The sequence below is a fragment of the Nicotiana tomentosiformis genome, chromosome 7 (assembly GCF_000390325.3).
Source record: "Nicotiana tomentosiformis chromosome 7, ASM39032v3, whole genome shotgun sequence".
Taxonomy (NCBI): Eukaryota; Viridiplantae; Streptophyta; class Magnoliopsida; order Solanales; family Solanaceae; genus Nicotiana; species Nicotiana tomentosiformis.
The window spans coordinates 14,107,991-14,252,169 of record NC_090818.1 but is presented as its reverse complement, the minus strand read 5'-3'; the positions used below and the strand labels follow the sequence as shown (position 1 = coordinate 14,252,169).

At 37.4% G+C, this 144,179-nt stretch overlaps 7 protein-coding genes and 1 non-coding gene across 9 annotated transcripts; 4 read left to right on the top strand and 4 right to left on the bottom strand.

The window, feature by feature from the left end:
- Nucleotides 1–33,596: 33,596 nt before the first annotated feature.
- Nucleotides 33,597–37,490, top strand: LOC104111684 (uncharacterized). The gene is made up of 3 exons (XM_009621432.4): nt 33,597–33,997; nt 34,836–34,859; nt 36,806–37,490. Exons 1-3 carry the CDS (start codon nt 33,793–33,795, stop codon nt 37,150–37,152), a joined length of 576 nt encoding a protein of 191 aa, XP_009619727.1. The 5' UTR covers nt 33,597–33,792; the 3' UTR covers nt 37,153–37,490.
- Nucleotides 37,491–50,309: 12,819 nt separating this feature from the next.
- LOC104111683 (DNA topoisomerase 1 alpha-like) lies at nt 50,310–60,121 on the top strand. Its single transcript, XM_009621431.4, has 16 exons — nt 50,310–50,474; nt 51,886–53,040; nt 53,125–53,319; nt 54,217–54,297; nt 55,029–55,088; nt 55,208–55,302; nt 55,413–55,569; nt 55,701–55,826; nt 56,244–56,324; nt 56,441–56,531; nt 56,618–56,751; nt 58,900–58,968; nt 59,057–59,146; nt 59,341–59,444; nt 59,516–59,684; nt 59,804–60,121. Exons 2-16 carry the CDS (start codon nt 51,928–51,930, stop codon nt 59,870–59,872), a joined length of 2,634 nt encoding a protein of 877 aa, XP_009619726.2. The 5' UTR covers nt 50,310–50,474; nt 51,886–51,927; the 3' UTR covers nt 59,873–60,121.
- Nucleotides 60,122–61,232: 1,111 nt separating this feature from the next.
- On the top strand, nt 61,233–64,779 carry LOC104111682 (V-type proton ATPase subunit e1). 2 transcript variants are annotated; one of them, XM_009621429.4, is made up of 4 exons: nt 61,233–61,383; nt 61,643–61,788; nt 61,873–61,920; nt 64,421–64,779. In XM_009621429.4, the coding sequence occupies exons 2-4, from the start codon at nt 61,691–61,693 to the stop codon at nt 64,485–64,487; spliced, it is 213 nt and encodes a 70-aa protein (XP_009619724.1). In that variant the 5' UTR covers nt 61,233–61,383; nt 61,643–61,690; the 3' UTR covers nt 64,488–64,779. The 2 variants fall into 2 exon arrangements, with proteins under 2 accessions (XP_009619724.1, XP_009619725.1); XM_009621430.4 differs by having other exon boundaries at nt 61,245–61,383; nt 61,638–61,788.
- An 826-nt stretch (nt 64,780–65,605) lies between these two features.
- On the bottom strand, nt 65,606–78,195 carry LOC104111680 (fatty acid hydroperoxide lyase, chloroplastic). Its single transcript, XM_009621428.3, has 2 exons — nt 77,652–78,195; nt 65,606–66,808 (listed from the first exon to the last, which is right to left on the bottom strand). The coding sequence occupies exons 1-2, from the start codon at nt 78,102–78,104 to the stop codon at nt 65,768–65,770; spliced, it is 1,494 nt and encodes a 497-aa protein (XP_009619723.1). The 5' UTR covers nt 78,105–78,195; the 3' UTR covers nt 65,606–65,767.
- A 4,053-nt stretch (nt 78,196–82,248) lies between these two features.
- On the top strand, nt 82,249–84,492 carry LOC104111685 (uncharacterized). Its single transcript, XM_070179941.1, has 2 exons — nt 82,249–82,365; nt 82,738–84,492. The coding sequence occupies exons 1-2, from the start codon at nt 82,249–82,251 to the stop codon at nt 84,490–84,492; spliced, it is 1,872 nt and encodes a 623-aa protein (XP_070036042.1).
- On the bottom strand, nt 82,630–82,736 carry LOC117280419 (small nucleolar RNA R71). The gene has a single exon (XR_004510953.1). It is a non-coding gene; the product is annotated as a small nucleolar RNA R71 (small nucleolar RNA).
- Nucleotides 84,493–102,368: 17,876 nt separating the features above from the next.
- Nucleotides 102,369–116,107, bottom strand: LOC104111679 (condensin complex subunit 2). The gene is made up of 13 exons (XM_009621427.4): nt 115,529–116,107; nt 115,347–115,448; nt 114,910–115,027; nt 114,405–114,478; nt 114,261–114,321; nt 113,970–114,170; nt 113,571–113,854; nt 113,320–113,464; nt 112,956–113,206; nt 112,843–112,873; nt 105,340–105,491; nt 104,190–104,291; nt 102,369–102,951 (listed from the first exon to the last, which is right to left on the bottom strand). Exons 1-13 carry the CDS (start codon nt 115,754–115,756, stop codon nt 102,736–102,738), a joined length of 1,965 nt encoding a protein of 654 aa, XP_009619722.1. The 5' UTR covers nt 115,757–116,107; the 3' UTR covers nt 102,369–102,735.
- A 13,657-nt stretch (nt 116,108–129,764) lies between these two features.
- On the bottom strand, nt 129,765–130,199 carry LOC138895268 (uncharacterized). The gene has a single exon (XM_070179940.1). The coding sequence runs from the start codon at nt 130,197–130,199 to the stop codon at nt 129,765–129,767; it is 435 nt and encodes a 144-aa protein (XP_070036041.1).
- Between the last annotated feature and the right edge of the window lie 13,980 nt (nt 130,200–144,179).

Genomic DNA, 144,179 nt, shown 5'->3' with positions numbered 1-144,179 from the left:
AAAAGAGAAGTTGAGGAATAAGTCTCAGTTTTGTAGATGGCGTTGACTGATTTGAAGCCAAAATACTCTAATTGATATCAACCCCAGCATGGATGTCACTGAGATCATCGAATTCAAGCCATGAACTAATATCAAATTCAATAACAAAGAAATGGCTGGAGAAATTTTCCATATTACTAGAATTCAGAAAAGTAATATACTGCAGGGAAGAGCGTCCTTGAGCTCCTTGTTTCGTGAGATCGTGAAGGCAAAAACCATGCCGCCCAATTTGAGATATTCTGGAACAATTGCAGCGGAAAAGTGACAAGCTTTTGGTGAGCAGGTGGCAGCGACGGCTAGAAGAAGAAGAAGAAAAAGAAGTTGAGAAAATGAAGATGGCCGGAGAGGATGAAGAAATTAGGCTGATAAAAACGATCGCCGGAGTCCGGCAACCCTTATAAACGTCGGGGAAAATGAGATCCATACGATCTTACCCATCAGCAAAAGGTTTTTAATAAACACATTTATCAAATCGGGTTCTTGGATAGTGGGTTAGGAACGGGTCTTTTTAATTTGGGTTGGACATTTGCTTAGTTGGCAGTTAAAAGATAAGGGTCTCGGTGGGGACGTATTTGGACACATAGTAGAATTAGGTATAAACGTTGATAATTTGTTAAAGTAGAGAGACAATGTAACGACCCGACTTGTCGTTTTAAAAATTAGCACCCCGTTCAGTGGCTTAAGGTCTCGAACAACTTCGTAATATGTATTATGACCCGCAGGTGTGGTCAAGTTTGATTTACTGAAGATACAGAATTTAATTAAAAGAACAATTCTTATTTAGAAGTTTAATGGAAAGAGTTGATCGGAGAGTTGACTTTTGAATAAACGACTCCGGAATGGAATTTTGATGATGTCAATAGCTTCGTATGGTGATTTCGGACTTCGGCGTATGTCCGGATTCGGATTTGGAAGTCCGTAGGACAATTCGACACATTTTGACGAAAGTTGAAAAAATAGAAGATTTTGGAAAATCCTACCGAAGGATGAATTTTTGATAACGGGATTTCGATTCTGAAAATGGGAATAGCTCCATTACGTCAATTATGACTTTTCTACAAAATTTGAAGTCATTTCGTATTGATTTGACACGTTTATGCGCAAAATATAGAAGTTGAAAGATTTAAAAACTTATAATTCGATTCAACGCGCGATTCATAATTTTGATGTTGTGTGATGTAATTTGAAACCCCGAGTAAATCCGTATTGTGTTACGAGACTTATTGGTAAATTCGGACGAGGTCCCGAGTAGCTCGGATGAGTTTCGGACGAGGTTCGGATCGAATTTGGACTTGTTGAAAATGCTGGGATTTCTGCTGTTTCTGGGCAGACCTGTTGGGATCGCACCTGCGGAAATTTGGGCACAGGTGCGACCTCGCAGAAGCGAGCTGGGCAGAGCTGGAGGAAGGTCGCAGATGCGGACAACCTTCCGCACCTGCGCGATCGCAGGTGCGATGTTTGCTACGCAGAAGCGACGAAGCAGCGCAGAAGCGTAAATGTTGCGCTTCTGCGATCATAGCAGAAGCGGAATTGGCTCCACAAATGCGAGCTTTGTGGCTGGGCAGTGACCTCGCAAAAGCGTGCATTCGCTCGCAAAAGCGAGCACGCAGATGTGAAAAATCAGTCCGCAGGTGCGAAACTGGGCAGAATCATAAGGACCAAAAATGGTCATTTTTGGCATTTTGTTTTGGAGTTTTTGGCATTTCGTTTTGGAGTTTTTGGAGCTCGAATTTCGGTGATTCTAGAGTGATTCTTCACAAGCTTGGTTGGGGTAAGTTTTCTATATCCTAAAGTGATTATATTTCATGAATCTATGATTATATTCATCGTTTAATTCGGATTTAAATGGAGGAAATCAAGATTTTTGTAAAATCTTCCAAAAACCAAAATTTAAGATTTGGAGGTCGAGTTGTTATTGGAATTCGATAAAATTGGTATGGTTGAACTCGTATCGGAATGGGTATTCGTATTTCATGAAAATTATGTCGGGTTCCGAGGGGCGGGCCCCGCATTGACTTTTGTTGACTTTTTGAAATAAATTTTTAAGTCGACGTATTATTATCCGGAATTATTTTTGATGAATTTTAATGAAGTTATACAATTAATTTGGATAGATTTGAGTTGTCCGGATGTCAATTCAAGCAAGAAGGCTATTTTGGAATATCGGCCTAACTTCAAAAAAGTAAGTGTCTTGCTTAACCTCAAGTGGGGGAATTACCCCTTAGGCATCGAGTCTTATGTGCCATTTTTGAAATGTGAAAAGTTGAGTACGCGAGGTGACGAGTACGTACTTGGGTTTATATGTGCAAATTTATTGAGTTAAAGTCTTGAGAATATTATGTAGTAAATTAGATAATTGTTGGCATACATTTAGTTATCTATTTGCCATGCCTCAAATCACATTTATTGAATTTATTTTTATATGACAATTTGATGTAATTATTACTTGTATATTTATGTGAATTCCGTGAGTTTGATGGTTGATATTCTTGGAATTTAATTTTCATTATGAATTTTCTCTATGCAAATAATTAATTAAGCAAGTTTAAGAAGATGTGCTAATATAATTACCTAAATTTAAATTAATGAAGGCTTTGCTTTCTGCTGAATAATTTCTATCTCTGTTGATTATTTTTCTGGTGTTATACACATTGTTTGGAGTCTTCGGCTATTTGTTGTGAAATTAATTGACTTGGTTATATCTTTGGAATTTTCGTTGTGGCCATTGGGCAAATTGTGATATGAATTGATTTTGTTATGTTGTCGTGATAATTTTTCGTGTAAATTATTGTATTGTATGAGTTATTATTTTGAAGAGATAAGGGTGGCATTTCACCGTTGATATTATGTGAGTATAAGAGTGGTATTTCACTGTTGTTGTGTTTGTTGGAATATTGTCTGGGCGAAACGATAAGGGCAGATATAGGAGCGATAAGGGTGGCAATAGGAGCGATAAGGGCAGCTATTGGTATTGTCGGGGCGGAGGGATAAGGGTAGCTATATGAGAGATAAGGGTGGATATTGTCAGGGATGGTATGGTTGCATTGGTGATTTTTATGTGATGTTGTGATTTTTCTTGTGTTTATTTTTATACCTTGCGTAATTTGTCTTGTTGTTGGTAAATTGATAATAATCCGATTTATGTTAAAATTTGGAGCTTGTGGCTATTGCCAGGCGGATTATAAAATGAAATGTGGGCACGAAGTGCTGTGAGTAAATAATAAGGATATCGGCACGTGAATTGTCCGTGCAATTGTGATATGAAATGTGAGCACAAGGTGTTGTGGTTAATTGATAATGATATTTGGCACGTGAATTGTCCATGCAGTGGTGATATGAAACGAGGGCACGAGGTGCCGGAAAAATAATATAATTTAATGATGGGCACAAAATGCCGTAAAAATATAAAAAATGGGCTGAGACCCGTATTTACGAAAAATATGAAATTGGGCTGAGACCCGTATATTTTATGATTATGAAATGAGGTATCACGTGGTGACTTTTTAATTTGAAAGAATTATAAAAGAGAGTTATCTGGAAGAATTATATGTGAAAGATATTTATTTGAAAAACTTAAATTAATCGGGCATACATGTATTTATTAATTGTTGAGCGATATTAATGGTATTTTTGTTGTCTGTTGTGCATATTACTGGTTGTTTTATGTTACCCTTATTGTTATCTGCTTCCTATTATTTTGTATATTATATTGCACAGACTATTAGACTAGTGAGTGTCTTGACTGTACCTCGTCTCTACTCCACTGAGGTTAGTCTTGATACTTACTGGGTACCGACCGTGGTGTACTCATACTATACTTCTGCATATTTTTGTGCAGAGCCAGGTATTGGAGATATCGGACTTGAGCACAGTTAAAGCGGGATCGTAAGGATTCAAGGTAGAGTTGTTTGGTCGTCGCAGTCCCTTGGAGTCTTTTCATTTCATTGTACTGTTATTTTGAAATCAAACAGTATTGTATATTCGGTCCTCATGATCATTCCATGTATTCAGTTAGAGTTCGTGACTCAGTACTACCAGTCTTGGGAGGTGATATATTCATATTTGTTCCGATGTTAGTTTTGATTACTTATTTAATTCAAAAAAAAATAGCTTCAAAATGTAATTGAAATCGGCTTACCTAGTCTTAGAGACTAGGTGCCATCACGACACTTGTGGTGAGATTTTGGGTCATGACAAGTTGGTATCAGAGCTCTAGGTTCATAGGTTCTACGAGTCACGAACGAGTCTAGTAGAGTCTTGCGGATCGGTACGGAGACGTCTTTACTTATCTTCGAGAGGCTACAGAATTGTTAGGAAATTTTCATTTCTTTCATTCCTGTCGTGCGGATTTGTTGATTGTGGAATTTGGGCCTTTGTATCTCTATTCTCTCACAGATGGTGAGGACACGTGCTACCGAGTTATCTGAGCAGACATCTGCACCTACTACTAGGGCTGCAAGAGGTCGGGGCCGAGGTAGAGGCCGAGGTAGAGGTCGAGCAAGGACACGTGCCGCGACTAGAGCACCTATAAGAACAACAGTTGAGGAGCCATCAGTAGCTCCAGTTGAGGGACAGGTACCAGAAGCAGCTGCTGTTACCCCGAACTTCAGGAGACTTTAGCACAGTTCCCGAGTATGTTTGGTACATTAACTCAGGCGGGATTGATCTCTATTGCACCAAATATTTCGCAGATTGGGGGAGTAGCTCAAACTCCTACCACAACTCTAGAGCAGCAAGTTCACGTTGGTCAGATTTCGGGTGTAGTACCGATACAACCTGTTATTCTGGTTCGTCCTGAGGTCAGGCCCGAAGCATTAGAAGAAGAACAAAAGAGACTTGAAAGGTTTAAGAGGTATAGTCCACCTACTTTCAGTGGCACAGCTACATAGGATGCCCAAGGATTTCTAGAAAATTGTCAATGTATTCTCCACACCATGGGTATTGTGGAGGTGAGCGAAGTTTCCTTTACTACATTTCAACTGTCAGGCACAGCGTATCGGTGGTGGCACGTCTACGAAGAATGTAGACCAGTCGATGCCACACCACCAACTTGGGCTCAATTTTTGGAAATGTTCTTGGAAGAGTTTGTTCCCCAGACTCTCAGAGATGCGTGGCGCACAGAGCTTGAACGGTTTCATCAGGGCACTATGGCAGTGTCAGAATATGCTATCAGGTTCAGTGAATTAGCCCGTCATGCACCTATCTTAGTTCCTACAATCATAGAACGGGTCCGCAGATTCATTGAGGGGATCGATTATGATATTAAAATATGCATGGCTCGAGAGTTGTAAACTGATACTCCAGTTCAACAAGTAGTGAAGATTGCAAGGAAGATTAAGGGTCTTTTAGGCGAGGAAAGGGAGTTTAAGGAGGACAAAAGGTCTCAAAAATCTGGAGGGTTCAGTGGATTTTACTCTTCAGCTAGGACCCATTATAGCGGAGGCTCGAGCAATCGGCCAGCTCAGTCCGCACATAAGATTACTCGGGGTGCTCCAGTTTATAATGCACCATCGATACGAGATTCTTACAGTGATTATTTCAATTATCCGGCACTTACTCAATACGAGCAGTCGCGACCTCAGAGGGGTTGTTATGAGTGTGGTGATACTAGGCACATCATGAGAGATTGTCCCAGACTTGGGAGGGGTGGATTTCATTAGAACACTCCAACTACAAGCTTTATTCCAGTTGATACTCCACGTGCACAATCAGCTAGAGGTGGAGGACAGGCAGGTAGTGTATGCCTAAGAGGTAGAGACCCGACCCGTTAATATAATCGCTATGATTTGGCTGAGGCCAATACACCAGATGGTGCCGTTACAGGTACGATCCTAGTTTTGTTATAAAAAGATATTTTCCCTTAATTTGATTCGGTTCTGAATATTGAGGTGAGTCCTCTTATTATGCTCAGCTTATGGATGGGCTTCATAATTTTTGTGACCTACTTATATGTTATCCCTGTTGGGAGAATTGTGGATGTGAGCCCGTGTGTGTCATTTTTATTTTTGTGCACCTTTGAGGGCTATAAGTCCAAAAGTAATTTTATTATTCATCACAATGGGTTTAATGTGTTTCGGAATAATTGATTCCAATTTTTATGAATTATATGCCCTACTGGTATGAGGGTTCATTATGTGTTATGAAAACTGTTTATGAAATATATTGAAAAGAAGAAAGAAAGGAAGTTGAAATTTCAGTTGGCACAATGTGCAAAATACTTGTGATTCGGAGTTGAGGACGAGATCCTCGCATTTTTTTTATATAAGATAAAATATTTAAACCAGGCTACAAGCCGCGGTGAAAGTAATATAAGGACGAGGTCCTTGTGGTGAAATATTTATAAGTTTAAAATTCTCCCTTTGTGAAATTTAATTTGTACAATAATATTAATAGGGAGTCATATCTGTTAGGCTTATTTGATAATTCTGGTATATTTTCTGTTCATATTTAGCTATTTTCGTGCTGCAAACATTGAGTTTTAGCCTATGATGTGAGTGCCCAGGTGGCGTTAAATGTGACTCGTTAATCCGAGTAAGTAATCATGAGGTTTTCATTCCTCACATTCTCTTGTTAGTGTTGTGAAAATTCGAAACGAGGTGGTAGTTAATATGAAATTAATTGATGATGTTGGAATTAATTATGAACAGCTTTTAGAACCATAGATGTGGTGATGAGCATACATATAATGTGCTTCATGTCCTGATATCATTATGATAAAGCAATACTTGTAATTTTGTATCACGACCCAAAAATTCCACCACAGGCGTCGTGATGGCACCTAGTCTCTAAGACTAGGTAAGCCGATTTCAATTATATTTTTTGAGCCTTTTTAAAAAAAAATTAAATAAGTAACCAAAACTAACAACGGAACAAATATGAATGTACAACCTCTCAAGACTGGTAGTACTGAGTCACGAACTCTAACTGAATACATGGAATGATCATGAGGACCGAATATATAATACTGTTTGATAAAAAAATAGTACAATGAAATGAAAAGACTCCAAGGGACTGTGACGACCAAGCAACTCTACCTTGAATCCTTACGATCCCGCATTAATTCTTCTCAAGTCCAATAACTCCAATAACTGGCTCTGCACAACAATGTACAGAAGTGTAGTATGAGTACACCACGGTCGGTACCCAGTAAGTATTAAGACTAACCTCAGTGAAGTAGAGACGAGGTACAGTCAAGACACTCACTAGTCTAATAGTCTGTGCAATATAATATACAAAATAATAGGAAGCAGATAACAATAAGGGCAACATAAAACAACCAGTAATATGCACAGCAGACAACAAAAATACCATTAATATCGCTCAACAATTAATAAATACAATTACACATAATAAATCAAATCCTTCAAATAAGTGTCTCCTATTGCCACCCTTATCACTCCTATAGCCACCCTTATCGCTCCGCTCAGACAATGTCAATATCCACATTTATCGCTCTTATTGCCACCCTTATCACTCCTATAGCCACCATTATCGCTCTGCCCAGACAATGTCAATAGCCACCCTTATCGCTCCGCCCAAACAATGTCAATAGCCACCCTTATCGCTCCTATTGCCATCCTTATTGCTCAGCCCAGACAATATTCCAACAAACACAACCACAGTGAAATGCCACCCTTATACCCACATAATATAAACGTTGAAATGCAACCGTTATATCTTCAAAATAATAATTAACACAACACAATAATTTATACGAAAAATTATCACGACAACATAACAAAATCAATTCATATCACAATTTGCCCAATGGCTACAACCAAAATTCTAAAGATACATCCAAGTCAATTAATTTTACATCAAATAGCCGAAGACTCCACACAATGTGTACAACACCCAAAACAATCAACAGAGATAGAAATTACTCAACACAAAGCAAAGTTTCCATTATCTCCAAATTTTCAATAATTATATAAACACTTATTCTTAAGCTCATTTAATTAATTATTTGCAGAGGGGAAAATTCAAAATGAAATTAAATTCCAATAATTATCAAAGCAGCAAATTCACGAAATTTCATAAATAATCAAATAACAATCACATCAAATTGTCATATAACAACAGAGTCAACAACAAGGATTTAGGCACGACAAATAGATGATTAAATATATACCAACAATTATCCAATTTACTACACAATATGCTCAAGACTTTAACTCAATAAAATTTGCACATATAAACCAAGTACGTACTCGTCACCTCGCGTACATGATTTTCAATTACACAAATTACACATAAGACTCAATGCCTAAGGAAAAATTCCCTCACTCGAGGTTAAGCAAGACACTTATCTTTTTGAAGTTAGGCCGATATTCCAAAATAGCTTTCTCATGTGAATTGACCTCCAGACGGCTCCAATCTTTCTTGAGCCTTCCTTACATTACGACGAGGTTCCGAAAATCCTAGCAACTTCAATCTACTTAGAAACATAACAAAAGTGACCCATAATTAGGAAGATTTTCATGGTTTCAACTCATTTGAGCATTTTATCAATCACTAGGTGTGCAAATTTGGCTACAAGGTTCTTCTACAAGATTTCCTTCACTCCTCAACCCAATCTTTACTTATTTTAGCCCAACAATCTTCCCAAAAATCTTATTGGTACATACATGTATAAATAATACTCTCATACCCCAAGAATCATACTCCTAATCAACCATCTTCTACCCAAATTTAAAATTGAAAACTAGGGTATGGAACCTTACCTCTTAGATGAATAACTTGTGAGATTTCCTTGTTGGATTTCAAAGTTTGGACAAGATCTTGATGAATAAAATACTCCATCTACTTCCTCTCTCTAGATCACTCTCATTTCTCTCTAAAAACCTCAGATAATTGCCCCAAAATAAACCCCAAAGTCTATTTATCAAAATGGGGTCGGGTTATGAAAATAGGAAAATTAACCCTCCGAACTCAGTTATGCGGTGGCATAATGGACCGCACAATTGGTGTGCGGGTCACAAAATGATCGCACAAATCGGTGCCCAGAACTGGGCTGTTCTGGACTATTTTGCGACCAGTTTGCGGTCGCACCATTTTGCGATCACATAATGATCGCATAGCGGGCGCATAATTGGTCGCAGAATCGCATTCTGTCAACCTTTGTTAATTTGGTCATAACTTTTTGTAGAAATGTCCAAATAACAAACGGTTTGAAGCATTGAAAACTAGACACATATACCTTTCTTTTGATAGGTAACACACTATATATCTCTTCATATCAAGAGATGTATACTCGTTTGAAGTTAGGTCTTGTGCGAACTTACTTGAAACTTTAGTCTATTATGAAATTGTCAACTTCAACATTCGATGTCGAAACCTATCGAATCAAGTCCGATTGACCTCAAAATTTTTACACAAGTCATAAGTGACATAACATACCTATTTCAAATTTCCAGAATCAGATTCCGACCTCGTTATCAAAAATTCAACCTTCGATCGAACTTTCCGAAAATCGTCTATTTTCCAACTTTTGCCAAAATGCATCGAATTGTCCTACGGACTTCCAAATCCAAATCCGAACACGTGCCTAAGTTCGAAATCACCATACAAAACTATTGACATCATCAAAATTATATTCCGAGGTCGTTTGCTCAAAATTTAACTCTTTGGTCAACTCTTTCCATTTAAGCTTCAAAAAATGAAAAATTCTCTTTCAATTAAATTCTAAATCTTCCGAAAATCAAACTCGACCATACCCGCGGGTCATAATACATATTATGAAGTTGCCCGGAACCTTAAGTCATTGAACGGGGCGTTAATTCTTAAAATGATAAGTCAGGTCGTTACATTCTCCACCTCTTAAACATACGTTCGTCCTCGAACGTGCCAAGAATCTTTCTGAGGATTTTAAATTACAGAGTGTATTCTTACACACATACTTGTGGGTGATTCTACATTTCTGCAATTTAACACGGGTCCGACGACACTATCTCAATTGAGATTATTTTTTTCTCCATTCTTATAAGCTTTAAAGCAAATTCCCTAACTCTCCAATCATTTCCAAAAGGCCTGATTTTCACTTCGACACATGGTAGTCTCAACTGGCTATAGTAACTCGTGCCTACGCACACATCAACTTTCTTGATAGTGTTGAAGTACTTCAAAATTTTTCCGGGTTGCTACATTCTTCCCCGCTTAGGATCATTCGCCCTCAAACACATAACATATTTATCTCTTCCTTTACAGATCTCAATCCTCCATGTTTTACTAACTCCCAAATGTTTCAGAAATTTCGGCAGAGTCCCCCCTGTAATTGGGCATATCCACCTGCCAGAGTAACACCAAAATAACTCCTAATAACACATCCACAACCCAACAAAATACCACAAGGTATATATCAATAACACCAATCTCAGCATTACAAGCACTGCATTATCATAATGATATCAGGACATGAAGCACATCATATGTATGCTCATCACCACATCTCTGGTCTTAAAAGTTGTTCATAATTAATTCCAGTATCATCAATTAATCTCATATTAACCACCACCTCATTTCGAATTTTCACAATACTGACAACAGAATTGGAGGCATGAAAACCTCATGATTGCTTACTCTAATTAATGAGTCACATTTAACGCCACTTGGGCACTCATCTCATAGGTTAAAATTCAATGTTTACAGCATGAAAATGGCTGAATATGCACAGAAAAATATACAAGAATTATCAAATAAGCATAACAGGCATGACTCACTATTAATATTATTGTACAATTAAATTTCACAAAAGGAAAAGTTTAAACTCATAAATATTTCACCACAAGGACCTTGTCCTTACATAACTTCCATCACGGCTTGCACCCCGGTTTAAATATTTCACACCATGTAAAAATGCGAGGATCTCCTCCTCAACTCCGAATCATAAGTATGTTGCACATTGTGCCAATTGAAAATTTTAATTTCCTTTCTTTCTTATTTTCAATATATTTCATAAATAATTTTTCACAATATATAATGAACCCTACTACCGGTAGGGCATATAATTTATAAAAATTGGAATCAATTATTCTGAAACACATTAAACTCACTGTAATGAATAATAAAAATTACTTTTGGGCTTATAGCCCTCAATGGTGTACCAAAAATAAAATGACAGACACAGGTTCACATCTTTAAATCTCCCAACAGGGATAAACATATAAGTGAGTCACAAATTTACGAAGCTCACCCATAAGTGGAGCATAATAGGAGGACTCACCTCAATATTAAGAACCGAATCAACTTAAGAAAAATATCCTTTTATAATAAAATCAGGATCGTACCTGTAACAACACCATCTGGTGTATTGGCCTCAGCCAAATCATAGTGATTAAATCAACGGGTCGGGCCTCCACCTCTTAAGCTCCCACTACCCGCATGTCCTCCACCTCTAGCTGACTGTGCACGTGGAGTATCAACTGGAATAAAGTTTGTGGCTGGAGTGTTCATATGAAATCCACCCATCCCAAGTCTGGAATAATCTCTCATGATATGCCTAGTATCACCACACTCATAACAACCCATCTGAGGTCGCGACTGCTCGTACTGAGTCTATGCTAAATAACTGGAATAATCACTGTAAGAATTTTGTGTCGGTGGTGCACTGTAAACTGGAGCACTCCGAGTAATCTGATGTGCGGACTGAGCTGACCGACTGCTCGAGCCTCCGATATAATGGGTCCTAGCTGAAGAGTAAAATCCACTGAACCCTCCAGATTTTCGAGACCTTTTGTCCTCCATAAACTCCCTTTCCTCGCCTAAAAGACCCTCAATCTTCCTTGCAATCTTCACTACTTATTGAACTGGAGTATCAGTTTGCAACTCTCGAGCCATGCATATTTTAATATCATAATCGAGCCCCTCAATGAATCTGCGGACCCATTCTCTGATTATAGGAACTAAGATAAGTGCATGACGGGCTATTTCACTGAACCTGATAGCATATTCTGACACTGTCATAGTGCCCTAACGAAACCGTTCAAACTCTGTGCGCCACGCATCTTTGAGAGTTTGGGGAACAAACTCTTCCAAGAACATTTCCAAAATTGAGCCCAAGTTGGTGGTGTGGCATCGACTGGTCTACATTCTTCGTAGATGTGCCACCACCAATACGCTGCGCCTGACAGTTGAAATGTAGTAAAGAAAACTCCGCTCACTTCCACAATACCCATGGTGCGGAGAATACGATGATAATTTTCCAGAAATCCTTGGGCATCCTCTGTAGTTGTGCCACTGAAAGTTGGTGGATCATATTTCTTAAACCTTTCAAGTCTCTTTTGTTCTTATTCTGATGCCTCGGGCCTCACCTCAGGCCAAACCGGAATAACAGGTTGTACCGGTACTACACCCGAAACTTGTCCAACGTGAACCTGCTGCTCTAGTGTTGTGGTAGGAGTCTGAGCTACTCCCCCAATCTGCAGAATGTTTGGTGCAACAGAGATCAATTCCGCCTGAGTTAATGTACCAAACATACTCAGGAAATGTGATAAAGTCTCCTGAAGTCCTGGGGTAACAACAGGTGCTTCTGATACCTGTCCCCCAACTGGAGCTTCTAGTGGCTCCTCAACTGTTGTTCTGACAGGTGCTCTAGTCGCAGCACGTGCCCTTCCTTGACCTCTATCTCTGCCTCTACCTCAGCCCCGGCCTCTTGCAGCCCTAGCAGTATGTGCGGATGCCTGCTCAAATAACCCAGTAGCACGTGTCCTCACCATCTGTGAAAGAATGGAGATACAAAGGTTCAAATTCCAAATTCAACAAATTTCGCACGACAAGAATGAAAGAAATGGAAATTTCCTAAGAGTTCTGTAGCCTCTCGAAGATAAGTACAAACGTCTCCGTACCGATCCGCAAGACTCTACTAGACTCGTTCGTGACTCATAAAACCTATGAACCTAGAGCTCAGATACCAACTTGTCACGACCCAAAAATCTCACCACAGGCATCGTGATGGCACCTAGTCTCTAAGACTAGGTAAGCCGATTTCAATTACATTTTTGGAGCCTTTTTTAAAATTAAATAAGTAACAAAACTAATAGCGGAACAAATATGAATGTACAACCTCCCAAGACTGGCAGTACTGAGTCACGAACTCTAACGGAATACATGGAATGATCACGAGGACCGAATATACAATATTGTTTGATTAAAATAAACAGTACAATGAAATGAAAAGACTCCAAGGGACTGCGACGACCAAGCAGCGCTACCTTGAATCCTTACGATCCCGCTTTAACTTTTCTCAAGTCCAATAACTCCAATACCTGGCTCTGCACAAAAATGTGCAGAAGTGTAGTATGAGTACACCACGGTCAGTAACCAGTAAGTATCAAGACTAACCACAGTGGAGTAGAGACGAGGTACAGTCAATACACTCACTAGTCTAATAGCCTGTGCAATATAATATACAAAATAATAGGAAGCAGATAACAATAAGAGCAATATAAAACAATCAGTAATATGCACAACAGACAACAAGAATACGATTAATATCGCTCAACAATTAATAAATACAATTACACACAATAAATCAAATCCTTCAAATAAATGTCTTTCACACATCATTCTTTCAAATAACTCTCTTTCAAATATAATTTTCTCAAATAATTACCTTTCAAATATAATTCTTTCATATGATACCTTCTACATAAAATTCCTTTCAAATAAATATTTTGTATATAATTCTTTCAATTAAAAAGTCACCATGTGACACCTCGTTTCATAATCATAAAAATACGGGTCTTAGCCCATTTTCATATTTTTACGTAAACACGGGTCTCAACCTATTTTTCATATTTTCACGGCACCTCGTGCCCATAATTAAATCATCATATTTTCCCGGCACCTCGTACCCTCATTTCATATCACAACTGCACGGACAATTCACGTGTCAAATATCATTATCATTTAATCACAGCACCTCGTGCCTACAATTCATATCACAACTGCACGGACAATTCACGTGCCAATATCCTCATTATTTATTCACGGCACCTCGTGCCCATGTTTTATTTTATAATTCGTCTGGCAATAGTCACAGGCTCTCAATTTCAACATAAATCAGATTGTCATCAATTTACCAACAACAAGTAAAATTGCACAAGGTATAAAAATAAACACAAGAATATCGCAACATCACATGAAAATCATCAACCCCACAACCCCACATTATCACATATCGTCCCTGATAATAGCCACCCTTATCGCTCCTATTGCCACCCTTATCACTCCTATAGCCACCTTTATCGCTCTGCCCAGACAATGTCAATAGCCACCCTTATCGCTCCTATTGCCACCCTTATCGCTCCGCCCAAACAATATTCCAACAAACACAACCACAGTGAAATTCCACCCTTATACCCATATAATATCAACGGTGAAATGCCACCCTTATATCTTCAAAATAATAATTAACACAACACAATAATTTACACGAAAAATTATCACGGTAACATAACAAAATCAATTCATATCACAATTTGCCCAATGGCTACAACCAAAATTCCAAAGATACAACCAAGTCAATTAATTTCTGTCACGACCCAAAATCCCACTAGTCGTGATGGCATCTAACCCAACCCGTTAGGTAAGCCAATTTCCATCTATCCAATTGTAATGAAATTAATTAAAAGAAAATATCTAAAACCAATACATCTCCTCCAGGAACTGGTAGTACAAATCATGAGTTTCTAAGAATAGAGTGTACGAAGCGAAAATGAAATAAATATATAGTCTGTTTGAATAATACATAAACAGAGCTTTTATAAATCTAAGGCTACCCCGAACAAGAGGCAGCTACAACAGGAATGCAGGTACATCTTCAGATCCCGCAACCATCGAGCACAGCAACAACGACAGCCAATATCTGCACGCAATGTGCAGAAGTGTAGTATCAGTACAACCGACCCCATGTACTGAGTAAGTAACAAACCTAGCCGTAGGTTGAAAGCAGTGACGAGCTTCTACCAAGGTCGGGTCCAAAACCACTAGTCCACAACAGTCCATAACAACATAAAGCAAATAGTACCAGAAGAAACACAGAGATAAAAATGCTCAGCCGAAACATGATTTCAAAAATAATAGTTCTTCCTTTCAAATACATCAGTGAATACCCAAATCGTTTGCCGAAGTTGCCAAAAATATGAATAATTTGAGAACAGTAATTCTTTCAAAAATCATTTCAATAGTAAATAAAATATCTCATTTTCTTTCCCAGATAACCAGTGTAAAACAAATGCATCACTATGCCCATCTATCAATATGTATGAAAAATTATGAATAATGTGATACCGTACAGCATGAGAAAAACACATCTCTATGCATATATGTCATGTGTGCATGTCAATGCAATGTATCTCAGAGATTGCACTCATGTACTCACAGTCTCAGAGTACTCAATCTCATTGTCTCGTATTCTCTCTCACTGTGCTCAGCACACTCAATCACTCAGCGCTATACAATACCTGTTGCGGCATGCAACACGATCCCTGTTTATAGTCGACTGCGCTCACTGGGGGTGTACAGGCTTATGAGGGGCTCCTACAGCCCAAGCGCTATAAGCACGGACAACTCACGTGCTGCACGGACAACTCACGTGCTATAATATCATATCTAGATCCGCACGGACAACTCACGTGCTATAATAATATCTGGATCCGCACGGCCAACTCACGTGCCATAATAATATCTGGATCCGTACGGCCAACTCACGTGCCATAATAATATCTGGATCCGCACGGCCAACTCACGCGCTATAATAATATCTGGATTCGCACGGCCAACTCACGTGCCATAGTATAATATATAGATCCGCACGGCCAACTCACGTGCAATAGTATAATATATATAAAGCCAACATGGCCTGCTGCGGCGTGCAGCCTGATCCCAAAAATATCTTCACAATCAGGCCCTCGACCTCCTCAGTCATCAATATCTCCAGTCTCTCTTTCATAGGCTCATAATGTCATGAGAATAGCCCAAAAATGATGATATGATGTATCAATAAATAACAACAGAGACTGAGATATGATATGCAATGAAATGAATATGACTGAGTATAAATTTTCATTTTAAAATAAATATTTCACAATAATATGACCTCTGTGGGTCCCAATAATACTGGCACATAGCCTCAACATGATTTTTAATATGCTTTTCAGCTCAATTTCCTTAACTCATAAAATCGCATGGAAAATGCCAAGATCATTTAACTACAATTCACGAAATACATATATTCAGGGTTCATACCCTCAACTCCAAGATTAGAAGAGTTACTTACCTCGAACAAGCCAAATCCAATGCCGAGCAAGCTAAACAATGCTCCAGAAATCCCATTATGCGCGTATCAACTTCCAAACGGCTCGAATCTAGTCAAAATAATTTGATTCAGCCCAAAAAAATTATAGAAATTAATTTCATATCAAAATACTAATATTTTTCAAAAATCCGAAATTGCGCCCCAAAAATCACCCGTGGGGCCCACGACTCGGAATCTGGTAAAAATCACAAAATCCGAACTCCCATTCAACCACGAGTCCAACCATACCAAAATTACTCAAATCCGACCACAACTCGGCCTTCAAATCCTCAATTTAAACTAAGAGGATTTTCAAACTTTTCCAACTTAATTCACCAATTAAATGATAAAAACAACCATGGATTCGGGTAATTTAACCAATATTGAGTTAAGAACACTTACCCCGTTGTTTCCTATGAAAATCGCCCAAAAATCGCCTCAATCCGAGCTCCAAATCATTAAAAATGGAAAATCCGAGCTCCCATTTTCTGAATTTAAACCTTTTGTCCGGGCCTCTCTTCTTCGCGAACGCAACAGGTCCCTCGCGTTCGCGAAGCACAACTCGACTGCCCAAAAATTTACCTCTTCGCGAATGCGACCGTGGCTTCGCGAACACGAAGCTTTGCAAATCTTACCCTTCGCGAACGCGACTACAGCTTAGCGAACGTGAAGCTTTACCAGCTCAAACCTTCGCGAACGCGAATGCCACCTCGCGAACGCGTAGAACAAGAACCCGAGGTCCCCAATCGCCTCACTCCTCTTCAGGAACCCGCGATGCACACGCAGACCATACCTTCGCGTTCGTGTCCTTCCCTTCGCGAACGCGAAGAACAAAACCTCACACTCAGAAAACACTCTTCGCGAACGCAAGGGCCCACTCGCGAACACGAAAGAGAAAATCAGAAAAATGCAGCAACAGATATCAGCAATCTCACCAAGGCCAAAAAATGATCCGTTAACCCCCCGAAACTCACCCGAGCCCCTCGGGACCTCAACCAAATATATCGATAAGTCCTAAAACATCATACGGACTTAGTCGAACCCTCAAATCACCTCAAACAACGCTAAAACCATGAATTACGCCCCAATTCAAGTTTGATGAACTTTGAAATTTCTAGTTTCTACAAACGACTCCGGAACCTATCAATTCACGTCCGATTGACCTCAAATTTTGCACACAAGTCATAAATGACATAACGGAGGTATTCAAATTTTCAGAATCGGATTTCGACCCCGATATCCAAAAATCAATCCCCCGGTCAAACTTCCCAAAAATTCAACTTTCGGCATTTCAAGCCTAATTCCACTATGGACCTCCAAATAATTTTCCGGACACGCTTCTAAGTCCAAAATCACCATACGGAGCTATTGGAATCATCAGAATTAAATTCCGAGGTCGTTTACACATAAGTCGACATCCTGTCACTATTTTAACTTAAGTTTTAAACCTTGGAACTAAGTGTTCCAATTCATTCCAAAAACTCACCGGACCCGAACCAATTGCCCCGGCAAGTCACACAATAACTATAAAGCCCAATTTGAGCAGTAAATGGGGAAACGGGGTTATAGTACTCAAAAAGACCGGTCGGGTCGTTACATTCTCTCTCACTTAAACATACGTTCGTCCTTGAACGTGCCAATAGTTGTTTCCAAGCCATCAATTCACTGTTTTATCTTACCACACACGTGCTCGGGGGTGAACCCACGTCACCCTATTCCATATAGGCTTGACTACACAATACAACTGAAAATCATTAATTTAACCTTAACCCATAAACCTTGGAGTTTAATTTTCGACCTTTAGAATTTCTTTTAAGATACAAATCTTACATTTACATACTGTATAAGTCCGAACAAGTTGCATCGAGCTATAACTATAATCCCGGATATAATCAACCAACATATTACACAACTCGCATGCTCGTAGCACCATTCCTTATCGCAGTGACTACTCCAAAATCACCCACATACTAGTATTAAACCCATATCGAACCAAACCTTATCCCAAAACCTTCGTACACTGTTGATAATAAAAGAAACACACAGAATCTCGTAACCCCTTATCAGACCAACAAGTCATGGAGATCTCTCGCCCTAACCGGAACCATAATCACTTTTTGAGCCGACTTTCAATATTATACTCCCGAATATACCGAAACTAAACATGATAGTACCCATTCCAGGTCCAATGACCTTATATTACTAAACACAATTGTTCCACAGACATACCGCACCAATATAACTCGGAGCCACAACTCGTGCCATCCGTGCACTAATACGCAATAATTCAAATGTACCCAGTCATGGAAAATAACTCAAATGAGAGAAATGCCCCGCTAGATTAACAAGTACCTCTGCCACGAAACGCTAAAAATTCATCATACACCGTAGAACCATCACCCGATTCTAACACGAGGTTCATATTATATACCCCGATCCACCCTGCTCCAAATTAATAACGACGGAGAGGCAATTGACAGAAATGCCACACAAAACCTAAAAGGACATAACCATTACGCTATCGATCATGTAATACCCAAATACTCATCACACTCAAAATTCGCTATAAAGCTCAAATAAAATCGCACCATCTGTGCACATAACCAATGAATCACAACTCCTCGTAGAATAAAAGAGTAACTCACAGATTATTTGAGAACACGAATAAGTTCAACATCAACCAAATGACACATCCCTCAATAATAGCAGTATGAAACCAACCATTCCGGCTCGGTGTAGAATACACATCTTAATTGGGCCTATCAATGGACCCCCAAATCAACTATGGTCACCCACAGTAGATAAATAGCCCTCCGAAAATTCACCGCGACTAATTCATAATACACCCTATCATCTGACTAGCTTCGGCCACGACTTCACAGTCCGCAATCATGTACAATCTGCTCCTGAAACTCCCAAATTCCAAATTCATAGAACACGTAAATCACCATATTTGATTCTATCTCCACCGACCGAATGCCTAACACCTCTCTCATACACGATCATCCCACGAGAAATACTTTAAAAGTTCTTCCGTGCCACTTGACAAAATTTGAATATCACAGTCTATCAACCATGTGAATACCGCAATACTAATTTATACATCTGTAAGTCAAAATACAATGCGCCTTATGAAGTCCGCTCCTTTCTCATACAACACTAATAATTTACATACCATTTTAGTTAGAAACCTTTCTCTTGCTTCTTTCCAGGAGGAAATCACAATACACAACACGTTCTCCACACCGGTAGAAACTATCAAGAATACTTTGGAATCCATTTGCACATAATCAAGCCCTTAAAACTAAATTCCTCTAACTCGACCAAGCCACGCACGTCACCAAGTCCAGGTGTATTGCCACAAAGCACCTGTAGAAAACCTCCACATCATAAGCACCCAAAGAACCGATCATATCCATTACCACACTGATCCAACCTACTACACAGTTGTCCTATTTTTTCCGAGTCCCTTCCGAATTTGTCTTCAGATAGATACTTCTTCTTGCTAAAATACCATGATCTTTAACCACAACTTATCCTACAAACCTTAGCATAGAACCACAACGCCCTACGACCCATAAGCAATTGTACTCTTCTTAAGCACCTTCAAAACTACTACAACTATAACTATTACTCTGAAAATACCTTATGTGAATTTGAAATTGTTCTTATTACCTTCCTTATATAAAAGTGTAGAATCCATAGTCATATAGAATTCCCGCAAGTCCAGGCACCATCAAACAAAAATCTCAGATTTTAACCATATGCAAGTCCGAAAACTTTCTCAATTGCTATATATAATTCTCATACCTACTAGAATTTTCTCGGGAATCACCCACTTTGCTCAAATTTAATTGCACCGCCCAAATGGGCCAAAAGACACATGCCCCATTAGCACAACAACACTCAAAGAAGTAACTCTACTTTAACACCACCTATCAAATTCATACTCCGTGCGCACTACATCATTCACCCATAACAACTCACTCATCCCACGATTTTCATATACTCATAAAGTATAATATAACCCGTATCCAAGAATTCGTTTACTCAAGTCATTCTCGAACTCCATCTCTGCAGGTCATAACTAATCCACAAGTATGCCTCAGACCAAAACTAAAATTAAATATATAACCATGAATTTAAGCCGTATGCAACCGGCTCCCCCACTTGGCTCAAAGCCATAAATTTAAACACTCCATAACTCACAATATTCATACTCTACTACTATCCTAATACTTCCGTCAGTTCAACGAAAAATTCTTCTCAAGCTCATACAACGCCAACCATAAAAATACCCCAAATAATCTGCTAAGCTCACAATCATTCTCTTGACACTCAATTCAACTTTCTCAGCCAGATTCAAATTCAAATCTCCACACATACGCCCTGCTGGCGGAAAAGTAACTCTCCACTCACATATAAGGAACACACATACGTAGATTACTCTCCAGGAGATAACCCACCTCCCTAGCCTCAAATTGGCATCTTCTTATATCTTTTCGGAGTCACATTTACTATGCAATCACTTAGTCAATCTGAGTCCAAACTCATTACCCAGACATGAGAATTTAATATACCCCAAAATTTAACAATATGAAATATCCTTCAAAACATTCATACTCGAGAATGTACGTCACATTAAAACGAAAATCAAGCACCCAATGGCCATTTCTTTACATTTCAATGAAACACTTCTCATCATATTCAAATCGTCTTAACACATCCCGCGATCACATCATACCCATCATACTGCCATTCCACCGCTCATCGAGCCATAAATTCCACTGTAGGGTCATTACCGGACATATGAGTCCAATTATACAAGTTATAACTGAAGCTGCCGAGCTTAAACTGCGGTCTAACCATGGCCTCAAGTCCTCCAGACTGGCACATCACCAAAACATAGAATTCACATCTCACACATCATCCCTGAAATCACAAGCCGGCGATAAACAACTGATACCAAGCGCTCATGTGCGCATACGAATACATGGAAGGAATTCAAAGAATTATGTCCCAAGCTAAATCAATCCCGCACGATAAGGAAAGAAAGATGGGAAGTATATATCCTAAATGCCCTGTAGCCTCTCGAAGATAAGTATGGACGTCATCATATTGATCCGCAAGACTCTACTAGACACTTGCTCATGACTTGTAGAACCTATGAACCTAGAGCTCTCATACCACCTTGTCACGAGCCAAAATCCCACTAGTCGTGATGGCATCTAACTCAACCCGTTAGGTAAGCCAATTTTCATATATCCAATTCCAATGAAATTAATTAAAAGAAAATATCTAAAACCAATACATCTCCCCCAGGAACTGGTAGTACAAATCATGAGTTTCTAAGAATATAATGTACAAAGTAGAAATGAAATAAATACATAGTCTGTTTGAATAATACATAAATAGAGCTTTTATAAATCTAAGGCTACCCTGAACAAGAGGCAGCTACAACAGGAACGCAGGTACATCTTCAAATCCCGCAACCATCGAGCACAACAACAACGATAGACAATATCTGCACGCAGTGTGCAGAAATATAGTTTCAGTACAACCGACCCCATGTACTGAGTAAGTAACAAACCTAGCCGTAGGTTGAAAGTAGTGACGAGCTTCTACCAAGGTCGAGTCCAAAACCACTAGTCCACAACAGTCCATAACAACATAAAGTAAATAGTACCTGAAGAAACACATAGATAAAAATGCTCAGCCGAAACATGATTTCAAAAATAGTAGTTCTTCCTTTCAAATTCATCAGTGAAAATCCAAATCGTTTGCCGAAGTTGCCAAAAATATGAATAATTTGAAAACAATAATTCTTCCAAAAATCATTTCAATAATAAATAAAATATCTTATTTTCTTTCCTAGATAACCAGTGTAAAACAAATGCATCACTATGCCTATCTGTCAACATGTGTGAAAAATCATGAATAATGTGATACCGTACAGCATGAGGAAAACACATCTCTATGCATATATGTCATGTGTGCATGTCAATGCAATATATCTCAGAGATTGCACTCATGTACTCACAGTCTCAGAGTACTCAATCACATTGTCTCGCATTCTCTCTCACTGTGCTCAGCACACTCAATCACTCAGCGCTATACAATACTTGCTGCGGCGTGCAGCCCGATCCATGTTTATAGTCGACTGCGCTCACTAGGGGTGTACAGACTCATGAGGGGCTCCTACAGCCCAAGCGCTATAAGCACGGATAACTCATGTGCTGCACGGACAACTCACGTGCTATAATATAATATCTGGATCCACACGGACAACTCACGTGCTGCACGGATAACTCATGTGCTATAATAATATCTGGATCCGCACGGCCAACTCACGTGCAATAATAATATCTGGATCCGCACGGCCAACTCACGTGCTATAATAATATCTGGATCCGCATGGCCAACTCACGTGCCATAGTATAATATATAGATCCGCACGGCCAACTCACGTGCAATAGTATAATATATATAAAGCCAACATGGCCTGTTTCGGCGTGCAGCCTGATCCCAAAAATATCTTCACAATCAGGCCATCGGCCTCCTCAGTCATCAATATCTCCAGTCTCTCTTTCATAGGCTCACAATGTCATGAGAATAGCCCAAAAATGATGATATGATGTATCAATAAATAACAACAGAGACTGAGATATGATATGCAATGAAATGAATATGACTGAGTATAAATTTTCATTTTAAAATAAATATTTCACAATAATATGACCTCTGTGGGTCCCAATAATACTGGCACATAGCCTCAAAATGATTTTTAATATGCTTTTCAGCTCAATTTCCTTAACTAATAAAATCGCATGGAAAATGCCAAGATTATTTAACTACAAACTTCCACAGAAATAATTATGTCACAATTTCTATAGTGCACGCCCACACGCCCGTCATCTAGCATGTCCGTCACCTCCCAACAATTCACGAAATACATATATTCAGGGTTCATACCCACAACTCCAAGATTAGAAGAGTTACTTACCTCGAACAAGCCAACTCCAATGCCGAGCAAGCTAAACAATGCTCCAGAAATCCCATTATGCGCGTATCAACTTCCAAACGGCTCGAATCTAGTCAAAATAATTTGATTCAGCCCACAAAAATTATAGGAATTAATTCCATATCAAAATATTAATATTTTTCAAAAATCCGAAATTGCGCCCCAAAAATCACCGGTGGAGCCCACGTCTCGGAATCCGGTAAAAATTACAAAATCTAAACTCCCATTCAACCACGAGTCCAACCATACTAAAATTACTCAAATACGACTACAACTCGGCCTTCAAATCCTCAATTTAAACTAAGAGGGTTTTCAAACTTTTCCAACTTAATTCACGGTAAAACCAACCATGGATTCGGGTAATTTAACCAATATTGAGTTAAGAACACTTACCTCGTTGTTTCCTCTGAAAATTGCCCAAAAATCGCCTCAATCCGAGCTCCAAATCGTTAAAAATTGAAAATGGGACTGAACTTAAACTTTCTGTCCAGGCCTCTCTTCTTCGCAAACGCGATAGGTCCCAGCGTTCGCGAAGCACAACTCGACTGCCCAAAAATTTAACTCTTCGCGAACGCGACTGTGGCTTCGCGAACGTGAAGCTTTGCAAATCTTACCCTTCGCGAATGTGACCACGGCTTCGCGAACGCGAAGCTTTACTAGCTTAGACCTACGCGAACGCCACCTCGCGAACGCGTAGAACAAGAACCCGGGGTCCCCAATCGCCTCACTCCTCTTTGCGAACGCGACACCTCTTACGCGTTCGCGATGCACACGCAGACCATACCTTCGCGTTCGCGTCCTCCCCTTCGCGAACGCGAAGAACAAAACCTTGCACTCAGAATACAATCTTCGCAAATGCGAGGGCCCACTCGCGAACGCGAAAGAGAAAATCAGAAAAATGGAGCAACAGATATCAGCAATCTCACCAAGGCCAAAAAATGATCCGTTAACCCCCCGGAACTCACCCGAGCCCCTCGGGACCTCAATCAAATATATTGACAAGTCCTAAAACATCATACGGACTTAGTCAAACCCTCAAATCCCCTCAAACAATGCTAAAACCATGAATTACTCCCCAATTCAAGTCTAATGAACTTTGAAATTTTTAGTTTCTACAAACGACTCCGGAACCTATCAATTCACGTCTGATTGACCTCAAATTTTGCACACAAGTCATAAATGACATAACGGAGGTATTCAAATTTTTAGAATCGGATTCCGACCCCGATATCCAAAAGTCAACCCCCCGGTCATACTTCCCAAAAATTCAACTTTCGACATTTTAAGCTTAATTCCACTACGGACCTCCAAATAATTTTCCGGACACGCTCCTAAGTCCAAAATCACCATACGGAGCTATTGGAATCATAGGAATTAAATTCCGAGGTCGTTTACACATAAGTTGACATCCGGTCACTAAGTCAACAATGCCGAAATTACGAATCGCACATCGAATCGAACTATAAGGTTTCAAATCTTTCAGCTTCCATATTTTGCGTCGAACGTATCAAATCAATCCGGAATGACTTCAAATTTTGCACACAAGTCATAATTGACGTAAGGGAGCTATTCCCATTTCCGAAAGCGAAATCCGACTTCGTTATCAAAAATTCACCCTTCGGTCGAACTTTTCCAAAATTTTATATTTTTCAACTTTCGCCAAAATGTGTCGAATTGTCCTACGGACTTCCAAATACAAATCCGAACATAGTCCTACGTCCGAAATCATCATACGAAGCTATTAACATCATCAAAATTCCATTTTCGGGGTCGTTTGCTCAAAAATCAACTCTCCGGTCAACTCTTTCCATTTAAGCTTCTAAATAAGAATTGTTCTTTTAATTAAATTCCGAATCTTCCAAAAATCAAACTCGACCACACTCGCGGGTCATAATACATATTGCAAAGCTACTCGAGACCTTAAGTCACTGAACGGGGCGTAAATTCTTAAAATGACAAGTCGGGTTGTTACAGACGTATGTCCGTATTCGTATTTGGAAGTCCGTAGGATAATTCGATGCATTTTGGCGAAAGTTGAAAAAATAAAAAAATTTGGAAAATCCTACCAAATGATGAATTTTTGATAACGAGGTCGGATTTCGATTCCGGAAATGGGAATAGCTCCATTACGTCAATTATGACTTGTGTGCAAAATTTGAAGTCATTCCGGATTGATTTGACACGTTTCGTCGCAAAATATAGAAGTTGGAAGATTTAAAAACTTATAATTCGATTCAATGCGCGATTCGTAATTTTGGTATTGTGTGATATAATTTGAAACCCCAAGTAGGTCCGTGTTGTGTTATGAGACTTATTGATAAATTCGGACGAGGTCCCGAGTAGCTCAGATGAGTTTCGGATGAGGTTCGGATCGAATTTGGACTTGTTGAAAATGCTAGGATTTCTGCTGTTTCTGGGCAGACCTGTTGGGATCGCACGTGCGGAAATTTGGGATCAAATGCGACCTCGCAGAAGCTAGGATTTTGTCGCAGAAGCGAGCTAGGCAGATCTGGAGGAAGGTCACAGATGCGGACAACCTTCCGCACCTGCACCATCGCAAGCGCGATGTTTGCTACGCAAAAGCGACGAGGCAGCGCAGAAGCGGAAATATTGCGCACATGCGATCATCACAGAAGCAGAAATGGCTCCACTGGTGCGAGCTTTGTGGCTAGGCAGTGACCTCGTAGAAGCGTGCATTCGCTCGCAAAAGCGAGCACGTAGGTGCGAAAAATCAGTCCGCAGGTGCGAAACTTGGCAGAATCATAAGGACCAAAAATGGTCATTGTTGGCATTTCGTTTTGGAATTTTTGGAGCTCAGATTTTGTCGATTCTAGAGGGATTCTTCACAAGCTTGGTTGGGGTAAGTGTTCTATATCCTAAAGTGATTATATTTCATGAATCTATGATTATATTCATCGTTTAATTCGGATTTAAATGGAGGAAATCAAGATTTTAGTAAAATCTTCCAAAAATCAAAATTTAAGATTCGGAGGTCGAGTTGTTATTGGAATTCGATAAAATTAGTATGTTTGAACTCGTATCAGAATGGGTGTTCATATTTCATGAAAATTATGTCGGGTTCCGAGGGGCGAACCCCGCGTTGACTTTTGTTGACTTTTTGGAATAAATTTTTAAGTCGACGTATTATTATCCGGAATTATTTCTGATGAATTTGAATGAAGTTATCCAATTAATTTGGATAGATTTGAGCTGTCCGGAGGTCAATTCAAGCATGAAGGCTATTTTGGAATATCGGCCTAACTTCAAAAAGGTAAGTGTCTTGCTTAACCTCGAGTGGGGGAATTGCCCCTTAGGCATCAAGTCTTATGTGCCATTTGTGAAATGTGAAAATCTGAGTACGTGAGTTGACGAGTATGTACTCGGGTCTATATGTACAAATTTATTGAGTTAAAGTCTTGGGAATATTGTGTAGTAAATTGGATAATTGTTGGCATATATTTAGTTATCTATTTGCCATGCCTCAAATCACATTTATTGAATTTGTTTTTATATGACAATTTGATGTAATTATTACTTTTATATTTATGTGAATTCCGTGAGTTTGATGGTTGATATTCTTGGAATTTAATTTTCATTATGAATTTTCTCTATGCAAATAATTAATTAAGCAAGCTTAAGAAGATGTGCTAATATAATTACCTAAATTTGGATTAATGAAGGCTTTACTTTATGCTGAATAATTTCTATCTCTGTTAATTCTTTTTGTGGTGTTATACACATTGTTTGGAGTCTTCGGCTATTTGTTGTGAAATTAATTGGCTTGGTTATATCTTTGGAATTTTCGTTGTGACCATTGGGCAAATTGTGATATGAATTGATTTTGTTATGTTGTCGTGATAATTTTCCGTGTAAATTGTTGTGTTGTGTGAGTTATTATTTTGAGAAGATAAAGGTGGCATTTCATCGTTGATATTATATGGGTATAAGGGTGGCATTTCACTGTTATTGTGTTTGTTAGAATATTGTCTGGGCGGAGCGATAAGGGCGGCAATAGGAGCAATAAGGGTGGCAATATGAGCGATAAGGGTGGCTATTGGTACTGTCAGGGCGGAGGGATAAGGGTGGCTATAGGAGAGATAAGGGTGGCTATTGTCAGGGATGGTATATGATGATGAAAAGTGGTTGCATTGGTAATTTTTATGTGATGCTGTGATTTTTCATGTGTTTGTTTTTATATCTTGCATAATTTGTCTTATTGTTGGTAAATTGATAATAATATGATTTATGTTGAAATTTGGAGCATGTGGCTATTGCCAGGCGGATTATAAAATAAAATGTGAGCACGAAGTGCTGTGAGTAAATAATGAGGATATTGGCACGTGAATTATCCGTGCAGTTGTGATATGAAATGTGAGCACGAGGTGCTGTGATTAATTGATAATGATATTTGGCACGTGAATTGTCCGTGCAGTGGTGATATGAAATGAGGGCACGAGGTGCCGGGGAAATAATATGATTTAATGATGGGCACGAAATGCCGTGAAAATATGAAAAATGGTTTGAGACCCGTGTTTACGAAAAATATGAAATTGGGCTGAGACCCGTATATTTTATGATTATGAAATGAGGTGTCACATGGTGACTTTTTAATTTGAAAGAATTATATTCAAAATATTTATTTTGAAGGATTTTTATTTAGAAAGTATTATATGAAAGAATTGTACTTGAAAGATATTTATTTGAGAAAATTATATTTGAAGAGATTTATTGAAAAAATTATATTTGAAAGATAATTATTTGATAAAACTATATTTGAAAGAGAGTTATTTGGAAGAATTATATGTGAAAGATATTTATTTGAAAAACTTGAATTAATTGAGCGTACATGTATTTATTAATTGTTGAGTGACATTTATGGTATTCTTGTTGTCTTGCTGTGCATATCACTGGTTATTTTATCTTGCTCTTATTGTTATCTGTTTCCTATTATTTTGTATATTATATTGCACAGGTTATTAGATTAGAGAGTGTCTTGACTGTACCTTGTCTCTACTCTACTAAGTTTAGTCTTGATACTTACTGGGTACCAATCGTGATGTACTCATACTACACTTCTGCACATTTTTGTGCAGAGTTCGGTATTGAAGATATCGGACTTGAGCAGAGTTAAAGCGGGATCATAAGGATTCAAGGTAGAGTTGGTTGGTCGTCACAGTCCCTTGGAATCTTTTTATTTCATTGTAATGTTATTTTGAAATCAAACAATATTGTATATTCGGTTCTTGTGATCATTCCATGTATTCAGTTGGAGTTCGTGACTTAGTATTACCAGTCTTGGGAGGTGATATATTCATATTTGTTCCGCTGTTAGTTTTAATTACTTATTTAATTAAAAAAATATGGCTTCAAAATGTAATTGAAATCTGCTTACCTAGTCTTAGAGATTAGGTGCCATCACGACACCTGTGGTGGGATTTTGGGTCTTGACAATCTGGCCTTTTTCCCTTGAATTAATCAGCAGGTATTGAAAACAATACTAGGTTTGCTGGCAATAAACTTGGGTGATTGTCAGAAATCGCCCCATAAGAAGTTGTTATTATGCGAATGTCCTTAAAATTAGAGATATTTAAAAAATAACCATGGCATGTTCTTCATTATATTTCTACCCGACCGACATAGTTTATGCTATATTTACTCTATTGATATGTTAAGTTGTTCATCAAAGTCGACCAAAATAGCATGCTTTTGCTCTTTAGGGATTTTTATCGGATTAGTGGAGTTTATGTTGTATTTACTCTAACTATCAATTAGGTTGTTCATCAAAGTCTACCGTATTGGCATAATTTTTTAGGATTATTTTACCAAAGCGTTATTCGAAGTTGCAACTTCAATTCGATCAAACCATCCCAAAATTGCTCAAAATGATCTCAAATTTGAAACAAAGCTTCCAAATACCAACACAAATAATTCATAGTCACCAATTTATTCAAATAACACCAAATACAAAAGACCTACTTTGTCTTTTTCAATATTTTAAAGGTCCAACATATGGCTGGCATGTGGGCCCGGTCCGGGCCTAAGTGGGCTTCGTGGGCCGATCCTAAGTGGGCCCGGTCCCAACTTAAACGGGTTTTGCGGGCTTTTTATAGGAATCGGCCCAGGACCGAACCCACGAACAAATGATCCCGGTCTAAGTGGGCCGGTCCCGGGCCCAAGTGGGCCCAACATATACTTTTTATTTTTTAATTTTTTTTATAGAAGGAAGAGAAAAAAAATGATAATAAAAATATCTAAGGCAATTCCTTGTAAATTATATTATAGAATTGTGACCTAAAATTTTTAATTCAAATTTAAAGATAAAAATATTGTAAAGAGATATTCAAAGCAATGCGTTGTAATTTTATTATAGCATTAAAAGAACAAGGCAATATCTTTCTTAGTATTCCTCCCCCCCTATGGAATGAGCACAACAAGGTGCTAATACCACCATTGAAAAGAAAAAGAAACTAATCAAGATGTGCCAAAATACAAGTTACATATTAATTTTTGTTCATACAAGTTACATGGTATCTCTTACAAATTTCATAAATCTTTCAAGGTCCGGAGGAATTTTCGTTGGTGGTGGAGGAAAAGAAGCTTGGTCATCACCTCTTCCGGGCGAAGCAGCATCCTCCGCAAGTTCGGCTAGCATTTCTTCGTAAATTTTGTCTACCTCTGGTTGTGATTCAGCAAGTCCAAAATTTCTTCTTTCCGAACGGATCCAATCTCTGAAAAGTACTGATTTTTCCAAGCTCTCCCTCATAGACGCTCTATAATCACCGAGTTGAAGTCTTGCTTGACTGAAAGCGCTCTCTGATGCCACTGTTGAAGCTTGAATAGTTAAAATATCTCGGGCCATCCTTGAAAGAATCGGAAAGTGTTTTTCTTTATCCTTCCACCATTCCAAAATATTAAAGGATCTGTCGGGATTCACTTCCTCAATTCTCTGTGACAAATAAACTTCAAGCTCATTTAGTTATGAAAAATCACTAGTACTAGAACCTTGAGAACCCCTGAAACCCGCCCAAGCACTAAGTGCTCTTACTCCCACAGTTCTTTTAGATGATTTAGAACTAGAAGAAGGAGTTGGAACATTTGGTCTAGCATGATCTAATGCAACTTGATAAGCATTATAAATAGTTTGAACATTTATTTTAATTGAGGCTATTGTGTCCGGAAGTTTAGACAACTCCTCATCTTCAAGTGTTAAACCATTATAAACAGTTTCATACCAAAATTGAGGTCCTCCTAATCTCATAGTAGGGTTTAACAAGGCAGCAACACCATAAATAGGGGGAATAGGAAAAAAATATTTTTAAAACTTTTTTCTTATAGAATCATTAGCAAGTTGATAAATTTCTCCACCCTCTGAAAAATGATCAAACAAATTTGCAAGTTTTGCAATATAAACTAAACAGTTAGAAATAGTAGGATAATATTGCCCAGAAAATTCATTTGTAGCAATATGAAATTTTTCTAAAAAATCTACAAGTATTTTAACATTATCCCAATCCGTATTTGTAAGGTGCTCATCATCATCACTTACATGAGCATTAAACGTTGAGTTTATTGGGGTTTCTATATTCATATGCAACAACTAAATTTTCATACATATAATTCCATCTAGTTGGACAAGGTTTAGGAACCTTTCTTTCTCTTAGGCCAAATTCATCGCATCTTTTAAAATATTCTCTAAGTCAACTTCTACGGTTTGAATAAAAAAGCCAGTTAAGAGCCATTTTAACCTTTTCAATTTCAACATTTAAAATTCTCATACCATCACCCACAATTAAATGATAAATATGACAAATACATCTAACATGAAAAATGTTACTAAATGCAGGACTTAATGTAGTGGTAAGCAAGGCTACAACATTTGTGTTACTAGTGGCATTTATCAATAGAAACTGTCATTATTTTATCACTAATACAAAAATATCTACAAATATCTGTAACTGTGCTAGAAATAAACTGTCATGTGTGACGTGAATTATTTATTCTATAAGCAATAATGCGCTTTTGCATTATCCAATCCTCACCAATCCAATGACTGGTAAGAGTAAGGTAATCACAGTTATTACCACTTCTACCAATATCAGTTGTAATAGCAACACGACAATTTATATGAGTAAATAAATAGCGTAAAAATTATTCATATTCATGTTTATATTTATAAATATCGTTATTTACGGTTGTGCGAGAAAAACCTTTATAAGTAGGATTAAAAACTTTTCTAATATAATGCACAAAGTGAGGGTTAGAAGGAAAACTATAGGGTAAGCACACATAACAATAACCATTTTTACCAATTCTTTTCGATCTTTTTTTGGATCATAATATAAAATACTACCGGTAATAGTGTTAATTCCCGATTGAGATTGATTTGACCCGGTACTAAGGTCAGTATGACTAGGTACACTTGTCCCCTAATTTTAGAAAGAAAAAACAAATAGGAAATTGACGCAGTTTAATCTATATCTATACTCTATTAAAAGTACGAAAACCCTTAGCGAAATGTATTCACTTTTTTTATCCTTTTAAAATAGAAGTTACACTGGATAGTATCGTTATTTAATTATTCATCTAATATTTAACACTTTTAAGTCAACTAAAATTTTGCATATTAAAGTTTTTCTTATTTAAACTACAGTCAAACCTCTCTATAACAGCGTCGTTTGTTCCAAATATTTTGGGATGTTATAATAACGAAGTGCTGTTATAGAGAATATATATTATAACATAATATAAAAATTGGTTCCGAAAAAATTTGGCTTGTATAGTTAAGTGTTGTTATATAATGATACTGTTATAAAGATGTCTGACTGTACTACATAAGAAATCATAATATCTAGGACATCAAAATAAATCAAATTGAACAAATTGTTTATAGATTTTTCTTTCTCTTATACGTGCTTACAAACTAATTTGAAACGTACATATCAAATTTCATTAAGCATTTATGGTTCCATTAAATGCATATTTTTCTCCCAAATTAAATGATTAAACTATCGTATATACATCAAAATTTATATAATTATTTTCTTGAAAAATATACCTATGTCATTAAAGTGTAGTCTATTTTGACTAGCTATAATCTTTAACCCATTCTGACCATCTAAAATTATGAATACCATTAAAAACTTAAAACCAAATTTGAAATAATGTGGGCGAATTATATGAAAAAAGTAATAAGAAACATAAATATATAGCTCACTATAGTATAGAAACAAGATAAACATAATCATTGGAAACAATTGCTGAAATTTTAAAATATGTAGAATTTTAAATCAGTTAAAATTTTGATTATTAAATTTTTTTATTTGAATTATGTAGAAAAATCTAATAACTAAAAGTTAAGATCAATAAAGATTTCACCTTAAATATATTCTTTCCTTATTTGGACTATGCAGCATAACTATAACACATTGCATGTTAATATTAATATTCAGAACTTCAAAATCAACTTAAATTTTATTCATTGAATTTTTTGTATAATATTTAAAAATTACGCCCAGTAATTATTTCAACTTGCAAAATTATAAAAAAATATATATTCTAAATGAGCAGAATTTACTCAATAATGGCAGAATATCATACACTCAGTAATTATTTTCTATTAATATCTGCATACTTGAAGCAATAAGAATGAAATAGTAAACGATAAAAATATATTCTAAACGAGATGTCATTAATTAATTTTCTTTTTTTAATAATATTCCAACAAATGACAACCCCCTATATTATTATATATTATGTTATTTGTTACTATAAATTATTAATTAAATATTAGTCATCCTTAAAGTTTATAGTGCCACATATGAATTTGTATTATTTGAAAAATTATCGTAATAAAAGTATTTATTTTTACTTGTTTGTTTCTATATTAGGAAAAAATTAACAATAATTTTTGTAAGTTATTCTTATTATACTTTGAAGACTTTCATTTACAAGATTTCATCCTTTATTTTGCTACTAAGTGGGATCAACATTTCTAATTTTAGAAAGTTATCTAATTTAATCATATTATTTAATAATATTTAATTTATGTAATTTTAAAAAAATATTTATTTTTTTGACATGAAAAACTAGTTATCGTAATAGAGTTATTAAATATTAATCCTTTCCCACCTTCTCTCTAAAAAAACAAATTATTCCTGGCCCACAGCCACTCCGTAACAACAAAAATAAAAAGTAAAAAGAGGTAAAAAAGACGTACTAGCAATTAACTTCACGTTTCACTGAGTGCGTCGGCAGATCTGCGCGAGACCGTGGATTCCAAACGCGTCACGGCTGTTGAAAGAGCAGAAGAGAGAGAGAAATAGCTGATCTCCATTCCACACTCTCATTCATCTCTTGCTATTGGTCTCTACTACTACTAACAATCTATACACCCAAATTAAAAAAAAAACACTCATAAGGGAAAGACAGAGGAGGATCAATGGCGTTGAATCAAGCAGGATGTAATCCGAAGGTGTTGAAAGCAGTATTGGGTTTAATGGCAATAAGCTTAGCAGCCTATATTTTAGGTCCACCTTTGTATTGGCACTTAATGGAAGGCATAGCTGCTGCTTCTTCTTCAGTTACCACTTGCCCTCCTTGTAATTGTGATTGCAATTCTGAACCCTTCTTTTTCATTCCTGCAGGTACTCACATTTCCCCCTGATCTGCTCTTATATCTTTCCCTTAAGTAAAAAGATTTTTTACATTTTGTGAATATGGTTATTTAAAGACCTGTTTTGTGAATCTTATCACTTACTTAAAGACCCATTTTGTGAATCTGACCACTTTGTTAAAGACCCACTTGTGAATCTGGTCATTTGATTGAAAGATCTCAATAGTTTGTTTTGAGCTGCTTTCTAAATGAAAGAGAACTCAATTCATTGTCATTGTCTTGCTTTCTGTATTCTGAATAGCTGCAGATATGGAATCAAAATCCTGCTAAAATACCTCCACTGATTTAAAATTATAGTTCTGAACTTCTAATTTCAGGCCAAATTAGGGAATTTCATATTGTTTGAAGTTCATTAATTATCAAGCCTTTTATAGTCTTAGCAATATTTATATGCCTTGATTCATGAATGTGTTAACCTAATTTAAAATATTCCCCAAATCGTTGTGCTTGTTGTTATATGTAGTTTGGGATTTTCGGAGAAAGGGCATTTTGATATTAACATTGAAGAATGAATAAACATACTACAGTCAGACCTCACTATAGCAATATCTATATATAACAACTAATCACTGTAAAACCCAAATTCTTTCCGGAACTGATTTTTATTTTATGTTATCATATATATCCTCTATAACAACACTTCACTATAGCAACCATATAGTTAACTAGTCATGTACTGTGGAATTGTCATTTTCTATGATCTGGACACCATATCTTTTTGTGAGGCTTGTTAAGAGTATCTGGTTACATGAGGACATTTGTTTGTCAATAATTGCTTGAATTGACATCTTACTTTGTTTGTCTTGCAGGTTTGAGCAATGCTTCTTTGACAGGTTAGTATCATGAGATATGCAGTTATTTGATTTTCTGTGATTAAGATATCATTTATTCTGTAATCTGCTGCAAGATTAGTGTTTTCATCAGAGTCATTATTTTCTTCTTCTAGCTTTTCTCTGATGGGACTTACCTTTCTTTAACATTGAGATCATCAATACTTGTTCATGATTTTACCATTCTAGGAATTAAGGTGTAGTATTTCAGCTTTGAACCTAAAGGTAATCAAACCGTTCTAGGTTGGTGTAATCAAATGCTTTCTCCCTCTAAAGTTGGTACACTCCATAAGTACCTTGATGTAATGGGACGATATATTAGAGATGTTTTCTAATCAGGTTTTTGCTGTATGTCGTTAGTAGCCAGTGTTCGACTAATTAAGTAAACCCTTATGTTCTCTTTGCCTGCATCTGTTGAGATGTTAAACGATTCCTTGATTGGAATGTTTTATGTCACACATGCAGATGTTAGCTTTGACCTTAAAAACCTATGTGCTGATATAACCCTTGGTTTTTTCTTGAGTGACCTGACACTGTTTTCGACCGTTAAAGGATCCGTTGACTGGCACAACTACATTTAACATGAAATGGCAGTAGACTGATATAAAATTACAAGAACTCAACAAATCCAAAAATTGAATACAAATTTTCCTCCTAGAAATTCCATGACCATTCCCATCACTAGCCTGATAACAACTTCAAAGAGTTTTTCGGACATGCCTTCTTCACTCTCTATCTTTTCTCCTCATTTTCTCTGTTCTTTCCCTCAATCTGAAATTTACTTTGGCTACTAAGACAAGAGCACACATAATTTGGGACAGTAAATGAGCCATCTCTTTTTTGTTGAAGTCTAAATGAATAAAACATGAATTGCGATTAATTTAAATTGTGAAACCATTTGAGTAGATTTATTGCGGTTATCTTCTTTCTAAATGTGAGATTTTTGTTTAATTTTCTTTAAATGGACAAGAAAGAGAAAGAGTGTATATGAGTTTATATTCAGATTCATCTCATCTGTGTAACATTATTTTTGCCTTTTCAAATAGATGACAACTTGTACATTTGAAGCATAGTATCTTAGTCTTAGTTTGCTTTTGGTGCACACATGAAGTTCATGTCTGAAAGAAGCTTGAGTGACATTTGTATAGAACTATTTATTTAATATGGTGGTGTCTGAGCCATGGCTTGACTATTCCACCGGGTACCTGCTCCTTCCCTTCAATATAGATAGCGAGTAACTCATCCACAAGGCTTAGGCCGATGGAAAGAAATTACCAGTGCCTTTTGTCTCTGTTGGGACTTGAATTTGGGTCTACAAAGTTTGCACCTATTTCATTGACCACTAGGGCACACTCTTGGGTGCCATTTTTGTAGAGAACCATATTATTGCGTAGGTTATATGGTATGCAGCTTGTATATCGGACTTTTGCTCACATTAATAAAATTATTTACCTTGTAAAGAAAAACTTGGAAGATATCTTATGACTGGGGACATGAGACTTTCTAGTACTTGGTAGGCGAAAATTTGCCATTTTGTAAAAAGGACATTTTGAGCATCGTTGTTGTAAACACATTTATTTTGTTGCATGTGATAAACAAACATCTCAAATGTGATGGTTGAGTTTAAGGACTTATGCCATGATTTATCCGATTCTGTAATGCATTGAGATTATGCAAATCTCTTGCTGATCTGCAAGACTGAAACTCTGCAAGTGATTAACATCTTAATAAGCTGAATATGTTCAAAATATCCTAGATTAAAAAAATGTGAATTTTCTTTCCAACCTATCTACACGATATGTGAATTTTCTTCGCTTTAACAGCAAACCTCCTTATATTTGCTCTTTCATTGTAGTAACCATTAACTCTTCTTTTGAGGATTGAAATCTATATGTTGTGACTTGAAATCTAAAATCTTGGATTTCCGTTCTCATTTAAACGTTTTGCAGATTGTGCCAAGCGTGATCCAGATGTTGGTGAAGACACAGAAAAGAACTTTGCTGACTTGTTGTCTGAAGAACTTAAATTGCGAGAAGCTGAGGCCTTGGAAAATCAGCGGAAGGCTGACATGGCACTTCTTGAAGCAAAAAAGTTGACATCCCAATATATGAAAGAGGCAGACAAGTGCAATTCTGGAATGGAGACATGTGAAGAGGCAAGGGAAAAAGCTGAGGTAGCTTTACTGGCACAAAAGAAACTGACTGCTACATGGGAGATGAGAGCACGTCAAAAGGGATGGAAAGAAGGGGCAGCCAAGTCTCACACTCAGTCTCAGGGAAATGTACAGACTATGTAACATCGCCATGGCCTCAAGTAGCATATCTCCACTTGATCTGGTGCCAGGTTCTGGCGGCAACAAAGTTGTCTATAGTTAAGTCTCAACTCAATGTATTTTCATACTAATGGATTCCATCTGTTTTGAATCATACACCCTTAGTTTAGAGGCCACTATTATTTCTATCTCTATTTCTATATATCTAGTCATCTGAAACAGATTGCCATTGCACTGCAAGGCAAAAGCCTTTCTATTTATCCTGCTGAGTTAAAACTCCACTAGTAAATTTTTGAGTGTAGATTGACATCAACTGCCATACAAAATTTTCATATGTAAGAGTGTCATTTATCATTCTTCTATATCCACGGAGATGAAGGTAAACCATGAAGTATCACAATTTATACATGTTTTTTAGGCTGGTGAAGCAATTCTGACATGCTAGCTGATTTCCCTGCTGAAAGAGACAAAGTCGAGATGATTCTCAGTTTCTCTCCCTCGGTCACTTGAACCTTGTCCGTTTGGAAACAGATTACGAATAAAGCAATAGCAATGTAGCACAGGGAGTGGGAACATAACTCTCAATTCTCAAGTTAGACGAGTTACTAATATTTTATAATCATCCAAATTATATATCGTCGCAGAGGCTTTAATGATAGTCCTTGAATTTGTGTTTCACAAATCATAACACATATGCATCATGCATTACAAGGACCGGAAATCAGTGTATACAACCATGTCTATGAATTTGCAACAAGTTCTTATTTCTTGATAGCTATTATGAATAGAACTTCAATTTCAATTTCAAACTTTCCATTCCGATATTCGTGGATCAGAAACAAAAAAGCAGAAAGATTGGTGAGTTCTAGATCCACCTGATGGATTATTATAAGCAGCGGAAGCAATCCCAGTATCAAAATCACATGTAATCTAGACAACTAGTATAAACGAGATTTCACGGGTTACCTCTTGAAGCGTGAACGAAGTTCCTCTATCACGTGAGCCTCCAATTCCACAGCAACTCAATGAAATCTCCATCATCAGCATGATAAAGATTCGCGAACGTTCCACGGTCTTCTACTGTGTTACCCAAATAATATCCGAAAAATAGTAATTTCGTGTCGGCGAAATTTTCTAGGAAAAAGGCTGAAAATTTCGGCCACCTTCTTCTTGTCCCTCTAGGTGAAAAATCTTATGTATTTATAATACAAGTTTTAAGGGTTAAAACCCTTTTCCAAAACCTGTTAGGTTTTCCTTTCCATTAGAAAAAAGATTCATTTATTTCCTATCATTTAGGCACACCAGGGACCACATAATTTAACTAACAAGGCTTCCAATTGTGGAATTAATTTTTAATTTTTAAAATTAATATCCACCATAATTAATTATGAATTATTCCACTAAAAACTCGTAATTGCACTCCTTATTCAATTTCGAAATTCATCCATTAAATCTTATTTAACTCCCCATGTTAAGATTCATATACTAATCAATTAAACTAAATTACTGACGATTTAATTTATTGATTATTTCCTTTAGACTTTCGCTTAACTTATTTCATGTTTCGGATACAAAATCTACCAGTCGGGTTTACACATGAAAATTTATAAGCTTTCATAAAGGTGTATCATCAATCTCTAAACCGAGACATGGATTCCATCAACTAACTATTACTTCGCCAATGTACATTATTATTATCCAATTTACCAGGTATATTGACCTACGAAAGAATCTCGCTTTTTAATAAATCAAAACAATAATAATATACACATCTAATAATAATTATATCAAGATTAAGAGTATAAGTACATTTAATGGCTAGAGAGTTTATTTTATTAAGTCAGTATAAAATACTTATCTCTACTTGGTCCGTTCAATAAATACAAAATGTACTAGCACAAGAAGTTGGAATTAAACCATTCCTATAATCAAGATAAATTATATTTAATTTTGTGCTACAATCATCCATGATGATTTGTTCAATTCCATCATTAGATTGTGAATTCAAACTTTATACTTATAAGAACCGATGATTTAATCTTCCGCGTATAAGCTAAACTCTATATCCTAAATCATCTACTATATAAGCAAATGACACAGACTAATATATGATCTATTTAAAATTTTATTAAAACTGAATATACAATTATTTCATAATAAATACTATATCTAAACCAAACTCATGGTTAATAGTATATATCCCAACAATCTCCCACTTAGAATTTTTAACCATGACAATTGTTAGAATATACTATATCTAAACGCATGATTAATAGTATATGCCCCAACAATCTCCCACTTAGACTCATAACCATGCATCTACAACTTTCTCAGGCATTCTTTTACATGACTATTAAAAGTCTTCACCAAATAAGGCTTTGTTAAGGAATCTTGCCAAGTTATTTCTGATGCAATATTTGTGTTTTGTCATAACTATCTAGTTTGGTATTAAACTCTTCAGGGATCCTGTTGCCGAAAATATCCCAAGAATGTACACCGAATTATGGTTTTCCTTAATATTCTCCCACTACGACGAAGTACTACCAATATTACCTTCATTACCTTACGGGATTGAAACATTAGCTACTTTTTACTATAGTGTTCACTATTCAAACATCACTCCCACTCGACAAAGGCATATTCTGTCTATTAACGTTCTCCCGCTACTTAAATGCAATGGAATGTCAATTCCGACGTGTGGGGTTTGATGTTTTTGAACATATAGTTATTTCTTTGCCTAGTTCTTGTAAACATAGTTTACTTCTAGGAACATGGTTTATTGAACAGTCCTTATCTAAAAAAATGCATTCGTTTTAACAATTGCCTTATTTTCTTTAGGACAATAAAATAAATCTCTATTCATTTTCTTGGATATTCAATAAACATGCACCTATCCATTCTTAGTTCCAAATTACATATTCGCTTTCCCTTTCAGCACATATGCGGGACAATTCTATATCTGAACATGCCACAAACTGAACTTACATTCAGTCCACAGTTTTATAGATGTCACGGGTACTAACTTAGAAGGAACTAAATTCAAAATGTAATTTGCAGTTTCTAGGAAATATTCCAAAAACGAATAAGGCACATCTGAATAACACTTCATTAATCTATCTGTGTCCAAAAAAGACTTATTTCTTCTTTCTATCACACCACTCTATTATGGAGTTTACAGTGTAGACAATTGAGATGTAATCCCTTATTCTGATAAGTAACAAAAGAACTCTTTAGAGAGGTGCTTGCCACTACAATCAAATTGCAGTAACTTAATATATTTCCTTGGTGCTTCTCCGTTTCAAGTCTTAAAAATCTTGTATTGCTTAAATCATTAAGACTTACGGTGCATCAAATTAATATATTAATATTTTGAGTAATCATTTATGAACGTCACAAAATACTCAAAACTATCTCTTACGAGTATGTTCATTTAACCAATCAAATCATAAGGGATTAATTCTAGCTTATCACTAGCTTTATTTTCTTTTGAAGGGAAATATCTTTTAGTCAAATTTCCTTCCAAACAAGATCCACAAGTTGGTAGTGCCTCTACTTTCAATGAACATTAAGGTTCATCTTTGACCAACTTGAAATCCTATTCAGATTAATATGACTTAGATAAAAGTGCACAGAAAGTTTTACTCAATTTTGAAGAACATATTCTCTTATGAGGTAGACTAATATTGTTCTGTTAAGGAGAGACATTAATATACAATAACAAGGTCATGCATTCATGTACCAGAAAAGATAAAATATTTATCAAGCTCAATAACTCAAGAGTTATTCGAAAAATAAGACAAATATCCATCTCTTATTTTACCTAGAAACCGGAATTAAATTCCTTCTAACAAAAGGTACATATATTGCATCCTTTAAATTAATGTCTTATCACTAAAAAAAAAAAATTAACAAGTAATACGACAAATTGCATAAAGTCATTGTGGAGTTGAGATAAAAATATTAAATAGATCATAATAAGTCAAAACACTGAATAATAAAATTCAGATTGCATTCAATATTTATATACATACATGCATCTCGAATAATAAAATTCCGATGGGAAAAGAATCATTCATGCAAAGTATATTATATAATGCAAGAATTATACAATCCAAGAATAAATATAACCAGCTCGGATAGAGAGTATACTATTATTTCCAGTCAATTGTATATAACCTTTTAATACGAAAATTTTAAATACACTATACATATATGTATTCATCAGTGGCGGATCCTGGATTTTGTGCAAGCGGGTTCAGTCAAAGACGAACATGTCTAGTAAGTGGTGTTGGGTATGACAAGTAGGGTTTGATTATTTTATTATCCTTTTTTGTTCTTAATACAGTCTCAAAATAAAGTTATTTTAAAGTTGGCACTCTATAATTTTAACAAACCTAAAAATATTTTATGAAGGTTAAAAAGGATTATCTATCTATATTTTAAGAAATTTGTCTATTTAGTTTAACAAATTTTACATCAAAAATTCTAATTTAACAAATATCTACTAACTAAGATATTTAAAATTTTTTAGAGTTTTCCTTGTTATTTGTCTATAAAAGAGAACAGTCAAAGATTGAAGGGCAAGATGGTGTTTAATTTGAGACAAAGATTGTTTTAGCCTTACGTTGCACACACACCAGTCCAAGTACGGATTAAGAAAATTAATTGGAAAACGCCCCCAAATGGGATTCGATCTCAGCATCCTTCACAAACGTTGAACCCGCTCGACCACCTACACAATGAGCAGTTAGTGTTAAAGCGGGTTCAAACTATATTTTATAATGTAATTTTTCTCTTTTAAATATATTATTTATCAATATATACTGTAACGACCCAACCGGTCGTTTTAACTTTTAGAATCTCGTTCCCCTAAATAAAACTTCTCGTATGTGCTTTAAATGATTTATGACTTGTGGGGATGGTTGGTTCAGGATTTGGAAGTGTTTGGGTTGAAATCGGAATACTTGGTTTCTTAAGTTGGCTTTAAAAGGCCAAGTTTGACTTTGGTCAACATTTTGAGCAAACAGACTCGGATCAGTATTTTGACAGTTTCGGTAAGTCCGTATTGTGATTTGGGACTTGGACATATGCCCGAAATTAAATTATGAGGTCCCTAGCCCGAGATATGGAATTTTGATTTAAAAAATAAATTAAGTTTAAATAGTGACCGGATGTCGAATTATGTGCAAACGACCCTCGGAATATAATTTTGATGATTCCAACAGCTCTGTATAGTGATTTTGGACTTAGAAGCGTGATCGAAATTTTATTTGGAAGTTCGAAGTGAAATTAGGCTTGAAATGGCTAAAACAAGAATTTAAGTTTAGAAGTTTGACCGGGGAGTTGACTTTTTGATACCGGAGTCGTAATACAGTTACAAAAATTTTTATAGCTCCGTTATGTCATTTATGACTTGTGTGCAAAATTTGAGGTCAATCGGAGTTGATTTGATAGGTTTCGACATCGAATGTAAAAGTTAAAAATTCTTAGTTTCATTAAGCTTGAATTGGGGTATGATTCATGGTTTTAGTGTTGTTTAATGTGATTTAGAGATTCGACTAAGTTCGTATGATATTTTAGGACTTCTTGGTATATTTGGTTGAGGTCCCGAGGGCCTCGGGTGAGTTTCGGATGGTTAACGGATTAAAAAATTGAACTTAAACAGCTGGTGCAATTTTTCTTTTCTGCTGGAAATTCTGGGCTGTGATCGAGGCCAAGATCGAGGCCCAAAATTGAGGCCCAAAATCGAGCTCCCGAGATCGAACTGGGCAGATCTGTAATTTATAAAAACAGAGGCATTCGACCCATTTGCCATTTTTGACAAACTTGAGCTTGAGCAGATGCGACGTTTGGCAGATTTTCATGGAAAGACATTTGGGGTAAGTGATTCCAAACTCGGATTTGGTCTATATACACAAATATATTATTATTTTCACCATTTAATTAGTGTTTTGAGATTGAAATTTGAATTTTTTTAGAAATCTCATAGAAACGAATTTTTGAGATTTCGGTATCGGTTTGAAGTCGGATTTGAGTGAAACTTGTATGGTTGGACTCATAATTGAATGGGTTGTCGGATTTCATAACTTTCGCCGAATTCCGAGATGTGGACCCCACATACGAAATTTTAATTAATTTCGGGATTTTTATTGAAAATGTAGTATTTTCTTATAGAATTGATTCTTATAAATTTTAGTGATTGTATCGAATTATTTTTGGTTAGATTCGAGCCAATCGAAATTGGATAATCGAAGAAAAAGCCTACTAGTGGATTAAATTGGATCAAAATGAGGTAAATCTCTTGTCTAATCTTGTGAGGGGGAAATTACCTCATAGGTGATTAAAATTAAATAATTATTGTAAATTGTGGGGACTACGTACGCACGAGGTGACGAGAGTCCGTGTGTAGTTACTATTAATGCTAAAGTCCGGGTAGTTTAGGACTCAAAGTATGAATTAATTATGTAAATTATATTCTTTCTTTAATTAATATTATTTGACATATATGTACATATATATTGTGAATTGTAAGATAAAAATATTAGGGAATAAAAATCCCATATACTTGTTTTTTTTGTTCTGTTTAAATTTATTTAATTGTTAAGGGAAATTGTTCTTCCTCCTGAATTTATCTTATAACAAATAGAAGAATTAACTCAAATAGTCACTCACCCTACCACTTAAACTAAAATTAGCAGGTGAGTGTACAATATATGCATAATTTATGTATTACATGTGTATAATCTATGTATATGGTTAGAAAAAGTATACAATTAATATGACCGATTATTTGTGTAAAGATCCCGAACAAATATACTCTAATTCCGGAGGTACATAAGAAAATGTCCTCATTTCTTGTGGAGCGGGCCGAATGCCTCGGCAGGATAGATGCATTTATGGATCGTGTCGCACGTCCCTCGGCAATGTACACGAAACTCTGGATCGGGCCGTACTACCTCGGCAGAAATCGTGCTTAATAATAATAATAATTACACGATACTTGGACAGTTTATTATAGCTTGTAAAGCTATTTGATAAATTAGAAATTTATTGAAATTGAATTGCACCTTGTAAAACTATTTGATAAATTGGAATTTTTATTGAATTTGAAATATTTAATTAATTGATTAGAAATTATTTGAATTGAAGGAATTTAATTAATATATTGAGAATTATTGGAATTTAATTAATTATGCTAGTTCAATAAAATTATTGTTAACTCTGTGAATCACGTTGATATAAATATTTCTATTTTCATGATTTTTTTAATATTATTGACCCACAGTGAGTGTCAAAGTTGGTCATCTCATCTGTACCACTTCGAGATTAGGCTTGATACTTATTGGGTACACGTTGTTTACGTACTCATACTACACTTGCTTCACTTTTTGTGCAGGATCTGAGACAGGTACTAGTGGAGGACCTATCATCACATATCCTTGTCATCCCGAGGCATAGTGGTGAGTTGCCTTTCTAAACCGTTCTGCAGCTACTAGTATCTCTTCTTATATTTACATTCGGTCTATTTCATTTCAGACAGTATTCGGAGTTTTGTATAATCTATTAGATGCTCATGCACTTATGACACCGGGTCTTGGCACACGCATTGGTATAATTTGGTATTTTATTATTTTCTTGGATTAAAATTTTAACCAATGTACGTTTGATTTATCAATTGGCTTGCCTAGCTGTAGTGTTGGGTGTCATCACGACTTATATGAGAAATTGGGTCATGACATATATAGTATAATTTTTTGATGAAGCGGGTTCAACTGACCCCCCTTGACACCAGGTGAGTCCGCCCCTGGTATTCATGCATATCGAATAGCAATTTCGATGGGGAAAGAACTACTCATGCAACATACATATATAATGCCAGATTATTCACTCCAATAATTAAAACAGATCCAACTTAGATGGAGAGTATACTGTTAATTCAAGTCAAGTGAACATCATAATTAATATCTCTAGTTCCATTGATCCTACATGTATAATAAGATGGAGAGTAGGCACACGATGTCAATTACTAGTATTTCACCTAGTGAGCTTGCAATAAATTTATCCGATATGGAGAAAGACCTAAAGTCAACGCGTAATTTTATTACTCACTTGAAATTAATAGTGGAAGACCATAGAAATATATTTATATCACCACTTCATCATGATTGTATTTTAGTTACAAAATTGATTCAACCCTTAATCTAAGATAGAGAGTTAATACAGGTTATTAATAACTAGTAACTATACCCAGTGAGTTCATAATAAATTTATCCGATATAGAAGAAGACCTAATGTCAACGCGTAAATTTATTATCTCACTATAAATAAATAATGAAGATTTTAGGGGGTAATTCCTATCACCACTTTATCACAACAATGACCTTTTCTCTAAGGATTAAGTTTCAGAATTAAAAAAAAAAAAATCCTCAAAACCCCAATTAACAGTCTTAAAATGCTAAAATTAATTTTTTTGGTCACTGGGTTATTTCTGATAAACCTACCAAATTTCAGATCAATCGGAGATCGTTAAAATCATAATCTCCAAAAATTGCGACCAAATTTGGAAAATTACCATTTTAAGTATTTTTTAAGAATTTAAAATATGACCTACATTCTTATCATATACCAATTTATATAAAATCAACATGTGTTATCATGTTCCAGATTAGACATAAATAAAATGATAGAAAGAATGACTTTTCGTATGTAAATCACATTTTAATCCGCCAAACCTCCAAAAAAACTCATCTAAATGATCCCGAATCGTCAAAATACGATGTGATTCACTGTATAATAGTGAGTTATTCTTAACTGATCATTTCCGATGATCCTACCGAATTTCAGGTCATTTGGAGATCGTGAAATTCACGATCGCCAAAAACTAGACCAAATTCGAATAAATTATTTTTGGCGTATTTAGGATTAAATCAATACGATTTGCATTCTTGTTGTGTATCATATCAAGTTAAATCATTATGTCTCATATTTAACACAAATATAGCCGATATATAAAGAATAATTGTTCATATTTATAATAAATTCATTTTAATAAACTGCTTGAAAACTCATCTAAACGATCTCAAAATGCCGAAAAATAAGCATGATTCACTGCATAGCAATGAGTTTTTCTCACTAGATCGTTTTCGATAAACCGATCAAGTTTCAGGTCAATTGGAGTTCGTCAAATTCATGACCACCACACTGTAACCAAACTCGGAGAATAACCGTTTTAAGCAGTTTAATGAATTAAAATAAATATGATATTGATTTCCATTATCCTTATAATTATACTATGAGCTCAAGGCATATATTACGTTCTTCCTATATGTATGATACATAATATCTTCTTTTGCAATAAATTATCCTTTTATTAAATACACAAGAACTTAAGATATTATATTTTCTCCCGTTCGGCAAAACCCCCAATATCTCTTCTTATGGGTGGAGTTGGTCTCACTAGTATCCAAAGATAAAACTCTTTTTTTAGTTAAGAACCTCCACCACTAATGTAGATTTATCAAGGATATTTTTCACATGGTACATCAAGCAGATTTTAATGACTCAAATAAATAGATAATTTTGTGGATCCTACTTATTAATCATAATGCTCAATCCATGAATAGACATAATTTTACATGTACAAATTTATTAAGAATTTTTCATGAGTTCAAATAAACAAACCACTTTAGTGGTAACTATTTATTACTTACAAAATTCTCAATTTACGAGTGAAGATACATGTAGCTCATAAAATTATTTTATCGCAGATTATGGAACACAGCTTAAAAAGCATGCCAATAATATAAAACTCATACAAAATACCATCATATTTTACTTATTACAACCTCCAACCATAGAACAAAATTTTCATCGAAAATCCAAGACTAATAATCACGCAGGGCATAAAAACATAAACTAAAATTTGAGAAATTTTTTATGCACAAATATGCCAAACACACCAATCATTAGTCATCCAGGATATCAAACAGAGGATTTTACTTTCTTACAAAATAATTATATCATCACACAATATCAAGTATACCTTGTAAGACCTAGTCAATCAAATTCTACACTTCTATTATTGAATTTAATACAACAACACGTTTATTTACTAATAGCCAATGTGTAAACCCATTATATCACCAGTATTTAATCATGAAGACCATGGGGAGTCACCCCCACCACCATAAATTAAAAACGAATTAAAATTATTAAGAAATAATTTCCAGAAAATAGAAAAACGTCCAAAATACAGTCCAAATGACCTCAAAACGCCGAAAATACCATGATTAACTGCTAAAGTAGTGAGTTTTTGTCACCATGTCATTTCCGATGGATCCACCAAATTTCGGCTCAATCATAGTCCGTCAAGTTCGTTGACCTCCGAAAATACCGGCAATTCGGTCAAAATCGGGTTTTGCGTTTTTCTAGGGTTTACCCCAAAAAATCAGATACTCCCAATCATATATCAATAAAAAAAAGATATATCATGATTACAAGAATAATCCAAATTTTTTTTGCACGGTTAATTCACAAACAACAGTGCAGTTTTTCAGAAAACAACATATACATGTAATTCAAAAACGCACATAAACACGATATTCTTGTTTCATGAAAAACCTAGTTATCTAATTAGATGTGAGTGGGCTCTGATACCAATTGATGAATTATTATAAGCAGCGGAAGCAATACCAGTATCAAAATCACATGTAATCTAGACAACTAGTATAAACGGGATTTCACGGGTTATTTTTTGAATCGTGAACGAAATTCCTCTATCACGTGAGCCTCCAATTCCACAACAACTCAATGAAATCTCCATCATCAGCATGATAAAGATTCGCGAACGTTCCACGGTCTTCTACTTTGTTACCCAAATAATATCCGAAAAATAGTAAGTGGGCAAAATTTTCTAGGAAAAAGGATGAAAATTTCGGCCACCTTCTTCTTCTCCCTTTATATGGAAAACCTTATGTATTTATAACACAAGTTTTAAGGGTTAAAACCCTTTTCCAAAACCTGTTAGGTTTTCCTTTCCACTAGAAAAAAGATTCCTTTATTTCCTATTATTTAGGCACAACAGAGACCACAAAATATAATTAACAAGGCTTCCATATGGAATTAATTTCTAATTTTTGAAATTAATATCCTCCATAATTAATTACGAATTATTCAATTAAAAATTCGTAATTGCACTTCTTATTCAATGTCGAAATTCATCCATTAAATCTTATTTAACTCCCCATGTTAAGATTCATATACTAATCAATTAAATTAAATTACTGACGATTTAATTTATTGATTGTTTTCTTTAGACTTTCGCTTAACTTATTTCATGTGTCGGATACAAAATCCACCGGCCGAGTTTACACATGAAAACTTATAAGCTTTCATAAAGGTGTATCATCAATCTCTAAACCGAGACATGAATTCCATCAACTAACTATTACTTCGCCAATGTACATTATTATTATTCAATTTATCAGGCATATTGACCTACGAAAGAATCTCGCCTTTTAATAAACCAAAACAATAATAATTATATCAAGATTAAGAGTATAAGTACATTTAATGGCTATAGAGTTTATTTTATTAAGTCAATATAAAATACTTATCTCTACTTGGTTTGTTCAATACATACAAAATGTACTAGCACAAGAAGTTGGAATCAAATCATTCCCATAATGAAGATAAATTATATTTAATCTTGTGCTACAATCATCCATGATGGTTTGTCCAATTCCATCATTAGATTGTGAACTCAAACTTTATACTTATAAGAACCGATGATTTAATCTTACGCGTATAAGCTAAACTCTATATACTAAATCATCTACTATATAAGCAAATGACAAAGATTAATATATGATCTATTTAAAACTTCATTAAAACTGAATATACAATTATTTCATAATAAATACTATATCTAAACCAAACCCAAGGTTAATAGTATATATCCCAACAATCTCCCACTTAGACTTTTAACCATAACAATTGTTAGAATATACTATATCTAAACGCATGGTTAATAGTATATGCCCCATCACCACCAACATTGGCTCACTTACCAAGCTATACTACTTTGAAAGACCGAGTTCCTTAGTCGAGCACAAACTTCAGAGTAGGGATATGGCATACCATACATAAAGCAAGTTAGAGATGAAAACAAAATCCAAAAATCATAACATATGAAAAATATAAGCAAATATCACCATAATACACGTTGTGTACAACCCTTGCTCCACACTCACAAGCACATACACTCTCGTATATGCAAGAAAAGGGAATCCCCCTTTTATTCGAGGGGATATTCAAGTAGAATTATCGGCTCATACTTATATTTATTTTTACTTTGCATGATACATTCAACAAGGTGGGTTGCTCTGATGGTAAGTACACTGAGTTTCATTTGGAAACACCCTCTCTACCCCAGGGTAGGGGTAAGGTCTGCATACATACTACCCTCCTCAAACCCCACTAGTGGGATTATATTGGGTTGTTGTTGTTGTTGTTGTTGTTGTTGTACTTTGCATGATACATTCAAGTGAGTGTTACAAACTTTTGCAAAAGTAAAAGCACTCATACTAATAGGCATCTTAGCTCAATGAGCAACTCAAAACCAATTCAGTGGCAACGTATTGTCATGCCATGCAATATTTTCGTCGAGATTGGATTGCTGTTTAGTGTACCGCTTGTCTAGCCTATGTTTTGCAAGCCTACATAAGGTAGAAGATCGAAAAGAATGCATGGGATGGATGCCCGAGCATTGTGGAGAGCAATGCTCTACTTGTATATAAGATTGAAAAAGAAACTCTACTTTCATCCGGAACATTCTAGGTACGATTGTTAGCGCCTCACAACTATTTTAGGCGACTAACATACCCATCTAAGTTGAATGAAAACTAGTTATCGCATGAAAAGAAAAGTTTTTCGGTTTTGCAGAAATTGAAAAACATTTTGAAAACTTAAAAGATAATACTTTCTTCGTTTTTTGGTCGAAAATTTGTTTTGCAAAAATTAAAATTTGCAAAAAAATATTTTTGTGAATAAACAAAAAATGATGGGCCATTTAAACGAAAGGAGTGAGACCCACATGACTCCAAAGCCCAATATCATTCTAGGTTAGACAAGCCCAAATCCAACCTAGCCGTTTGGTGGACGTGCAATGGAGAATGGCGGTCGAATTTCGGACCCAAAATTCCGATTGGCCTGCTAAGATGAATTGAAATTGAGTCGTCGATTTCTTCGGCCAAATTCCATTGAATGACCACCACTCTTCCTCTTCCTCACCTCCATCTCCTCCTTTGTCCTCCTCGCGATCTCTTTCTCCGGCTAAATTCGTCTCTGTACGTTACAACTCCCCTTTCTCTCTCCTCCTATATGTCTTAAATTTTTTATCTTTAGTGAAACAAAAACCCTAATCCCCTTTTTCCTTATAATTGATGTTAAAATGAGAAATAAGAGTTGTGAATTGGTTGTAATGATTTATCGTTTAGCTCCTCACTGCTTAATGAAAGCTAAAGTTCCGATTTGTAATATACCTCTTTTATATTCTTCACTAGTTAATTTATAAAACTTAATTTATTTACCCTATGGTACTGCTTCTTGAGCTGCGATGGTTGCCCGAATATGGCTCTGAGTATTGCTTATCAGTTGCTGTTACATTTTCATTGGATAAAGGAGATTTTTTTTTTCTAAATGAAAGCTACAAAAGATAAAATGTATGGGTATTTGTATTTTTCGAGCTGACAGTTACCAGGATGCTACTTGCTAAGATGCATACATTATGGGTTCTACTAATGTTTAATTTGCTTCTGGAAGGTTAAAAACACTAGGTGATTTCTTCATCCGCCTTGATGGGCAAAGTTACCCTGTAATTGTGGTGTTGGGAGGTAACAGTTACCCAGTAGAATAACCGAGGTGCATGCAAGCTGGCCTGGACATCACAATCATAAAAAATATTTGCTTCTAGATCTGGGGGTTTATAGTATGTGTTGGAGTAGAAGGAAGCAGACTGAAAATTTGGTTTATGTTCCACATGAAACATTTTCATTTTGCTTGCTGCGTGAATTTTATGTTTGAATCAGTATAATATTGAACGAAGAGGGGAACAGACCCCCCTCCGTTTTTTCTGTTTGTGTGATAGCCTGATAGGGAGAGACAGACCCTTTAGAGACAAAATAAGAGCAGTGAGTCTTTGTGGATAAGTACCAAGATATTGAGAAATAGACTTACTCTTTCGAAAGAGACAACATAGAAAAACTAAATTTACAAGAATAGACTGGAATTGCATTGCATTGTCAAAAAAGATCATAATATTCCTTTAGTACAACTGTTCTAAACTGTGAGGGATAGAAACTAGATATATGTTTTTTGCACCCAATGGTGTGGCCTAGTAGTAGACTAGTTGTCAATGAAGTAGACAGAGAATTATGGGGTGTTAGGTTCAAATCCCGTCAGAGACAAAAAAACACAAGGTGATCTTTTCCCATTTGCAGTTACCTTGTATCTGTGCTAGTGAGACATTAAAGGTGCTGGTGGAATAGTCAGGTGCCCGCAAGCAGGCTAGGACTCTGCCATCATCCAAAAAAGAACTAGATTTATGTTTTCTTGCCATGTTTTTTCCCTTTTGGCTTTATGAATCAACTTTGTTTTGCTGATGTACCTCAATATTTGTTCTCTGGAAGTCCTTTGCTCTTCTTCTTTTTATTGCATTTAAACCTATTTTTCCTTGTAATCATGAAAACTCGTTTACAGATAAGGAGAACGTTATATGACAGTATAGCATAGAGTACGATCATGGCTGTTGAGGCTTTTTCCAAGACAAAGTTGATGGCTGAAGTTGATGATGATGATGATGATATGCCCTTAGTTTTCAAACGAAGTAGTACCACATCAAAGCAGAATCAGTCAAATTCATCATCTCAGAAGCAGGATGGACGATCGGGGCGGCAAGCTTCTGATGTACGTTCTCCTAATGGCCAGAGCTCTAGTGCTCAGAAAGTTAAGGCAGGCACCTCTTCTAAGGCTTCTCGGGCAGTTTCACCTTTCACTAGTCCAAAAGCATCACCTTCATCAGGCAGGACATCTCCTGCACCAAACTCAAGGCCATCTGCCTCTGCGGGTAATCAGGCAAAAGATGTTAATCAACAATCCAAGATTGTTCCTAATGAGCCAAAACAAGCTGTTGAACCAAAATCTGAACCTAATGATGAAGCTGAGGATTCTGAAGATGATAAACCATTGAGTGCTAGGCTTTCTTCTGGGTTATCTAAGAGCAATTCTAGTCATGCCAACAAAGTGCTTGGTACTTCAGCATCAGTTCAAAAGTCTAGACCTCCCAAAAAAGAGGATTCAGATGATGAAATTCCCTTAGCGTCAAGGTTTCAATTGAAGTCCAATGCAGGGGCTTCCACAAGCAAGTCTTCTAATTCTGAAGAAGTTAAGCCTAAAATTCGGCAAAATGGTTTGCCATCTACAACAGTTTTAAGTAAGAGACCCCCTGGTGATGTAAAGTCTGCTGCTCAGGCTTCAGTTAAAAAGCCTAGGCTTTCTGATGCATCTACACCTGTTTCGAGTAAGCAAGCGTCTGTTAAACCTGAAAAAAAGACAGAGGACGACGACGATGACGTTCCTATATCTCAGAGAATTAAAAAGTCAGTAGCTTCAGCTAGTAAATTGTCGTCTGCAAAGAAAGCAACCAAAGTTGTTTCGTCGTCGATGAAAACAAAGAAGAAATTGAAGAAATCCAAGTACTCTAAGTCGTCGAAACTGCAGCCAAGCTCTGGTGAAGGGCAAAAATGGACTACATTGGTTCACAACGGTGTGATTTTTCCGCCTCCATACAAGCCTCATGGGGTTAAGATGCTCTACAAGGGAAAGCCCGTAGATCTGACTCCAGAGCAGGAGGAGGTCTCAATCTGTCTCTGGCTGTTTGTGTCTCATTCATGTCTTTGTGAATTTATTCTCAGTACAGCAATTTCTTTCTGCCTGCAGGTTGCAACAATGTATGCCGTGATGTTAGACACTGATTACATGAGTAAGCTGCAGTTCAAAGAGAATTTCATGAATGACTGGAGAAAAATACTAGGAAAAAACCATGTCATTCAAAATTTAGATGACTGTGATTTTACCCCAATATATGAGTGGCATCAAAGTGAGAAGGAGAAGAAGAAGCAAATGAGTACCGAAGTAAGTAAATGAATAAAACTATAAAGTTATGAAATATGAGAAGTTGTAGTTATTTTGTGACCTATACCGTGGTTTGTTCATTTTTCTTATACTTTTCTACCTTCTAATTGCTGGTTAGCTTTCTGTATGAGTGCCGGATAACTATTTTTTAAAACATTTCTCGTCTTGTTAATTGTCACAAAGTGCTGAATTTGTTTAGCAGTTGTATGTTCTCATCCGATATAGCACAACTTATCCCAGCCAACTTTGGTCTGAAAAGACATGGCTGCTTCATAGTGTCCAAATGCATAGATTACTTTGTGTGGTGGATGTGTTACTTGCTAATCTCTTATGGTAGTATGTTATTTGTGTGGTAGGCATTTGATGCCTACATTTGTCTGACCAGCATGAACATGGTGTTTCTGTCAACCTTCTAAAATAATTTTAGCTGCATTTGCTTAACCGAGAAGATTCGCGGCAGCTGTGCTTCATAGTTTATATTCTAAGCCATCCTTGCAAATGCAAGAGATCCGATCACATTATTCTTTTATCTTACCAACCTCTACCCATATGCGCCATTGAGACTCTAAGTTCCAAATTGAGCATTATTTTGTTTTACTGCATAAAATGTATAACTTCTATTAACATTTTTTAATAGCTAATTGAAGATGACACTTACCTCTCTTCCTCTTTATTGACGTTAAAGCTGGATGATTTTGGAATTTCATTTTCTATAGCAAGTGGAAGTCACTTAAGCACTACCCTTATTAGAGATCTAGGCAGAAATTCTATGATGGACCAAGTTCTTTGGGTTTGATGAAGTGGTGGTAACTTTGATTGTGGTTAACCTAGTAGCCAAGTACATAAAGCTTGTAGATGTTTTAAATATTTTTCGTCCAAAAATTGCCTATTTTGCAGGAGAAAAAGGCATTGAGAGAAGAGAAACTCAAGCAAGAAGAGAAGTACATGTGGGCTATTGTTGATGGTGTTAAGGAGAAGGTTGGTTCTGTTTATCGTTAGCTTTTAGCATTATCTTGCTTTTATACATGATACTTTAAGCAAAATGACATGTGTTATCTTTTGTAAATTATGCAATGGGATTATAAGATGGTCTTATGTCTTATTTTCTGAAAAAGAAAAGGTCTCATGTCTTCCTTTTTTTTGGGGATGTTTCTTCTCTTATGTCTTTCTTTTCTGGTGATGTTTCTTCTTTCTTTTTCAACATCATCTGCTTCTGTTCTGAGAATTTTAGCTTACGTTAGCAATGCGTTTATCCAGCTTACAAAGTTTCTTGCTTGGAAGTCTGAAGCAGCCAATTATCTCTTATATGTTTTCATTTTTCTGTTCTGATGCTATTCCATGACATCCCCTTGACTGATCTTCAACAACTTTGAAGAGCTTTATTTCCTTTATGTTTTGTGTATAGTTAGAAGAACATCTTGTCTAGTTGATTCTTTGGTTCCATTCTTATGCTATAACCTGTGCCATGAGTACACGCTTTTTTGACGTTATTTTTGTTTTCTAGCCATATGATATTGAGCCTCTTAGTTATTCCCAAATCTCAATCTTGAGCTTCCTTTCCTTTCAGTATGATATTCCAATATGGTGTTCTCTTTTCGTTCTTCACCATGGTAGGTGTCCACCCCTAAAATCAGAAAAGCCCATGGTATAGTGAGCATAGATAACTTCCAAACCAACTGCGAATGGTCTGACCGTTTAGTTATGCGCAGGTTGGAAACTTTCGGGTTGAACCACCTGGACTGTTTCGTGGCCGTGGAGAACATCCAAAGGTAATTTTGACCTTATAACTGGCAAAAACAATCTACTATGTGCAGAGTGGTGTGCAGTGTAATGTTTTAGATACTTCAAGTTTCACTGTGGTATTGATGGATGCTGCTTAATGGTACAGATGGGAAAGCTAAAGAGACGGATCCGGCCAAATGATATTACAATAAATATTGGAAAGGGTGCTCCGATACCGGAGTGCCCCATCCCTGGCGAAAGGTTTATTCATTCTCTCTCCTGTTATCCTTTTGAAAATAGCCTATCTTTTGGAGGAGGTAAAGCTAGAATTTCACTTTCATTTATTTAACTTCCCCTCGTTGGCTTGGCAGATGGAAGGAAGTAAGGCACGACAACACTGTAACATGGTTAGCATTCTGGAATGACCCTATCAATCCAAGAGAATTCAAATACGTTTTCCTGGCAGCCAGTAGTTCCTTGAAAGGGCAAAGCGATAAAGAAAAGTATGAGAAAGCAAGGCGTTTAAAGGTACAATGAAAGCAATTGGCAAACTTCTGATCGATGAGTGTTTCTTTTTTAAATTGTATGAGTGTTTCTTTTTTAAATTGTGACTGGTTGCGCATGGATGATTGGTAGCTGTAACCGTCTCTTGGTTGCAGGATTACATTGAAGGCATTAGATCTGCATATACAAAGGATTTTACAAGTAAAGATCCTGTGAAGCGTCAGATCGCAGTTGCAACTTATCTTATTGATAAATTAGCTTTGAGGGCAGGGAATGAGAAGGTAACAGGAAGAAGGCAGGAGCACTAGCTTTTTATTTTTTCCCAGATATTTAACTAGGAGCAGCATAGATTTCAAAAAGAGTCTAAAAATTCCAAAGTAGTTGCTGATGCTGGTCATGTCTCTTTTAGAAGCATTTCAAGCTGCATCGAAGCAGGAAATTTTAGCAAAATATGTTACTTTTCTCTTTCCAATTGAATTAAGTTTACCAAGGGATACTAGCAAACCACATCACTAATAAAGAAAACACAAAGCAAATGTTTTTTATCAAAGATCAATTTATCCAAAAGAACAGAACACGAGAGATCAGTATTCCAGTTTTTAATATTATTTCTATGAAGCACCCATGCTTTGCCTGCAGAGGCATGGGACAGTGCAAAGGCTTTTTAGTATTCTTAGTCATACTTCGATGTGGTGCAGGATGACGACGAAGCTGATACAGTTGGTTGTTGTACTTTAAAAGTAGAGAATGTAGAGCCAGTACCTCCAAATATTTTGAAGGTATTGTGGTTTTATCCAACAAAAGCTAAATTTGAAGAGCTCTAGGAAACTCGTTTACAGGTTCTTAGTCTCGTGCAATTAATTATTATGCATAGAATTGACTTTGCTTCGTTCAGTTCGATTTTCTTGGTAAAGATTCTATCAGGTATCAAAATGAGGTGGCTGTGTATGAGCCTGTTTTCAAAGCTATTCAACTGTTCCGAAGTGGTTAGTAAATGCTGCTTCTGCGCTAGATTTTTATTTTATTTTATTCCTTCATGAAATACATGGATACACTTAATTGTTGATTTCAGGAAAAAAGGGCGGTGATGATCTTTTTGACAAGCTTGACACGAGTAAGCTTAATGCCCATCTAAAGGAACTCATGCCAGGCCTGACAGCAAAAGTATTTCGTACTTATAATGCATCTGTTACACTGGAGCAGCAAGTAAGTTGCTTTCTTGTACTAGAAGTTCTGTTTGACTACTGAGTTACCTGTGACTAGATGGTGGTTTTCAGATAATCTGACCTGTATATATAAAATTTTAAAAAGAACCCCCCCCCCCCCCCCCCCCCAAAAAAAAAAAAACCAAAAAAAAGGGTTGCTGTTTGTCAGCCGGAGTTAGTTGACTGTCAACTTACTGCAACTCTTCTCCCTAATTCGGGTGTGAACCAGCAATCAGAGGCAGAGTTACCCCTCTTCCCTAAAAAGAGGGAAGGTTGCAGTACTGTCTTGGTACTGCCTTACAGCGTTTTAGATAAGAACTTACCTTTTACTGATGAAAAGAAGGTGGAAGGCTGCTTTTTTATCCAGCTTGTTCAGGTTGCGCAAAAATTGTAATAGGAGGAGGAATATGCTTGGGTTGACTAATAAGTTCGGCCAGAGTTGGATAACTCAAAGAAGGGATCCACTTATCCATTTATGTTTCCGTATGAGTTTGTTTGCTTCGGGTTAAAGTTGGATAACGCGCTGAGCTAAAGTTGTTTGTGCTTGGATTATTACTAACGACCAGTGTTATTAAAGGTGCAAGTAGCACGCATAAATGATAAAATGGATGATAGATGAACATGTTACTTAAAGAATTAAAATAGGATGGTTGAAAGGTGCAAGTAGCGCACATACATGATAAGTTAGGAAACTTGATGAGCTATACTATGTGATACTCTTTCTCTGTCTGCTTTCGATATCTAGGCTCAATTTTTCCAGGAGAATGGATGATAGATGAACATGTGACTTAAGGAATTAAAATAGGATGGTCGAAATAGACCTACAATCTCTTGGAATCCATGTAAACCTGGTGAATAATAAGGCATAATGGAAGGAAAATACCCGTATAGACGATACCAGTTGGTTGCTAAATTTTAGTCATCTTGGTAAGTATCTTGGTAAGTTTTTTAGGTCTAATGTTTGCTAAGAATCTTCTAGTCTTGTTAGAAATGTATATGCCATTAGAAAATGTAGAGAATTTCTAGTGCTAGAGAACTACATGTTTTAATTTTGGATTGAGACTTATTGCATGCAGTGACATGAATAGTGAGGATTCACATAGCCAACCCCAACTAGCTTGGGATTTAGGTGTTGTTTTCTTGATGTGGCATACTATTGAATAGTATAGCAGAAATGGATGTTAAGATAGATGTGCGGTTATACAAAGATTAGATAAGTTAGAAATGATCACATTCAACAAACAGTATAAATAGCATATATAGAGTAATAGAGGATAAAATGAGAAAAGGTTGTCATAACAAGATGTGTATTACTTGAGATCAGCAACACAAACATATTGGAGCATGTCCTGATCTGCTGCAAAACATCGGTCTATGCTAATGGCTAACAAGACAATGTGCGAAGTCTTCGATGAATACAGGGAATTGGCCAACAATATCGTCATCACCATACATTGAACCATCTAAATTCCAAAGGCAGCCTGCATGGTGATGAGTACTAGTGTATTTCTTTCAAAAAGGAAGCAAGGAGAAGAAGTGAACGAGACTCAGAGTTTGTTATTTTTTCTTAGAAATGAGGGTGGCTCCATATAATTGATTCAAACGTGTTTGGATCGAGTCTTAGTTGTTGTATGCTTTTGAATAGTTTTTATCTTGATAAATGGATGCTTACTTTGTCTAAATCTAATGATAGATAATTTCAACTAGAAGTTGAAGTTTTCTGGAGTCGTCATTTTATTGTCAATGCAAGGTCCTGCTAAATTCACAAATGGGCCCACTTTTGTTTCGTATGCATATGCAGTTTCTTTTTAACACTGTCAGAGCCCTGAAGATCGGGAAATTTGTTGATATTCTCGTCTTTTTATAAAATGTACAAATACTGTTCTTGGTTGTCACAAATTAATGGATGTTACTATTGGTTTTATGCAAAATTACTGATTACGTTCAAGTCCATTTACGAATGGAGCAGTCGTTCACTCTCAACTTGTGAGTTTAATTGGGGAAAAAATGCTTGTCTTCTGATTGTAGTTGAAGTATGCGGTTATCCATGCTTGTGTAACTGGTAATGGAGATCCATTAAAGCCTTTCTCATTACCAGTGCAGAATTTTTTGTTTTTCTGGTGCTGATTTGCATTGCTACTGATGGCAGTTGACCAAGCTGACACAAGGTGGAGAGCTCGCTGAGAAAGTTGCGGTATATAATTTGGCAAATAAAGAGGTGAGACTTCCATGAAAAATAGTGCTAGTTCTGATTTGGACACTGGTGATAAATATTTCAGTTACTATATCTATGTTTCTTGTTGCAGGTTGCAATAATTTGTAATCACCAGCGTAGTGTTTCAAAGTCGCATAGTGTACAAATTTCAAAGTTGAATGAGAAGATAGATGAATTGAAGGTGATTACTTTTTGTTATCAGTGTTCATTGTCTGTAGTCCATTTCTCTCTGATAAGTTACCTAATATAATGTGAGTGGCTATTTTCCCCTCTCCCAATAGAAGAGGATTGAATGTTAATTGATGATATTTTACCTGCAGTTCACCTGTAGCCAAGTAAAATTTGCATTTACTTTAGATTGTAATTGTCTTTTAGGCTCTTTTGGAAGAATTCAAAGTAGATTTGGCTCGGGCCAAAAAAGGGAAGCCTCCATTGAAGGGCGCTGATGGCAAGGCAAAGAGGAACTTGGCCCCTGAAGCGTACTATCCCTATCCTAAACTGTAGATTTTCTTCCATTCTTTGTTTTAGTTGCTGACTGTAATGTTTGCAGATTACAGAAAAAGATAGATCAAACGAATGTGAAGATTGAGAACATAGAGAGGCAAATAGAAACGAAAGAAGAGTTGAAAACTGTGGCTTTGGGCACATCAAAAATCAACTATCTGGATCCTAGGATCACAGTTGCATGGTGTAAGCGCCATGAGGTTCCCATAGAAAAGGTAATGCCTCTTTTACAATGTCTTATGGATTTCGTGTACTTCCATGAATTTCATCTCTTACTGATAATTGACCCCGCCCGCACATTGTGATTTTCTTTTGATCCTTGTTTCTCCTGCAGATGTTCAACAAGTCTCTTCTAGCAAAGTTTGCCTGGGCGATGGATGTTGAACCAAGCTTCACATTCTAAAGTTTTGGCGGCTGTTGTAGTAAAACCAGTCTCCCTCCTCCTAATACCAATTGTTCTATCCCCCTCCCTCCCTTCTGAAAAGAGAATAGGAAAAAATTCTATTATTTTTAAACTTAAAAAGAAGAAAAAAAAAAGAAAAGAAGAGAAGAGATCTTATCGTTGTCTGACAATTTTTTAATTTGTTGACCCCCTGACAAATTCCTGTTGTATTTAAGCAACTTCTGAATTAATGGGGTGAGTTTTCCCTTATTGCCTCTCTTTCCGATTTAGTTCCCATTTGTGAACTCTTACAAGACTCAGCTTTTGATGTTCTAACTTGTTTCAAAATGATCAAAGTGCCATGTTATTCTTCATTAAGGAATACTTCAAGTTTCTGGGTAAGGTGGTTCATACATTATACATAATTAATGTCAGCTGCTAAACATCAACGAATAATTTCTGATAATCTAAATTTGATTGAACCAATTCTACGAGCTGAATGCATTAATTTTATTAGCATTCCGAATAATTCCCTTAGCTTAAGCTCTTCCGACGTACTCTTCACTTGAGTAATTGAGTTCAACTCTTAAAGATTCTGAAATTGTTTTTTTAGTAACCAAGTGTAAGCATGAAAGCTTGCAATGATATTTGCAGTCGCTTGAAATGTTATTTTTTTTTCCTTCTTATTATTGTATCTGCTGTCAAGTTAGGTATAAAGGCATGCAGTATGATAGCAATAATTTTGTGTATCAAAGATTGGGAATAACGCTCGCATTTATGTAGGAGTGGTGATATATTTAAGGAAAATCTTAAAGTTTCAAAGCAAAAAATAAAAAAGAAAGAACGCTTACATTCATAGAGGAAATTTTTTGTTTCTGTTATTTTAGGTTATTGAGTTTTAAATTAATTTCTTAAAAAATATATAAGGTCTTGACCAAGTTACTGCGTTAGACTGAATGCTTAACATGTATACACCCCAACACACACGTTAACTCTTCAAACAACATTTGGTGGGTGCAAAATAGGACTTCTTGATAGTAGTCATGCACAAATAATAATAAATATAAAAGAAAAAAGGTCAAAATATATACGGAACCATGTTCAATGATCTAAATACCTTTTTCGTTAATAATTTAGGTTGATGTTCTTCACCGTAACAAAATTGACCAAACTACTAACGATTGATCATAGTTTAGACCATTTCACTTTCTGGCATAGTTAATGGATAAATATAGGACAATGTAAAAAACTCATAATCCTTTATCAACATAAAATGAGAACAAAATACACATCCACTTCTTTAAGGGAGTATTTAGGATTTCTGAAAATAAATAGGGTCTTTCTACACTACTTAGGAACTTTCCGGAGTCAAGTGAAATTTCTCTTTTATATCCCAACCGAAATGACTGGTTTACCCCGCTGAAAAACTAAAATTTGTGAATACTACCCCAATAATTTGGTCACAGATTCATCCACCACAATTCTACTTGGGATCCAGCTTCTTCAACTTCTCTCTGTTTCTCTCATTAACTGTACGTATTTTCTGTATATTTTCCCTATTTCTCAATCAATTTCTGCAGTATACATCAAATTCATATTATGTGCCTGTTTCCAAATTGATTCTTAATTTTGAATTTTTGAATTATGTGAATATTGATTAGTGTGCATTGTGCCCTTTGATATACAAATAAATAACTTCCAATTTACCAATAAAAATGGGTTCTTTTTTTTGTGGGTTTGCTTATTTAACTATAAAAATCCGATCTTTTTGTTGTTGTTGTGATAATGCAGAGAATAAGAGGCATCTGAGAGATTGTTTGGTTTAGATCCAAAGCAAAAATGGGATTTCTGGTAACAACTCTAATATTTGTCGCTATTGGGGTTATTGCATCTCTGTGCACCAGAATTTGCTGCAATAGAGGCCCTTCTACTAATCTGTATGTTCTTTTTGTTTCATTTATGTCTTTCCAGTTAGATTTCTGCATTACTTTACTGTTGATTGATTGTATTTTGTGATGCAGGTTGCACCTAACATTGATTATCACGGCGACTGTCTGCTGTTGGATGATGTAAGTGTGGTTTATAGTTGGAAATTTCTGTTTCAGCTGTAAAACGATATAAGGAGTAGATTACTATTGTTCCATGAAATTTTTATACTTGAAGATATTTGGAAGCCTTTAGGTAGTGTATGAAAATTTGAACATAACACCAAAAAAGTAGAGTATTGAATTCTTGCATTTCGTCCTTCAAGACTTTGGGTGGACAAAATAGACTGTTTAGTCGAGCCACAACACGGGCAGAAAGAAAGGGTCTATCTGAACCATTGATTTTTCATTACTGCTAAAATCTTCCCAAATTTAGCAATCATATCAAAGATGCTGTGGAAAGGTTAAAAAATTGAAGACTAGAAAGTAAGACTGCATGAAGCAGCGAAAAAGGAGCAATAAAACCTTTTTCAAGTTAAAAACATGATTTCCTTAATCACAAGAATTTCCGTATAAAAAAAAGTTAAAAAAATGATTTCTCTTAGCAATTTGCTGTAATATTTTAAGGAGTAGAGTTGGTAGACTAGCGGAGATCATCTGCTTGTTACCTAATAGACCACAAGGTTTTGAAGTACAAGCCTGCACCAATCTGAATTAACAATTTAAATTTATGAAATAACCCATTTCTCAACTTCTATGGCATGAAAGATTCCACATAATTTGGTAGACTCACAAAGAAAATTACTTGAAATTCTTACATTCAAATAGGAAAAGACTGAATCAGGTCAAACTGCAAAACATAAAAAAAATCCCTCTGCCCTTATTTATTTGACGTAATATGACTTTTATGGTCAAATTTCTGATATGATCAGGATGTTTTAACACATTGTGAAATATGATAATGACTTAAGATAGAGTTTTTGATGTACTTTCTAAATATTCACAAACTCAAATTTTAAATTCGTTATCTCTAACTTATTAATAATTTTGACATAATCATATCCGAAGCAAGTGACATAAGTTTTGATTGGCAGTAAGTCTATCTTTCTTAGCCTTGGTGACAGGGTTACCCAACATCTGTGCTTGTAGTCTGTAGTATGCTGCTCGATGAATTAGTTGTGCGCAAATTGGCTGGACCATTGTCATAAAGAAAAGAAGTTTGATTAGAAACGTAAAGAAATGAAAATAAAGTAAAAGTTTTTATGTGATCCTAAAACTTTAAAACACAATTTGAAGCTTCAGATGATAGGCTGAAGAATTTTATGTGATTAGACACTTGAGTTTTAATGTGATGGAATATCAGGAGCTGAAAACATTGAGTTTGCAATCTTATTTTAAACTTTATTTGCATCGAATCTCAGAACTCTTTCCCCTTGATAGTTGCCTCAGGAAGGAAGAACGGAATGCAAATTCTGTGTTTAGAATAGCAAATTCATCTAATGAGAGGCTTTTGAACCAGATATATTAGTTGATTGCTAAATATGTGGTTTTGACTTTTGTCTCACTTTTCCCACCTCTACTTTTAAGTTGTTCAATCTCTTTTAGGTTTGAATCTTCTGAATACCTTCAATCAAACTTCTTTTTTGTCTTGCTTTTCTAATTGCTTCATCGATCATTAAGTTTGTGCGGTAGTAATTTCTTTTCACGAATCCCGTAGCTTCATCTTGTGAATGCTTGCCAAAATTATCTGAAGGTTGTTGGCAAATATTAAGCTCTTCACTCTGATTGATTCATCTGTGTTGGAAAAGAAAACTGTCCATCTATCAATATACTCTGTTAATTCTTCCAAAGGAAACCCTCTTGAATGGTTTGGTAATCTTCTAATTTAGGGCTTTCAATGTTAGCAGCCGTGTACATAATATGACGGTTCATGAATCCTGAAGATAACTAGGAGTCGTTAATCTATAGGAACCACTTTTTCGTGTCATTCCACGTAGTCATTGGTGGATCTTGAACTGCTTTGGTGTTGCTCTTTGAGTGAGTTGTATCTTGGTACTCATAGCCTGAGGGGATCATACAACTCATGTTGACAAGAAAAAAAAGTCCAGGAGATTTGATATCCAATTTAGAATCTATCAGCCCCTCATTTTTTTTCCCTCAAAAATAATGATTGTGTTATGAAACTTCTAGACAAGGTTAGACTTACGAAAAATGGATAAATAACTGAAATTCCGATTCTATTCAGGCGCTGTGATTACTGTCTGAACAGTTTGAAAAGAGTGAAAGGTGAAGTAGTCTAGAAATCCAAATTATAACTTTTCAAATTCCTACTGCAGCATCCAGTCGGGGCTTTACCAGTGCTAAATTGTCTTACCTCCAAATTTGGCCAACTCCTCAATGTGGAACTATAATGATATATGATATCTCTTTGTTGTATCTTGACGGCCAACTCTCCCATGCTAAGCTCTGACAATTCCTGAAGTCTTTTCTTTTATTTGTGTGCTTCTTTTAACTGCATAGTCCTGATTTTTTGCAATTATTTAGGTTTATCTACACAAGCACATATTAGTGCTTTAAGTGACATTCATATTTTGTTTTATCAAAGCTTATGAACATTTATTTTCCTTTCTTCTTTCTTGAATAGGTGGGCGATTGTATATCTTGCACAGCTGAATCCGCTCATTGTTCCAGTTTTGAGCGAAGGAGAGTAAATACAGCGTGTATGGAATTGTGGAGGGTGTTGATAGTTACTTGAGATTGCTGCACCCCTAAGTATTCTTCTCTCAGGCTCTCTGTAAACTTTTCATTTGGTGCAAACAATTTATAAGATTTATTTTTGTATATTATTCACCTCTTATAAAGTGGTTCTTTAAGAACCATTATTATATCCTCAGCCAATTCTGGTCTGAGGTTGAGGAATATGTATTTTTGGATTGGACTGAGTGTTGGATCGAGGGTTATAAATAAACAAATGGTTGTATGCTTCTGCATTACCTTTTATTATGAGGTCTGGGTTTGTTGACATAATGCAATTACTCAAGGAAATTAGTTCTACTAATTGTATAAACGAAGGTTTTAAATTGCGCTTCGTTTAATTGCGGATGATTTGGTGTGTAATGATTTTTAGATATGTAAATAAAAACATTTAGTATCAAGTAGCAAATGGAACATTCTGTGTAGAAAACAGATGGAATCAGCCATTGATACTTGTATTAGGGTAAGCTGTCTACACCATACCCTCTTAGGGTGCGTCCCTTCCTCGGACCTTACGTGAATGCGGGGTGTTTCGTACATCGGGTTACCCTTTCATTACCGGATTATTTGAACAAAAGATGAAAAGCTCCAAGTGCTTGACGTGCACCTATAATCAACAATGTGGCAATCTCAGATATATTAATTCGAATATGGAATTGCTTTTCTTCCTATCATTTTTCTCTTCCCTTTTTTTTTTTTCCCGCAAATATTGTTACAGCAAACTTACATAATGAGCAATAACTTTTCTCCTAGGACTAATCTCCATATTGAATGTTTAATTCTTTTCATTTTAAAATTTTCCTAAGTTAACCAACCTGGCTGTGGGTGGACAAATCTGTTGAGCTAATTGGGAAAAGAATACTGATTTAATTTCCAAAAATTAGAAAGAAAAATAGTCATTGGAAGTACATGCATGCCTCCATCATCAGTATCAATGTATTTTTCCAATTATTAATCCCACTTATAATTGAAGATTACAAAAGTTCTCTTTTGAGTGACTTTGTCATGCATAAAGTTTTTTAAACTGTAACTCTTTGAATATGTAGAAGTAGACTCATATAAATCTAAGGCAATATTCAAAAAAAATAAATAAGCACTCCTTGAAATTTCATTGTTGAATTTATATTACACATAAGGAGTATCACACAAGGGGGAGGGGGAAAAAGAGATGTCTGAATTCTGAAGACATTATTTTGACATGTCTAGCAAAGCTTAATTAGCTGCCACAACTCAAAACTCAACTGGCTTTTTTCACAGATGTGATTGAACCAGAAGAGAAACTCACTGAATCATACCTTTGAAAAACATAAGCCACAATCAAAGAAGCAGTAAGAGTAACAATATCCTTAGCAGCACATTGTTTGTTTGATTCAGTTGGTCTCCCAGTCTGTGGTCCATTTGACCAAAACAAATAATTCAGCAATTCTTTCCCTTTTTCCTTTGTAAACCTTTCCAACACAAACTTTTCAGGATTATCAAACACCTTTGGATCTCTCATAACCAATGGCTGATATCCACAAAGAAGTTCACCTTTCTTGATTTCATAAACTGAATCATGTGAACTTAGCTTAAAATCTTTTCTTGCTCTTGCATATTGAGTTGGCACAGGTGGACTAAGTCTAAGTGTTTCATATACAAAAGACTGAACAAGTTCCATTTCTTTAACACTCTCAAAACTCAAATTTTCTGGCTTTAATCCAACTTTCTCTCTAACTTCATTTCTCAATTTCTCTTGTAACTCTGCATTTTTCTCATCTCCAAGATTTCCCAAAAGGGTTGGCAAAAAAATAGAGAAACCACCAAAAGCATTGAACCCAAGAATGAACAAAAGGTTATGTATAGCTTCTTGTTCAGTAAGTCCAAACTCTGATTTACCTCTATTTAAAACTTCCTTAGCTTCATTTTTGACAAATTGTATGAGTTTTTCATAACCACCTTTGACAAGGAAAAAAGGGTAACTAAAAGAGTGGACAAATATTTCTTCAAGGGGTTGAAGTACACCAATACTAACAGTAGGTGCAAGTTGAATAGCTAGCCACGTGTCAAGCATTACGTAGCCAGAATTGGCTATTTCTGGTGAAGCTGATGGATTGGCTCCTAAGAGAGTGAGGGAAAAAAAGTTGAAGAGGAGTTTTTGCATAGTAGGGAGAAGAGAAGCTGAGTTTGATTTTGAGATATCTGATTCGAAAGTTTCAAACATGGTGTTGAGTTCATTGACAAGTGTTGGCACCCATGTTTTTGAGCTTCTTTTTAGAATGTCCAATGAAAAGTTCTTAATCTGCAATTAAACAGTATAAAAAAAATTGTTTAACTACCAATGCATAATGATAAATGTATCTCGTAACTTTTGTTCTAAATCACCAAATCTTTTGTTATAGAAAATATAATCTTATTATAAGTAAGAAATAAAAGGTTAGTCAAGTGCACAAAGCATCCTGCAGTACCTCCACTCAGGGCACAAGAAATATGGGGATTTGGGTGGAAGGGAGTTGAGGAGAGTAGCCTAGAAAATTATTTTTCGAAAAAATATTTTCGACTCTCTAACCAAACACTAAAAAATATTTTTCGAAAATTTTTTTTCACTCACCAATTAAATATGAAAAAATAAGTGATAAAATCACTCATTTTTAGAAAAATATTTTCCAAGAAAAAATAGTTTCTTTCATATCAAACACACCCTTACAAGCTTTAAAGGACAATTAGTATTCATGTGTCATTTTGGGATGAAATCATGGGCTGATTTGGGCTACTTAAAATAAATGAGTTTAATTGGGTTGTGTCCAAACTTTAACCCATCATTAAAGCAGCTCATGCTCAACCCATTAAAGTATTGGCGGGTTGAGCGGGTCAAATGGGGTTGAGCCACTTTTGTCACTCCTAAGTGTAATATAGACAGTCTACCCTAATGTAAGAATTAATGCTTTTTCTACGATTCGAACTTATAATCTATAGGTCATGCGAAAATAACTTTATATTTGCTCTAAGGCTCCCCTTTATTATATGTAAGAAATACTTAAATTAAACAAAATATTCTTAAACATATTGGGCAAACAATTCAAAGGGTAGTGCACAAGGATAGAAATTTTGAGACATTTGGAGTGAATGTTCAATATATAAAAGAACAAATGCCCTTCTACCAAGGCATTAGCCACATGAGACTTTAGTTATCCTTATAATGTGATTGCAAGTGTCAATAGATATATAAAATCCGACTAACCCGATTGAATTGTACTGTATTGAACCGATTTTTAGTTCTTTTTAATAAAATTATAGGGTTTTATATAAATCTATAACCGTAACGATAATTAGGATAAATTTTTTATTTTATGAAAATAAACTGAAAAAATATCGAACTGTACCGAATAAATATACATGTGAAAAATACATTTATATATTAAGTTTGAAAATAATAAAGCATTAAATTTTTTTCCGGGCCTTGGAATTATGAAAACTATTATAAGCCAACAAGTAATTAAACTCAAAATCCTAATTCTCAAACTTATTATGCTACTCTTATTGAAACGAAATTACTTCCACCATATTCACTAGTAAGACACGAGGTATTGTAGGGATTATGAGTAGCAAACTGCAATGTATTGAATATATTTTTTTCCGTATGATTTAGATTTATCTTTTTGAATATTTAATCTTTCATAGACTTTATTCTTGAGTCACAACTATTTATATTTTCTTTGTATTTGCTTACTGTAAATAGTTGATGGATCTATACTCTCGCCAGCTTTCAAATTTTCTTAATTCATAACCTTTTAAAATTTAAAATTGTCTAAAAAGTTTTGCTAAGTCCTATAAAAGTACGTATGTCGTTGCATTCTACTCCTACTAGTGATTTTTACATGACATTTAAAAAAAATACTGAAAATTAACCAAGCGTACCGATACCGAAGAGAAACCAACATGATTGAAAATGTTTCAAAAAATCTAATTTTGATTATAAATAATAGAATGACCGAAAAATTAATATAGTATAAATTTTATAAAATAACCGGCCGAATCGAAACACTAAAAACCCTTAGTGATTGCTATGACTATTTAGAAGTTAAACCACTGAAGACGAATCATCAATAAGTAGTATTTTTGTCTTTTTAAAACATTACATAATTCTTGAAAAACATGAAAAAAAAAGATCTACTAGAGATTTAAGGAGATATTTTGAAACTAATATCTATCATGTGTAAAATGTGGACACCTATGACTTTATTGTTTCACTGAAAGGCCAACTCTATTGTCATCTCCCCGTTTATGTCTGGACTTCTTAATATATATATATATATATATATATATATATATATATATATAGACATACTGGACCACAAGACAAATTAGTGTCAATTTCAAGTTGATGCAGAGTTGGATTGAAAAATTTACTTTATGTCTACTTAGAAATATGTTTTATTGCTTTTTTTTCTAATACTTTTTAAGTGTAACATTGTACAATTTATACTAGTGTATGTAGTGGAGTAGAACTTATCATTCCTTTGTTTGAGCTTAAGAATTCGACATCTTTTGTCGCCCTCAAGCTTAAAAACTAGCCAAGATATGTGTTAATTACTATTACTATGTGTGGGGTCTATTTCCATAATAAAACAAAGAAAAAAGGGGATTGTGGGGTGGATTCCGTAATGAAGAAAGAAGAAAAAGATTGTGGAGTCATCCCACAATGAAGAAGAAAAATATGTAAGATGACAAAATTAGTAGTTGGCATCGAAACACGTTTTTTGATCAAAATTGGTTTTGGTTATGACACTTCTTCCTATAAATAAAAGCCTTCAACTTCTCATTTTACACACCAATCTCAGAGGAAAAATATATCTGAGAGTTAGAAAGAAAGAGTAAGGTTTCACAGACAGGGTATAAGAAAATAATCTGTGAGAAAAATAGAGAGTGAGCGATATTTTAGTGAGATGGGAATATCAAAAGAAAGTTATTTCTTTTGAGTGTTGTAGTGGTTTTTGGAGTATTTTTCTCGGACCTACAAAGTGTAAAATTTCTTGCTATAGTGATATCAGTTGCTCGTCTCGGGGCCGTAATTTTTTTTCCTTATTCAAAAAGGTTTTCCACGTAAAAATCTTGGTGTCGTAGTCACTCTTTTATTCTTGTTAATTACCGTATCTTGATGCTACGTTATTATTCCGCTTTTATTACTGTGAATATTATTTCTGTAGGGGATTTATTCCCAACAACTGGTATCAGAGCACAGGTTTTGCTCGTTCACAAAAATACTATTCACTGTCGGTAGTACTATACTCGGTAAAAACTAAAAATGTCCGGAGTAAAGTATGAGGTAGTAAAATTTAATGGAGATAGCGGTTTCTCAACATGGCAAAGAAGGATGAGAGATCTGCTCATCCAACAAGAATTATACAAGGTACTAGATGCTGATGCCAAAATGCCTGATACCATAAAAGCTGAGGATTGGACTGACTTGGATAAAAGGGCTGCTAGTGCAATCAGGTTGAACTTATCAAATGATGTGGTAAATAACATCATTGATGAAGACACCGCACGTGGCATTTGGACAAGGTTGGAAAGCCTATACATGTCCAAAATGCTAACAAATAAATTATACATGAAGAAACAGCTATACGCCCTACACATGGGTGAATGTACGAAATTTTTGTCACATTTAATGTGTTTAACAGACTAATGACACAGCTCGCCAATCTCGGAGTGAAAATCGAGGAAGAAGATAAAGCCATCTTGCTGTTAAACTTGTTGCCATCTTCGTACGATAATATGGCAACAACCATCCTGCATGGTAAGACTACCATTGGGTTGAAAGATGTCACATCAGCTCTTCTACTCAATGAGAAGATGAGAAAGAAGCCTGAAAATCAAGGACATGCTCTCATCACAGAAGGTAGAGGCAGGAGTTATTAAAGGAGTTCGAGCAACTATGGTAGATCCGGAGCTCGTGGGAAGTCTAAGAACCGATCCAAATCAAGAGCTAGAAATTACTACAATTGTGATCAACCAGGTCACTTCAAAAGAGATTGCCCAAATCTAAGGAAGGGCAAAGGTGAAACTAGTGGCCAGAAGAATGACGACAATATAGCCGCCATGGTATAAAACAATGATAATGTTGTCCTCTGTATAAACGAGGAAGAGGAATACATGCACTTATCAGGTCTAGAGTCAGAATGGGTGGTTGATACAACAGCATCTTACCATGCCACACCGGTAAGAGATCTTTTTTGTAGATATGTAGCAGGTAATTTCGGCCTTGTGAGAATGGGTAACACAAGTTACTCAAAGATTGCGGGGATTGGTGACATTTGTATCAAGACAAATGTCGGATGCACATTGGTTCTGAAGGACGTGCGACATGTACCTGATTTGCGGATGAACTTGATCTCGGGAATTGCTTTAGACCGAGATGGATATGAGAACTATTTTGCAAATCAAAGGTGGAGACTCACCAAGGGATCATTAGTGATTGCAAAGGGAGTTGCTCACGGCACGTTGTACATGACAAATGCAGAAATATGCCAAGGTGAATTGAACGCGACACAAGATGAGATTTCTGCAGATTTGTGGCACAAAAGAATGGGTCATATGAGTGAGAATAGATTGCAGATTCTTGCCAAGAAATCACTCATTTCTTATGCCAAAGATACAATGGTAAAACCCCGTGACTACTGTTTATTTGGTAAGCAACATAGAGTCTCATTTCAGACATCATATGAAAGAAAATTGAATATACTTGATTTGGTATATTTTGATATTTGTGGTCCAATAAAAATTGAATCGATGGGCGGTAACAAATATTTTGTTACTTTTATTGATGATGCTTCACGAAAATTATGGGTTTATATTTTGAAAACCAAAGATTAGGTGTTTCAAGTTTTCCAGAAGTTTCATGCTATAGTGGAAAGGGAGATATGCCAAAAGCTAAAGCGTCTCCGAAGTGACAATGGAGGTGAATACACTTCAAGAGAATTTGATTAGTACTATTCGAGCCATGGGATCAGAGATGAAAAGACAGTTCCTGGAACCCCAAAACACAATGGCGTAGCCGAAAGGATGAACCGAACCATTGTGGAGAAAGTGAGAAGCATACTTAGAATGGCTAAACTGCCTAAGTCATTCTGGGGTAAAGCAATTCAGACAACCTGTTACCTGATTAATAGGAGTCCATCCGTTTCGTTGGCGTTTGACATCCTTGAGAGAGTTTGGACCAACAAGGAGGTGCCCTACTCACATGTGAAGGTGTTCAGTTGCAGAGCTTTTGCACATGTACCAAAGGAGCAGAGGACAAAGCTGGATGATAAATCTGTTCCTTGCATATACATCGGATATGTAGATGAAGAATTCAGATACAGATTGTGGGATCCTGTAAAGAAGAAGGTCATAAGAAGCAAAGATGTAATCTTCCGAGAAAGTGAAGTTGGAACTGCTGATGATATAATTCCTAACCTTGTTACTATTCCTTATACTTCTAACAATCCCACAAGTGCAGAAAGTACGACCGATGAGGTTGCCGAGCAGAGGAGAAACCTAGAGAGGTTATTGAGCAGGGGGAGCAATTTGATGATGATGTCGAGCAAGTGGATCAACCCACTCAGGGAGAAGAACAACCACAACTTTTGAGGAGATCAAAAAGGCCAAGGGTAGAATCATGCAGGTACCCTTTCACAGAGTATGTCCTCGTCAGTAATAAGGGAGAGCCGTAAAGTCTTAAGGAGGTGATGTTCCATCCAGAAAAGAACCAGTGGATGAAAGCCATGCGAGAAGAGATGAAATCTCTACAGAAAAATAGCACGTACAAGCTGGTTGAACTTTCAAAGGGTAAAAGACCACTCAAATGTAAGTGGGTCTTTACGCTCAAGAAAGATGAAAATGGCAAGCAGGTTAGATACAAATCCCGATTGGTGGTTAAAGGATTCTAACAGAAGAAAGATATTGATTTTGACGACATTTTCTCACCTGTTGTTAAAATAACTTCTATTCGAACAATTTTGAGCTTATCAGCTAGCCTAGATCTTGAAGTGGAGCAGTTTGATGTGAAACTATATTTCTTCATGGAGATTTGGAAGAGGATATTTATATGGAGCAGCCAGAAGGATTTGAAATAGCTGGAAAGAAACACATGGTGTGCAAATTAAATAAGAGTTTTTATGGATTGAAGCAGGCACCAAGGCAGTAGTACATGAAGTTTGACTCATTCATGAAAAGTCAAACATACATAAAGATCTATTCTGATCCATGTGTTTACTTCAAAAGATTTTATGAGAATAACTTTATTATATTATTGTTGTATGTAGATGACATGTTAATTATAAGAAAAGACAAGGGGCTGATCGCAAAGTTGAAAGGAGATTTGTCCAAGTCATTTGATATAAAGGACTTGGGCCCATCACAACAAATTCTGGGTATGAAGATAGTTCGAGAGCGAACAAGCAGAAAGTTGTGGCTGTCTCAGGAGAAGTACATTGAACGTGTACTGGAATGCTTCAACATGAAGAATGCTAAACCAATCAGCACACCTCTTACTAGTCATCTAAAGTTGAGCAAGAAGATGTGTCCTACAACAGTGAAGGAGAAAGGGAACATGGCTAGAGTTTCTTATTCTTCAGCAGTCGAAAGCTTGATATATGCAATGTATGCACCAGACCTTATATTGCTCATGCAGTTGGTGTTGTCAGCAGATTTTTTGAAAATCCAGGAAAAGAACATTGGGAAGCAGTCAAGTGGATATTGAGGTACCTGAGAGGTACCACAGGATATTGCTTGTGTTTTGGAGGATCTGATCCAATCTTGAAGGGTTACACAGATGCTGATATGGCAGGTGATCTTGATAATCGTAAATCTACGACATGATACCTGTTCACATTTTTAGGGGGAGCTATATCATGGCAGTCAAAGTTGCAGAAGTGTGTCACACTCTCTACAACTGAAGCAGAGTATATTGTCACTACTTAAGTTGGCAAGGAAATGGTTTGGCTGAAACGGTTCCTTCGAGAGCTTGGATTGCATCAAAACAAGTATGTCATCTATTGTGACAGTCAAAGTGCAATAGACCTGAGCAAAAACACCATGTATCACGCAAGGACGAAGCATATCAACGTGAGATATCATTGGATTCGAGAAAGAATAGAGGATGGATCTATACAAGTGAGAATCCTTCGGATATGCTGAATAAGGTGGTACCAAGAGACAAGTTCGAGTTATGCAAAGAACTTGTCGGCATGCACTCAAGCTAGAAGTCCGGTGTTACCTCCTTCAGGTGAATGAGTCTGGAGGGGGAGATTTGTGGGGTCCAGTCCCATAATGAAACAAAGAAAAAAGGGGATTGTGGGGTGGATCCCCATAATGAAAAAAGAAGAAAAAGATTGTGGGGTCCATCCCCATAATGAAGAAGAAAAATCTGCAAGATGCCAAAATTAGTAGCTGGCACCGAAACGCACTTTTTGACCAAAATTGGTTTTGATTACAACACTTTTTCCTATAAATAGAAGCTTTCAACTTCTCATTTTACACACCAATCTCAAAGGAAAAATATATTTGAGGGTTAGAAAGAAAGAGTGAGGTTTCACAGACAGGGTATAAGAAAATAGTCTATGAAAAAAATAGAGAGTGAGCGATATTGTAGTGAGGTGGGAATATCAAAATAGAGTTATTTCTTTTGAGTATTGTAGTGATCTTTGGAGTGTTTTTCTCGGACCTACAAAGTGTAAAATTCCTTACTATAGTGATATCAGTTGCTCGTCTCGGGGCCGTGATTTTTTTTCCTTATTCAAAAGGGTTTTTCACGTAAAAATCTTAGTGTCGTAGTCACTCTTTTATTCTTGTTAATTACGGTATCTCGATGCTACATTATTATTCCACTTTTATTACTGTAAATATTATTTATGTAAGGAATTTATTCCCAACACTATGTGTGTCATTTCAATTATCAGTTGTGATCAGATTGGAAGATTGAATTCTTCCTATCCAACAAATAAAAATTAAAAGGGAAAGGGGAAAACAATACACACAAATGAAGGAACAAGCTAAAAGAGACGCTTGGCATGTAAATGTTAAGCCAATTAAAACAATAACAAACTTAGTATTTTTTCATAAGTAAATCTGGAAAAGAGAGTGTGTACGGAAATTTTAACGCTAAATGTCAAGATAATTAATACCAATAAAGAAAAAAAAGAAAAGAAAAGGAGATCTACTGATGCATCTGTCGCTGTACCTAATATGGACCAAATACCAATAGGTTATGGACCATCTCAAAAGGAATCTACACTTCCTCCATCCCGAGCCATAAGAGCAGTTCGTTTTAAACTCCTTGTTTTTTTAAAAAACATTGTTATAATGGATCGCAAAAGGTCAGAAATCTAAGTTGTTTCTTTATGCTAAAAAGGCTCTTATCTTATGTGAATTGTGCTCAATTTTATATGTGACAATTCCGCTAAAATATCTTTGTTAGTTTTAGGAAGGAACCGTTAGTGCGGGAAAATTTACGTTGACGTGTTTTTATTTATGAAAATCTAGCTAGTAAAATCATATATATTGATAGTATTAAAAAAAGTCATATATCTTTAATGAAATTTATTCAATTATAGTATGTTACCCTATTTACTGAAATATTATTATTTTAAAATAATAATTGTGTTTGAGTCGATTTGTGTGCACTCTGACTATTTCAGTGGATATTTAGTTATTTACTGCCTACACTGGCACAAATACCACTTGCCAAGTAACTTTGTCTATCAAAAGTTAGGCAAACGAGAAGAAGTCATTTAACGTCTTTTGTCTCTACCGAAAGTTTGAAACTAAAACCCTAATCTCCCATGAATTTTCGGTGATCATTTGGAATATCAATTTATGTCACGTGATAAACATGAGAAAAAGTTTATAGCTCCTAAATATACTTCGTAGGTTTTATTTTTAAAAAAAATAATATCTAGATTTATACCTGAAAATCTTGTACAAGAGGATATTTTCAAAGTGATGACTAATAAAATGTGGACTAGTGGGTTCATTGAAATCTAATTCAATTGTCATATCGTTCCTTTTATCTTTGATCTTTTCTATATAGTCATGAGATATGTTTTGTATATATGTATATTCACTTTATCGAACTGCTGGTCCTTTCATAGTTTAGGACAAAATGCACATGTTCCAGTGGTCCTTTATCAACACATTATAGTTCAAGAGTAAAAAAAAAGAAAAAAAAAAGAAAAAAGAAAAAAGAAAAAAGTCATGATGTATGAAATATTTAGCGTTCACGTAGGGCATGAGAAATGATCGTATCTCAAAAGGGTGTAATGCAGATACTTTATTCTGATACAAAAATCAGTGGTTGATTCTATTGCTCGAACCTATGACGTGATACAAATAGTCTACCGTAAAATTAATTGACCATATGTGCGGTTGATTCTACTAAAAGTTTTAAATATTTTATTTGTTATAAGAAATTGCAAGGCCAAGATATAATTACATTTTATCTTTTCTGCGCTCTTCTAACTATCATTTGTGACCAAGTCAATGAAAATTAATAACGTCCTTCCACTAATGTAAATAATATGGTGTTTGGGTAAGCTTATAAGTTGAATAATTAGCTTATGAGCAGTTTTTATTTATCTACATATTTGACAAATATCAAAAGTGTTTATAAATTGAAATTAGCCAAAGCCATAAGGTATTAGTTCGACAATATTTATTTTATTATATACCTAACATTTTTGTGATTCCCTAAATACACTTGTCTATCTGTAGCTTCTTTCTCATTCGTCCTTTTCGTATTATTTTCAAATTTAATTTATGTGTTTTGCAAACAACTTTAATACTAGCATTTTTATCATTTTATAGAAAATTGGTTTTCATTATCTTTTATTACTCTTAATTTATTAAATTACTTTTAATACTTAAAAGTGTTTTTCTAACACTTGAAGCTTAATACCCAAGGGCTCGTTTGATATGAGAGATAATAGATAATTAATTTTGAGATGAGTTTATTCTATATTTGATTGGGATAAAATCGTGGCATAATTAATTAATCCCCTGATTATAGTATTTTTTTTTCCTATGAAAGAAAGGGGAGAAATGGAATAACTAATCCCGAGATAGTTAATTATGAAATAACTTGTTTCTCAACCAAACGACTCCTAAGGTCTCTAACTAACCACATCAAATCCTTTGGTGTACTTCATAAACAAGGCCAATTAATACACATCAAATCACACATTTTCCTTGTAAAAATACTCTTTATTCACCGTATCCTCCACAATAAGTGATAATTTTACCTTTTTATTTTGGTCCAAAATAAGTGTCCATTTACATAATCAAGAAAAAATTAATTTTATTTTTTTAAAATTTGCCCTTATTTACATATTTTAATGTGTCAAGATAATAATTAATTAAGGTTAATTTAGTAAATAATTTTTTTTCTCTAGAAATTTGTATTTCTTTAATGAGTGTGCAAAAAGTAATGATAATTTATTATGGACAGGAGGGAGTGTTTATTAATGTTTCGGTGACGACTGACCGAACTGTGGCTGCGCCGACATGGATCAACTAGCCTAAGGTTTAGGAAATAAATATTTGTCACAGAAACTTTAGTCCCACATATCTTAATCCTTAAACTTCATACTCCTATACCAAGATATAACAATTCTCACCAATCATCTCCCTTTATCTACTCACTCCAATCCTATAACAATCTTTTGCGAACATTTATTAGTCCCAAGACTCTCAACCACCAAAAAGAAAGCAACCAATTTTGGCTTTTCAAACATGACAAAGGTTACATGTGTTAAAAGTGTGCTATCTTAAGGTTTTGAATGAAGAAAAACTCACATTTTTGCTTCTTGGTGGGATTTAAACCCGAGCCCTCAGAGTTCTAACTCACGTTTTTGACCACTAGGTTAATGACGTTGGGTGCCGGCGACCTTAATGTAACTATTTTGCAAAAGTTCAGCAACGAACATCCTCTTTCATATCTCAGTTTCCAAACGTAGGAAAAGAGATACTCCCTCTATCCCATTTCATGTGAATGGATTCAGAGTATGAGGTCACAACACATACGGACACCAATTCTTTAATATATTTAAAAGCTATGGGAAAATGGAACAACAAAATGTGTTTAAAATAAACTAGGAGAGGAGAAGTACCTGAGTATGTTTAGGTTCAGAAGTATCAAGATAAGCACAAACACGCATATCTCCAGTATACTGAACACTAGGCATGAAATCCCCAACAAGGACATTAGCTTTCTCTACAATCTCCATATCAAACAGATGCGAAAACGACTTGACATCAAGAACCGCCACCACATTCGGATTAACACCAAGAAAAAACGGAAAACAAGGAGGCACATTAGTTCTAAAAACTGTGCTCTTGTGCTTTTCTATTCTCTTGGTAAAAAAAGTGTTAGGTCCCTGGAACCAATTATAATCCAATCTATCAGATATTGGTCCTAACAACGGCCAACCGTAGCCGCCGGGAATTGTACGGACGGGAAGAGAAGCTGGCGGCGGAGTTAGCGACGGTGAGGATGTACGGCCAGTACTACCAGGATTAATAGGAGTAGATCCGCTCATCATTTTCGCCATTATTGTGGACATGCCTTTTTGTTTAATGTACAGAAATTCAATGAAGAATGCTGAATTATTAAGTTGTTTACTATATATGTCTTTGCCTTGGCTTGGCTAGTTAACGTCAACTTAGAAATATCATGCCACTGTATTTATCATGTGCCACTTGTTTTAATGTACCCTTCATTATTACTACTCCTTCCTTTGATTTTATGTGTCAAAGTTTGAGAGTACAAGGGTTACAGTACTAATTAGTATTCGGTATAAATTTAGATATTGATTTTTAAAATTTTTAAAATAAATTTATATATTTTATAATTATTAAAAATATATTATAAGTCGTGATAATTAATAATTCAAAAAGAAGAATTTTATCAATTCAGTTGATTGGCTACCTAAAATTTTCACGTTGTTGATGAGGATTTAATTCTCCACCTTGTAATATCCTTCCCTCATTTCCCCAACCCCTCTCCTTTCCAAAACAAAAATTAATAATTCAAAAATTAAAAAATATTTAAGAAGAGCATGATAAAATAAAATCTCTTTGACTCGCCAAATAGTAATGTTATTATATAAATTGATACAGATGGAATATTACTTTCTTACCTTACTCACAGACAATATTATGAGTAAAAATATGTTTATTGATTAAAATCTTTTATTTGAAGACATGTTTGGATAGTCGTAATCTTTATGAGTATTGTTTGTTAAAACAAATAATCTTCCTGAGTAATAGAATGTCATACGTAAAATCATAAGTTTTAGGGTAGTTTTGATATATACAAAAATCTTTGGTTTTCTTAAACTCCATATAAACTCAAAAATTGAGTATAAAAAAAAGAAATTTTATCTCCTATGACAAAGGTATATACCTTATTTATTATAAACTAAAATTATTTTAAAATATTATTTTCTATAGGTACATTTTATATTTTATAGAAAAATAAATATTTATGGTATATACTACAATTAAGACATGAAATATGCTATTTATGATTTTTCTCTTTTTCTTTCAATTAATACATGATTCTCTCTCAGAATTTTTCTTCGTTCTCTCTCTTCTTTCTCTCTTTCTTTTGAGATAATACATTGCGTTTCACTCTTCAAATCTCATACATGGAAGACATTCTACTACATATTGGAGTTTCTCCCTTTTCCCTACCTTCTCTAGCTATTTTATGCCTTGAAATTTCCTCCAGATGAGATAATTTGTAACAAAGAGTTTCTTTTGTTGTTTGATTATTGCAAATGGCCTCTTACATATCTCTTTCTAATCAATGTGGTCTCTCTCTTTGTCACGACCCAATTTCACCTATAGGTCGTGATGTCGCCCAACATCACCGCTAGGCAAGCCAACTAGTGAATTAAACATATATTCCCTCTTTTAATAAATTTCTGAGTAATTAAACTTTCCTTACTTGCAAGATTTAAGAAAAATAGAAGGTCTAAATAAATAAAAATCAAAATAATAATTTCAAGACCAGAATTCTACTAGTGTATGTGCCAAAACATGGTGTAACAAGTGTATGAGCATCTAGTAAATTATACAAACTTCGGACCACTGTTTGAATATGAAATTGATAGAATACAAAAATGCAAAGGAGAGAGAGAGACTCTAGGGATGCAGAACGTGACACGACCCAAATTCACCTATAGGTCGTGATGGCGCGCAACATCCAACTAGGCAAGCCAACTAATGATTTAAACATATATTCATTTCTTTAAAAATTATCCTAGTAATAAAACTCGGAGTACTTGCAAAAATATTAAGACAATGTGAGAAATAAGATAAGTTAAAACCAAGTAAAATAATTAAATCCAAAAAAATTCTACTAGTGTGTGCCAAAACCTGGTGTCACAAGTGTATGAGCATCTAGTAGATTATACAAAATTCTAAATACTGTCTGAAATAAAATAGACAGAATACAAATACAAGAAGAGGCACTAGTTGCTGCAATACGGCTCAGAAAGGGGCGGCTCACCACTAAGCCTCTGGATAACGTGGGTGCGCACCGATGGGTCCTCCGATAGTACCTGTCTCAGCAAGCATAGTATGAGTACGTAAACAACGTCTACCCAGTAAGTATCAAGCCTAATCTCAAAGAAGAAGTGACGAGAAGTCGACTTTGACACTCACTATGGATCAATAATTTTACAATAGAAATATTTAAATTAATATGATTTATAGAATTTACAATAATTTTTCTTAACTAGCAAAAATAATTAAACTCCTTCAAATGCGATAATTTTCAATTTATTTAGCTTCACAAGCTGCAATTAAAATATCAAGATATCGTGTAATTATTATTATTAGGCACGATTTCTGCCGAGGTCGTACGACCCGATCCAGAGTGTCGTGTACACTGCCGAGGGACGAGCGACGCGATCCATAGATGCATCTATACTGCCGAGGCATTCGGCCCGCTCCACAAGAAAAGAGGACATTTTTTTATGTACCTCCGGAATGAGGATATATATATATTATGAGATTAATGCAAGAGGGTGTACAATTTCTTTTAACAATTAATTAATTTATACAAAAATTCAAGTATATGTGATTTTAATCTTTTACTATTTTTTCTAACAATTCACAGTATAGTTCAAATACTTTAATTAAATAAAGGATACAATTAACACACGTAATTCATGATTTGAGTCCTAAATTACCCGGACTTTAGCATAAATAGTAGCTATGCACGGACTCTCGTCACTTCGTGTGTACGTAGCCCCCACAATTAGCAATAGTTATTAATTTAAATCACCTATGAGATACTTTCCCCCTTACAAGGTTAGGCAAGAGACTTGTCTCGACTTGCTATAATTTAATCTACTAGTAGGCCTTTCCTCGATAATCCAACTCCGAATGGCTCGTATCTAGCCAAAATAATTCAATACAGTCACCAAAATTATAGGAATCAATTTCATAAGAAAATACTATATTTTTCAATAAAAATCCGAAATTAACTCAAAAATCCTCCGTGGGGATGATGTGGGGCTATAATTCTATAATTTCGTACATTATAGTGAGGAGGGATGAGTTTTTGCGACCGGAGGCAAGAACATCACGTGGAACCACTTTTGGAGGAGAAAATCATAGAGTTCTTCATCCCTTTATCTTTTCTTTGTAATTTGTTTATGCAAAATACTTGAAAAATTGTTACTACGAACATGAGTGGCTAAGCACTCTACGTTCTAGGGTTTTGGTTGATATGATTATTAACGTTTATTAATTACATCTTCGTTAATTCAGATTATCATCTTGTGGTTATTTCTTTAATTATAGTTTTCACTTGTAAATTGTTGTAGCTACCAATTCACCCTACTATCTATGTTATGCTTGGGAAATCCATGTATAGATTAGAGTAGAATTAGAGAGAGCTTGTTTCTGAACCCATGGCTCGGGGGAAGATTTCACGGTTAGGATAGGAATATACCTAACAGTATTGCTTAATTAAATACTGTTTATATTCGTTCATGATAGATTCAATACCATAGGAATATAGGATCGATATATTATGGGTATGCGAGTAGTATTGTGGGAACATGCTATTCATATAAACGATCCGGTTAATTAGCAACCATAGATAATCTGTATTAACGAGTGTGATTACTGAACTTAATAGGATTGATAAACCAACCACAACCCTGGAATTTTCATCTCCCCTGAAGTAAAATCTCGTCATACAAAATCGCATTCTTGATAAATTAGTTGTTAGTTGTTTAATTTTCGCAATAGTAGATTAATAAAAAAATATCACTCTTAAATAGCTTGGATAATTAATTGATTTTAGTTTGCTTAGTTAACGATCAATCTAAGTCTCTATGGGTTCGACATCTGACTTTCGAGTCAATTTTTTACTTGACGACCACGTATACTTGCGTGTGTGTTTGGTCCCAACAGGTTTTTGGCGCCGTTGCCGGGGAACTTAGTTATTGATTGTTTAGTTAAGTTAAGCTTTTATTCATTATTTGTTCAAGTTTTAATTTTTTTAGTTTGCTTTATTTGTGATAACGCAGGCTCTTCTCTTGAATGCGGAGGAGTAGAAGCGCAAACAATCTCCTTCCTCTTGATCCTGAAATCGAACGAACACTTCATAGAGTGAGGAGGGAAGTTGAAGCTAGAACTAGAATTGAAAGAGAGTTGGACATCGTAGTTCAACCACAGCCAATAGAGATGGCAGGTAATGAAGAGCGTCCGGTGATAGAAGCTGCAAGTCCCAATCTGGCTCTCATGACTCAGGCGATTGTGAAGCCTGATATCACGGGTCACTTTGAACTCAAACAGTATATGGTACAACTGATTCAGTCCATAGAGAAATATGTGGGTCTATCTCATGAAGACCCCCAGAGGCACATTCAGAACTTCCTAGAAATTACAGACACTTAAAATTATCCGAACGTTTCCAAGGACTATGTCAGGCTGACACTCTTTCCCTTTTCACTGCTGGGGGAAGCTAAGGAATGGCTACAAAAAGAGCCCGCGAACTCAATCCACAATTGGGATGATCTAGCAAGGAAATTCTTAATCAAGTTTTTCCCCACAAAGAAGACAAAGTCACTAAGGAGCCAGATTCTTGGGTTTCAACAATGAGATGGTGAGACTCTTCGACAAGCTTGGGAAAGATACAAGAAGTTACTCAGAGACTGCCCACACCATTGTCAGACAGATGAGGTGTTGGGTCACACTTTCGTTGATGGGTTGGACGAGGCATCAAAGATGAATCTTGACTCAGCATGTGGGGGTAGTTGCATGGCAAGACCATATAGTGAGATCCAGATCCTGCTAAACAATTTTACTGCTAATGATAATAATTGGCAAGGAGATGGGGAACCACAAAGAGTACTTAAACAAAAGGCAGCAGGTTTGATCGAGCTTGATGAATTCTCAGTAATGAGGGCAGATATAGCGAGCTTAGCGAATCAGATGAATAAAATGACAATGCACCAAGCACAACAGATGCAACATGTGCAACAGATGTCTACTTGCTGCGAGTTATGTAGTGAAGGTCACACAAGTGACATATGTCCCATGAATCCTGAATCCATCTACTACGTGGGGCAACAAGCTAGAGGGCCGATGAATCAAAATGCTCAATATGGTAACACATGTAATCCGAACTGGAGGAATCATCCTAACTTCTCTTGGGCTGGAAATCAGAATATCAGGCCTCAGGCGAATTACAATGGTCCACCTCATCCCCCACAACAAGCAGATGAGAGTTTAACTGACATGATGAAAAAGCTCTTGATAGAGAATCAACAATTGCGCACAGAGTTCAGAAATCTAGAGAGGCAGTTTGGGCAAATGGCTAACAATCATAATACTAGACCTGTTGGAGCTCTCCCGAGTGATATTGAGCCTAATCCTAAGGCTCAAGTCAATGCGGTTACCTTGATAAATGGAAGAGAATTAGAAGAAGTTCCACAGAAACAGAAGTATACATCTAGTCCTGAAGGAGAATTAGTTCCTAAGCCAGTTGAGGATAATAAGAAAGAAAACAAAGGATCAGATCCAGAAATTGTGACGAGGCCACTGCCTTTGTTTCCACAAAGACTGCAAAAGCAAAAAGATGATGCTATGTACAAGAAATTCTTAGATATTTTGAGCCAAGTGCGTGTGAATTTGCCTTTGGTGGAAATTTTGCAGGAAGTGCACAAGTATGCAAGGTATCTCAGAGATATTGTGGCAAACAAGCGAAGACATACAAAGTTTGAAACAATTGCACTTACTGAAGAGTGCAGTGCTAGAGTTCAGAGTAAACTTCCTCCTAAGTTGAAGGACCCTGGGTGTTTCACAATTCTTCTGTCTCTTGGAAAACAAGAAGTTGGTAGAGTCCTGTGTGATTTAGGGGCTAGTATAAATTTGATGCCATCTTCTTTGTTCAAGCAACTCGGATTCGGGGTGCTTAGACCTACTACAATCACTTTACAGTTAGCAGATAGGTCACTAGTTATGCCAGAAGGAATTATTGAGGATGTGTTAGTTCGAGTGGGAAAGTTTATTCTTCCTGCTGATTTTATTATTCTTGATTACGAGGCAGATGAGGAAGTACCCATTATTTTGGGGAGACCATTCTTAGCTACTGGTGGAGCGCTTATTGATGTTAGGGAAGGAAAGTTGAAGATGAGAGTTGGTGATGAGGAAATTACTTTTAATGTGTACAAGACACTTAAGCTCCATAAGCATTATGAGGACTTGTGCATGATTACTGCGGTAGAACTGAAGGGGATAGAGCAAAGTCCTTATGCAAATTATAGTGATTCGGATGAGACAAGTGAGTTGGAGGAGGTGGTGTTGCAAGCTGAGTGTGTAAGGATGATTGAGAAAATAGCCAGAGATGAAAGAGGAGATCTTCTGAGAGCATGTAAAAAGGCTAGACTTAATGGGAGAAAGAAGAAGAGAAAGCACCCAGCCTGAACAGAGTAGCAGTGTCGTGCCACGATGTTAAATTAGGCGCTTGTTGGGAGGCAACCCATCTGTACTGCTTTCTTTTATTTTTATTTTTATTTTTATTTTTTTATCTTATAATTGTTGTAAGGTTGTTTTTGTTTTGTAGGATTATAAGAATATGAAGAATAGCCATTGGAAGAACTAAGTGTGGGGGTGCCCACATAAAGGGTCATGCTTGGGGGAAGTCTGAGTACCCCGTGAGCCGCTATTGCTTCGGCCTTTAACCTTTCAGGGAGTTTCTTGTCCACGCTTGTTATTGTTTTGCTTTATTTGTGCATTGAGGACACTGCACTCTTTTAAGTGTGGGGTGGGATAAGTCTCTAGATAATTAGTAGTAGGATGTAGAAAAATGTTAACTTCTTATTTTTGTTTTCATAGTTGTGTAGTATTTTAGTAGCTAAAAAAAAAAGACTCTTCCCGACGATGGATTTCCTAGACAGTTTTCTTGAGGGATTTAAGTCTAAAGGAAAAGGAAAAAAGATTTTCTTCGTAGGTAGTGTAGTAATTTCCCTTTGATTTTTCTTTGTGCCGCGGTTCTTTTCCAAGGGTTTTGTTTGAACCGGGTGTAGGTAGTTTTATTTTTTTAGGAGAGGAGCCATGGTGATGTGAATTGAATTGAAACAATATCTCTTGACTTTGTTATGCCTTGAGAATAGTGAGTATTTTGATTGTGACGCTTAGACTCAGTTTTTACTCTTGTATAAGTACCTTAAATTGTATAATCTTAAATTTGCTTAATAGCTTTGACTAGAGTGTCTTGATGAGTCCAATATTGAGTGAGTTATGTTCCATGTGTGTGTGAGGTTTGTATGTTATTATGTGCACTACATTTGGTGTCTAGAACTTTCTCTGTGTGTTTACAAAGCGAAATAGTAGTTTTGTTCAGTCTTGGAAATGCTATAGGCGTTTCTTTGTTGAGCCAAATATATATATTTTACCCGCCTAATTGTTATGTATCGTAGTTAACCCCGTTGAGCCTGTAAACCTGTTTCTTTGGCAACCACATGATAAGCCTTTTTACCTGTCATGAGCACTTGAATTGTTATGAACTTTGTAAAAGTTAAAGTGTGGGGTGGTTGGTTTAGCTTTTGAGTGGAACTAATGAAATAAGGAGACAGGTGCACTGTTTTAAAAAAAACAAAGTAAGAGCCCCTTGAATTGAAAAAGAAAAAAAAATATAGTTGTATTGTTGTGAAAATATTTTGTGATAGTGGTGGCTCTTGATGCAACTGTGCTTAAAGAAGTATGGAGTTAATATAAATTAATGTGTAGGTGGGGTAATGGTTTGACATAAGTATGGGTTTAAATATTAAAGTATATGTATTAAAGTGCTTAGGAAGGTGTATTCACTCATATCCAAATGTATCCTACCCGACCCGCAGCCTACATTACAACCAATGAAAGTCCTACTTGATCCTTGATTGAATGAGCTCGATTAGTCGAGTATTACACTACGGGCAAGCCGATGGTGCATCTTTTGTAGCATATGAATGTTATTTCTGAGAGTGAGTGAATTCTTTCTAACTTGAGTTCCTAATTGTTCTTAAAACTTTATTGTGTGTGGAACTACTCTCTTTTGTTGTGTGAGGGTACTTGATTCATGAAGGAAAGGTAATGTCATTGTCCTCTATGTTAGAGTAAGTGAGTGAGTTGTGAAATAATGAATGGTACTTGTGAGTCAAATCTTGAGGTGAATATGTTACACCCTTGTGCTTAGTCTATTTTAAAGATTCTTGGTAAAATGAGTTAAGAAAATTGCTTAATATGTTGTGTCTATAAGTGTAGTTTGATTGCTCGAGGACGAACAATATTTAAATGTGGGATATTGATGTGGGGCTATAATTCCATAGTTTCGTACATTATAGTGAGAAGGGAGGAGTTTTTGTGACTGGAGGCAAGAACATCACGGGGAATCACTTTTGGAGGAGAAAATCATAGAGTTCTTCATCCCTTTATCTTTTCTTTATAATTTGTTTATGCAAAATACTTGGAAAATTGTTACTACGAACATGAGTGGCTAAGCACTCTACGTTCTAGGGTTGTGGTTGACATGATTATTAACGTTTATTAACTACATCTTCGTTAATTCAGATTATCATCTTGTGGTTGTTTTTTTAATTCTAGTTTTCACTTGTGAATTGTTATAGCTACCAATTCACCCTACTATCTATGCTATGCTTGGGAAAGCCGTGTATAGATTAGAATAGAATTAGAGAGAGCTTGTTTCTGAACCCGTGGCTCGGGGGAGGATTTCATGGTTAGGATAGGAATATACCTAACAATCTTGCTTAATTAAATACCGTATTATATTCGTTCATGATAGATTCAATACCATAGGAATATAGGATTGATATATTGTGGGCAGGCGAGTAGTATTGTGGGAACATTCTATTCATATAAACGATCTGGTTAATTAGCAACCATAGATAATCTGGATTAACGAGTGTAATTACTGAACTTAATAGGATTGATAAACCAACCACAACCCTGAAATTTCCATCTCCTCTGAAGTAAAATCTCATCATACAAAATCGCATTCTTGATAAATTAGTTGTTAGTTGTTTAATTTCCGCAATAGTAGATTAATAGAAAAACGTCACTCTTAAATAGCTTGGACAAATAATTAATTTTAGTTTGCTTAGTTAACGATCAATCTAAGTCTCTGTGGGTTCGACATCCGACTTTCGAGTCACTTTATTACTTGACGACCACGTATACTTGCGTGTGTGTTTGGTCCCAATAGGGGCCCACATCTCGAAATCCGGTGAAAATTACGAAATATGAACGCCCATTCAACCACGAGTCTACCCATACCAAAATTATTAAATTCCGATAACAATTCGGCCCATAAATCCTCAAATTTATCCAAGAGGGTTTTCAAAATTTTCCAATTTAATTCACCAATAAAATGATAAAAACAGTGATGAATTCGGGTAATTTAACCAATATTGAGTTAAGAACACTTACCCCGTTATGTTCTCTGAAAATCTCCCAAAAATCGCCTCAATCCGACCTCCAAATCGATAAAAATGAAAAATGGGACGAAGTCCCATTTTCAGGACTTAAACTCTCTGCCCAGTGATTTCTTCTACGCGATCGCGAACATTCTCACGCGATCGCATAACACAAACTTTTGTTGTCCAAAAATAACCCTACGCGATCGTGGAAAATCCTACACGATCGCGAAGCACTGACTTTGCAAACCTACGCGATCGCGAAGAATTAAGCGCATGGCCGAGCTCCTCCCTCCGTTCCTCTTCGCGAACGCGGCCTTAGCCACGCGTTCGCATAGCACAACTCGCCCAACCTACGCGATCGTGAACGCTCCCACACGATCGCATAGAACAAATTTCCAGCTGCCCAATTCAGCCTACACGATCGTGAACCTTCTCACGCGATCGCGTAGATGGAAACGAGACACCAGATTTCAGCAAACTCCAAATCCAAAAATTGATCCGATAGCCGTCCGAAACTCACCCGAGTCCCTCGGGACCTCAACTAAAAATACCAACAAGTCCTAAAATATCATAAGAACTTAGTCTAAACCTCAAATCACATCAAACAACGCTAAAATCACGAATCATACTCCAATTTAAGCTTAATGAAACTTAAAATTTCCAACTTCTACATTCGATGCCGAAACCTATCAAATCAAGTCCGATTGACCTCAAATTTTGCACACAAGTCATAAATGACATAACAGAGCTATGAAAATTTTCGGAACTGGATTCCGACTTCGATATCAAAAAGTCAACTCCCTGGTCAAACTTCGAAACTTAAATTCCTATTTTAGCCATTTCAAACCTAATTTAACTACGGAGTTTCAAATAAAATTTCGAACACGCTCCAAAGTTCAAAATCACCATATAGAGCTGTTGGAATCATCAAAATTCTATTCCAGGGTTGTTTTCTAAAAAAGTTGATCGAAGTCAAACTTAGCATTTTAAGGCCAACTTAAGGAACCAAGTGTTCCGATTTCAACTCGGACACTTCCAAATCCCTAACCAACCATCCACACGAGTCATAAATTAATAAAAGCACATAGAAGGAATTTTATTTAGGGGAAAAGGGTTCTAAAAGTCAAAATAACTGGTTGGGTCATTACATTCTTCACCTCTTAAACAAACGTTCGTCCTCGAATGGATTTAAAATTATACCTGGAGTGTTGAATAAGTGTGGATATCTGCTCTGCTTGTCTTCCTCGACCTCCCAAGTTGCTTCCTCGACTGGTTGGCCCCTCCATTGGTCTTTTACTGCAGAAATCTTCTTGGACCTCAACTGGCGAACCTGTCTATCAACAATGGCAACTGGCTCCTCTTCATAACCCAAGCTTCTATCTAGCTGAACTGTACTTAAGTTTAATACATATGACAGGTCGGCATGATACTTCCGGAGCATAGATACATGAAAAATCGGATGGACTCCTGATAGATTGGGAGGCAAAGCATGCTCGTATGCAACCTCCCTAACTCATCTCAACACCTCAAATGGACCTATAAACCTTGGGCTCAACTTGCCCTTTTCCCAAATCTCATGATTGCCTTCACCGGCAAAACTTTCAAGAGAACAACTGAGGAAGCAGCTCACCACTAGGCCTCGGGATATCGAGGGTACGCGCCGGAAGGACCACCTGAAGTACCTATCTTAGATCCTGCAAAAAAAGTACAGCAAGTGCAGCATAAGTACGTAAACAACGTGTACCTAGTAAGTATCAAATCTAATCTCGAAGAAGTAGTGACGAGAGGTCGACTTGGACACTTACTATAGGTCAATAATATAAAGACAAAGATATTTAAATAAACATGGTTTATATGAATAACAATAATTTCTTTAACAAGCAGAAATAAATAATTCTTTCATAATTTAATAATTTCCAATAAATCGCTTATCTTCACATGTTGCAATAAAAATGTCAAAGCATCGTGTACTTGTTATTACTAAGCATGATTTATGCCGAGGTCGTACGACCCGATCCAGAGTTACGTGTACACTGTCGAGGGACGTGCGACATGATCCATAGATGCATCTATCTACTGTCGAGGCGTTTGGCCCGCTCCACAAGAAGAGGAAGATGTTTTTATAAGCATTTAACTTAAATATTATCGAGGTTTTATACATAAATAATAAAAATTTCATTAACGATTTTCCACAATTTTTCCAACAAATACTAATATAATTTAGGCATTTAAAATAACAAGTATGATGCAAAAATTCCAAATAGTTCATAAATTGGGTCCTAAAACTACCCGAATATTAGCATAATAGTAGCTGCGCACGGACTCTCGTCACCTTGTATGTACGTAGCCCCCACAATTAGAGGCAAATATTTATTTACAATACCTATGGGGTAAATTTCCTCTTACAAGGTTAGACAAGAGACTTACCTCGTCTCAAAGCTCACTTCCCGGTCACAATTTCGCGTTAAAGCCTCAATTTGGTGCCAAAAAATCCAAAACTAGTCAAATATTATATAATTTAATCAATACATGCTCAATAATTCGAAATTAAATCATTAGATTAATTAACCAACCCAAATTGGTAAAATTCTTAAAATTCACCCCGGGCCCACGTGCTCGAATTTAAAAAAAATTCAGAGGAAATCGTCACCCATAACCTCAAGAACTCAAATGTACAATTTTATCCCATTCTATAACCATTTTCGTGGTTAAAATCTCATTTTTATCAAAACTTAGGTCTTTCATCTAAACCCTTAATTTTCACAATTTACATGTTATAATCTACCCATAATCTATGTATTTAACTCACAATAGGTAGAATTAACTTACCTCCAAGTTGCTAAGTGAACACCCCTCTCAAAAAGCTCCAAAATCGCCCAAGAGTGGAGAAAAAGGGCTAAAAAATGGCTTAGCCCCATTTTTAAGACATTCTGTCCAGCACAGGGGTCTCGCGAACGCAAAGGCTTACTTTGCCTACCCTTCGCGAATGCGTGAGCTCCTTCTCGAATGCGAAGGGTAAAATATATTGACCCCTCCCAGGCCCCGTCCTTCTATGCGAACACGAGAAGGCCTTCGCGAACGCGTAGGCCTGAGATATCCAAGATTCGCGAATGCGACCCCTTTCCCGCGAACTTGAAGGGTAACTGCTCAGCTCCCCAAATCCTTCATCGCGAACGTGAGAGTCCTTCCGCATTCGCGAAGAAGGAAACCAGAACTGAAAATTTTGGTTTTTCCATCATTTCTCCGGGCGGTCCGAAACTCACCTAAGCCACTCGAGACCCTGTCTAAATGCACCAACAAGTCTATAAACATAATACAGACCTATTTGAAATCTCGAAATGCGTAAATCCACAACGAAACCAAGAATCGAACCCAAAACTGAATTGAATCAAAATATGAACTTCAAGTTTCCAATTTGCTCCGATCTCGTCGAATAATACATAGACTACTCAGAATGACACCAAATTTTGCGTGCAAGTTTTAAATCACCATACGGAACTATTCCTAGGCTCCGAATTCCAAACGGACCTCAATTACTCCAAAACCTACTCCAAACCAAATTTAAAAAACTTTAAAACCTTCAAAGAGCCAACTTTCACTATTAGGTACCGAAACGCTCCCGGGTCATCCAAAATCCGGTCCGAACATACGCCCAAGTCCAAAATCATCATACGAACCTATTGGAATCGTCAAATCCTGATTCTGAGGTCGTTTACTCAAAATGTTGACCGAAGTCAAACTTACCCATTTTCAAAGCCAACTAAGGAACCAAGTGTTCCGATTTTAACTCGAATCCTTCTAATTCCTGAACTAACTATCCCCGCAAGTCATAAAATAGTAAAAGCACATAAAAATAGTCTTATTTAGGGGAACAAGGTTCTAGATGGCAAAACGACCGATTAGGTCGTTACACTCTTCTCTCTCATCGCTCTGAGGCTATGGCCACTGCGCAGGGAGCAAAAACGATGTCGGAATAATCCTAGTAGAGCATGGGTAGTAACATGAACGACAGATACTCCCATATTTTCTACATCAGAGAAGATTTGAGGGTTGTAATTTTTGTTCGTCTCCATTTTTAGTTTTAATATAATGTATACAGTATTTTGCTTGGCCGAAAAACGCCATCTCCGACAAACTCTCTTCTCTTATTTGCAATTTAGCCACATGCAATGATACAAATACATTGTATTCTTTACAAATTCACTCAAACACATTGTATTTTTGTATAAACACATTTTATTTGCCTGTATTTATGTTTTGAAAGTTTGTATTTTCTAATACAGCTTAATACACTTGTATTCATGCATATTGTAGATACAGTATGCATGAATACATGATATAATTAACATTGAAATATATTGAATACAAACATTAAAATAGAACAGAATATAAACAGTGAATATATTCAATTTTCAAAATATAGTGAAATACATTAAAATATACTGAATACAAATAGAAATATAGTGAATACAACCAATAAAATATACTGAAAACATAAGTAATAACATGTATTAAGATTAACTAAAATATTGTTAATACAAATGCATTTGAATACACTGAATATAAAATAGCGAATACAGTAAATACAAATATTGAATATAATGAATGCAACATTAAAAAAATATTGAAACACACTAAATACAAAAGTTAAATATAACAGTTATATACAACTGAAAAATTATTCTAATTAATTGGGTTGATAATGAGGCATGTTAGAATTGATTTTATTGAGTTATATTAGGAGTGTATCACGCTAATTGATAATATTTCTGTTATTAGATAGCTAGACAGACCTATTTTTAAGGTGATTGTCGTTACTGTATTCATGAATACATGGCACGAATACATGTGAATACATGCGCGTACAACTAGACTGCCCTGATTTTTAGGCAGTTTTTACTGCTGTATTCATGAATACAGCAACGCGAATTCATCGAATACACTACCTTAACAACTGAATAGTATCTATAGGAAGTAATTATCTATATGATAGCTACAGGAAGTTAATAGCCACTAAACAATAGTGGTTTCTGAAAATTCCTCCAAAAAAACAAATGAAGCATAATAAAATGATTCAAATTCAGAAAATAAAACGAGTGAATATGATGGGATATGATGGGATTTGTGGGGGGGTGGGGGGTCACGACCCCAATTTCCCTCTGTAGGATGTCGTGATGGCACCTAGTCTCTAACACTAGGTAAGCCTATAAACTATGTGAAATAAAAAAACTGAAACTCAAATCTCAATATATAAAATAAATCAAACCGCGATTCAAATAGTTATAACTCCCAAAACCCGGTAGAAATAACTCAAAAGCTTCTAAGAGAAATACTAAATGTCTCTAAACAACAGATTCTAGTGAAGATAAGGAAAATAACATAATAAAGATAGAGGGGGACTCTGAGGTATGCGGACGCTGGCAGATGTACCTTGAAGTCTCCGCGTGCAGACTAACTCACTGATACCTGGTCTGGTAGGAAGTACCTGGATCTGCAAAAAAAGATGTACAGAAGCATAGTATGAGTACAACACAGCGGTACCCAATAAGTGTCAAGCCTAACCTCAGTAGAGTAGTGACGAGGTCAGGTCAGGACCCTATTGGAAATAATAAAAGACAGGGCAAAAAGTTTAACAATATTATAATAATAATGACAATAGGAATGAATTAAGTAAAGAGTATGTCACAATTTAGCTACACAAAATAAGGGCAAATAATACCTCACGGAAGGAAAACAAGAATTTACATATTTAAGGAAAACACAAAATGACCAAAGGCAAATACACAAATGAGAAAATATCAACAAGGGCACTCCCGAGGTACCGCCTCGTAGTCCCAAATCATAAATAAATTCACAATAATTCTTTTCCTTATATCACCGCGGGAGCCTTCACATTTAATTCTAAAGAAATCATTTTTTTCCGAAATAACATCCCGCGTTTTAGCCACCCTTATCAAACCGCATGACCTCTAGTAGTTCCCTTACTAGCCACGCGTATCACTCAACGCATGCGTTTCAACACCCACACCTAATATCACCGCATATGTATCAATATAATAATTTATCACAATTTGCATCTCAAGTGATCAAATATTTCGACTTGCCAAAATTAAGCAACAACACATTATTTTCAACAATAAGGAGCCCACAGCTCAATCACAATGAATACAAAATCTCAACACAATATTCGGGAGTAAATAACTCAATAAAATAATATTTTACAAATTTAACACTTTGTCTCAATACCAACTTTTAAATGTCAAATACTTCATTTTAATAATAAATCAATTAAGAAATTCAACCCTCAAATAACGAACACAGAATAAAAGAAACAAAGCTTCTTAGCAGGAAAAGGTAAGGCAAATTTAAAATGTAAAAAATGATGATGAATATAACCAGATAAAATAATTTAATTAATATGTAACAGAGATCCACAATTTAAAACCAGAGTTTTTACATTTAGCCTGTGTACACACTCGTCACCTCGCGTACACGACTTTTAACACATTACAATTTTTATGACATTACCAATCCTAAGGGGAATTTCCCCCACATAAGGTTAGACAAGTCACTTACCTCGAATCTCGCTCAATCAATCGATAAGATGTATTACCCTCGATTTTCTGACTTCGAATGGCCAAAATCTTTCACTGTAGCAAATTTCTTTGAGAATTGAATAATGGAGCACCCCAAAGCAAACAACGGTACAACAAAATGATCTGCTCTAAAAGAAGTGCAACAGTAAGCTCCGATCAAAATATTTCTGAACTTGAACCGTGACCGGAGTTCGAATAGGAGACTCTTCGGCGACGACCTCGAGCACAGAGCTTCACGAGATTAATGAAAGATTTTGGAGTTGTTTTCTCGGCGAAAAATGGCAGCGATTTGATCTGTTGTTTTTGAACATTTTTTGGACTATTTTGTCGGTGTTTTGGGAAGCTATTTTCAGCGTTTTTGGGGCTGTTTTGGGGGTAGATTTTTCTGCTGATTTTGCAGGAGATTTTCGTTGGAAAAACGAGTTGTTTTTTAGGTCATTTTTTGGACTGTTTTATGGGAGATTTCGGGATGAAATTTGCAGATTTTAGATATGGTTTTGCTGGGTTTTGGTGATGGAAAACAGGGGCTGTTTTGGGGTTGTTTTCAGGTTGGAGTTTGGTGCATTTATGGGTGTTCTTTGTAGAGCTTTACATGGTATTTTGAGGGAATTTTGGACTGATTTTTCATGGAGGAAGAAGTGTGCCTTTTGTTAAATAAAGAGGAGCAGACTAGCCTTTTTTTTCGTTTTTCTCACTTTCTCTCTAATATGCAAAGAATGTCCAAATTTGATCCCTTAACCATCCGAAACTTACCGAGATCCACGGAACCTCAACCAAATATACCAATAAGTTTCAAAACATCATACGAACTTAGTTGAAGTCTCAAATCATATCAAACAATGCTAAAAACATGAATCTTACCCCAGTTCAAGTTTAATGAAACTAAGAAATTCTAACTTCTACATTCGATGCTGAAACCTACCAAATCAAGTCCGATTGACCTCAAATTTTGCACACAAGTCATAAATGATATAACGGGCTTATAAAAATTTTAATAATTGGATTCCGACCCCGATATCAAAAAGTCAACTCCCCGGTCAAACTTCCAAACTTAAAATTTTATTTTAGCCATTTCAAGCCTAATTTAACTATGAACTTCCAAGAAATTTTACGGACATGCTCCTAAGTACAAAATTACCAAACGGAGCTATTGAAATAATCAAATCTCTATTCCGGGGTCGTTTACATATATGTGAAAATCCGACCAACTATTTCAACTTAAGCTTTCAATCTTGAGACTAAGTGTCTCAATTCATTCTAAAATCTTTCAGGACTCGAACTGACTATCCTCGCAAATCATATAACAACTATAAGTTACAAAATGAGCAATAAATGGGGGAACGAGGCTACAACTCTCAAAATGACTAGCTGGGTCGTTACATGTGGTTGAATACTATAGTACCTCCAGATAAGTTAACTCTCTCTCTCCACTATTTACTTCTGACTGATGCTGGAGAACCAGAGCATTTTGTTGAAGCAATGCAGGTGATAAGCTCTGATAAGTGGAAGCTAGCCATGAAAGAAGAGATGAATTCTCTTCAAAAGAATAAAACATAGATACTTACAGAGTTACCAAAAGGAAAGAAGGCATTGCAAAACAAGTGGGTCTACTGGGTCAAGGAAGTGCATGATGGTAAGAAGAGATACAAAGCACAATTAGTAGTAAAAGGCTTTCAGCAGAAGGAATGGATTGACTACACCGAGATCTTCTCTCATGTAGTCAAATTAACTACTATCAGGTTGGTGCTAAGTATCGTAGCTGCAAAAAAATTGCATTTGGAGCAGCTAGATGTTAAAACTTCTTTCTTGCATGGTGACCTTGAAGAAGACATCTACATGAAGCAACCTAAAGGTTTTCAAGTTTCTGGTAAAGAAAACCTTGTGTGTAAGTTACAGAAGAGTTTGTATGGTTTGAAACAAGCACCCCAACAATTGTACAAGAAATTTGATGGATTCATGCATAATAACGGTTTCACACGATGTGAGATGGACCATTATTGTTATATCAAAAATCTTTATAAATCCTATATCATTTTACTATTGTACGTTAATGATATGTTAACTGCATGATCTAGCATAAATGAGATCAACATGGTTTAGCAACAACTGGTGGGGAGTTTGAAATGAAAGACTTAGGACTATCTAAGCAAATGCTTGGGATGAGAATTAGTAGAAACGGGTCTGAAAGAACCTTAAAATTGTCTCAAGAAAAGTACATATAGAAGGTGCTAAGCAGGTTCAGTCTTCATGATGCAAAGACCAGAAGCACTCTACTCGGAAGCCATCTTAATCCGTCGAAGGACCAATCACCTAATACAGATGAAGAAAAGAAGTACATGTCCAACGTTCCATATGCTTCAGCAGTAGGAAGTTTGATGTATGCTATGGTTTGTACTAGACCTGACATAGCCCATGCAGTTGGAGTTGTCGGTAGATACATGTCAAATCCAGGAAAGGAGCATTGGGAAGGTGTAAAATAGATATTGCGATATCTCAAAGGCGCCTTAGGTATGGCACTTTATTTTAAAAGGAGCAATATTATCTTACAAGGTTTTGCTGATGCAAATTTAGGCGGCGATTTGGATAGTCAAAAAAGTACCACAGGCTACGTGTTCACCTTGGGTGGTACTGCTGTTAGCTTGATGTCCAGACTTCAGAAAAGTATTGCTCTATCTACCACTGAAGCAGAATACATGGCAATCTTAGAAGCTGGAAAAGAGATGATTTGGGTTAAGAATTTTCTTTAAAAGCTAGGTAAAGAGCGAGACAATTGTGAGCTTTTAAGCAATAGCCAGAGTGCAATTCATCTTTCCAAGAATCCAGTGTTTCATTCAAGATCGAAGCATATCTAGTTGAGGTATCATCATATCCGAGAGTTGATAAGTGAATAAAGTATTTCCCTGTAGAAGATACTAGGATCAAAGAACTTGTTAGACATGTTGACTAAAGTTGTCGGTGTTGACAAATTGAGGCTATGCACTGCCTCAGTTATCCTTCAAGACGAAAGCGTTAAGGCGCCACTAAAGAATAGCAAATCTTTTTTTTAATTTCTTTCTTGATGTAACATAGGTTTGAAGAGGAGATTGATAGTAGCAAATCTGTTATTGTTTATGAAAGAAAGAAAAGTAGACAAAACAAAAAGAAAAAAAAATCAAAAAGAAATGAACTTATAATGTAAGCGCTTACATCGGCATTCTTATGATGTATGCGCTTACATCGGCATTCCTATGATGTAAGCGCTTACCTCGGTAGGGCATTCAAATGCCTATAAAATGGGTATGCATTTTCATTTGTTAATTATCTCTTAGCTTCTTCTTTCTCTCTTCAATTAATAAAGAGTTATTCTTTGTGTGGCCGTGGAGTAGGCAAAATTTCCGAACCACGTAAATCTTGTCTTGTCTTGTCTTGTGCAATTTATTGCTTCTCTTTCAAATATTTTTCCCTTCTATTAGCCTGACACGTTTCCCAACAACTAGTATCAGAGCACAAAAAATGTAATTCTGGTAGAAAAGTACGGTACTGGTGCAGGTACTATTCACAAGAATAGTGCGACACTATTGATCATCATTACTATTCACAGGCGCTATTTACATAAATTTTGTTTTGTGAAAATGGCATCGAAAGAAGGGAAGGTTAAGATTGACAAGTTCAATGGCAAAGATTTTGGATTCTGAAAAATGCAAATAGAGGATTATTTGTACTAGAAAAAATTACACTTACCTCTGACCGAGGTAAAACCAGAGACTATGGCCAAAGCGGATTGGGGTTTATTAGATCGCCAAGCTCTTAGTATGATTCGTTTGATGCTAACACGAAATGTGGCATTTAACATCATTAATAAGAAGACCAATGCAGGCCTGATGAAGGCGTTATCAAATATGTACGAGAAGTCATCTGCTTCAAATAAAATCTATTTGATGCGTCGATTATTCAACTTAAAGATGACAGAAGGTGGATCTGTCACGGAACATATCAATGCGTTTAGTGTAATATTAACTCACTTGAGTTCTGTCAGCTTAACATTCGATGACGAAGTCAAAGCATTGATTCTACTATCATCTCTATCGGAGAGTTGGTTTGCAACAGTAACTGTAGTTAGCAGTTCATCGGGAAGTACCAAACTCAAATTGGATGATATTAGAGACTTGGTTCTAAGTGAAGATATTCACTGGAGAGAATCAAGTGATTCCCCAGGATCTGCTTTGAATACCGAAAGCAGGGGGAGAAATAACCAAAGAGGACAAAGTCATGGTCGTGGTAGATCAAAGTCAAGGAGAAGAGGGCAATTCAAAAATCGCAAAGACATTATGTTTTGGAATTGCGATAAAAGGGGTCACTACAGTAGTCAGTGTAGAGGGCCAAAGAAGAAGAAGAATGATCAATACAAGGATGATAATTCAGCAAATGCAATTGCTGAACAAGTCGGTGATGCACTAATTTGTTGTGAGACAGTCCAGTCGAATCTTGGATTCTCGACCCAGGTGCATCCTTTCACTCTACATCATGCAAAGAATTATTGCATAATTATATTGTTGGAAATTTTGGGAAAATTTATCTAGCAGACGTCGAACCTCTGGACATTGTCGGGAAAGGTGAAGTTCATATAAAGACTTCACAAGGCACGCTATGAAAATTGTAAAATGTCCAATATGTTCCTGGCCTCAAGAAAAATCTGATATATATGGGTCAGATTGACAGTGAAGGATATACAACAACATTCGGTAACGGATTGTGGAAGATAACCAAAGAAAATTTGGTTGTGGCACGAGGCTTCAAGAATGGAACACTATATGCAACTGCAATACAGAGATATACTATAGCAACAGTTGATCATGGTCGTGATAAAACATTGTGGCACTGGAGGCTCGGGCATATGAGTGAGAAAGGAATGAAGTTATTGGCATCCAAAGAAAATTTGCCAAACCTAAAGCATGTTGAATTAGGTTTGTGCGAAGATTGCATTTATGGGAAACAAAAGAGAGTTAGTTTCTCAAAGGTGGGAAGGACGCCAAAGAAAGAGAAGCTGGAACTAGTGCATATATATGTGTGGGGACCAACACATGTAACTTCTCTGGGAGGCTCACGCTATTATGTCACCTTCAATGATGATTCCACTAGAAAGGTATGGGTTTATTTTCTGAAAAATAAATCTGATACGTTTGTTACCTTTAAAAGATGGAAAGTTGAAGTTGAAAATCAGACAAGTCTAAAGTTAAAATGTCTGAAGTGTGACAATGGAGGAGAGTATGATAGTCAAGAGTTTAAAGCATTTTGCTCTGAGAATGGATCAGAATGATCAAGACAGTTCCTGGAACACTGAAACAAAATGGTGTTACTGAGAGAATGAATAGAACCCTAAATGAACGAGCCAGAAGTATGAGAATACATTCTGGATTGCCGAAGTATTTTTGGGCTGAGGCTGTTAACATGACAGCTTACCTCATAAACAGGGGACCCTTTATACCGCTGGATTTTGAAATTCCCGAGGACATATGGACAGGAAAGGAGGTAACTCTCTCACATCTGAAATTTTTTGATTATGTTGCTTATGTGCATGTAAACTCTAATGATAGAGATAAGCTTGATCCTAAGGCCAAGAAATGTTTCTTTATTGTCCATGGTGATGATAATTTTGGTTATCGATTTTGGGATGATCAGAATAGAAAGATCCTAAGACACAAGAATGTCACATTTAATGAAAATGTGATGTACAAAGACAAGCTTGAAGTAGAACCAACCAGCACTAGTAGACAGACATCTGAAATAGTTGAGTTAGAAGAAATCTCAGAAAATGAAGTGGCTAGAGAGACTACAACTGGATCTGAAATTGAAGATACCGAACCAGAAGCCGAATCTGGATCAGAATCAAAACCAAAACCAGAGATAGAATCAGATGGAGAACCAAATCTGTAGTCAGGATTTGAATCAAATTCGGGATCAGTTAATCCTGTACCTACATTAGGGAGATCTAAAAGAGTTACGAATGCTCCAGATAGGCTAACTCTCTCTCTCTCCACTATTTACTTCTCACTGATGTTGGAGAACAAGAGCATTTTGTTGAAGTAATGCAGGTGATAAGCTCTGATAAGTGGAAGCTAGCCATGAAAGAAGAGATGAATTCTCTTCAAAAGAATAAAATATGGATACTTACAGAGTTACCAAAAGTAAATAAGGCATTGCAAAACAAGTGGATGTACAGGATCAAGGAAGAGCATGATGGTAAGAAGAGATACAAAGCACGATTAGTAGTAAAAGGCTTTCAGCAGAAGGAAGGGATTGACTACACCGAGATCTTCTCTCATGTAGTCAAATTAACTACTATCATGTTGGTGCTAAGTATCGTAGCTGCAGAAAATTTGCATTTGGAGCAGCTACATGTTAAAACTGCTTTCTTGCATTGTGACCTTGAAGAAGACATCTACATGAAGCAACCTGAAGGTTTTCAAGTTTCTGGTAAAGAAAACCTTATGTGTAAGTTATAGAAGAGTTTGTATGGTTTGAAACAAGCACCCCGACAATTGTACAAGAAATTTGATGGATTCATGCATAATAACGGTTTCACACGATGTGAGATGGACCATTATTATTATATCAAAAATCTTTATAAAGCCTATATCATTTTACTATTGTACGTTAATGATATGTTAACTGCATGATCTAGCATAAATGAGATCAACATGGTTAAGCAACAACTGGTGGGGAGTTTGAAATGAAAGACTTAGGACCATCTAAGCAAATGCTTGGTATGAGGATTAGCAGAAACAGGTCTGAAAGAACCTTAAAATTGTCTCAAGAAAAGTACATACAGAAGGTGCTAAGCAGGTTCAGTCTTCATGATGCAAAGACCAGAAGCACTCTACTCGGAAGCCATCTTAATCCGTTGAAGGACCAATCACCTAATACAGATGAAGAAAAGAAGTACATGTCCAACGTTCCATATGCTTCAGCAGTAGGAAGTTTGATGTATGTTATGGTTTGCACTAGACCTGACATAGCCCATGCAGTTGGAGTTGTCGGTAGATACATGTCAAATCCAGGAAATGAGCATTGGGAAGGTGTAAAATGGATATTGCGATATCTCAAAAGCGCCTCAGGTATGGCACTTTGTTTTAAAAGGAGCAATATTATCTTATAAGGTTTTGCTGATGCAAATTTAGGCGGCGATCTGGATAGTCAAAAAAGTACCACAGGCTACGTGTTCACCTTGGGTGGTACTGTTGTTAGCTTGATGTCCAGACTTCAGAAAAGTGTTGCTCTATCTACCACTGAAGCAGAATACATGGCAATCTTACAAGCTCGAAAAGAGATGATTTGGGTCAAGAATTTTCTTAAAAAGCTAGGTAAAGAGCGAGACAATTGTGAGCTTTTAAGCAATAGCCAGAGTGCAATTCATCTTTCCAAGAATCCATTGTTTCATGCAAGATCGAAGCATATCGAGCTGAGGTATCATCATATCCGAGAGTTGATAAGTGAATAAAGTCTTTCCTTGCAGAAGATACGAGGATCAATGAACCCGTTAGACATGTTGACCAAAGTTGTCGGTGTTGACAAACTGAGGCTATGCACTGCCTTAGTTAGCCTTCAAGATTGATAGCGTGAAGGCGCCACCAAAAAATAGCAAATCTTTTTTTCAATTTCTTTCTTGATGTAACATAGGTTTGAGGGGGAGATTGATAGTAGCAAATATGTTGTTGTTTGTGAAAGAAAGAAAAATAGACAAAACAAAACAAAAAAATCAAAAAGAGATGAACTTATGATGTAAGCGCTTACATCGGCATTCCTATGATGTAAGCGCTTACCTCGGCAGGGCATTCAAATGCCTATAAAACGAATATGCATTTTTCATTTGCAAATCATCGCTCAACTTCTTCGTTCTCTCTTCAATTAATAAAGAGTTATTCTTTGTGTGGCCGTGGAGTAGGTAAAATTGCCGAACAACGTAAATCTTGTCTTGTCTTGTACAATTCATTGCTTCTCTTTCAAATATTTTTCCTTTCTATTAGCATGACACGTTTCCCAACACTATACACTTGAGATCAGCCAGATTTCCAAAATTGTTTTTATTCTGATTTTTAGCACGATCATGCTTGGATGGTTTTACATGAGAAAACCAAAAGTTTACTAAGTAGTACATGTTATTTATCTATATCGTTGTTTGTTCATAGTAATAATGTTTTTAGCTCTATCGGCATAATCTTTTACCTTTGTTATATTAGCACTATGAATTGAGTTGTTGTAGTAAAGATGGGGAAATTGATAAAACAACTCTTATGACATTCGGATTGTCCAGTGGCCCAACTCATGCCACGGGTGAACCGTGACTGAGATCATTTATTGGTAAATTTAACCCATGAGATAGCCACAAAAAACCCAAGAGAATAACAAGATCACAGACTACATAAATAAACACCGCACCCCGAGACTGCATCTACACAGATTACTGGTAGTCAACTCGAGGACAAGAATGACCACAAGGATAGTGGTTACATTCATAACTGTTTGTTGGTATCTAATTAACCTAGAACTTGGAAATGCAATAAAAGACATTCACACCAGTATCCTGCACTGCTCCATCCCAGAAAGGAAAGTAGCATGTGCAATAAATGAAAGGCCAATCTACATCTGATATACATTACAGTAGTAAAAGCAAGGATTGCTTAGGCCACAGCATTAGGGAGACTATTGTTGTGAGCTTCGAGCTGTATACTGAGGTCATCCAAGTTGACACAACCTTGTATCCGTAATCCATGTTCATTTGCAAGATGCAACAAGCAAATAAAGCATAAATGTGGAGATCGAGCCTCAATCGATGCTGACGCTCTGCATTCATTTGGTAAAGCAGCCAAGATGTGCTTGAAAGATACACTTTCTTCCTGCATATTATGATGTGAATGAATATAGATGTCTGATAAACAAGCTAAAAAGTAAACAAATAAAGCCCCGTCGATTAGAATGTCATGCTGATCAATGATGAGAGCACAAGCCTTGAAAACCGCTTAACAAAATGAGTCTTTAATAGACCTTTAACCATATCTATTAGAAAAGATTGGTAAAAGAAAAAGTTATAATGTCAGACTATTTAGTAGTTCTATAATCACATTAATGACTATGTAGTTATAATCATTTGCTTTACACCTTCCCATCCTATTGAGGGATTCAAGTTGGATCCTCGGTCAATCAGCAAGCTTATTTACAGAAAACAAAAGGATCTTGTGTCTACAGACTTGATTTCCAGGTCAGATATCAAGAAAATTTACATACTTGATTTGTTATCTACAAATTTCCTTCTCATCTAATTAGTTACTGTTATACTGGAGTATGAGATGTAGAGCAAAAGCAGAGTACTATACTCAATTTAGGAGTTAGGAATAAAGGAGAATTAGGTGGTGTTCATGCAAAATCCAGAACAAAGTCCTTCCATCCCAAATGAACCTACACGTTGACATGGTGTGAATTTCTAGCTATGAGTTGAAAATGTACCCCTAAACTTTAAAAGAGAGTCAGGTAAACTACTTTATAATAACAAGTGAAAGAAACTATGGGCAAAAAGATAATTCAGCCCCATTTATTGCCTCCACATTAATTTATATCAAAATCTTTTTGTTTGTGACATCACTAACTGTTTGGCAGAATTTATTGTTCATTTTAAATACAACTTTCATAAGTTCCAAGAATTCAAATTCATTTAACCAATCAACTGTGTACTCTTTGTTTACAGAGAAACGAAACTGTCACAAAACCAATCAACAAAAGATATATATAAGAAGTAATCCTTTAGTTTTAAATAACATATCCACTTTCCAAATGTATGTTACCACAGAAAAAAAATGAATCATTTACTCATCTCTTTACAACCTTTTCACTGGCTATTATATAAGAAGAGCAAAAAAGTAAAATGTTTGGTAAACACTAAATAATAATCTCTCCTTTTCGTTTCATGTGACAGCATCACTAGGCATGGTCTTAAGAAGTCAATTCTATATTATGTTTGTATATTAGTAGAATTCTACATGGGGAAAATGCATAAATCCACTCCAATCCAGGCCAAAATCGGAATCATTTCTGTGTTACCAAGAACACACTGCCAGTGAAGTAAAATGTTTGAACTTACCTTAACTGATGTTTGATTTAATTGGTCCCAAAGTGTTTCCTTAAGCACTTGAACATCTACTTGTTTGGATGTTTTATCATACTGGACTTCAATCTTGTTTACCTGTTAATTCAGACAAGGTAAACTAAGTTTGCTTCAAAAAACGTTCTTCATCTAGCAGATTCTACACCGAGGAACAAAATTATTTTCTCATAGCAACTGCGCAAAGAAAGTTGAAGTTTTTCTGTGGGAATTAAATTTCCATTAAGCAAGCAAAGTGAAAATTTAACATTTTTCTTCCCACAGATTAATTGACAAATAGCATGACTGAGGTTTCTTTTCTTCCTCCTATTTTCAGCCTAAAGAAATAAAGGAACTAATACTCATCAGTTCCTTAAAGGTTCTCACTTTAGCATTGCTATTTCTTTTCAACATAAACAATGACATATTACCAATAGTACCAAACAGCCAAAAAGAAAAAGGAAAAAAAAAATGGGTATAGCAGAGAATTAAAAGATTAGCCAATGGCGTGGAGTTCATAAAAATAAAAAACAGTGAACAGGGTTATTGAAGCAATAGGGCCAGGTAATTGCATAAGATAATATTGGTCATAACCAGTCCAGAACAAGTTGCTTAAATGTTTAGATCACAGTTCTGCAGGAGATCTCAATCTGTATAAATCATACCTTACCTAATGTTGGCCTAAGTGTTAAGTCGATACCAAATTAGGACAACATCTTCAACTCTTTTGCTTCGATTCTATTTGAGCTAAACTAGAGTATGCTTTTAACAACTCTTTTAAACGCTGGTCTTGTGCACACCTCGCCTATTCCCCCAGGTACTTACCACCTCCCACCAGCACATGAACCGGGTAACTTTACGCATCAAGGCTTACGCAAATGGGAAGAAATAACCAAACCTTTTTTTCCTGTGGTTGAATTTTAACCCTAGTCTCCCACGGTTCTCATTCACTTCAGTTAACAACTTTAGTCATCCAAGAAATTGACTTCTGTCATTAAAATAAAATATAATGATCTCTTACCTAATTCTAGGTCAAACCTAATCTAATCAAGTCTTGAGATCCCCACTAGCCTATAGCAATTAAGTTACTATTAGAGGAATCTAGATTACTACAAGTAAATATAGTCAACATTTGAGAGCAGGAACAAACCTGGCGAGGTTGAGAGACAAGTGTACTTGACTCCTCAACATCACTAAATGCATTGCCATCATCAAAAGTATCATCAAAAGCCCCAGGAAATCCACCATCATCATCCCAAGATGGCATAGCTCCAAAATCTTCACTTTGTTGACCGGCTTCATCTAACCAAAGAACCAGGCTAGTCAAGTCACATAATAACAAAAGTTTCATCTGTCACAATATGTTACATTCCTATTTCTGAAGAAAACTAATAAATATGCAGTAACTGGAGTAAGTTATTTCTATAAGCATAGAAGACAACAACAACAATCCAGTAGAATCCCACTAGTGGGGTCTTGCCGTCTGGGGAGGGTAAAGTGTACGCAAACCTTACTCCTACTCCGGAGGGATAGAGAGGTTGTTTACGGGAGACCCTCGGCTCAGAGACAATCTAGGAAATAGTCGAGTAGCCAATAGAGGGCGTTTGTATATACGGAAGAAGGGTTTAGGAAAGATAGCATGGTAAGCACTCTCATAAATCCAACTCAAAAGCAATAGCATAAAATTATTTAAAGCACTTAAAGAATTGTCATCTTTGCTAAGCCACATCTACATTACTGCCCTGGTAGACAAGAGTACCAAGCAAAAATGTATCACTAACGACCCGGCCGGTCGTTTTGAGTGTTGTAGCCCCGTGCTCCCATTTACTGCTTATTTTATGCTCATTTGTTGTTATGTGACTTGACGGGGTAATTGGTTCAGTTCCGGGATGTTTCGGAATGAGTTGAGACACTTAGTCTCAAGGTTGGAAGTTTAAGTTGAAAAGGTTGACCGGATGTTGACTTATGTGTAAATGGCTCCGGAATGGAGTTTTGAGGGTTCTGATAACTCCGTTGGGTGATTTTGGACTGAGGAGTGTGTCCGGATAGTGATTTGGAGATCCGTAGTAGATTTAGGCTTGAAATGACGAAAGTTGGAAAATTAGAAGTTTTGGAAATTGAGAAGTCTGACCGAGAGTTGCCTTTGTGGTTACCGGGATCAGATTTTGGTTCCGGAAGTTGGAATAGGTCTGTTGCGTCATTTATGACTTGTGTGCAAAATTTGAGGTCAATCAGACTTGATTTGATAGGTTTCGGCATATAATGTAGAAGTTAGGAGTTCTTAAGTTCATTAGGCTTGGATTGGGGTGTGATTCGTGTTTTTGATGTTGTTTGATGTAATTTGAGGCTTCGACTAAGTTCGTATGATGTTTTAGGACTTGTTGGTATGTTTGGTTGGGGTTTCGGGGGCCTAAGGTGGATTTCGGATGGTTAACGGAGTGAAATGGAACTTGGAAGACTGCTGAAGTTTGTTGGCGTTCAGGTCGCGATCGCGAAGGCTTGTTTGGGCAGCTAGGATTTTTACTCTACTCGTTTGCGAGTTGAGGGTTGCGATCGCGTAGGTTAGTGAAGAAGTGAATCGCGAACGCGTGGGCTAAGCCGCGTTCGCGAAGAGGAAATGAGGCAGGAGCTGAGTTCGCGCGTTTTGTTTCTTGGCGATCGCGTGAAGAGGGACGCGATCGCATAGGTCTGAGGTGATAGTGCTTTGCGTTAGCGTGGAGATTGTCGCGTTCGCGTAAGTTTAATTTTTGGGCAGCTTAGTTTGTGCTTCGCGATCGCGAAGCATTTTCCGCAATCGCAATTAAGGACTTCTGGACAGAATATTAAATCTCAAAAAATGAGGGTTTGAGTTTATTTCACAATTTGATTTTGGGAGCACGGTTTGAGGCGATTCTTGGAGAGATTTTCAAGAGAGTGATTGGGGTAAGTGATTCTTACTTTGTTTTGGTTAAATTACATGAATATATCTTTGATTTCATCATTTAATTAGTGATTTGGGTTGAACAATTGAGGGAAAATGGAGAAAACTTCTTAGGCCGAATTTTGGGGATTTGAGCGAGATTTGGTGTCAGATTTGAGTAATTTTGATATGATTGGACTCGTGGTTGAATGGGTGTTCGGATTTTGTAACTATCATCGAATTCTGATACATGGGCCCGAGGGTTGACTTTTGATGAAGAACTTGGCATTTTCATATGGAATTGATTCCTATAACTTGAATTGATTGTATCGAATTGTTTGTGGCTAGATTCGAGGCATTCAGAGGCTGATTCGCGATAAAAGGGCTTGTTGGAGTAGAGATTTGCACGGTTTGAGGTAAGTAGCACTTCTAAACTTTGTTCTGAGGGTATGAATCCCTAAAATTACGTGGTATGTGGTTGGTGTTGAGGTGACACGCATGCTAGGTGACGGGCGTGTGGGTGTGCACCGTAGTAATTGTGATTTAGTCGATTCCATGGAACTGTGTAGTTATCTTATCTGAATATTATTACTGTACTCTATGTGTTAGGACACTTGAGTTGTGACTTATGCTAGAAATCATGTTTAGGCTATGTGCTGGTACTATTGGAACTCACAGTGGTCGTTCTTTGCTGTTGAGTTATTTGTTTAATTCAGGGTTGTAAAAAGTGAGCGCCTCCTTGCTTAAAGCGAGAAGCGAAGCGAGCCGAGGTATCTGGCGCTTCTGTTAGCTGAAGCGTAGCAGATTTGCAAAAGCGCTCGCTACTCTTGAAAAAGCGAGAAGCGATGCGAAGCATAAGAAGCGAGCGCTTCTCTTTATAACTGGGCTGCCAACTTATTTATTTAAAAAAGCTAGATTTTTTTAGAACACCATCGAGTAGCAACAACAGAGAAAGAAATAGGCGACTTAGGTTCAAGTTTTCTACACTTTTCAACTTAAGATAATCAAGTTTGGTCCCACGTATGTGATTTCTTCTTACTCCTCCTCCTTTTTCTTTCACTGTTTCAGCGTCCAAACAGCAGTGAAATGCTGGCAATTTTTTTTTCCCTTCAGTTCTTCTTTCTCATTCTTCTCCTCTTCTTCTTCATTTTCTTGCATTGTTTCAGTGATAAAAAGATTGAATTCGTTTCAGTTATACTGCCATTCTCGTATACTTACTGCATTTTTTTCCTATCCTTTATTCTTAGTTCTTATTGCCTTTCTTATATGTTATGTAGTTGTTCTTTTAATGGCACCAAAAGAAAATAGGAAAGACCCGGCTTGGGCTTATTTTGCAAGAGTTAGCGAGACCAACAAGATGGCAATTGGATGTCTTTTTTGTAACAAGATTTCAAATGGGGGAATCTATCGTCAAAAAGCGCGTCTAATCGATGGTGATCCAAACGTCGCATCTTATCCTAAAGTTTCGGCGCATATGAAGGAAGAATTGAAAGCATTCCTTAAAAAAAAGAGTTAAATACTCAAATGCTTCATGAACAAGAACTGCATAATTTTGATGATGACGATGATGAAATAGAAGAAGGTGACGATGGTTCGTCGCTTCCATCAAAATCACAAAAACGGGGAAGGATACAAACAATGTCTTCTAGTTGTGGATCTACTGGTAAGACTAAAGGTCCTATGGATTGTTATTTCCCGCAAAAACCAAGAGATAAGGGAGGGAAAAGTGGTAATCCTAAAAATTGATGCCAAAGCGATTTTGAGGGATCGTACAGTTGCAAATGTATGATGCAGGTCTTCCTTTTAATTGTGTTAATTATACTGACATTTTTTCTGCTTTTATAGAGGTCGTAGGCCAATATGGTCCAGGAATGAAGCCTCCAACTTATCATGAAGTTAGAGGTCCATATCTAAAAAAAGAGGTGGAAGAGACTAACAAAATCGTGGAGGAGCATAAAGTAGAATGGAAGTTTGGTTGTTCTATTATGATGGATAAGTGGACGGCAAGAAATGGAAAAATGATCATCAATATCTTGGTGAATTCTCCTAAGGGAAGCTTGTTTCTTGAGTCCGTTAATGCAAACGACTCTTCTACTGATTCAACCAAAGTGTACTCCTCGTTCAAGAGTACAATACTCTATTGGAGAAGAAAATGTTGTTCAAGTTGTCACGGAAAACGCCAGTGAAAATGTTAAAGCTGGTGATTTGATGTTTGTAGGGTACCCGCATATTTATTGGACTCTGTGTGCAGCACATTGCATTAATTTGATCTTCGGTGACATTTTCAAGGAAAGACCCTTCAGTTCAGTCTTTAATCAGGCAATTAGAGTGCATTTGTATATTGTTCAAAGGCCTTTGTTATTGAATATGATGAAGAGATTCACTAAACAAAGAAGCTTGGAGAGTGCATTCCTATATTGTTCAAGATTTGCTACCGCTTTCTTGACTTTGCATAGGATATATGAGCAAAAAAGCAATTTGAAGAAGTTGTTTGTTTCAGATGAGTACACTAACAGTGCCTATGGAAGGGAACATCGAGGGAGAGAATTTGCAGATATTATGCTTTCTACTTCATTCCGGGGATAAATGGACGGCAAGAAATGGAAAAATGATCATCAATATCTTGGTGAATTCTCCTAAGGGAAGCTTGTTTCTTGAGTCCGTTAATGCAAACGACTCTTCTACTGATTCAACCAAAGTGTACTCCTCGTTCAAGAGTACAATACTCTATTGGAGAAGAAAATGTTGTTCAAGTTGTCACGGAAAACGCCAGTGAAAATGTTAAAGCTGGTGATTTGATGTTTGTAGGGTACCCGCATATTTATTGGACTCTGTGTGCAGCACATTGCATTAATTTGATCTTCGGTGACATTTTCAAGGAAAGACCATTCAGTTCAGTCTTTAATCAGGCAATTAGAGTGCATTTGTATATTGTTCAAAGGCCTTTGTTATTGAATATGATGAAGAGATTCACTAAACAAAGAAGCTTGGAGAGTGCATTCCTATATTGTTCAAGATTTGCTACCGCTTTCTTGACTTTGCATAGGATATATGAGCAAAAAAGCAATTTGAAGAAGTTGTTTGTTTCAGATGAGTACACTAACAGTGCCTATGGAAGGGAACATCGAGGGAGAGAATTTGCAGATATTATGCTTTCTACTTCATTCCGGAACAATGTGGTTCATGCATTGAAGATTGGTGGTACTTTAGTTAAAGTGCTTCGCTTGGTGGATGGGGAGCAAAGACCACGAATAGGCTACCTTTACGAAGCAATGGATAGGGCAAAAGAGGCTATTCGAGACTCTTTTAGCGATAAAAAAAAATATAAAAGAGTCTTTGAGATGATAGATAAAAGGTGGAGCAGTCAGATTCATCGCCCTTTGCATGCAGCTGGACTTGTTTTGAACCCGGAACTGTTTTATGACAATGAAGAGATGATTATAGGAGATGAAGAATTGTGGAGTGGAAACATTGAATGTATTGAGAAGTTGATACCTGAAGAATCCGTGCAAGATAAAATAACAGAGCAATTTAGTATTTATAGGAATGTTGAGCAACTTTTTGGAAAATACATAGCTATTAGACAAAGAAAGATGAAGTCACCAGGTGAGCGAGTGTTTATATGTTGCTTTATAGTTAATAAGTTATTTCTTTATAAATATTATGTTTTGAATGTTTGTTCTACTTCTACAGTTGAATGGTGGAAGCAATGTGGCCATTCCACTCCAGAATTACAAAAGTTTGCCATCAAGGTTCTAAGTCTAACGTGTAGCTCATTCGGGTGTGAAAGGAATTGGAGCGTGTTTGAACATGTAAGAACTAAGAAGAAAGATTTAATATATTGAGATAATTAAATTATATCTCAATTGTCCTAATCTTACTAATTACTTATTATTTGCAGACTTATACCAAAAAGAGGAACAAACTAACCTTGAAGTGTGTCAATGATCTAGTCTTCATAAAGTACAATAGAACATTGAGGCATCGTTACAACACTCGCAATGTAATTGATCCAATTAGTTTGGACAACATCGATGATGCTAATGAATGGATAACTAGAGTCCCGAAAAATCATGCAGATGAAGAAGTATTTGAGGAAACTTCTGATTTCACTTAGGGTGATGTTGCCGAGGCGCAGAATTGGGGAGAAGATTTATGGTTTGAGGGAGAGTACCTCAACTTCAAGCTCACAGAGAAAGGGAAAAGAAGCAGCTACTTTGTCCCTAGTTGATGAAGAAGAAGAAGAAGAAGTTGAAGAAGATGACGAGCAATATAATAATGATAGTGGAATACAAGAATTTGACAATCTTGTAGAAGAATAGGATACTCATTTTGTGCTTTAATTGATGTTACTCTTTATTTTTTACATTGAAGTATTGAACATTTGCTTACAGTTACATGTGTTGTCTATGCAGTATTTATTTTAATATTTTTTTTAAATTCCGCTTCACTTCAAAAAAGCGAACACTTCGCTTCTCGCTTCTTACTTTAAATGGTTTGTCGTTTTTACTCGCTTCACGCTCTTCACAACACTGGCTTAATTGCAGTTATGTACTTAGTCGCATTCATCATTGCATATCATATCTCAGTCTCTATTATCATACATCGTCACATCATGTATCATTGATTTGGGTTGCTTAGCATGAGTGCTATGAGCCCGAGAGACTGAAGAGATTGATGACTGAGTGAAGCCGAGGGCCTGTGTGTGAGTGATAGTTATGGGATCGTTTTGCACGCCGCAACAGGCTTTATTGATTCATGCCATGATTGGCTTATTATTACGGTTGGGCTGGATCTGCCCCTCCGGAGTCTGCACACCCACAGTGAGCGCAGTTGCTATTGATTCACGATATTTGATTCGGGCTGGATCTGCTCTGTACAGTGCTGAGTGATTAAGAGTGATGAGTGAGAATTGAGACAATCAGGTTGAGTACTCCGAGAGTGTGAGTACGTGAGGCTTTCATTGTGTTGCATCACATATGATATGCATATTGGCTTGTAGATATAGAGATGTCATATTCCTCATATCTGTTCTGAGTTTAATTGCTAAACCTGGAAGCATGTCTACATTCCTGTACTGGAACCTAGATATTACTGTCATATGTTCTGTAAATTTCCAAACTGTTTAATTATGTATTTGGACTGTATTGTTCGGACTCGTCACTGCTTTCAGTCCAAAGGTTAGACTTGTTACTTATTGAGTTGGTTGTACTCACGCTACACCCTGCACTTCGTGTGCAGATCCATGTGTTTCCGGACACGGTGATCGTTGATCTCAGAGTTTTCATCCGTTCGGAGACTATCGAGGCAGCTACCTTAGCGTCCACAGATCTTGACTCTCCTCCCCTATCCCTCAGTTTTACTTATTAAGTTCTATTTTCTTAGACAGTGTATCAGACTATGTGTTTGTATAGATGCTCATGTACTCAGTGACACCCGATTTTTGGGAAATTCTGTATTGAGCTGTGACGTTTTCATTTAGTTTTATGAGACTTTTACTTAAGCTTATTTCCATATATTTTAAATTTCAAGATGTTGGTATGTGTGAGTTGTCGGCTTGCCTAGTATCATGATAGGTGTCATCACGGCACTTGGGATTTTGGGTCGTGACAGTATCTGAATCAAGATTCAACATTTGCAATATGAAATCAATTCGCTGCAACAAAATCTATTACCATAAATGTTATACATGTCCTCAATTATAACAAAGTACAAAAGTTTAACAACAGCAGATGGGCATAAAAGTTATCTCACCTGGTACTTTCTTTCCTTTCCTTCCGAGGCACTAAGGCAAGAGAATATAGGCAATCAGAATATTTTTAAGGTAATCAGCAGATAATAAACTCATCAAAGTAACTAGAGTTTACCGTGACATTGGGTCGGAGAAACAGCTTCACAAGATTCTCAGGTTGATAATGACAATCTTCTGGAAGTAACCTGTTACACGGTGTTCTATTTGCTGGAAGGAGTAGTAACTTGGGATTCTTTGGAGGAGCAAAGACATGCGATAGATCAGTGTCCAATGCTTTTGTGAAAGAAATTTCAGGTTCTGTTTTTCTGCTCTTTGTTTTCTTAGTCCTTACTGGTGATCCATCTTCCTTGCAAGGCTCCTCTGAGACTGAATGTGATGAGTTATTAAACACCAAAGAAACTTAAATTGCTAGAGATTTCTACCATGATAAGAGAGATGAAAAAGTTAAAATTCCTTTTGGAAGTCCTAAAAAAGCTTACCTTTCACCTTCCGATACTTCCAATGATCAGGACCAGCCCAGGAATTGTGCTTCGAAGAAAATCCTAAACTTAAAAACAAGTAATCATCAACTCTCTCAGATCTGTCATCATCCTCAGCATCGGGAAAAGTAAATGGTTCACTGCCCTGCAAGACAAAGCCCAAAGAAATACCAGATTTCAATTGTTCTCTTTTCAAAGGCCTCAACTACAAATTAGTGTTGAAGGCAGCAACAAATAAGTGTGCTTGCCACCTCCTGTTGGCTTGATGAAATTTGATCAACATCCTGAGAGCCTTGCTCTGCCACATCTATTCCATCATCATGATCCATTGGCCAGGCTCCACAATTGTCAAATGCACCATCATCAACAACATCTAGGCCAAACGATTCAGAAGTTTGTTCTGGTGAAAGCTGGCCAGAAAAATCTGTTTCAGCTGGAACCTGCATCTCTCCACTGAATTGACAAATCATATGCCTCAGACTCGGTGATATCTCGTCCTTCTTGGGCATATTCAATACCATTTCTTCAACACAATCTATACTAACAGAAAAAATTTATAACAATCAATTGATAGTGGCCCACACAATGGAACTTCCACCATCTAAATACAAAAAGAACCCAAAACCACGTATAATTCCAAAGCCACAAACCTTTAGCAAAACATATATCAATGGAATCTGTTCTATCATTCTGAATTGCTTCTGGTATTGACTTCCCAGGTATCTCGCATGAATCGAAAAGGACACTGCAAGTACCATAGATTCCTAGGTTATTCAACAAAAGACCCTTTGCACCACCTTCATCAAACTGAGCTGATGTCTGATGATAAAGAGGGTCAACAGCAAAAGCGGCTGCAAAATAGACAAATTAACCGTTTATAAAGTGAAAAAGGATAAATTCAGCCAAAGAATAAAAATATCAAAGATAAGAAGCATGTATACCATCAAATTTCTTCACATTGATAGAATCGAATGATGACTCTAGTGTTGATAAAGGTGATAACTGCAATTGTCACTCAAATTAGTTTAGGAACAAGAAATCATTTTGCGTTTGTCATAAATAGAGGAAGAATGTTAAGTATTAACCTTTTTTTCTTGCTCTTCTCTGGGATGACCTTCCTCCTGGTCATTTTCAGCATTGGCATCCTCTACAACAGGATCTGGCATACAAGCAAAATATTAAGAGATAGAAGAATAAATGCACCAAGCGTCTACGTGACTCCGCAAACATTCAGTACACACCTAAGAAGAAGAGAGAGAGAGAGAGAGAGAGAACAATGTCGAGAAAGGTTTGGAAGCATAAAATAATTAGATCAAAAAGATAAAGAGTCATTCCAATATTTTGAATGCCTTAGCATGATAAGGCACAAGATTTAAAAAGAGAAAATAAAAGAGGAAATAAATTTTGATTCACGAAGTATTCTTCAGGGAAGATTCAAACTAGAAAGAGAACGTAATTTGGAAAAATAACAAACATTAAAAAAAATTAAGCTTAAAGAAAGCTACCAATGACGTAGAATTATTCTTACAAGGCAGTACCCTGCTAGAAACCTGATAAAGAGTTCATTGTATGCACAAAAACAAAACATACCTTGATCATTTCCTTTACCAACACGATTGATTCCTCCAAGAACTTTATATGCCTCTGAATGTACTGAGTCCACCCTCATTGAGTAAATCTTAACTCCAGCCTCAAGGGTACAACTAGCCTAAAATCATAAAATCACAAATAGCAAACAAACATGTCAGCATAGTATGTTTGTGCCTGCAACATGAGAAAGTTATGATTTTAAGGTTAGAACGTCGTGGTTTGCATTTTATATGTTACAAAGTGCAATAGGATGGCATCATATCCATCGGCCATTGCCATTGCTCGTGCACGAAATTCAGTGGAACATCCAACTAAGTGTACATTCATACTTAAGTTTGAACCTTTAAACACCCCCACCACCATCACCACCCCCCAAAAAAAAACGGAATAACCAGAACTAAAAAAATTGTATCTGCGTGATAAGATCAAAAAGCTACCTTCTGAAAGTTGGTCTCAGAATCATTCTCTTGTTCAACTTTAACGATTTCGCATAGATGATCAATCAAACCTAGCTCCCAAGTATTCTTCTGATTAATTTTCTGTTTCCAAGTAGAAATAAAAGTCAAAAATGAATATTCATCTACAAGGAAATGTGAACAAAACTTAGAAGAAATGAGACATTTTCACTGGCGAGTTTGATGCAATTCTGGAAGAGTTCGAGAATCTGCTGCTCGTCAAGACAAGTAGATGGCGGAGGCGGGACAGGGAGAGGTTTGCGACGGATGACGGCAGCACGGGCGGCGCGTGCTCGAGCACGTTCAAGCTTGTCATCATTGGAGCCCAAGACAAATTTTGTCGGAGAAAATGGGCCTTTCTGTTTGGTATTAGGGCTTAGGGTTTCGGCCATTGCTGTTGTCAGTTTACAGATTTAGTGGACTTTACGGTCGCCGGAAGTGAACCGGAAAAGTGGTGTGTGGTGTAATTTTGAAAGTGTGCGCCGGTGGATGTTTCCTGTGGGGGGGAGGGGGTGTGGAGAATGGAGCTTCTGATTATCGGCCGGATCTGGGAAAGTGATTTGAGTTTTCCCACCTTCTGAAATTTTGAATTTGGGACGCTATGGGAAAGCAATTTATAACCTGTTTTTATTTATTTTTTTCCTTAGAATCATTTTTTTATCTAACTTGATATGTTTGACCAAGCTTTTTTTGGGGGAAAAAATGCTTTTGGGAAGAAGCAAAAGCAGTTTTTCAGAAACAGAAAAAAATAGTTTATTCCCAAAAGCAGAAACAGAAGCAGTTTTAACTTTTTTTCTTAACAAAATATGAGTAGTATTTACCAAAATAACCGTTAAACATAATACTTAACATATTAATGTATAAATATTTCTTATTATTTTTAGGATAACTTACTATTATATAGTTACTTTAGGGGTGAATGCTTTTATATTTGTTGAATTATTTTTAATATATTTAATTTATATTAAAAGAATTAAGTACTTTTAAATTTTATTTTCATATTTTATTTAAATAAAATGAAAAGATTTAATTATTGCCTGTAATAATAAATTTTTAAGATTATTTATTTACTTATAATATGAATTATTAAATACATTTATTCATATCCTTATTCGTAATTTGATACTTAAAAGCACTTTCTGAAAAGTTTGGCCAAACACAAATTATTGCTCAAAAGTGATTTTCAGAATGATTAGCCAAACACAAACTGCTTCTTTTCAAAAATACTTTTTTCAAAAGCAATTTTAAAAAAAAATATTTCTCAAATTAACCCAATTTCTCCAACTTGGCCAAGCATACTATTACTCTTTTTCTTTTTCAGTTTTACTTTGGTTGGAGCATAGATATAGTACTGTCACAAAATTAATCACAACATAACATGTACTACGTTATTTTATGTAGAGTTGACTATGGAATAAGAATTTGAGTGTTACTAATACATGAAAAGAATAGAAAATAATACAAAATTATCTTAAACTCCTCATCGGATTTATTTCCTCATTTTCTTTGAAAGTACCTAACAAGATATAATCTCAACATTACAGCTTTAATATTACTAATTTTGTCACGAACCAAATTTTTCTACGAGCCGTGATGGCGTCCAACATCGCCACTAGGCAAGCCAATTGTGCACTAACCATGTGTTTATTCTTTTAACCTTTTAAAAATAGTTAATTTTTAATTATTAAATAAGTAAGAGGTGAGAAATTTAGTAAAATGAAGCGTAAACAATTATAGGAACAAATGTGGTGAAGTAAATACTCAAAATTATCAAGTGTCTACTAGCGAAATTCCAAGACCTGGTATCACAAGGGTATGAACTACTAGTAGAATATACAAAACACTAAGCTACTGTCTGAAATAAAGTAGACAGAAAACAAAACACAAAAGAAAGACTTCGGGTGCTGCAAAACGGACTCGGGAAGCAGCTCACCGCTAAGTCTCGGAGTACCAGGAGTGCGCGCCGGGATAACCACCAGATGCACCTGCCTCAGAACATGCACGGTTAGTGCAGAAGTGTAGCGTGTGTACATAAACAACATGTGCCCAGTAAGTGTCACGGCCCAATTCCATTATAGGTTGTGATGGCGCCCAACACCGTTGTTAGGCAAGCCAACACTGATCAACTAGTGACTTCCCGCTTAGATAGATTTGTAAACGATAGCTTTTTCCTTATTTAAAAAAAAAAAATTAAGAGTTTGCAATTTTAACATAAATAAATGGAAGTAATTAGTATTAATCGTAATTATGTGAGCAAACCAAAATCATAAGTCTACAAGTGTGTTTGACAAGACCTGGTGTCACACGTATGTGGACAATCTAGTAGAATATACAAAACAATGCTAGCCTATTGTCTGAAAGAAAATAGACAGAAAATAAAAGAACATAAGAGAGACTCCAGCTGTTGCAGAACGGCTCAAAGGACAGCTCACCGGGAAGTCTCGAGCTGGGAAGTCAGTCTACGCGCCGGATTGGTGGCCAGATGCACCTGCCTCAAATCCTGTACAATCAAGTACATAAGTGTAGCGTAAGTACATCAAAATATGTACCCAGTAAGTATCCAGTCTAACCTCGAAGAAGTAGTGACGAGGGGTCGACTTCGACACTCACCAGGGCCAACAATATAATATTATGTGATTCTAAATAAGCATGATACACATAACTAACAATAAACTCAGAACAAGAAATAATTGTACAGTTCTTCCATCATATCTAAGAAACCAAAATACTTCCTTCATTTTTAAACAAATGACCTCTAAAACAGTAAATTTATACCAATTATAAAAAGGGCTTCCACTTCTATTATCACACACAAATTCCACCGAGGACGTTCGGCCCGATCCAACATGAAAATGTAAATTGTGCACTACCGAGGGTCGAACGGCGCGAACCATAGATGCATCTATTAACCTGCCGAGGTGAACGGCCCGCTCCCATGAGAGTAGTGGAAATAGTCACCCCGCTCGCGAAATATACTTGCGACGCGGTTAAATATAAATATAACATATTTTTTCTCAATTCTTTTCAAAATATTAATTTACTTGAAACCTTTGAAATCTTAAAATCCTCAACTTAGTTCCATTGAATGCAAATAAACAATTATGTTCGGATAACGGTGCCCACAAAGCATGGAGTAAACCTAGAACTACCCGGACATAACAAGAATAGTAGATATGTACGGACTCTCATCACTTCGTGCGTACGTAGCCCCCACAAATAATCATACATTAATTAAGTTCACCTATGGGGAAAATTCTATCTTACAAGGTTAGAAAAGAGACTTACTTCGCTTTAAGGCCTACTTTCCGGTCCAAGCTTATGCCCAAACCCTCAATTTAGTGCCGAACAATCCAAAACTCAACTAGTTGATGGAAATCCCCTCTCTAACCAATTCCAAAATCACCCCCAAGAAGAGTAAGAAGTGAGCAAAAGTGCTCAAACCCCGATTTAAAACATCACTGCCCTTCAGCGACTTCCGCACCTGCGGTTAAATTGGCGCACCTGCGCTTCCGCTTTTGCGGACAACTCACGCAGGTGCCGACCAAAGCCATGCTGCCTCATCTCACTTCTGTGCCCAGGTGATCGCACATGCGGCCACGCATCAGCGACAAACGACGTGCACCTACGACACTGCCCGCTCCTGCGATGCCTACCTTTGTACCTGCGCTTTTGCAGGTGCGGTCGTTCTTTCGTTTCGGCGATGGCTGGGCAGCCTATGCTGGGACGGATCTGCGATCATGGGGCTCACACTTACGAGCTCGCACTTACGTCTGACCAAGCACATGTGCGATTATGATAGCAGTTGGAGCTTCAACTTTGCTTCCAAATTCCAACTTGGTCCGAGCCTTGTCTGATTGACACTCGAGGCCCTCGAGGCCCCGTCCGAATGTACTAACAAGTTTGAAATCAGAAAACGGGCTCGCTCAAACTCTCAAGACGCCCGAAACAACATTAAAACTAAGAATCACACATAAAATCAATTGAATGAAACTTAAGAACTTCAAGTTCTTTGATTTACTTCCAATGCGCTGAAACGTACTTATACTACTCGGAATAACACCAAATTTTGCGTGCAAGTCTTAAATGACACTACAAAACTATTACCGATCTCAAAATTCCATTTGTACCTCGATATTACCAAAACCCGCTCCAAACCAAATTTTAAAGAACTTCTAAAACCTTCAAGAATCAACTTTCACTATTGGGCGCCAAAACACTCCCGAGTCATCCAAAATCCGATCCGAACATACGCCCAAGTCCGAAATAATCATACGAACCTATTGGAACCGTCGAATCCCGATTATGAGGTCGTTTACTCAAAATGTTGATCGAAGTCAAACTTGGCCTTTCAAGCCAACCTTAAGGAACCAAGTGTTCTGATTTCAACCCAAACTCTTCCAAAATCCGAACCAACCATTCCCGCAAGTCATAAATCAGTAAAAGCATGTATGGGGAAGTCTTATTTAGGAGAACGGAGTTCTAGAAAGCAAAACGACCAGTTTGGTCGGTATATTCAACACCTTTTAAACAAACATTCGTCCTCAAACGAGTTTAGATTCATACTTGAAATGCTGAATAAGTGTGGGTATCTGTTCCGCATGTCCACCTCGGACTCCCAGGTCGCCTCCTCGACTGGTTGGCCCCTGCACTGAACCTTTACCGCAAAAATCCTTTTGGACCTCAACTCGCGATCCTGTCTAGCAACTGGCTCTTCCTCATAGACCAAGCTCTCATCTAGCTGAATAGTGCTGAAGTCTAACACACGTGATAGGTCAGCATGGTACCTCCAGAGCATAGACACGTGAAAAACTGGATGAACCCCAGATAGGCTGGGAGGTAAAACAAGCTCATAAGCAACCTCCCCAACTCGACTCAACACCTCAAAATGGGCCTATAAACCTTGGGCTCAACTTGCCTTGCTTTTCGAATCTCATAATACCCTTCATCGGCGAGACTTTCAAGAGAACCTTCTCGCCTACCATAAATGATACATCACGCGCCTTCTGATCCGCGTAACTCTTCTGTCTGGATTATGCTGTGCGAAGTCACTCCAGAATCAACTGTACCTTTTCCAAGGCATCCTTCACCAAATCGGTACCATATAACTTAGTCTTGTTAGGCTCAAACCACCCGATAGGAGAACGACATCGCCGACCATATAAAGCCTCAAATGGGGCTATCTTGATGTTGGACTGATAACTGTTGTTGTAAGCAAACTAGGCCAGAGGCAAGAATCGATCCCACTGTCCTCCGAAGTCAATCACACATGCTCTCAGCATGTCCCCCAATATCTGAATTGTCTGCTCTGATTGCTCGTTGGTCTGCAGATAAAACACTGTGCTGAGATCTACACGGGTCCCCAACTCACTCTGTACGGCTCTCCAAAAATGTGAAGTAAACTGAGAGCCTCTATCTGATATGATGGAAACAGGCACACCGTGCAACCAAACTATCTCCCTAATATAAATCTGGGCCAATTTCTGTGAAGTATAGGTAGTCACAACTGGAATGAAGTGTGCCGACTTAGTCAACATGTCGACAATGACCCAAACTGCATCAAATTTCTGCAAGGTTCGCGGAAATCCAACTACAAAGTCCATAGTAATGTGCTCTCATTTCCACCCAGGTATAGTCATCTGCTGAAGTAGGCCACCTGGCCTCAGGTGCTCATACTTAACCTGTTGGCAATTTAAGCACCTAGCCACATACTCAACTATGTCTTTCTTCATCCGTCGCTACCAATAATGTTGTCTCAGGTCACGATACATCTTCGTAGCACCTGGATGAATGGAATATCGAGAACTGTGTTCCTCCTCTAGAATCCTCTCCCTCAAGCCATCGACATTATGAACACACATGCGACCCTGGAGTCACAGAAGACCATCCTCGCCAATAGAAACCTCCTTGGCACCACCCTGTAGTATCGTCCCTCTGAGAACTGCCAAGTGCGGATCATCGAATTGCAGAGCCTTGATCTGCCTCAATAATGAAGACTGGGCAACAACACATGCAACAACTCGGTTGGGCTCTGAAATGTCCAACCTCACAAGTTTATTAGCCAAGGACTGAATGTCCAAAGCTAGCGCCCTCTCCTCTGCTGAAATGAATGCAAAGCTACCCATACTTTATGCCTTCCTGCTTAAGGCATCCGCGACTACATTTGCCTTGCCTGGATGATAAAAAATGGTGATGTCATAATCCTTCAGTAGCTCAAGTCATCTACACTGTCTCAAATTGAGATCCCTTTACTTGAAAAAATATTGTAAGCTCCGATGATCAGTATAAACATCACATGATACCCCATACATATAATGCCTCCATATCTTAAGAGCATGGACAATCGTGGCCAACTCCAAGTCGTACACAGGGTAATTCTTCTCATGGATCTTCAGCTGACGTGAAGTATATGTAATAACTCGCCCCTCCTACATCAAGACACAACCCAAGCCAACGTGTGAAGCGTCGCAATAAACCGTATATATCCTCGAACCGGAAAGCAACACTAGAACTAGTGTTGTGGTCAAAGTTGTCTTGAGCTTCTGAAAGCTCGCCTCACAATCATCGGACCAATGGAGCACCCTTCTGGGTCAATCTAGTCAAAGGTGTCGCAATGGATGAAAAGCCCTACACAAACCGGCGATAATAACCTGCTAACCCCAGGAAACTCCTGATCTTAGTCACCGAAGTGGGACGAGGCCAACTCTGAACTGCCTCAATCTTCTTGAGGCATATGGTCCTGCCTCAGAACCTGCACGGTTAGTGCAGAAGTGTAGCGTGAGTACATAAACAACATGTGCCCAGTAAGTATCTAGTCTAACCTCGAAAAAGTAGTGACGGGGGGTCGACATCGACACTTACTATGGGCTAACAATAAAATGCAGGAATTATATATAAGCATGGATTATGTAAATAATTAATACAACTCAGTAACAAGCAGTGACTAATAATTCATTCACTAATAATAAATTCCAAGTCAATTCCTGTCATTTAAATAATTATAACCGCTCAAGCCAATATTTAATATCAAGTATAATTAGGCTCCGAGTATTATCACACACCATTTATGCCGAGGTCGTATGACCCGATCCAGAAATATAATTAGTGTGCACCGCCGAAGGTCGAACGACACGAACCATAAATGCATCTATTAACCTGTCGAGGCGAACGTCCCGCTCACATGAGAGTAGAGGATTTACCTCGCTCGCGAAAATACTTGCGATGCGAGTGAACATAGATTTCTCAAAGTTATTATAAAATTGTTCAATTCTTCCCAAACATAAGAAATCCATACTGGGGATTTGAAATCTAAAAATCCTTAATCTCGGTTCTATGTAAGAAAATTAACAAGCGTAACCAACATAACAGTGCAAACAAGGCATAATATAAACGTAAGCCTACCCGGACATCACATGGAATATAGCTATGCACGGACTCTCGTCACCTAGCGCGTACGTAGCTCCCACACAAATAATTTACAACAAAAATACACGTAAGGGGATGAGTTCCCTCTTACAAGGTTAGGCAAGAGACTTACCTCGTTATCAAGCTCACTTTCGATCCTCAAATTCATTTTAAAGCCTCAACTCTGTGCCAAACGACTCACACCTAGTCAAATGTTATATAATTTAGTCAATACATGTTCAAAAGTTCATAATTTAACTATTTGAGTAATTACCCAACCCAAATTGAAAGATTCCTAAAATTCACCCTTGGGCCCACGTACCCGGATTCTGAATATTTTTGAAAAAAATCGTTACCCATAACCTTACAAACTCAAATATATAATTTTCATCCCATTCCATAATCATTTTCGTGGTTAAATTCCATTTTATCAAAACCTAGGTTTTTCATCTAAAATCATGATTTTTATAATTTTATATGTTAAAATCTACCCATAATCTATGTTTTAAACCCATATTGTATAGAAATCACTTATCTCAAAGTGCTAGGTAAAAAATCCTCTCCAAAAGCTCCAAAATCGCCTAGTGAATAAAAGAAATGAGTCAAAAATGGTTTAACTCCCGACTTAAACAAACCTCACTGACTAGCAATTTTCGCAACTACGACGACATTACCGCACTTGCGGTTTTGCTTTTGCGGACAAAACCCCGTAGGTGCGGACCAAGCCCAGGTCGACCTTCTCCTCTTATTTGATTGCATGCTTCGCACTTGTGCCACCGCAGGTGCTGTCCCTGCCTCGCTTCTGCGATCAGATTGCACTAGAAGCTGGGTGCTTCGACTATCCAACTAAGGCCAAATGATTTTGGCGCATCGTCCGAATGGCATCCGAGGCCTCCGAGGCCCCACCCAAACATACCAACAAGTTTGAAATCATAAAACGGACTCCCTCGCACCCTCGAAACACAGATAATAACATTAAAACTAAGAATCATACGCCAAAACCAATAGAATCATCTTATGAACTTCAAGTTTTTCCAACTTACTCCGAACGCGTCGAATCATACTTAAACTACTCGAAATGACTCCAAATTTTGCGTGCAAGTCTTAAATCACCATACGGAACTATTCCCAGTCTCGGAATCCCAGTTGGACCTTGATAATACCAATCCTACTTCAAATCAAATTTAAAGAACTTTAAAACCTTCAATGTGCCAACTTCCAATATTTAGCGTTGAAACGCTCCCAGGTCATCCAAAACCCGATCCGAATATACGCCCAAGTTCAAAATCATCATACGAACCTATTAGAAGCGTCAAATCCTGGTTCCGAGGTTGTTTACTCAAAACATTGACTCAAGTCAAACTTATCCCTTTTTAGCCAACCTTAAATAACCAAGTGTTCCGATTTCAACCCGAACCCTTCCAAATCCAGAACTAACCATCCTCACAAGTCATAAAACAGTAAAATCACATACGATGAGTCTTATTTAGGGAAACGTAGATCTAGAAAGCAAAAGGACTGGTCGGGTCGTTACATTCTCCACCTCCTAAATAAACGTTTGTCCTCAAACTGGTCTAGAATCATACCTGGAGTGCTGAATAAATGTGGATATCTTCTCCACATGTCCTCCTCGGCCTCCCAAGTCACCTCCTTGACTGGTTGGCCCCTCCACATAACTTTTACTGCATAAATCTTCTTGGACCTCAACTGGCAAACCTGCCTGTCAATAATGGTAATTGCCTCATCCTCATAACCCAGACTCTCATCTAGTTGAACCGTGCTGGAGTCTAACACATACGACCTGTCGGCATGATACCTCTGGAGCATAGACACGTGGAAAACCGGATGAACTCCCGATAGACTAGGAGGCAAACCAAGCTTATAAGCAACCCCCCCCTCCCCCCCAACTAGTCTCAACACCTTAAATGGACCTATAAACCTTGGGCTCAACTTGCCCTTCTTCCCGAACCTCATGATTCCCTTCATCGGCGAGACCTTCAAGAGAACTTTCTCGCCCACCATAAATGATAAATCACGCACCTTCTGACCCGCGTAACTCTTCTGTCTAGACCGTGATGTGCGAAGTCTCTTGAATCAACTTTACCTTTTCCAAGACATCCTTCACCAAATTAGTACCATATAGCTTAGCCTCACCGGGCTCAAACCATCTGATGGGCGAACGATATCGCCGACCATACAAAGCTTAAAATGGAGCCATCTCGACGTTAAACGGATAACTATTGTTGTATGAAAACTCGGCCAGAGGCAAGAATCAATCACACTGCCCTTCGAAGTTGATCACACATGTTCTGAGCATATCCTCCAAGATCTGAACTGTCCGCTCCGACTGCCAGTCAGTCTGTAGATGAAAGACTGTGCTGAGCTCTACCCAGGTCCCCAACTCACTTTGTACTGCCCTCCAGAAGTGTGAAATAAACTGAGGGCCTCTATCTGATATGATGAAAATAAGCACACCATGCAGCCGAACAATCTCCCGAATGTAAATCTAGGCTAACCTCTCTGAAGAATACGTGGTCACAACCGGAATGAAGTGTGCTAATGACCCAAACTGCATCAAACTTACGCAAGGTTCGCGGAAATCCAACTACGAAATTCATAGTAATGCGCTCCCATTTTCACTCAAGTATAACCATCTGCTGGAGTAGGCCACCTGACCTTTGGTGCTCGTACTTAACCTGCTGGCAATTAAGGCACCTCGCTACATACTCAACTATGTCCTTCTTCATCTGCCACCACCAATAATGCTTCTTCAGGTCACGATACATCTTCGTAGCACCTAAATGAATAGAATACCGAGAATTGTGTGCCTCATCTAGGATCTTCTCCCTCAAGCCATCAACATTAGGAACACATAGGCGACCCTGGAGTCGCAGAACACCATCCTCGCCGATAGTAACTTCCTTGGCACCACCCTGTAGTACCGTCTCTTTGAGAATTAACAAGTGCAGATCATCAAACTGACGAGTCTTGATCTAGTTGAATAGTGAAGACTGAGCGACTGTTGATACCCAATTTAGCCCTCATATTTTTTAAATAATATATATACTTTCAAAAATTTGCATCATTACTTTATTTACAAGGGTTATATAAGAACTCTATGTCATTTTTTAGGTTTTGAAATTGATTTTCTTGCATTTAAATTGTTCAAATATTTATTAATTACCCCTTTAAGTTATTTTGTGATGACTTAATCATTCAAATTTATTATTTGTATCTGCATATATCTTTCATAATATTTTACTTATTTTTATATAATTATATTTGTATTTTAAAGCGATTTTACATAATTTTGTAATAATAGCCTATATTTTATACATAATTGTATTTATTATATTATTTTATACTAAAATAGCATTTATTATATTGTTATAAAGTTGAGTTGTTATTTTCAAGCATTTTACTACGTGAATAATATTTTACTATTTATTAGTCATTTTTATAAATTTTTTTTCTTAGTTCCTTGTATTTAAAATCCAGCCCAATCCCAAGTCAATTTTCGGACCAAATTAATGGCCCAAACACCTCAAACGTTAGCCCAATCTGCCCTGGCCCAAACCAAACGACATCTTTATTCCAATCTGGTCGGGACTCATTTATTCAACTCGCCCCACCTTTCTTTTTAATCTTGGTCGTTGATCTAAATAAAACCCTCTATCTCCTTATATCCCCACCCAAACCCTAAAGACTTTTATTTTCCCAACTGCCCTCACGCGCTCTCATCTTCTACGAACCCTAGCTGTCTTACCGCCCAAAAATCTCTCTGAATCTGGTTATACTATGGAGTCATATGATCTGCTTACCTTATTTACACTACCTTGCTACTACTCACACGCTCTTGATGTTACTTAGTACTCGCCCTAATTTTGGCAAGTATCACCATTCCAACTTTGATCTTCTATACTATGGAGTCATATGATCTGCTTACCTTATTTTCATGTTTGGGACTTGGCTTATTGGGCCGTGTGTGTTATTGGATCTGAGCATTGGTCAAATAAGCTTGCGAGCCTGGGTATTGGGCTTGTTTGATATGCAAGAGTATGGTTGGCGAAGGCCCAGAAGGGAACTCCTGGGTTACTTTGTACTTGTGATAGACCTGTAATTGTTGTATTTGGGCCTGTAATAGCCCTATTAAGTTTGTATTTGTTTTATTCTAAACTGGGCATGTAATAATTTGTAAAAAAACAATTGGGGGCATTAACGAATAGGGGGTTGGGGTATTCTAATACTTGCATGAATGGGTAGAAAATATGCTTATAGGGTCTATGTGTTCTATTTGCTATTATGTCCAACATGCCTTGTTTGTTTTTATAGCTTGCGTTGCACACTAATAGGAATCACGCACACACTTAACTTGTCAAAATATGCTACACTCGTTTCCATGTCTGCTATTCAACGTTCCTAGATAATATGCCTATAAGATACAATAATGCAATACCTTTACCAACCTAGATACCATGGCTATAAGGTTTAATAATTAATGAACTGCTTCATGCTGATTTTGTACTGCCTCACTTAGATAGCATGCATATAGGGATAAAGTATTATAAAATCAAGTCTAATTGTCAATTGTTAGAAATCCTGCATATAGGATGTTTATTAATGCTATTAATCCTGTGTTTTCGAATGATCCCACTACCTAATTATGCGACTATTAGAGATCATGTCTATAGGGCACTATCACTTGCCTAAGACACATACCTATAAAATTAGTGTTGTCAATTTAGAGTTTTGGGATTGTTTTGCATTACCTTACCACGCAAACGATTAGAAATCATGTTTATAGGACTTGTAACGCACTTATTTGCCTATACATTAGTCCAGAAATTACAGCACTGCCTGTATAATACTGGAATTATATAGAAATCATGCCTACAGGACTTAATGATTCCAATACGACTTAATTTTGTCTACTACCTAACCAAAAATCTGTTTGCGTGCTTTCGTGCGTATGTGTGGAGGTTAACTTGAGCCTTTTATTGCTATTGTATGCAATCCTATCTGTTTTGAATGTCGCCTAGTTTTATCATTTTTGAGCAACCTAAGTAAAGTCCAGAACTACCTGATAGTAGGTCCAAAGCCTCATGGACCAAGGCATAGGAGGGTAGTGCACATATAGGATACGACTTAGAATTGAATTAGAACGCCTTTAAGTAAACAACTTCAACATAGTAATCGGGTAGCAGGAGATGATAGTCTGTGCCTGCTGAATAATACGAGCAACCTCTACCTTAAGAGAGTTGCGAAGTATTATTTATATTGTACGGGGTGATCATTTAGTCTAAATACCTTAGGACCCCTCTCCTCGTTTTATATGTGCGTGTTATTCACACGTAGTCATTTAACACATATCAATATAGTTTGTACCTTTGTAGTTATTAGGATTTGTACCAATTCTCATATATTTTAATAAGACTCTACAACTTCTGAATTTACCTTCTATTTATTTGATCACCTAGCTTAATTACATAATCCACATAGTCTAAAGTTTGGTTGGGACCTATAGTTGTGAACCTCGAAGAGTGCCTAACACCTTCTCTTTGAGGTAATTTAAGCCCTTACCCGATCTTTGGTGGTGTTTACTAGTTAAATAAAGTTATTTGCAAATAGGTGCCCTAACTCACCTTAAAAATCGTTAGGTGGTGACTCTCTTCTTTCAATACCCATTTAAAAGAGTTGTCACATGTCAAAACTCACTTTCGCGAAAAAACGGGGCGCGACAGCGACGACGCATGCAAGAACTCGGCTGGGATATGAAATATCCAACCTCACAAGTCTATTAGCAAAGGACTGAATGTCCAAAGCTATTGGCCTCTCCTCTGCTAAAATGGAGGCCAAACTACCCATACTCTCCGCCTTTCTGCTCAAGGCATTCGCAACTACATTCACCTTTCCCGGATGATAAGGGATAGTGATATCATAGTCTTTTAGTAACTCAAGCCACTTACGCTGCCTCAAATTGAGATCCCTCTGCTTGAACAAATGCTGCAAGCTGCGATGATCGACGTAAACCCCGCAGGTCACCCCATAAAGATAATTCCTCTAGATCTTAAGAGCATGAACAATCGCGGCCAACTCCAAATCGTGTACATGGTAATTCTTCTCATGTGGCTTTAGTTGACGTGAAGCATATGCAATAACTCGCCCCTCCTGCATCAATACACAACCCAAACCAACGCATGAAGCATCGCAATACACAGTAAATATCCCCAAACCGGAAGGCAACACTAACACCGGTGCTGAAGTCAAGGCGGTCTTGAACTTCTGAAAGCTTGCCTCACAATCATCAGACCATCGGAATGGAGCACCCTTCTGGGTGAATCTAGTCAAAGGTGCTACAATAGATGAGAAGCCCTCCACAAATCGGCGATAATAACCTGCTAACCTCAAGAAGCTCCTGGTCTTGGTTGTTGTGGTGGGACGAGGCCAACTCTGAACTACCTCGATCTTCGTGGGATCAACCTTAATACCCTCGCATGATACAACATGCCCCAAGAATGCCACAAAATCTAACCAGAACTCACACTTGGAGAACTTAGCATATAGCTTCTATTCCTGCAAGGTCTGAAGCACCACTCTCAAATGTTGCTCGTGCTCCTCCATGTTGCGCGAGTAGATCACAATGTCATTAATGAAGACAATGACAAACGAATCAATATATGTCCTGAACACCCGGTTCATCAAATCCATAAATGCCGTCAGGGCGTTATTCAAACCGAAAGACATCACTAGAAACTTATAATGGTCATATCCAGTTCGAAAAGCCGTCTTCAGAACACCCAAATCTCGAATCTTCAACTGATGGTACCCCAATCTCAAGTCGATCTTAGAGAACACCCTAGCACCATGCAACTGGTCAAATAAATCATCAATACGCGACAACAGGTACTTGTTCTTAATGGTAACTTGGTTCAGCTGGCGGTAATCAATACACATCCGTATAGTCCCATATTTCTTCTTCACAAATAACACTGGTGCACCCTAAGGTGATACACTCGGCCAGACGAACCCCTTTGCTAGCAACTCCTCAAGCTGTTCCTTCAATTCCTTTAACTCTCTCAGAGCCATGCCTGGAGCCAAATCAATACAGAAATCAATATCACGATATGGTGGTATTCCTGGAAGATCATAAGGAAACACATAGGAGAACTCCCAGATCACGGGCACTGAATCAATCGCCACAACCTCTACAACAGTATCCCGAACATAAGCTAGATATGCCAAACACCCTTTCTCGACCATCTGTCGAGCCTTTAGAAAGGAGATAACCCGACTAGATGTACTGATAAACGAACCCTTCCACTCTAATCTAGGTAAATATGGTATCGCCAAGGTAACAATCTTAGCATGGCAATCAAGGATGGCGTGATATGGAGACAACCAATCCATGCCCAAGATGACCTCAAAGTCGGTCATATCGAGCGATAGAAGATCTGCTCAGGTCTCATAACCACATAAAGTAACAATACATGACCGAGAAATCTGATCCAAAACAACAGAATCGCCTACTGGTGTGGACACATAAACAAGAGTACCCAAGGACTCACGAGTAACACCTTGGAAATGAGCAAACATAGATGAAACATACGAAGAGGTAGACCCTGGATCAAATAGTACCGAAGCATCCCTACTGCAGACAAAAATAATACGTGTGATCATGACATATGAGGCCACTGCATCTGGTCTGACCGAAAAATCATAGAATCTAACTGAGGTGCCACCAAACTGGCCTACACCTGTCTGACCTCCACCTCTAGGATGACCCCTACACACCTGCCCTCCGCCTCTGGGCGGCCGGGCGACTGGTGCGATAGCTGGTGCTGTAATCATAGGCTGGTGATCCTGCTATATTGCCTTACCCCTAAGTCTGGGATAAAACCTCTTCATGTGGCCAGGATCCCCGCACTCATAACAACTCCTCGAAACGGTGAACTGCTGACCGGAAGTCTGACCCTGATGTCCTGGATATATATAAGCATGGCCTACTATAAAATGTAGGAATTATGTATAAGCATGGATTATGTAAATAATTAATACAACTCAGTAACAAGTAGTGAATAATAATTCCTTTACTTATAATAAATTTTAAGTCAATTCCTGTCATTTAAATAATTATAACCGCTCAAGCCAATAATTAATATCTAGTATAATTAGGCTCTAAGTATTATCATGCACGATTTATGCCGAGGTCGTACGACCAAATCCAGAAATATAATATGTGCACTACTGAGGGTCGAACAACACGAATTATATATACATCTATTAACCTGCCGAAGCGAACGACTCGCTCCCATGAGAGTAGAGGGATTTACCTCGCTCGCGAAAATACTTGCGACGCGAGTGAACATAGATTTCTCAAAGTTATTATAAAATTGTTTAATTCTTCTCAAACATAAGAAATCCAAACTGGGGATTTTAAATCTAAAAATCCTTAATCTCGGTTCTATGTAAGAAAATTAACAAGCGTAACCAACATAACAGTTCAAACAAGGCATAATATAAACCTAAGACTACCCGGACATCACATGGAATATAGCTACGCACAGACTCTCGTCACTTAGCGCGTATGTAGCTCCCCACACAAATAAGTTACAACAAAAATACACGTAAGGGGATGAGTTTCCTCTTACAAGGTTGGGCAAGAGACTTACCTCATTCTCAAGCTCACTTCCGATCCTCAAATTCATTCTAAAGCCTCAACTCGGTGCCAAACGACTCACAACTAGTCAAATGTTATATAATTTAGTCAATACATGTTCAAAAGTTCATAATTTAAGTATTAGAGTAATCACCCAACCCAAATTGGAAGATTTCTAAAATACACCCCCGGACCCACGTGCCCGGATTCTGAAAATTTTCGAAGAAAATAATTACCCATAAACTTAAGAACTCAAATATATAATTTTAATCCCATTCCATAATCATTTTCGTGGTTAAATTCCATTTTTATCAAAACCTAGGTTTTTCATCTAAACCCATAATTTTCACAATTTTACATGTTAAAATCTACCCATAATCTATGTTTTAAACTCATATTGTATAGAAATCACTTACCTCAAAGTGCTAGGCGAAAACCCTTCTCCAAAAGCTCCAAAATCGCCTAATGAATGAAATAAATGAGTCAAAAATGGCTTAACTCCCGACTTAAATGAACCTCACTGCCGAGCGATTTTTCGCACATGCGACGACACTATCGCACCTGCGATTCTGCTTTTGCGGACAAAACCACGCAGGTGCAGACCAAGCCCAGGTCAACCTCCTCCGCTTCTGCGATTGCTTGCTTCACACCTGCGACTCTGCAGGTGCAGTCCCTGCCTCGCATCTGCGATCACTGGGCAACCTACGTTGGGCCGCTTCTGCGGCTGCTGGCTCGCTTCTGCGAGCTCACACCTGTGGCTGGCCCTCCGCAGGTGCAATTGCACAAGAAGGTGGGTGCTTCAGCTATCCAACTAAGGCCAAATGACTTCCGCGCATTGTCCGAATGGCATCTGGGTCCTCCGAGGCCCCGCCCAAATGTACCAACAAGTTTGAAATCATAAAACGGACTCGCTCGCAACCTCGGAACACATATAACAACATTAAAACTAAGAATCATACACGAAAACCAATAGAATCATCTTATGAACTTCAGATTTTTCCAACTTACTCCGAACGCGCCGAATCATACTTAAACTACTCGAGATGACTCCAAATATTTTGTGCACATCTTAAAGCATGATACAGAACTATTCCCAGGCTCGGAATCTTAATTGGACCTCAATAACACCAAATCCTACTTCAACCCAAATTTAAAGAACTTTAAAACCTTCAATTTGCCAACTTCCAATAGTAAGCGCTGAAACGCTCCCGGGTCATTCAAAACCCGATCCGAACATATGCCCAAGTCCAAAATCATCATACGAACCTATTAGAACTGCTAAATCCTGGTTCCAAGGTTGTTTACTGACAACTAGGGATTTTAGCCTATTATTTGCTTTCTTTTGCTTAGATTTTGGGTAAACACAATGCTAAAGGTAGTCCCGAAAACTAACATAATGTGCTTGCTTGCAGGGTTTGGTCAAAATGAGGCAAAAAAGCCAAAATAAGCTCATTAAGGAGTCAAACTCGCACAAGCCAAAGGTTGAAACTGAACCGCGGACCGCGATGGAAAAGCACGGCCGCGTAGGGTTCACCTCTGAGGCGGATAATATTCCGCGGTCGGTGAGATAGAGGTTCAGAGAAGTTGCAATCCAGAAAAAACACCACCGCTGACCGCGCTACAAAAGCGCGGCCGCGAAACTGGTGGCGTGGCAACGAGGGAAATTACGCTGACAGCAAGGATCAAGGTTCAGAGGCCTTGAAATCTTGGCTCAAACAAAGAACGCGCCCATCGTCTACATTACGCGGTCACGAAGTTATCAGACGCGGTGGAAATTTCACTGGGAGCGTGATGGTTCAGATACTTGGCAAGTGAAACCTAACTGAAGAACGCGGTCCGCGGAATATTATCCGCCTCAGCGGTGAACCCTACGCGGCCGCGGATGTATTTACGCTTTCCGTGAAACCTAGTCCAGTATTGAAGAAACGCGGACCGCGCTTATTATTATGCGGCCGCGAAAGCTCAAGCGCGGACGCGGTCAGAATTACGCGTCCGCGAATCCTCTGCATGGGCATTTTTGTCAGTAAATTTTAGATGTGTATAAATTGATCTTTTTGATATTTTTAGGTAAAGTTTTGTAGAGCATAGCACGTGAACGGCTGGCTTTTCCCCTTTTGGGGCAATTTTATAATAGATTTACCTTCAAACTTTAGATTTTCATCTTGTACTTTAATATTATGGCATATATTTCATCTTTACCTTTGATTTCTGCTGTATTCATGAGTAGCTAGACCCCATAGCCAGTGTGGTGACCCAATCCTAGTGTGGGTATTTAATGAGTCTTGAATTTTAGGGCTTAATTGTTTATGGGTTAGTGATATTTAGCCTAATTCATGCTAAAATATTAGAGTTAGTGGTTGCAAACACTAATTCATGCCTTTATGACTTAGGCTCTTCTTGAGAAAGAGAGACTAAGTCTAGGAAAATTAGGCTAACAAGGAATTGAGGTGAACTCAAGAGATTTATAGCCCCGATTAAAGGGTTAAACCTAGAGATAGTAATACCCGACTTGAGCTAATTTCATTTGGATTGTACGAACACCCATTTGGGCTTGAGAAAGCCAAATCAGGCAAAGTCACTCAAACTACCGAGAGGTATAGAGTGAGCACTTATGTGTGAGGGTTATATCACGACCCCAATCGTAACAAGTTTGTCCTAAATTCTTGACACCTATTAGATACTCACCTAGGCGGAAGTCACTACCCTAGTGCCTTTTAACACTTGAAAACTTTCACCAAAAATATTGTAATTAGCTTACACTTGGCATACAATAGTATAAAAATTAGAATAGAATCAATCACAATAATGTTTGGAAGTGCAATTAGAAACAACAGGCACATCTAGATTAGTTAGATACCCGACTCCAAACCAAATTAACTCCCTATGGAAATCGATCCCGACCTCATCGGGTAAAACTACATCGACCACTCCTTGTTACTATATAGTGGTGTAGGTTTGGCCACGATCACTTTTTGGCGCCGTTGTCGAAGATTTAGACGGTACCAAATGGCTCATAATGATGCTCTCGGACATATTCTTCTGAGGGAGGAGGTGGATGTCAATGGTGAGGATGAGGTTAATCTAGAACCTCAAGTCCAAAGAAAGGGCCGCCAGGCTAATGACAATATTCCAAACCCTCCCCTACCTCCTCCACGGGCAGCACACCGGGTGCTACCCAACAAAGGTTACGCAAGTGCAATTATCCCGCCCCAGATTCGGGCGGGTAATTTTCAAATTACAAATGTCATGCTGATCCTATTGGAGCAAAGGGGCTTCTTCACTGGAGCTCCTCATCAGAATACATACAAGCATCTAAAGGGTTTTGTAGACACATGCTGGGGGAGCAAGCAGACGAATGTGTCGAAGGACACTTTAAGATTGAGACTTTTCCCATTTTCACTTAGAGGGAAAGCTTTGGACTGTCTCGAGAGGCTACCCAACCACTCTATACATACATGGGATGAGTTGGCAGAAAAGTTTATAGCCAAGTTTTTCTCACCGAGTCATATGGCAACATTGAGGGATGTGGTCTTAGCCTTTAAACAAGAACCTAATGAACCCTTACATGAAATCTGGGAGTGATACCGGACAATGGTCAAGGAATGCCCAAATAATGATATGAGTGAAGCAATGATTCAACAGACATTCTATAAGGGCATCAACACGACCAACCAGTGTGTAGTGAATCAGCTAGCTGGGGGAAATTTTATGAAGATGCCTTATGCCAATGCTTGTGACATACTTGATGAGATGGCTGACACATCTTCGGCTTGGCAGAGTCGGGCAAATGTTCCTCAGGGTGACCCTAATATCATCCATCTTCACAAGGAAATTCATGATCACAAACAAGCCATAACCGAGTTGACAACTACTATGAATCAGTTAGCAAAGGCCCAACGATGGTTTGTGCACGCGGCATTGTCGGTGCGCATGACACTGATGGCATTCGCCAGCCGCTGGGCACTGGCACTGATTATCGGTGGGGTAATAGAGGCGCATGCGCGCTTGTCACTTGGCGCTGTCGAGACCACGGGGCCGACCATGGCACTAGGCATTGGGAGGCTTGCTGGGACACCACGGGGCGCATCCAAGGGGTCATGGGTCGATGATGGAAAGTAGCCCATGACATTCTCCCCCACCTGAGTTGGCGACGTCCTCGGAGCCTTACCTGCCGGATGATGATGATTGGTCAGGCTTTTGTTGGCTGGGAGGTATGTTCCCCTCGGTGTTCTGAGATGTCTTTCTGAATGATCTTCCATGCATTTCTGAAATGGCCTGAGGCGACTGACATGGAAGACTGGATGGATTTTCCACCAGGCTGGTGTGTTCAACTGGTATGTGGATTTCCCGATGCACCTTTCAATGGAAAAGGGTCCGATGTATTTTTGCAATAGGTGAGGATCTTGGGTCCTCTTTGCAAATAAGTTCCGTATCGGGGTTCTTACCATCACTTTGTCCCCTGCTTGATGTTGGGCAAAGCGAAGGTTTTGTTCGGCATACCTTGTTGCCCTCTCTTGGGCTTTGACAAGATAGCTCCGCACTATCTTCAAAGTTTGCTCCCATTCTGTCCAGAAACTGGCAGCTCGATGAGATGATGGTATGTTTGGTGTATTCACATTCTGTGGGAGTAAAGGTTGTTGTCCGGTAACAATTTCAAAAGCGCTTTTGTTTGTATGGGCGCACTTTTGTGAATTGAGACATAGGTGATCAGCATCCAGAAGCTTCACCCAATGTGTTTATGACCCGATTGCAAATTGACAAAGATATTCCTCCAGCATGTCATTGAACCGGTCTGTTTGATCATATGTTTGCTGATGATGATGGTTTGAGTTGTAACTCAATTTGGATCCGAGGCAACTGAAGAGTTGGGTCTAAAATTTGCTAGTGAAGCGTGGGTCGCAGTCACTAATGATGTTGCTGGAAATACCCTAATGTTTGGCAACATGAGAGAAGAAGAGTCGAGCTGTATCTTCTGCCAATATGTTCTGTGGGGCTGCGATAAAGGTAGCATACTTGGAAAATTGGTCTACTACCACCATGATGGTTGCATGATTTCCGACCTTGGGTAATCCTGTGATGAAATTCAGGGAAATGCTTTCCCAAGGTCTATGTGGGACAGGTAGCGGCTCCAAGAGTTCCGCTTGTGCTGAGTGATTCGACTTGTCCTTTTGGAATGCTTGACAAGTCTTCACACGATGAGGGGCGCCATGAGCTGTTGGCCGCCGATGATGTGATGATTGTTTGATGATGTTGAGGGCAGCCGGAACCGTGGGTTCAGGTTTATTGGTTCCCTCCTTTAACTGCATGGCCGTGATGTTTCCAACGACCATCTTCTTGGGTATGCACGGTATGGTGCGGGGTTTGATCAAACAATGCCAAGCACCAGCGCCCAGCCGCTGGCAGATCCAAATAGTACCGCACGTGCCCACAACAATGCGCGCGCAAACCCTGATGCTCAAGACAAAGTTGCTGCCATCGGACTTGCTTCCATAGAAGACTAAGTCCTTTTCATTGTAATTATAGAGTAGTTTTACTTCATTCATTTTCAGTGTGCTTCTACAGCTTTATTAGGTCAACTCATGTAACTTTGGTTTATTTTTTTTAAGCATTATTAAGGGGGACCAAAGCATTCAAACAATTCTCTATACTGGTGTCTCTCCCCCGATACCGCATTGCATCTTGTAATAGCTTTCATCATCATCAATACAATCATCAGCTTTCATCATCAATTGCTCATTTCCGCTGCTAAATTGCTCACGACATTGGTTTTCCCGTACGGCACTGACAATCTAGTCTAGCATACGGCGAGGACCTCAGTTGGCGCATAGCAACCGCACTAACATCGATTGCTTAGCCTTACGTCGCCCTTCTAAGGAACTTCAGGAAGGCGCCGCATAACAATTGGTATCAAAGCCTAGGCTCGACATCGGACGAGGGAACTCATTGACATCATCATCACCATTTCTGACCATGGTGAATTATGGGGATCACATCGCGACCCTTCAAGAGACGGTTGACAAATTACGGCCCATCGTGGATACGTTGCCTGATCTAAAAACCAGCCTAGTGCAAAGGTTGGACAACCTGGACCGCAGAATGCGGCAGGCCGAAGTTGACATAGTAAACATCGATCAAGACTCTGAGGAAGACTGGCAAACGGCTGCCGTCAAGGCAACCAAAATTCATGGCAAATTCGAGGACCTCCAACAGGAGTGTGCCGAGGATTTAGCCCATCGGAAACTAGAGGTAGACAGACTGACCGCCATGCAGCAAACCATAAACAACTTGACAGGCCAACTCAATGTTTTAAAGCTGCCCTTCAAAGCCTGATCAAAGGAGGTGAAAACCAAATCAGGGGTGCCATGAACATTTCCCCCATGCCACAAAAGCTGAAAATTTCGGAACCCAAGCCATACAACGGAGCCCGGGATGCTAAAGAAGTGGAAAACTTCATCTTCGATATCGAAGGCCCAACTTCAGCAAGTTCAAGGGACAAAGCAAGTAAATGCCATGGAAGGGGTAAATGTCATGGTCAACAGAAGGAAACAGCGTGGTCAACAAGTGCAAAACAATCAAGATCAATATGAGCAAAGTGGTAGTGGTGACAATCAAGAAGATTCTTATGATGATCAAAGTGAGGAAGTGTTATATGCCAATAACTACCAAGGTCAACAGAGCAATGCTCCAAATTAACAATGGAGATCACAAGGGAACTATCAAAATTGGGGCAACCAAGGCCAAGGGAATTGGAACAATAATAATCAGAATTTGGAGAACAACAATAACAATTACGGCGGAAATGGAAACCAAGGGGGTTGGAATAATAATAATCAAGGCAACCGGGGGTAGGGCGTCCAAAGGCCCCTGATGTATCAACAACCAAACAATATGCCTCCATATTCGTCTCAAGGGCAAAGTTCTTCAAACAATGAGATGGGGCGAATAGAGAATATGTTCAAATAAATGCTGGAAAGGAATGCTGACTCCGATGCCCAAATAGCCTCCCATACTACCTCTATTCGCAACTTGGAAGTACAACTAGGTCAAATTTCTCAAGCATTGAATACTCGCCCTAAGAGGGCACTACCAAGTGATATGGTAGTAAACCCAAAGGGTGGGAACAATACATGCCATGCTATGGCGGTGACCACAAGAAGCGGTAGAGGTGGAGATGCCAGTACTTCTGATCCAAAGAAGATTGTGAGTGAAGATGTTGTGTTGCAAGAAGATGATGAGGTTCAAGCCAATGATGAGAATGTGAATGATGAAGTGAGGGTCGATAGCAATGACAACATGGAGGAGACTCAAAATGATGTGAACCCATCTAGGGAACACGTGATAGACATACCGGAAAAGGTAGTGCCTAAAGCCAAGACCTCCTCCACCGTATCCTCAAAGGCTTGCAAAGCAAAATAATGAAAACCAATTCAAGAAGTTTATTGAGATGATGAAAAGTTTGTCAATCAATGTGCCCTTGGTGGAAGCTCTTGAACAAATACCGGGATATGCCAAGTTCATGAAGGACTTGGTAACTAAGAAGAGATCTATGAATTGTGAGACCATCAAAATTACTCATCAAGTGAGTGCCATTGTGCACTCGATGGCTCCAAAGCTTGAAGATCCCGGTGCCTTTACAATTCCATGCACCATTGGTAGAGCCAATTTTGCAAAAGCCTTGTGTGATCTAGGAGCAAGTATTAATTTGATGCCATATTACGTGTTCAAGACACTAGATATTGGGAAACCAAGAGCTACTTCCATGAGATTACAAATGGCGGATCGGACAACGAAAAGACCGCTTGGTATTATTGATGATGTTCTAGTCCGGGTCGACAAGTTTATTTTGCCTGCTGATTTTGTGATTCTCGACTGCAAAGTCGACTATGAGGTGCCTATAATATTAGGGAGACCTTTCCTAGCAATAGGGAAGGCATTAGTGGATGTGGAAGTAGGGGAGGTCACCTTCCGAGTGGGCGATGAAAAATTTGTATTCCACGTGTGCAAATCAATGAGGCAACCAAATAGCAATAAAGTTTGCTCTTTTGTGGATATTGTGACAGAGGTAATAGTTGATGACACGAGTGCCATGATCAATGTGGAAGACCCTTTGGAAGCTGTGTTGCTAAACCATGAGGATGATGAAAAGGAAGGCTTGGTTGAATGTGCAAATGCATTGCAAGGAATGAGATCCTACTCAAATGGGCCCCGTAAACTTTCATTGGACTTGGAAAACCGGAAGACTCCACCAACAAAGCCCTTAATTGAGGAGCCACCAATATTAGAGTTGAAACCTTTGCCTTCACACCTCAGGTATGAATTATTAGGCCCTTCTTCCATATTACCTATTATTCTTTCTGCTTGCCTAACTAACGTGCAGGTAGACTCCACCCTTGCGGTGCTTCAAAGAAGGAAAAAGGCAATTGGATGGACTTTGGCTGATATTCGGGGTATAAGCCCCATCTTTTGCATGCACAAAATTATACTAGAGAATGATGTCAAACCCTCCGTGGAACATCAAAGGAGGTTGAACGAGGCTATGCAAGAGGTTGTCAAGAAGGAAATTGTCAAGTGGCTTGATGCAGGGGTTGTGTACCCTATTTCGGATAGCTCATGGACTTCACCGGTACAATGTGTGCCAAAGAAGGGGGTATGACTGTGGTCACAAATGAGAAAAATGAGTTGATCCCCACTCGTACTGTCACCGGATGGAGGGTATGTATGGACTACAGAAAGCTAAACAAAGTGACCCGCAAAGACCACTTTCCATTTCCCTTTCTTGATCAAATGTTGGACAGACTCGCCGGGCGTGCCTACTATTGATTTTTGGATGGGTACTCAAGATACAACCAGATTCTCATTGCACCGGAGGACCAAGAGAAAACCACCTTCACATGTCCCGTATGGCACATTTGCATTCTCACTGATGCCATTTGGTTTGTGTAATGCACCGACTACCTTTCAGCGGTGTATGATGGCAATATTTATGGATATGGTGGAGGACGTCCTCGAAGTGTTCATGGATGATTTTAGTGTTGTGGGGGACTCATTTGAAGAATTCTTGGATAATCTTGACAAAGTGTTGGCCCGATGTGAAGAGACCAACCTAGTGATTAATTGGGAAAAATGCCATTTTATGGTTGAGGAGGGCATTGTCCTCGGCCATAAGATCTCAAAGGACGGTATTGAAGTGGACAAAGCAAAGATTGAAGTTATTTCAAAACTCCCTCCTCCTACTTCCGTCAAGGGAGTTAGGAGCTTTCTTGGGTACGCGGGGTTCTACCAAAGGTTCATTAAGGATTTCTCAAAAGTGGTGAACCCCTTGTGCAAGATGCTAGAAAATGATGCAAAGTTTGTGTTTAATGAAGATTGCATGAAAGCTTTTGAGCTTCTCAAGTATAAATTGACAACTACTCCCATCATCACCGCACCCAATTGGAACTTACCATTTGAGCTCTTGTGCGATGCTAGTGACATTGCGGTAGGAGCAGGTTTGGGGCAAAGGTCAACAAGATATTTCATCCGGTCTATTATGCAAGCAAAACGATGAATAACGCCCAAGTCAATTATACGGTGACCGAGAAAGAGTTATTAGCCATTGTCTTCGCCATAGAAAAGTTCATGGCATATCTCATGGGTGCCAAAGTGATTGTGCACACCGATCATGCGGCACTCCGTTACTTGATGACCAAGAAAGACTCGAAGGCTAGGTTGATAAGATGGGTTCTTCTGCTTCAAGAGTTTGACCTTGAAATCATTGATAGAAAAGGAAGTGATAATCAAGTGGCGGACCATTTGTCCCTCTGAAAAGAGGAGGGAAGGCCCCACAATGGCCTCGAAATCAATGATTCATTCTCGGATGAAAAACTCCTCTCCGTGTCTTTGAATGGTATGCCTTGGTTCGCCGATGTGGCTAACTTTCTTGTGACCGGCATTGTCCCGAATGAGCTCTCTTCTAACCAAAGGAAGAAACTCAAACGAGACAACTTGGATTATTATTGGGACGAGCCCTATCTTTTCAAGATTTGCAATGATGGTGTGATCCGGAGACGTGTCCCGGAAGAGGAGCAAATGATTATTCTTGATGCTTGCCATTCCTAGGCTTACGATGGTCATCATAGTGGGGTGAAAACTGCTTCAAAGGTTCTTAGCTATGGATTTTATTAGCCTACCCTGTATAAAGATGCAAGTGAGCTTGTTAAAAGGTGTGATAAATGCCAAAGAGCTGGTGGAATTTCCAAGAAGGATGAAATACCTCTCACCACTATCCTTGAGATCGATATTTTTGACGTGTGAGGGATAGACTTCATGGGGCTATTTGTGAGTTCCTGTGGTAACACTTATATTCTGGTTGTTGCTGATTATGTTTCCAAGTGGGTTGAAGCTGTAAATTTACCCAACAATGAGGCACGGAGTGTGGTGGCGTTCCTAAAGAAAAATATCTTCACACGGTTTGGCACCCCTCAGGCAATCATCAGTGATGGGGATTCTCATTTCTGCAATAAGGCTTTTGACATTTTGCTTTCCAATTATGGTGTCAATCATAAGGTGTCATCCGCAGGCTAGTGGACAATTTGAGGTCTTCAACAGGGAGATAAAGAGCATATTATCAAAAATCGTCAATGCAAACCAGACGGATTAGTCAAAGAAACTTGACGATGCTTTGTGGGCTTATAGAACTGCGTACAAGACTCCAATTGGTATGTCTCCGTACCGGTTGGTATTTGGGAAAGCATGTCATATTCTGGTTGAGTTAGAGCACAAGGCCATGTGGGCGCTCAAAAAGTTAAACCTTGAATGGGATGTAGCAGCCAACCTCCGGATAGAGCAACTCAATGAACTTGATGAATTCCGGTTTCATGCTTATTCTGGCTCGTCCTTGTATAAGTACAAGATGAAGTACTTACATGACAAATATTCCCGGAACAAAAAATTCAAGGAGGGTGACTTGGTTCTTCTATTCAACTCCCGGTTACGACTGTTTCCTGGAAAGCTCTTGTCAAAATGGAGTGGCCCCTTTGAGGTGGTGCACGTGACTCTGTTTGGTGCTCTTGACTTGAAAAACAAAAATGGTGAAATCTTCAGAGTTAATGGGCACCGAGTGAAGCATTACCTCGGCAAGTTTGAGGACAGCCATGTGGTAGCCTTGATCAATTTCCAATGATGTTGGTAACATGCGTTGTGTCGCGACGTTAAATCAGGCACTTCTTGGGAGGCAACCAATGTGTTTTTCTTTCTTCTTTGATTTCCTTCTTAGATCAGGCTTTATTTTGAACTAACTAGTTGTGAGCTTTGTGTAGGAATTGTTTATGCAGTACAAGACTATTGCTAGAAAAATTTGCCTAAGAATGGGGAATTATGCGGACCGCGCTCAAAATTTCGCGGTCAGCGAGAGCTTTTCGCGAGGGCATATATTATTAGCAGACGCGAATTTGAAAATTACAGAATATCAACTCTCTGAAGTTGTATTCACGTTCGCGTTCGTAATTTCGCGGTCCGCGTTGATATTACGTGGCCACACCGTTATTCTGCTCTCAGCAGACCTGTTTCTGAAAAGCTTCTTCAAAAGGTAAAAAGCGCGGACGCGGTGGAATTACGCGGACTGCGCTCATGTGACCTCTGGGTTGGTATAAATAGGAAGTCCTTAGGTCTTTTATACTTTTTCAAACCCACACTATCAGCGAAATAGGCCACTGTTCATTTTCCACTTCTTAAAATTTCAATTTCATATCTCATTAGTCAAGATGCTATTTCCTACTACAAATCCACATCTAGTGTGCTCAAATCTTTACATTAATTTAATCTTTTGATTTTCTTTTCTTCTACATTTAATTTTTCTTTTAGGTTAGGGTTTAATACATGCCACAATCTAAAAATCATGCTTAATTGATACTTATATATCCATGTGGGTAATTGTTTTCCATGCCTAATGGGGGATGTGGTTATTAACTATGCATGTTAATTGCATTAATTTTTGCACTTAGTGAAAGCCCTAGGTTTCAAATTTGCCAGAGCCAGTGTTGTTTGAACTTCGCGGACCGCGGTCCAATTTTAAGCGGTTCGCGTTCTATAATTTGTGAGAACCTGAGTATGGTTGCATGTTCACGGACGCGGTGATTTTTCCGTGGTCTGCGATTGAACATACGCGACCGCGTCCAAAAATTCGCGGTCCGCGCTCATGAGTTGCAGAGAGTTTGGAAATTATTTCCGCGACCGCGTCTAGTTTTATGCTGTCCGCATTTGATATTTCGCGGTCGCGTCCCAAATTACGCTGTCAGCGGAAACCAATATTCAGAGAGTTAGTATTACGATCCCAACTCATTCGCGACCGCGCTCATTTTTATGTGGACCGCGCTGACCTTTCCGCGGCCGCGCCTTTTTTTTCACTGTCAGCGGAATCCAATGTTCAGAGAGTTGGTAGTCTGATCCCAACTCTTTCGTGGACCGCACTCATTTTTACGCGGACCGTGCTGGCCCTTCCGCGGCCGTGCCTCTTTTACACTGTCAGCGGAACCCTGTTTTGAGAAACACTTTGATCATTTTATCTGCTGCCCTCTGCCAATTCATTGAACCATAATACTAATGATATTTCACTAAATGTGTGTGCAGATAATGGTACGATCTCGTGGTGGTCCCGACAAATCCAAAAGGATGGGAGAATCCTCCCGCGGCCGAGGCAAAGGGAAGCATATTGCATCCTTAGCACCTCAGAAGATTATTGGCAAAAAGGCACCACATGTGAGACCTCAGGCTGACTCCTC

Excerpts from the sequence above, each read along its gene's own strand:
- LOC104111684 (XM_009621432.4), top strand. The coding sequence starts at position 33,793 with ATGGCGTTGAATCAAGCAGGATGTAATCCGAAGGTGTTGAAAGCAGTA. Across the intron at positions 33,998-34,835 it reads CTTCTTTTTCATTCCTGCAG|GTTTGAGCAATGCTTCTTTG; the intron begins GTACTCACATTT and ends TTTGTCTTGCAG. Across the intron at positions 34,860-36,805 it reads GAGCAATGCTTCTTTGACAG|ATTGTGCCAAGCGTGATCCA; the intron begins GTTAGTATCATG and ends AACGTTTTGCAG.
- LOC104111683 (XM_009621431.4), top strand. The coding sequence starts at position 51,928 with ATGGCTGTTGAGGCTTTTTCCAAGACAAAGTTGATGGCTGAAGTTGAT. Across the intron at positions 55,303-55,412 it reads TGCCCCATCCCTGGCGAAAG|ATGGAAGGAAGTAAGGCACG; the intron begins GTTTATTCATTC and ends TTGGCTTGGCAG. Across the intron at positions 56,325-56,440 it reads TACCTCCAAATATTTTGAAG|TTCGATTTTCTTGGTAAAGA; the intron begins GTATTGTGGTTT and ends TGCTTCGTTCAG.
- LOC104111682 (XM_009621429.4), top strand. The coding sequence starts at position 61,691 with ATGGGATTTCTGGTAACAACTCTAATATTTGTCGCTATTGGGGTTATT. Across the intron at positions 61,789-61,872 it reads AGAGGCCCTTCTACTAATCT|GTTGCACCTAACATTGATTA; the intron begins GTATGTTCTTTT and ends TTTGTGATGCAG. Across the intron at positions 61,921-64,420 it reads ACTGTCTGCTGTTGGATGAT|GTGGGCGATTGTATATCTTG; the intron begins GTAAGTGTGGTT and ends TTTCTTGAATAG.
- LOC104111680 (XM_009621428.3), bottom strand. The coding sequence starts at position 78,104 with ATGTCCACAATAATGGCGAAAATGATGAGCGGATCTACTCCTATTAAT. Across the intron at positions 66,809-77,651 it reads CTGAACCTAAACATACTCAG|ATTAAGAACTTTTCATTGGA; the intron begins GTACTTCTCCTC and ends GTTTAATTGCAG.
- LOC104111685 (XM_070179941.1), top strand. The coding sequence starts at position 82,249 with ATGGCAGGTAATGAAGAGCGTCCGGTGATAGAAGCTGCAAGTCCCAAT. Across the intron at positions 82,366-82,737 it reads TTGAACTCAAACAGTATATG|ACAGATGAGGTGTTGGGTCA; the intron begins GTACAACTGATT and ends CACCATTGTCAG.
- LOC104111679 (XM_009621427.4), bottom strand. The coding sequence starts at position 115,756 with ATGGCCGAAACCCTAAGCCCTAATACCAAACAGAAAGGCCCATTTTCT. Across the intron at positions 115,449-115,528 it reads TCAAACTCGCCAGTGAAAAT|AAAATTAATCAGAAGAATAC; the intron begins GTCTCATTTCTT and ends ACTTGGAAACAG. Across the intron at positions 114,322-114,404 it reads GAGAAGAGCAAGAAAAAAAG|TTATCACCTTTATCAACACT; the intron begins GTTAATACTTAA and ends TGACAATTGCAG.
- LOC138895268 (XM_070179940.1), bottom strand. The coding sequence starts at position 130,199 with ATGACCGACTTTGAGGTCATCTTGGGCATGGATTGGTTGTCTCCATAT.